We start from the raw sequence: 144179 nt of genomic DNA, 5'->3' as shown, positions 1-144179 counted from the left end.
AATATCATGTATTATTTCCTGGCCTCTGGCAATAGGTTCTTGCTCTCAACTCCGCACCTTCCCGGGTGTAGGTGAGCTGAGTAGACAGTGACAGCTTGCGTGTTCAGTTTGGACCTAACAAAGGCAAAACATAAAACAAAACTAAAGGTATCTTATTTTCAAAGGGACCCAAGTATTTCATGTGAAAACCCTGGTTTACCTGGAAAATTAGCTGCAGAAGAGAATGTTTTTTACCTTTAATAGTCCGCACAATTTGTGGCAGCTTTTTCAGTACACTTGAAAAGTGTTCCAAAATCCTACCTGGAATTATGCAGAAGGTGTAAAGAATGCAGCATGTTTATTTTTTGTTTTTGTTTAAAAACGAACATGTGGCTTCTTGTAGAAGATGCTATTTAGAACAACAATAATGATGGCCTTCAGAGTATAATGAGGGCTTTGAAATTACTGTGTTCTTCAGACCAAGACAAAGGCAGAATTTTGCTTCAAGGCTTTTGTTTCTTTGGTCATCTTGTTCTGCTACAGAGAGAGGTTTGCTGAGTGACAGTTTATGTTCCCAGCAGTAATGAAAAACAAGTTGATGAAGGGTTGTAGTAAAGGGGCTTTGCAGATGGTGATGTGGTGATATGAAGTCAACAATAAGAATCTAAGGAGAATCTTATTGCATTGGTAAAACCTTTCTTATACAGAATAAAGTATATTCATTTTGCTTTGCAGTCTTGATTTAGGCCTTGCCCTTGTCAGATGGTGATCCATGTAGTTCATCCCATCTCTCTACAATTAGCACAGAATGTTTTAACATATTTTAATCCTAAATTAATGTAGCTCTCACCTACTCAAAGGAACTAACTTTTCACATCCTAACGCCCTTTAATCCTTTCCCAAGTTCATTCAACCTTCTTTCTCACCCATCATTTTCATAGGCCACATTGAAATGCCACATGAAAAGCTTCTGTTGTAAAAGAACTAGTAGGACAAAATCTCTACTAGTTGTTTTACAACAGAAGCTTTCAAGATCGATTTGTTAAGAAACAAGAAAGCAAGCCCTTGATAAAGGCATTTTTGGCCCAAACATGCTGGGCATGTTGTATAAATAAAGTACCCATACTTCTTTCTGGCATCTTTGAAGTACATTTCTCTTTTTTGCACATCGTTTTTGGATGCTTCCTTTTTTGGTGTTACTGTTTTTTTCTTTAAAAAAACTATGGTTTAGCAAGACATGAACAAACCTAGGATCCTCTGGGGCTTATGTGCCCTGCTGTCTCCTTAACCACAGCTTGTTATGTGGTCTAGTCCTAGAACTTTGGTTAAGCTTAAGTGTGATTAGATCAAACAAACCAGCTTCAGAAACCATTGTTTGAAGTTGGCTTATTTGAAACTAATCATAGTTAATGTTAGCCACAGTACAGTATATTGGTCTGGACAACATGACAAACCATGGTTAACCATGAGAAGAAGCTTCTGAATGCTTCCTTCTAGCTGCATGGCAAGAGAAGAGAGGAAGAGGTTGAGTGTGAGTCCAGAAGGAGGCTAGGCTAGTTCATATCTCAGTAAACCATAGTTTAGAATAATATCTGAATGCAGTTATAGTGTGATTTTTCCTTAACATGGTATATACATCAGTATAGAGAACACCTATTGGTTATATCGGTATCCCACGCTTTCAGGGAAATTGAGCAAAAGCTTGACAATAATGCAGCAAAGCGAGTTCATGTTGAGAGATAACCGTTAGCTCAGGGATTTGAATCTAGGTTAGTCATATCCAATCCCAACACTAGCCTTTTAGCATGTTGGCCAGTACCATCTCCTCTTCCCTCTGATTTCCAGCTGGCAGAACTGGGGAGTTATCATTCCAGGTGAGATTAAGGATGCATCTGCTCAGGCCATTTTTGCAAGATCACATGTAATGGAGTGTTCCAGTGTGATGCCAGCAAAACACCCAGGCATCATAATACATGTGAGCAACCATGAGAACATAAGAGCCCTGCTAAACGTGAGACCAAACATCCATTAGCCCAGCATCCTGTTTTCCCACAGTCACCTGCCATATTCCTCCAAGAAGGCCACAAATGCTCCACTACTAGGAAAGTAGTACAAGAAATACCCTTCTTGTTATCTTCCCAGAGATATATGCCTACCTTGAAAGCCTCCCAGAGACATCTGGATGGCCACTGTTGGAAACAGGATCCCAGAACATGTTGACCTTTGCTCTGATCTAGCAAAGCTTTTCGTATGGTCCTTTTTCACTCATTAGAAACAGTGGTAGATGCATAACCAAAGAAATAGTAACTGGTAGTAAAAAACAATTGCTGAATCAGTCAGGTTCTCCATACTAGCCATGTATAGGTAAAGATTGCATGCCAGCATTAGAACCAGCTCCAGGTTTGAAAGTGATCTGGGCAAAGTTTCCTCTGGTGGCCTCCGCCTCTGTTGGTGGATTCACCTGGCAGCAGTGGCAGGCAAAAACAGTGCACCAAGCAGTGGCCAGGGGAAGCCATTTTAATTTCACACAATACCCCAGAGAGATTCTGTGTTCGGGGCATAGTGGGGAATTAAAACAGTAGGTAGGCCCAGTCACTTTGAGCACCAGGCCAAGGGAAAAAAATGCCCAGGGCATGTGTTATCTTTGGACCCTGCTCGGTGTCCTGCCTAGAGCTGAAGGATTCAGACTGAGGTGAGGTGATGTCTTTTTCTCTTTTTATTAAAGTTATGGTTACATCCAAAGCGGTGTGCTTCATATTCCTGTCTACTCTGACTCACTACTTTCCCTAACTATCTTAATTAAGCAGTCTCTGCAGCGTTTGGGAAGAGCTGACTCAGCACTTGTGCCTTGGAGACACCTGCTTAAGTAGGGAAGGTTTTCATGCGTAAGCAGCGGCTCCGCCTGTGTCTCACCCTTTGAAAGTCTCTCTTCTCGCGCCTCGTGTGGGGCGTGGGGGGGTGAGCCTCAGGAGGCACATCCGACAGCGGGGCTTCACTAGGTAACAGCGCGGCCTCTGGAAGCTGGATGCTGATTGGCTGGGAAGCTTTTGAAGTGTCCGGTGGGATTCCTGAACAGGCATGGATGGCACGATCGGAGAGTTGCTTCCCAACTGCTCTGGTGTTGGACTTGCAGGAGGGGCAGGAACTGCCTCTGTGGAAGTGCTGGGCATGGGAATTTGAGGTCTGCCAGAACCCTCCCTGCTCGTCTCCCTTCCTCCAGCTCTCCAAGGAACCTTGTCCTCATCTGACTCCCCTCCCTGATCTAACTCTCCCTCTGACTGGGGAATAACACTTGGGCATTGGAGCCCCAACAGATGCCCATGGATGCCAGGTGCTGATGTGGGCCCAAGCCAAGTTTATTTAAAAAACCCCACAACCCAAATCTGACATCACTCTGGTGAATCTCAAAATGCATGAGGATATATTTTCCAGGGTTTTACATCACACAGGAAACATACATCAGAATAGTCTTTCTGACTCAGGCCAAAGGTCTATCTAGACCAGCAATCTGTTCTCACAGTGGCCAACCAAGTGCTTATGGGAATCCTGCAAACAAAACCTGAGTGCAACAGTACTTTCCCCACTTGTGATTCCCAGCAAATGGTATTCAGAACAGAGATGGGCGAGAATTTTGATTCACTTTGCATTTCAAGACAAATTTATCAAATTCGCACTTTCTGAAACTATATGAGAACGGAAACACACAGCCATCCTTTGAAAATCACATTTATTCGAATATATTGCAATGCAGTTCCCTAACCAAACAACATTTCCCAATTGTATATACAGTGCCGTGAAAAAATATTTGCCCCCTGTCTGATTTTCTGCGTTGTTGCATATTTTTGGCACTGAATGTTGTCAGTTCTTAAACCAAAACCTAATATTAGTGAAAAGGGAAGCTGAGAGAACAAACAACACAACATTTTGATACTTATTTCATTTATTTATTAAAGAAAGTTAGGCAACGCCCAATGCCCTGTGTGAAAAAGTAATTCCCTCCCCTATTAACTCAACCCAATGAAAGGGATTATTAGAGTCAGAAGTTTGAATATCTTTGTAAACCATCAGGCCTGCTTTGGACCAGCCCTGCCCAATATAAATCTGATTAACTTTGGCCCTTGCCATCAGATTGAAGTTGCCAGTACACAGGTTCCAAAGCCACATCATGCCACCATCAAAAGAAATTCCTGAACACCTCCAGAAAACAGTTGTTGATGCATATCAGTCTGGAAAGGGTTACAAAGCCATTTCTAAGGCTCTGGGGCTCCACCGAACCACAGTCAGAGCCATATTGACCAAATGGAGAAGGTTTGGGACAGTAGTGAATCTTCCCAGGAGTAGCTGTCCTGCCAAAATCCCTCCAAGAGCAAGGCATAAAATCATCCAGGAAGTCACAAAGGACCCCAGAACAACATCCAGGGATCTGCAGGCCTCTCACACCTCAGCCAAGGTCAGTGTTCATGACCCCACCATCAGAAAGACCCTGTGCAAACATGGGATTCATGGCAGAGTAGCAAGGCGGAAACCACTGCTCACTAAGAAGACCATGAATGCTCGTCTAGAGTTTGCCAAAAAGCACCTGGATGATCCTCAAGAGTTCTGGAACAATGTTCTATGCACAGATGAGTCAAAGATGGAACTTTTGGGGTGACATGGGCCCCATTATGTCTGGTGAAAACCAGACACTGCAGTCCACATGAAGAACCTCATACCAACAGTCAAGCATGGTGATGGCAGAGTCATGGTTTGGGGATGCTTTGCTGCATCAGGACCTGGACGACTTGCCATCATTGAAGGAACCATGAATTCTGCTTTGTCTCAGAGAATTCTACAGGCAAATGTCAGGCCATGTGTCTGTCAGCTGAAGCTGAAGCGCAGCTGGGTCATGCAGCAAGACAATGATCCGAAACACACAAGCAAGTCTACATCAGAATGCTTGAGGAACAAGAAATTTAAAGCTTTGGAATGGCCTAGTCAAAGTCCAGACCTAAACCCCATTGATATGTTGTGGCAGGACCTGAAAAGAGCAGTTCATGCTTGAAAACCCATAAATGTCACTGAGTTAAAGCAGTTCTGCATGGAGGAGTGGGCCAAAAGTCCACCACAGCGCTGTGAGAGACTGATCAGGAACTACAGGAAGCATTCGGCTGCAGTCATTGCTGCTAAAGGTGGCATAACCAAGTTTTGAGTCTAAGGGGGCAATTATTTTTTCACATGGGGGCATTGGGTGTTCCTTAATTTTCTTTAATAAATGAATGAAATATCAAAATTTTGTGTTTGCTCACTCAGGTTCCCTTTCCTCTAATATTAGGTTTTGGTTCAAGATCTGACAACATTCAGTGCCAAAAATATGCAACAATTGAGAAAATCAGACAAGGGTCAAATACTTTTTCACGGCACTGTATTAGCAGAAAGCATGCATAAAATGAATTTATGAGTGGAAAAAAGCATGCAAAAATGCATTATATGGCTTGCAAAATGTGTACATTAGTCAACCTCCCCTACCAACAAAAAAGTATTTATTAGGAAAAATTCACACTTAAATGCTGGATAATTTTCACGAGGATTTTTTTAATGGCAAATTGCTGCAGAAATGTAGAGAACTGAATTTAAGGTTAGAAAAATGAGAAACAGAGAGAGCTGAAATTGACAGATCTTTCCTTACCTAATTCGGAGGCATCCTCTTTCCAGCTCCATTTCATGTACAATAGAGTCTGTGGTTGCAGTCATAACTCTGAACAATAAATTTCAGGTATTTTAATTTACATGTTTTTTTAAAATGGAAACATTAGCAAACGCATAAGCTTATGTTTTATATCTCAAGCATCCATTAATAATAGTGTTACTCCAAATACTGAGAAAAGTTTAAAAAAATAAAAATAAAATCCTATACATTCTGTCTTAACAGCTATAACAAACTAGTTATTTAAAAATTACATTTTTTAAAAAAACATAAAACTTTATCAGATATTGTCCACTAATCCTTAAAGAAGCCTCTTGGTTCTTCTATAAATGCTCCAAAGTTGACTATATGATTCAGCACCTCAGGACCCGTATATTACAATTTCATATGGATGCAGTAAGAAGCATAGTATTCCCATCTATTTGTTGCAGTCCATAAGACAAGCCAATACACATTTAAAGCACATTCAAAGCACATTTTCTCCCCCAAAGAATCCTGGAATTGTAGTTTGTTATGGGAGTTCTGGGAATTCCAGCTATATGAGGGGTAAACTATGGTTCCTAGCAGGGCCAGCACCAGAGGGCGGCCAGGTCGGGACCTGGCTGAGGGTCCTGGGTCCCAAGGGGCCCCCTTCCTTAGGGTTGATGGATAGTGGTAGCTTCCATGATCTGCGGTGCAGATCACGGGAGGGAGTTCCAAGGCACACACCCTGCCATGTAGGCCCTCGATGGCCCCCTGCAACGTGCTCCGCCTACCTCTTGAAGTAAATGCTGGTCACCAGGACAGTGCCAGGCATGCCGGGGCCCGTTCTGCTGCGGGTGCAAGTCTGCCATCATCCAAGATGGCAGCAGAGGCGACCTCAGCTTCAAAGTCATCTTATTTAAGTAGATCGTATTTGAAGTTATTAGTCTGTAATTCAAATAAAAGCATCATGCATGGAATACATGGAAAGTCACTCGCATTTTGTCACTATAGCTCTAAAATAGAAGTGCAAGATAGGAAGTTTACATGTGCAGTCATGGTGACAGTGCTTAATTTCGAGACAAAAAGGATGGCAGGACTCAAATCAGTCTGGAAGATCATCTGGTCTGGAATCCAGACCAGTAACTGGGTAGCAACAAAAATGCACTCTCCACTTGCTCAGAGGCCCTTTTAAATCCCTGCTAAAATCCTATTGAACTCAGCAGGGCTTACTTCTGAGCAGAGTAAACATATAGAATTGTACTGTTAGAACTGCATTTATTGATAGAGATGCAATTCCCTTGGATATCTTCTAGGATTCTAAATCTGGTATCTATAGACAAAACAGATTTCCCACACTTTAGAACAGAATATAGTTCTGTGACTTGGCTGAAACATGCAAGGAAGACCAGCTGACTATAATCAAAATACCACTGATGGAAATTTATATGAAAATTAAAATATTTGGCATACCTGTATTGAAGTTGACTTTGACATATTTTTAATCCTCAATGAATTTCTGAGATACAATAATACCTCTCTCTTTTTTTGTGTGGCCTTCACCCTATTTACATTTTGGTAAAATTACACTTCCTTCCACTCTGCCGCCTGTAGTGATGGGATTTCAGAGGCTTCACTTTTCAATCATAATTTGCAGAATTTTTTTTACCACTGTGAGCACAACACATTCTTTGTTCATAATGAAACACTGGGAGCTTTTTGAAATGCCAGCGCTGAGATAGGCTCTCCGATTCACAGAAGGCAGGACAAAGCAGTTCTCTAACACCATTTGGTTAAGAAAGGAAAAGGTCTTGTGGCTAGCTTAAGTGTTTAGAATTACAATAAACACTTAATGACGGAAAGCTGTACTGTTCAGGCAACAAATGTTAGCATGAGTGATGCATGGATTGGTCAGGAGCTGAGCCAAAGCAGCTGCTATACAGAACAAAATGCACCATATAGATAGCTGGATGGATGGATTATCTATAGATTGATAAAACGGTTTTCATTCAGAGTTGTAGTTCCAGATGAATCATTTGACCCCTGTAATTCAGCAGGTAATCTGAACAGCAGCTGTATATTAAATCTGGTGTGTTTGCTTGTTTTATTTATTTTTAATTAAATAACCACAAAACTAGGAAAAGCAGCACTGGCAGGAAAAAACAGGGGAAGAAACTCCAGGGATGCTTCCTGACTGTCACTATTTCTGGGTGGCGTTCAATTACATACTGGTAAATTCAGGTTGCGCAAGTAAAGTTGATTGGGTGGTCTTCGGCAGCAAAACTACTCCCCCCCCCTATTTTTATTTATTTATTTATTTTGCAGTAAGGAAAGTGACAGAAAAATGCACTGGAAAGTGCAGGACATTCGCTTTGACATGCCGTCTTAGCTCCCCACAAACAAATCAGAGTGAATGCCCATTAAATAGCCAATGTTGCCTAATCTCCCTGCAAACATATCAAGATGAATGCTCAATGAACAGGTCATCTGGAAGCACCCAGGTGCTTGAAGAAAGATTGGCTTTAGGTCTGAAACAAATATTTCTTTTTGAGTTAGCCACGTGAGAGGCTGAAGGGGAGATTTTGTTAGTGTGTACTGGATCAAGCGTTCTCTGTACTGAGTGAGATGGTATCAGTTGCCCAGTTGAAAAGTCACCCATATCGGGTTGGGGACTGCAAGATTCCTCAGAATCTACTAGAGCTTCCAAGGTCTTGTGTCTCTTTGAGGCTTGTCTCACAATTAAATCTGTTTTGACAGGGGCTGTGTACATACCATACATTTAAAGTACATGGCTTCCCCTGAAGAATCCTGCAAACTGTAATTTATCCCTCACAGAGATACAAATCCCACAACAGTTCCCAAGAATCTTTGGGGGAAGTAATATAGCTGATTTGCTGAATAGTCTCTATACAGCATCTGTAGAGCTGGCAAATCTTGCACAAGGGAGCAATTCAGTGACTCTGCTAATGGATCTACATCAATGTAAGCAGCTATTGAATCATACCTAAAGCTCTTAGAATCCCAAAGTGATGATTCTTCAATTTGTGCTTCTTTCCATTTCCTGGTATTGCCCATCTGACAGTGTCTGTGGAAAAGATACGAGAAATATCCTGTCTATTTAAACATCTGTTAGTTGACTGCTTGGACAAAAAAATGAAAAAGAAAGAGAATCCAACAAAAGATTAAAAGTGCATTAAAAATAAATAAAAGTAAGGAGCATAGTGAGGCAAGTGTCTCCATGGGTGGAAATCATGATTTCTTTTTATGCTTCTACAAGAATTGCACTGCTATTTAAATACTGGCCCTCCTTGGATATCCTGATCAAGAGATTAATAGTTTATCAATTGGCTCCAAGTATGTATCCATGTGTAGAAGGGCTGGTTTACACTTTATGTTAGATCAGGGTTGGGGCACCTGTGGTCTTCCAAATGTTGCTGGACAACAATACCCATCATCTCTCACCCTTGGCCATGTTGGCTACGTTTGATGGGAGTTAAGAGTCCCAACAACATCTGAAGAGCCACATGTTCCTCACTGCTGTGATAGAATGCTACATGAGAAACATGAAGCTAAATCCAACAGCGTTACTTTACTGGCACAAGAGCTTGTGCAGTCATACCTTGAGCAAGCAGACTCATGAAACTGCTATAAACCACATGTGTTGTAGCACTTACAGGACTGGACTCTTGCGCAAGTTTTTAGGGAACAGTGCAAGCAAGCTGTTTTCCTTCCACCCACTGTTCTTTGGATCCAGCCCTGTATTTCTGAAATTCCACCTCAGTGTCAAGCCAAATAAACAACGAAGGGAGAGGAAACCAATATCCAGGAACATGTTCCAAAATCCTATATATACACTGCTTTTTCGAACGTGTCCACTGAAATTAATCTGAGCCAAGGGCTAACCTGGGCTCAGCTCCAGAGGCTGATATCAAATGCCAGGGCTCTGCACTTAAATAGGATAAGAGAGAGTGCCTCTGGGGTCATGCAGAATGTTTTCTTGAGACACTATCCTACCTACAGAATTGCAGGAAAGGATTTAGGATCAGAGAGGATGACTGCTAGGTTGGCTAAAGCAAAAAGTGTTTTACATTCTTGATCCAATATTTGTAAGTTTGACAGCTCTCTTTGCCACAGGAAAATGAAAGTCTGACTGATGCTCCTCTAATGCGTTTAATGTCTCTTCAATGCATTTAAAGAGATGCAGACTTAAAATGGATTAATACAGCGGTTAGGCTAAAAAAATGGATTGCAAACAGTCTCTCTCTGCTCCTCCCTTTCAAAATCTTGGCCTCAAAAGGAAAACAAAAGGAAATACTTTATTCTGTAACGTTTGATTTATGTACTAACATATTTTACTTCCAACTGTAGCATCAGAGCCTACAGTTTTCAATATTCTTTTGTAAATGCTTTGCAGTTTGTGGTGATGCAATACATGGACACTTGTACCTTTATTATGTATGTTAATTAAAAATCTTCAGCACAAACCAGATCTTAAAAATAAGATGCCGAGATTCTTAAGGGTGAATCATTATAATAATGTACTTTAGTCAAGAGAATTAATCACCCCTTGATGATAAGTAATTTGAAAGGGATTGTTAGGGATTAGAGAATGATATAATATTACATTACTGAGAAGTCATTTCAAGATGTACAAAGATATTAACAACAATCAGTACTCTCTTTTTTGTAAAATATGAGGTGCCAGTATTCATATCTTGATAAAAGTGTTGTGGGTGCCAGCACAAAATGGCTGCCATGGGTAGCAAAACAAGAAGTGCTGGTACTCTGTATGTACAGTGAGTACCATCACAAAAAAGGTGATGATGATGATTATATCACACACTTCTGTTCAAGGGAGTCCAGGGTGGCAAACAAGAAGTTATAAAAAAATAAAAATACAAAACATCTTAAAAACAATTCAAATACAGATGTAGACAGGGATAAAGATCTCTACTTAAAAGACATTGAAAGAGAAGACTGTCAGTAGGCACTCCCCTCGCCCCTTACAGGAGTTGCCAGAGCTATCCCCGCCCTCCACAGGGGCTGCTAGAGCTCCACCATCCTCCCGCCGAGTTGCCAGAGCTCCCCCTCTCCCACAGGTGGCACATCTTCCCTTTTTGTAAGTGTGATGCTTACAAATATATATATATACACACATGTAATTGTGATTAACAAAGCAGAGGTTTTTATTGTTCTACCAAAATGTTTCAGCTTCTGCCTTCACCAGCTGCTAACATACAAGTGCTGTTACCAAGGTGGCAGTTATAGAGCTTTGAGGATGGAATGCTCAGAGGGGCTTCATTTGCAGACGCTAAGTAATGCTGGCACTGTCCTCCAGGATTAAGGCTATGTGGCTGCGATGTGTCCAGAGAGTATATCCAAAAGTTCTCCATCTTCCTCATTGCTGCTGGATCTGTTGGCATCTCTATAGCTGTTATAGAAAAATGTAACAGGCTGTGGCCCTCGGTACTGAAATGTTTTGCAACTGGTTGTTCCAATTTTTTTGGTCAAGATTGCTGATTTGTGGTTTCTGAAGCATGTGCGTAGGTCAGTTGTAGTTTTTCTTATGTATTGAATATGACATCCTGGTCTTTTGGATTCAGTGACATAAATTATATTGCAGGACTTGCAGGCAATGTTCTGCTTGATGTAATAAGTTCTGCCTGTCCTAGTGCTTTTGAAAGTAGCTGTCTCCTTAAGGTACACACAGGTGATACAGCGTTTGGAGTGACGATTACTGATGGGTGGCTTAAGCACAGCTTTCACTAATAGTCTGCATAAATTAGGAGACTGGCAAACTGCTACAAGAGGCTTGTTGATGGCTCTAGCAAGATGTTCAGAGTTTGCTAGCAATGGGTAGCTCTCCCTGATTGCTCGGTGATAGTTAAGAGATGCTGGATGGAAATCTACCACAAATGGAATCCGTTGTTCTTTGTTGTTTGACATCTCATTATGGCTTGGTGGATGTTGCAATCAATAAGATGTGGAGGATATCCTCTCAGAAGATGGTGTTCTTTAAGTTCACTGATCCTTCTCTGGTATTTATCTTTATTGTTGCAAATAAGTTTGATTCTCAGAGCTAAGCTATACACAATGTTTTTCTTTATATGCTTAGGATGGCAGGATTTCCAGTTTAGATAGGTGTGGGCATCAGTGGGTTTGCTGTAGAGATCAGTGGCTATTTTGTTCTTTTCAATGGTGAGAAGGACATCAAGAAAAGGGATGTGTGGATTATCATTTGTACTATTGAATATAAACTTAATAGATGGATGGAGTTGATGTAATTTTTAAATTGTTCTAAACTCTCTTTACCATTTGTCCAGAATATAATATAAATACCATTTGTCCCAATATATAAGAAAGCATTTACACTAACTTACCTCACTGTTTCACCATTATTTTGGAAGGAAGATGTAATTGCATTCTGTATGTGAATCACATATGTACTTCATATGTTATGTACTTCATGTGTTACTCTGGTGTAACTTTTATAATGATGAAAGTGTCAGAGTTACTGGTCCTTAGACTTCCCAGTAAGGTCTTTAGAGTGGTTTATGGCCTTCTTGGTCATGGATGCATAATATTATGTAACTGGATCATATCACACTACTCTTTCTACTATCAGTTTGTGACTGGGCCTGGAGCCTCTAACCTTAGTCCACATTTTCAAATTTCAAAAACATTGAAAACATTTTTTCCAGATTAGTGTAGCATCTATTTCAGTTATGGTGCTCTACAAAAACGTTTTGCAGGGAGAGGGGGGAGGAGAGACTGTTTCTAGAGCTCTTTAAGGGTGTGGTGCAGAGCTTGGAAAAGTAACTTTTCCAAGCTCTGGAGTGGTTAAAGTGTTGGACTATAACCTGGGAGACCAGGGTTCGAATCCCCACATAGCGATGAAGCTCACTGGGTGACCTTGCACCAGTCACTGCCTCACAGCCTCATGAAAACCCTATTCATACGGTCGCCATAAGTCAGAATCGACTTGAAGGCTGTACATTTACATAAGCCAGACAGTTTATGCTGGCGTTTTTCTCGTGTGCTTGCTTGTAATAAAGAAAAGAAATATTGGTGGGAAGTATGCTTATAAGCTGTAAAATGCCAAAATGCATTTTTAAAAAAGTCTTGTATCCAACAGTGGATTTTAGCCCACAAAAGCTCAGGCTATAATTGATGTATTAGTCTTTTAGGTGCCACAGGACTTTACATTTTGTTGCCACAGATTAACATGTCTGGTTTTTTCCAAGCGTGAATTGTGGAAAGATGGACGGAAGCAGTAAACTGACTCTTTGCCTGCCCACCTTTCCATTATGTGATTATAGGGGAAACTCCTTCTTTTGTTCCTCTTCTTAGTATTACAAACCACAGTGTCAGTCAGATTATCCAACCTTGACCTGCAGTCTTATGAGTTCAACCAACCTGAGACAGGTGTTTAGGGCAACACTTGAACAGGCCATTGAAAAACTGGAAGTGCTGTAGCTCAGAGGTAGATAATCTGCCTTGCATGCAGAAGGTCCCAAGTGCAATCCCCATTTCCAGGTGGGGCTGGGAGAGGACCCTGTCTGAAACCCGAGACAGCCACTGCCAGTCAGTGTGAATAATACTGAGCTGGATCGACCAATGATCTGACTCAGTATATTTATTTATTTATTAAATTTATATCCCACCCTTCCTCTCAGAAGGAGTCCAGGGCTGCAAACAAAACACTAAAAACACTCTAAAACATCTTCAAAGCAGACTTTAAAATATATTAAAACAAAACATCTTTAAAAACATATTTTTAAAAAGCTTTAAAAACATCTTATAAAGCCATTCCAAAACAGACACAGACTGATAAGGTCTCTACTTAAAAGGCTTGTTGAAAGAGGAAGGTCTTCAGTTGGTGCCGAAAAGATAACAGAGATGGCGCCTGTCTAATATTTGGAAAATGGAAATGGACTGCCTTCAAGTCGATCCCGACTTATGGCTACCCTATGAATAGAGTTTTCATGGTAAGCAGTCTTCAGAGAGAGTTTACCATTGCCTCCCTCTGAGGCCAGTCCTCCCCAGCTGGCTAGGCCCTGCTCAGCTTGCCACAGCTGCACGAGCCAGCCCCTTCCTTGTCTGCAACTGCCAGCTGGGGGGCAACTGGGCTTCTTGGAACTATGCAGCTTGCCCAACGGCTGCACAGGGGGCAGGGCAGGTAACCCCTGAGCCACTCACTGTGGGGGTGATCTTTAGCTGGCCCTTGACACCCAGGAGACACGAGCGGGCATTTGAACTCACAGACTCTGGACTCCCAGGCAGGCTGTCCTTCCCACTGTGCTATTAAGGGCAGGGAATTCCACAGGGTAGGTGCCGCCACACTAAAGGTCCGTTTCCTATGTTGTGTGGAACAAACCTCCTGATAAGATGGTATCTGCAGGAGGCCCTCACCTGCAGAGTGCAGTGATCGACTGGGTATATAAGGGGCAAGTATAAGGCAGCTTCCTATGAAACAACAAAATATGGTATTTCTAATTGGTAATATCTGAAATATTCTGGTGGTTGAACCGTTCACAACGATGTGGGCAATGGGTTTTTTTGTCATCATGGTTTGTATAGACTGGATCAAGAACAGAAAAATGAGACCATGATACCTCATGCTGTATATAACAATGTTGCATATTTTCCTGCTGTGTTCATTAACTTTAAACGTTTATGGTTCTGTATTGGCCAAGCATTAATCACAGGCTGGATCTGTTTATATTTCTCCATTGTCTTGTTTACTCCCTCTTGCTACATTTTCTTCTTAGCTAAGACCGCTAATTTTACACAGCCTCTCTTTTTGTTAGGTTACACTTAGACTTTCAATTGATGTCTCCTTTGTTTTTGCTTTTTAAAATCTCTTCCCTGTTTTCCCTTGCTGGATTGTGCCCAGTTGCTTCCTGTGTTTCCACCGTAAACTGAAATCCAGTTTTTCTTGGCAAAATTACTGGGAAAAAAGGAGCAATGTCACGAGAACAGTGATCCCATTTATCACGTTTATAATGTGTGCAATGTTCATTGATGCATCTCTCTGCAGGCATAGCAGGCAGATAGTTGGACTCTATCAGCTTCTGATATCCAGCCACAGAATTTCATAAAGATGCTGCTGAAGCAATGATATTTTTTCATCCTTCCTGATTTTTTATTTTATTTTATGGCATTTCTGGTTGATGTTTCTAACATAGCCCCATGCAAAATCTTATTGAGTTTATGATGCAGTATTGTGATATATTTACTCAAATATTAAAGCAGCCCAAAATTCAAAAAGTCTTTGAGATAATTTCTGTGAAAATGAACTTTGCAAGTCTTTGTGGAGAGTTTGGAAGGGGATTAAAGTCGCATGTTACTGGTCTCAGTATCCAAATTTCCCCCGATATGGTGCTCAGCACATATACCACTGGAGGCTTTAGTTTTTGTTTTTGATTTGAAAAGCACCGTTTCTGTCTTTCCTGTTATAGCTTAACACAGAGAAGCAAGCAATGGGAAATACTGGCTTAGACTAAGGACACTGAATGAACTGTACATATCTGCAGAGAAGGGTCCTCCCCAGGTGGAAGAACAGAGCAGCAGCCACGGCAAAAGCCTCCCCAGCAGGGCTGGACCACGGAGGAGAAGGAAGAACCGGAAAAGGAGGTGCCACACGTGCAGGCTGCAATAGGCAAATATCCACTTAATTCCGATTCCCCACCCCGCACTCAGAATTAAGCGGATTTTTCGTCCACTCTCTCCTGCAGCCTGTCGCTTGCCCCAGTGTGGCACCTCCTCTTCCTGTTCCTCCTCTGCAGTCTGTCCCTGCTCTGGGAGGCTTTTGCCGCGGCAGCCCCTCTATCTTTCCACTCAGGGAGGCCCCCTTCTCTCCAGCCTCCTCCTCTTCCATGATGCTGGGGGGTGAGCGGAGCAAGGCGAATTGGATCGTCAGGGGATAAATCCCATCCCAAGTTCAAACCCACTTTGCTCCTCCCTAGTCATTTTCGCACAGCGTGATACAGCTAAACCAAGGTTTGGTTTACTGTGTCATCCGAACCTGGGATCCTGCTTAAGTCACTCCTTAACCATGATCTGTAGCCAAAGTTTGCCCTATGACTACAGATAGCAGTTAAGCGGGAGAGACCTTATTCATGATCCTTGGTTTGGACAACACACTAAGCTTACCCTTGGCTCGGCTCAGCTGCTGCACTGTGCTGAAAGGGCTGAGGAGGAGCAAAGCAGTTGTGTGGTCCTGGTAAGCCTTAGTTTTATTCACTCTCTGTGGCCCTCCAGATATGGCTGCAGACTTCCCATAGCCATCTGGTTGGCCTCTGTGTTTCTCATTACATCTGAACTGGGAAGTGATTTTTAATCTATGTTTACAAATCAGGTTATGAAACCAGGAACCTGCTGTGTTAACATAGATTAACCCAGTTTCCCAGTTCAGATGTAATAAGAAACTGTGGTTTGATCAATTCTGGGAGTGTTCTGCTGAGGTATGCAAAAGAAAGGAGAAGGGAAAGAAGGAGCCTGCAGGCAGCACAATGCCTTTTCCCAGTCTAATAACCAATGAGATGTCTGAACTGGGCCCAGCTGCAATGCCATGGTATGACATGATAAAAATTTCAATTTCTGAAGGCTGCTTCACACTTAACTTAGCAATCATGTTTGCCACAGTTATTGCTGAGGTTTCCTGCAGTAAACATGTAACACGCGAAAAGGAGATGCGCATGTAACATGATTGCTTCAAACCCAATTGCCACATAAAATGTGAAGCAGCTCTGACTTTAGCAATGTACCACCTGGTTGTCATGTGAAATGTCTGGAACCTAGACAGACCCACAGATTTGTTGATTATATATCAGTCCTCCTACCCAACTCCAACCTGAAGACTTAGAGGAGACTAGTCTGCAGTTAATAAGCTGAGGATTGGAGTAATAACAGGGTTGGCCCTACCATTAGGCCGAGTGACAGTTGCCTCAGACAACAGGTGCTGGGGGATTCACAGCAGCCCCTCCCAACCCTCCTGAGCTCTCTAAGCTAGCTTACTTCCCTTGCAAACACCCACTAAATCCGCCTGCTGTTCTCAGACACAGTAGAGCAGCCTTTCCCAACCGGTGTGCCTCCAGATGTCGTTGGACCACAACTCCCATCAGCCTCAGCCAGCATTGCCAATGGCTGAGGCTGATGGGAGTTGTGGTCCAACAACATCTGGAGGCACACCTGTTGGGAAAGGCTGCAGTAGAGGATGATATCCCATCACCAGTGTTTAAGGAATATCAGTTGCCAGTCTGATTGGCTTCTGTATCTGGATGGGGTGAAGGTGCCATCTTGTGCTTTGCCTCAGGCAGCAAAATGTCTTGGACCTGCCCAGAGGAATAACCACCTGCAAAGTTTGTTCTACTGTCTAATTTTTTTTTCATGCAACTCTCCTTTGTGAGGTCCCTGTTGTCAGCCATGGATGTTCCATTGGATTGTTTGTCATGAACCAACCTTTATGAGATCACTGGCTTACTTCCTGTGGAACAAGTCCTACATCATCGAGTAGTGCCATGAGCTGAGTGTTGTGTCTGGATGACTCTCTGCATCTCATCCAATGGGAATTGTTACAGTGTCTTTCATTTCTGTATGCAGGGCCCATACTAAGGTAGAATTACTGTTTGTGTTCTAAAAGGTGCCCAAATCAGAGGCAAAAGGGGATTGGGGGTAGAAAGGTATGAACTTGAATTATCTTTCTTATTACCAAGCTTTCTTAATATTTTCTAAATTCAAACTAATAATCCAGATTAGTTTATGCCAAATAGTGAGGCGCTGCCAACCCCCACCCCTCAAACAGTTTGTCCACAACTCCAGTTGATAATTCAGCCCCACATGCATACAGCCCTGGCAGCAAGATTGAAGTTGTCTGTGTTGGAATGGCCAGCTTGGGACTTTATGGCCTCCATGACAATCATGGGGCTGTCTCAATACATCAGTGGCACAATATATGTAACTGGGCATACCTTCACACCTGGTCTTTGCCACAGAGTGGTTTGGCAATACTCCTTGATTGGGGGACTCGCTGTGAATACTTTGTCATTGACAGACTATTCCCTGATAAGGTTTGAGTTGAATGTAGCAACTCTAGTCTGCAAGAGTGGGGGACCCATTGAGATGGTCTACCCTTGGAGACTTCTGCTGGATTCCTGAATGCTCTGGGCGATTTTCCAGCTGACATAGCTGGTGCTTCTGTCAAGGCTCTTGTCTCACTGTGGAATGGTGATATGTGTAGAGCCATTGACACAATCACTCCTGAGTGCTGTCACCATCACTGTGGAGCATGTAGGTCACCTTAGTACACCAGTGACCTGCGTGCGATGAAACAGAAGGGTCAGCAGTTGGAGCACAGATAGCATAAATCTTGGTCTGAACCTGACCAAACACAGGTAAGATTGCACCATTGTGCCTACCATGTGGCAGTGGTGGCAGCGAAGAAAGCTCACTTTTCCACCACTGTTGCTTCTGCAAGTAGCCATCGGTTAGAGCAAGTCCAATGGAGGTGTCCAGAGCATTCTCAGTTCCATCCGTACTGGATTGGTTTCAATTATTGTGGCCTGAGGATGTGGACAAGCTGCTGGAAGAAGTGTGGCCGGTCACCTGCTTTCTTGACTCTAGCCCATCTTCGTTTGTTAGAGCTACCATAGGGTATTGACTGGATGGGTCCAAGGAGTGGTTAATACTTTACTGGAGGAGGGGGAGGTACCATTTGCCTTGAAGGAGGCAGTGGTGTGCTCCTTTCTTAAGAGTACCACCCTGGACCCAGAAGTGTTAAACAACTATCGCCCAGTGGCAAGTATCCCCTTTTTGGGCAAGGTGCTCAAGAAGGTGGTAGAAGTCAAGCTTCAAGCATTCTTGGAGGAAATTGATTACTTGGATCCATTCCATTCTGGTTTCAGGCCTGCCCTTGCAACTGAAACCACCTTGGTCACTCTGGCTGATGACATCTGCGAGGAGAGAGATAGGGGGAGTGCACCCCTGCCTGTTCTCCTTGATCTCTCGATGGCTCTTGATACTGTTAACCACAATATCCTTCTGGAGAGTCTCAGGGAGGTGGGGGTTGGTGGTACTGTACCTCTGTGGTTCCACTCATATCTCCAAGGCCACTTCCAAAAAGTAGTTATGGGAGGTTACTGTTCAGCACCATGGGAGCTGTCCCATGGTGTTCTGCAGGGTTCCATCTGGTCCCCCATGCTATTTAATATCTATATGCAGCTACTGGGAGCTGTTATCAGGAGATTTGTTGTCATCAATATGCAGATGATGATACCCACCCTATTTTAGGATTTTAGGTCATTTTTAAATGGTTTTTAATGTTGTATTTTAAAATTGCTGTAATGTGCCCTGGAACCTTTGGATGAAGGGCGTTTGATAGATGATGATGATGATGATGATGATAGTAATAATTTCTCTGGGGTCCTTGATTGACACCTATTCTGTTACCTTTTGAACACCAACTGAATTTTAATAAATTATGTTGTTTTTTACTGCTGCTTTGCTCTTTCACTGTTTTTAATGCTCTTTTTTAATGGAGTTCTTACTCCTGTTTGGTTTCAGCTTTTAATTGTCATTGTATTATTTAATGTTAATTGTCATTTTTACACTTTTATTTTGAGCACCCTTGGAAACAACTTACATTGCATGATAGGATTAAAAAACTAACGTTAAAATAGATACTAATCATTCTTGCATCTGGTATCTATTCCATTTATAAGACTGATAGATAAACTTTTGATAGTACCAATGCTGAGCCTCTGAATACATTGTGTGCTGCTTGATTTGCAAATCACATAAACATTTACATTTTTTTGCTATATATTGAAAGTCCTGTTATACAAAACTCAGTTATGTAAAGCTTGAAATTGTCACTGCCTATTTCTTTCTATCCTTTTTGTGTCTATTTCTTTTAACAGTATAAGGATTAGGGCTTAAATCATGCATTTTGACCTCTGGAAGTAAGTGTCACATAGCTCAGGCCTTGAAACTGTGAGATGGAGGGATTGTTTAGGCTACAACTAGTGATGTTGTTAAAGTTCCCATTCACCCAATTTGAAATACAAATGTACCCAGCTGCATTACAAACTGGGAGTCCTTTCCCCAACAAATAAGCAGAGTGAGTATCTGCAAGTCAGGCAGGATCCCTGGGGTACATAGTTTTCCAGTATCCCTGAGTACTCAGTGGGGAGGTCTGATGTCCTGGAAAGTTACATGTCCCAGGGCTCCTTGCACAAAAGACTCCTTTGTGAGCATGCTCAGTACTTCCTAATGAGTCATCCAGGGCTGGCACCATCCTGTAGTGGGCCCTTGGGCACCTGACTGTAGGGGCCCTCGGCAGTGGCAGCAGCACTACTGCTGCTGGGGGCTTAAATAGGCCTGGCCATGTCATGGATTAGCATGCTGCGTGCATATCCTTACCACACTCAAGATGGTGGGGGGCATGTTGATGCCCCCCATCTTGGGTGATGGCAAGAGTGTGCATGCTGACACAGCACCCCAGGAAATTGTGCAGCCAGCCAGCCGTCTCAGCACCAGGGGCCCTTGGCCAGTGTGCAACCTGGCTGCCTGGTGGCACCAGGCCTGGAGTCATCAGGCAGCCTGAAACACATTTACCAGGGTCTCTGTGGCACCTGACATACTGCTGTCTCAGCATTCAAGGCACTAGGAAGGAATGAAAGATTCTGAAGACGAAGGTACCACACACTTAAATGTCTGTGGAGATTTCCCCGTCCCCCCAAGCTCCTAGCCCTCTGTGCGTGTGTGTGTGTGAAAAGCTTTATCCTGATCTCCATTTTATTCCTGTAATCACAATGATGTTATGAAGTGGGTTTAAAATGTGAAACTGCACATGCTCAGTGTATTTCTTTTCTTTTCCTTTTTAAAAAAATCAGGATTGGCAAACTATTTATTTGGTTTGTTCTCACATATCAGGAATGTAGAGTGGAAGAAGACCAATGTTAATTGTGTGGTTCACAACTGCAGTACTTCACAACTACATCACCATCTAAAGGCAAGGGGCTTTTGAGATAATTAAGTCCAAAGTCTAAGATTTAGTATCTGTATTTCTGGTGAGAATCAGCTCAAGAAAAGCAAAATATGTTGCTGCCTGCTACCTATTTAAGTACATACTGCGTATACATTACGTATGTATCAAGTACATGTTAAGTTCCTAATGTATAGCTTTTGACACTGAATATAATAATGTAGCAGCTGTAAAATTAGCTAACATGGAAAGAGTGACCCAAACCTGGATGCAACATGAGAATCTAGGCTGCAGGTATTTGTAGCTAGAGATGACATGAACATCCTGTTTAATTATCTGTAACAAAATCTCCTAATCCTGTAGCCTCAGGAGATGAGCAGCCATCAAGTAACTGTTAAATATATGGCTGTTTAAAATTGGAGGAAGTCTGTGCAGTCAAGCATTTTCTGTATGGTGAAATCGAGTATAGATGATAGTATAAGTCTGTTGGAGAAAATATCAGGAAAAATAAGTGCTAGAATGATGAAGGCCTACAGGAAATGGGTTGAATTATTTACACAGTTAAGAAGATAATGCAGTAAATATATACGGAAAGTCATGGTTTGCCCTTTATCCACGGCAGGTTCCAATTAACTTACAGTCTGTGAACATCCAAACCCATTATATTCAGAGTTTAGGAAAGAGAACGTAATTGATTTAATGATAAATAATGGCATATAATTTTATATCATATTAACAACAATTAGAAATAGATTCCAGTCATGGTTTGGCAACTGTTGACTAGTAGTTGTATTGGTTTGTGTATTTTTAAAAAAATTCTGGCAGAACTCTGTTTTCTGCTGCTTTGTGGGGGGATTCAAGGATTTATACAACTTAACAGTTCTACAAACTGCACTTTTAAGAAAAAATACCTTTTTACACTGGGTTGGATTCTGATTTTGACTGAATGTCAGGAAAAACTTCCTAACTGTTAGAGCCATACAACAATGGAACCAATTACCTAGAGGGGTAATGGGATCTCTGACACTGGAGACATTCAAGAGGCAGCTGGACAGCCATCTGTCAGGAATGCTTTGGTTTGGATTCCTGCATTGAGCAGGGGGTTGGACTTGATGGCCTTATAGGCCCCTTCCAACTCTACTATTCTAGGATTCTGTATGATTCTGTGACTGCAAACCTGAACCCACTTATCTGGGAGTGGGACCCACTGAATTCAGTAGAACTTACTTCTGAGTAGGGATGGGGAAAAATTTGTTTCAGTTCTTATTTAAAGCAAAATTGATCAAAGTTACACTTTCCGAAACAATATGAGAGCTGAAACACAGCCAGCCTTCAAAATTTATACTTATATGAAAGTTGTGTTGCAGTTCTCCAATCAGAGTTTACAAAAATGAATACATTAGGGGGAAATGTGCATCAAAATGAACATATTAGGGAAAATAACATACAAAATACGTTATAGTAGGAGAAATTGCTTTCAAAAATGTGTACATTAGGCAAAACTGTATAACTAAATGCGTTTAGTAGGAGAAATTCATACTAAAATGCTGAAGAATTTCCATGAGGGTTTTTTTGGGTTTTTTTTAAATCACACTATTTATTTATTTGTTTATAAATTAAATTTTTATCCCATCCTTCCTCCCAGAAAGAGACCATGGCAGCAAACAAAACACTAAAACCTCTCAAAAACATCTTAAAAACAGACTTTAAAATATATTAAAACAAAACCTCTGTTAAAACATATTAAAAATACTTGCTGCAGAAATGAATTCAAGATTGGAAATATGAGAAACTAAGAGAAGCGACAGATCTTTCTATCCCTACTTCTGAATAATCATGTTTAGGATTGCACTTGGTTCCCATTGAAATTGATTGGACTTAAGTTATGTCATGCCTAATTTAGGTTCAGCTAAGAGCACTTCCAGGCTGTTGTCACAGAACTTCCTTCCTTTACTCCCCCTATGTAGTCCCTAAATCTGTTCTGGGCCTTTCCTCAATCTTCCGGAGCAGATTTGGGGGAATTCTGTTATGTAAGCATAAATCCTTGAACTAACAGGACATGTGCATTGGCTAATGCCCATACCAGCAAATTCAGGTTGCATAATTAAAGTAAACTGCTTAGAGGGGTTTTTTTTACAATCACATAGTATATACATTTTGTTAAATAAATGAATAAATAAATAAAGTAGATTTGAAGCTCTTATGCAACAAACCTGCATCACCCCTTACCCCACTGGACTTTTTGCGATAAAAGTGGCAGGAAAATGTACAGAACATGTGGGATAATGCTTGATGCAATGTCATCTAACCTCCCAAAAAACAAATCAGAATGAATGCTCAATAAACAGGCCATCCAGAAGCAACTTTTTTCTACATCCAACCAATTATGCACAAAGTTCTTCATTTCCAGTTGCCATATTTTATTTGGCATGTAAACTGTTGTTCATCTTCCAGTTGTCTCACTGTAGTAAGAATAACTCTTCCTCTGGTCTACACAGACCATTCACTACCTGTGTCATTCAGAGTGTAGATGTTGTATATCCTCATTTGTTGTTGCTGCTGCTCCTGTTCCTTGGGTGGACTTGCACCAACAAACCAATGCAGAAACCTACCAACACATACATACTTACTGTCCTTGAGGCAGCCCAGCAGTATAGAGAGGGCTTTCCGTCCTCCAGTTAATTTGGTGCAGATAATATACAAACGAAAAGTATACATCTTTAGGAGGGTTACGGACAATAATTCTTCTTTATAGAAGGGGTGTGACTATATCTTGGATGATAATGTCAGTATACAGCCTCACAAAACCTTTCTTCTAGCCAGGTCCGACGCTAGCACACAGCCAGGTTGGGCACTGGCCCAAGGGCTCAGGACCTCACGCAGGGCCCCAGTGGGCCTTCCCAGAATCAGCACAGACCAGCAGTGGGCAGCACCACAGCAACAAAGTCTGTCCTGCTCAGCTGCTCTGGGGTCTGAGGGAAAATGGTGGGAATGGCCAGACTTTCTCCAAACCCTGTTTCACCAAAGAGCTTAGAGGAGGGGGAATGAACAGAATCTCCATCAGTGACACTGTTTCTATCCCTGCCCTCCCCAAATGCAATTATGGGAGGCAGAGGATTAAAAAAGGATAAAAAGTGATTCCCGAATGTATTCAGCTTGTGGGGGAGGGCATAGTGAGCGGAGGACTAAAAGATGCAGTTGAGATAGAATGTATCTCAACCTTTTCTAACCGGGTGCCCTCCGGGTGTTTTGGACAACAACTCCCATCAGCCTCCTCCAGCACATGAACATGCTTATGGCAATATTAATCCAAAACATGTGGAGGGCACCAGTTTGGCAAAGGCTGCTGTATCTATTCACAGGTAACTCCAAAAAACAAGGAAGTTGAAATGCTATTGTAAATCTTTTTCCCCCCTCCATGGTCAGCATCAATCAGATTGTTTAAAAATGATTTGGTTTTATTTAAAACAGCATGCGGTATGTAATGTAAATTTGGACAAGAGCACTATCAGACCTTCAGGCTCATTTCAAGGGAGAAGTGGAATAGCAGATATTTTATCCAGGTTCAATTTATAGATGCGTGGCGTAAGGTGAATGCAGGGACTAAAGATTTTACAAATTTCTCACCCCGTTTTTTTTCTTTTTCCAGATTAGATTACGTACTCATGTCACCTACGTTAATATCTGCAATTACTCAAGCTAATATTCTCCCTAGGACGGTATCAGATCATGCTGCAGTTGAGGTCTTTATTAATATGTCAACAGATAATTCATTTAGCCCTTCCTGGAGACTTGATCCCTTTATACTGAAGGATCAACTTGCATCCCAAGCTTTGACAGGAGCTTTAAAAGATTATTTTTCCTTTAATAAAACCACATTTCTGCCTTTTACACATGTATCATTTATGTAATCTTATTTACTGTATTTTAGTCCTGCGTTTCAGACAATCACCGTCTCCTAAAGTGGCTCACGTCAGTAAAAAAAAAGGGGGGGGAGGGTCGGCTGCCACCAGACTTTGGGACCTTGGGACAGTCACTGTCGCTCAGCCTCAGAGGCAATGGTAAACCATCTCTGTATACCGCTTACTATGAAAACTCTATTTATAGGGTCGCCATAAGTTGGGATTGACTTGAAGGCAGTCCATTTCGTTTTTCAAATAATGCCTTGGATTAGAAAAATATCAATTTGTTTTGCAGAACTATACTCTCTGGCGTTTCTGATTTTTGTTATTATTATAGGAAGTAATACTCTGCCATCTAGTGGAGAGCAAAAATTCTCATTTTACATGTCTGATATATGAACTCCCTTCACTTTTTAATACACAGAAATCAACCCTTGTGATTTGAAGTTAATATAATGCACAAACATACTCACTTAGATCTGTGCCTGAGATCAATCATTATATACAAAATCTCAAGATAATGCTGACCTTCGGCTGCTACAAATTCTCAGCTTAAATCTATGCAGCAGATAATTTAAAATTACAATTTTTATACCTTTTAATATTCTGCACATTTCATTGAAGAAGAAAAACACAGAGAAAGAAGGAATGGGACTCTGAGGATAGGCTAATTATAATAAAGGCCAGTTATTACTAGTATCTCATTCTTTTGACTTCCAGGCTTGTTATGTGATCTCATTGAGACCATCCTGGTTGCAGCAATGACTTTTTAAATATGAGTTTTGTCTTTAGTGTCTCTCTGCTTGTGCCAAATTGATTGCCATATCTTTTATTTGCCATATGCACTCCTTGGAATCTCGCATGTCACTGCTAATTGATACAGGGCATTTGTGGTGATGTGCAGAGTTAGAGGTGTTGCTTGTTGCATATTCCCCATGGGCAGGGAGCTACCACCATGGACAAAATTTTAAAAACTAGCCGATATGTACAGGGCAATCATGTGCCCCTGCCTCTGCCATCCTGTTCTTTTGCTTCCCTTCTACAAGTTCTCCAAAATCCTGATAATCATTAGAAAAATTATCAGAATTGTTGCCAGTGGATCTTAGTGGACCCGAGCAATGAGTCAGCCAGCTTGCACAGCTGGGGGAATTGTCTGGGTTTGGGGAAAACATAGCACAGGCCAAGGGACTCCAGCATCTGAGGCAGGGAAAGGAAGGACCTTATGAATAATTTTCCACAATGCCTTCTTCTCAGTTTAAGAAAGGAGAAGAGGTCACCTTTGCTGTGAAATGCAAATCCCACAAACATCCCACTCAATCCAGATTTCTGTAGCTGAGGAAATATTGCAGAAGCCTTGAACATAACGCTCTGAACAGGCTTCCTAAAGTTAGCCCTGTTTGATTTCTGACTGGACAATCTGTGTCATTTTTGCATAGCTTTGGATAGTCTTCATTGCCTATAGAAATACAAAACAGCACAAAATGCCACTCTGTTTTTAGACTACACAATAGTGCTCTAACATGTTGGTATTTTGACAATCCCTTTGCATAAGTGTAAACAGTTGTACAAAAGGGCAAGGCAAAAAAGCATCCAACTTAACCTGCGGAAACGGTTTCAGTCTTTTTCTAGGTCCCTTTTGGAGACGGCAGGTACAAAAGGGTTATTAATTTAAGTCTAACTTACTATCTAAGGGCCCTTCACAACTGCTAGGCTGCTGGGGTTGCTTTTTCTCTTCGCCTATGGCAGCTCTTTCTCCTTGGGGCAAGTGGATCACCAGATTCATCTGCCACCTGTAGACGCTGCTGGCATTGCTTTCCACTGCTGTGGCTTGGCAGTGGTACACAAAACATGCAGAAATAGTGATATAGCCTGTTCTGAACTGCACCATGTGGGCCTGCAGGTCAGAAAATGGCATGATTGAATGCTCAGCTAAATGGGAAAAGGCTAGCTAGGACTTTGTTACCTTTGAGCAATATGTAGGTCAAACAGAACTGGGCTGAAGTATTTGCCATATGTAAGCCATTCTTAACAGCTGGTATAGCCCAGTAGGGAGGAGAGCCTGGCTGGGAGTCCAGAGTCTGTGAGTTCAAATGTCTCCTGGGTGTCAAGGGCCAGCTAAAGATCACCCCCACAGTGAGTGGCTCGGGGTTACATGCCCTGCCCCCTGTGCAGCTATGGGCAAGCTGCATAGTCCCAAGGAGCCCAGTTACCCCCCAGCTGGCAGTTGCAGACAAGGAAGGGCTGGTTTGTGCAGCTGTGGCAAGCTGAGCAGGCCCTAGCCAGCTGGGGAGGACTAGCCTCAGAGGGAGGCAATAGTAAACTCCCTCTGAAGACCGCTTACCATGAAAACCCTATTCATAGGGTCACCATAAGTCGGGATCAACTTGAAGGCAGTCCATTTTCAAGCCATTCTTGGAATGATAACATTGGGTTGTATCCAGCACTGTGCCAGCAGACTTCCGCTTGTGCAGTGAGACTTCTGTTTCCTCTTCTTACTCTGTGCATCTCCAAAATCTGCTCCGAAGGGTCCCTCAGCTCTCCAGAACTGTGTTTGAGCACATACGGGGGGCTGGAAGGCACAGGAGATGAAGAAAAAGTTCTGATGCACACATGGAAATCTGTTGCGCCATTGGAACGGCAGCATGAGATACAGCCTATTATTATTGTTATACCACCCTTCCACTAAAGATTGCCCAAGGCTGCATACAACAGTAAGTAAAACATCTAAATACTACAAAACTAAAATCAACAATATAGCACCACCACAACACAGTCCTAGAACAGCTAGATTCAGATCATGCATTGACCCTTGGTGTTTCTGGAGGCAAGAGTAATTTTCCATATTTTAAACCTGGGTACAGTGACCTTTCGTACTACTCAAGTGCAAAAACCTGTATGGGAGAGAGCTTATAATACAGGAATGGTGATAATAAGAATCAGAATATCTTTCCTTTGGATCTCTTTTGCTGGCCTATTTGATCTTGTGCCTTTCCCCTCAACTGTATTTTCCTTACTGAACGTTTCTATTTTCTAGCATTTGAAATAATATCCTTGAACTAGTGTTGCTGTTGCTGGGTTTCAAGCTAACTTAATACAGCCAACAGAAGCACTCTTTTCAGGGGTTTTTGAACTTTGAATAAAGTCCTGAGGCAAAATGGTCTTGTTTCTTAGCAACCCAGATGGGTTGAATGCATTTGTGCATTCAGACTTCTTCGTATAACAATAAAGCATAAACATCTTCCAGAACAAACATTGCTGTGAGATTCTTCTTTCTGCTTGCTTTGCTCTAACTAGCACTATGAAGTAAAGATTGTGATCCAGCATGAGACGCTTGAAGAAGGACTCGGCTTTAGAGAGGGTGAGTAGAATCTTTTTGTGTTTTCAGCTCCATCCCTTTTTAAAGATATGTAAAAAAAGAAAAGAAAAATATGTGATGATATTGGGGAGAAGTGTGTGTGCAGCGGCAGCCATAGCGTTCTTTAAAGTTTTCACCACAGTCACTAAAGAGGCCAGTTTGTACTTTAAACCTCACCGTTTTGTTGGATCACAGCCTATTTGGCTGGAATATATTTGCATATGAGCATTCAGACTAGCTATTTGTTCCATATTTCTTCTTTTTTGCAACTTTTTTCATTATTATTTTAGCTACTTAAGTTGGATGGGTTTTTGTTTTTACATGTGTGGTTACATTTTGCTGGGTGTCATCTATTGCCACAGCCCCTACTTCTGTTGGTTTGCTGCCTGAGCACAACCTAGCCGTTTGTTCCCATCAGCCCAAAGGAAATGATGCAGTGGGGATATTTCTACCAATTGTTGCTGAAGTTCACAGTAATGAGTTTGTGGTCATTTTCAATTAAAACAGCTGTTTTGTGCAAAACTGCTCTTGAGCAAAACAGTTGTATTAAAAATAAAAATGGGCCTTTGCAGGTACAGGAGGTGGGAAAGAAAAAGAGGAAAGAAAAAGGGAACACTGTCTCCAAATCCCTCTCCAAATCGCTTTCCCTGCCCTGCCTTCGTCATGTGTACCTTTGTGTCAGATGTGTACTGTTTATGTTCTTCGCACAACATGGACGTCTGTTTTAGCGAGGGAGGGTCTAGAGCAGTGTTTCCCAAAGTGTGGTACGCGTACCCCTGGTGGTACGCGAAAGGGTTTCAAGGGGTACGCGGCCGAATGTGTTGTTTTGTACTTTATCATTGGGTTTTAGCGGCAAAAAACGTGTGTGTGTGTTATTTTAAGAGAAAATACAGTTCTTGTGATTTCTTCAGTTTCTCACACAATCATGTGAGGGAAGATCAATATAATAACAGTGGTTTATCCCGATGTTATTCAACACGTAGTCTCTTTCGCTCTCAATGCATTCCTTGTCTTTTCGTGCACCCCTCCAGTTTCTCATAAGACTCGGACTCCCTCGCAATGATTTGGCCACCAAAAAACTCTTCTACAAACAGACGGATGGCGCCACAAAGATATTTATGCATATGCTCAACTACAAAAATGTTCACACCGGGAAGCGGGTTTTTTCCTCTATCTTCAGCCCTGCAGCAGCCATCTCACCAGCCACTTCCCTCTTGGGGAATCTCCCGCTGTTCGGCTGCAGAGCAGTTTTCCCCCCCATCCTGCCTGGCCTCCCCACTCATCAGCTGTGAATTTTAGGTGGGAGGTTTGAATCCCCTGCCTGCTCTTGGGCTGTGTGCCTGAGTGGCTTCCCAGGCAGGATGGGGAAAAACAAATGGACTCTGATGGAGGTACATCACTACATTTTTTGTTATAGTTTTCAGTAGGGCTCGCATTTTCTACATAATTTTCATTTTTATGTTTCAAACTTCCCTTTTGTAGCCAGCGATCCATTATAAAGAGGCTTAATAAAATAAAATAAAATAATTTTTATTAATTATTAGTATATGAATTATTTCTATATTTTTGAATATATATTTTTGTTATATAAATATTATTTCTATTATTAAAATGTTTATTACTTTGTATTTATTTTTTTACAAACATTTCATATAAAATTATAGGAATTACGAATGTGTTATAATACCTTACCCCTCTCCCAATTATTTTTGTGAAAGTTGGGTACGCCAGTAAAATCAGTGTCTCAAAAGGGGTACGCGCATGTTGAAAGTTTGGGAAACACTGGTCTAGAGATTAGAAGCCTCCACCTACCCAACTGCCCTGGTGAGGCACTCCTTGGTGGACTGCTGCTTCTCAATCTGGCAGGGCTGAATGGAACACAGTTATTTTTGACACTGATGTTTTGCGCAAATCTGTTAAATAAAAAAACATGAAATGGCTGTTTTGCCCTTAGTGAAATGATGGCTTTGGTGAAGGTTCATTATTATCCTAATCCACATGCAGAACATTTTTTTAAAGGTCTGTGTGCACAGGTAAAAAAAATACCTGTGTGCATGCTGTCAGCAGGCCTCAGCATCAATATACCCATCAAGCACCACCCAGTAGTGTGGACGGGAAATATCAAAATAAATTTAAATGGAAAGCATTCATGTGTGGATGAACACATGAAAAAGTACACATGGCAAAATCAGATCTATGTGATCCATGGGCACATTAACACCCTGGTGTGTGTACAGCCTTACTTGAAACTTCAGCAGAATGAGAAATGAATCCTGCATTTATTCAACAGGGGGCTATTTGATGCACCAAAGCTTTCCCCAAATTTTCTTTTGGGGGGGGGCTGCAGTATACTTTCCTTTCATAGGGCACAGTGTAGTTGTTCTTGTGGCCCCATCGCAAGCTGATCCTGTGCTTTCTGAACCTTCATGTTGCTGGTCCCCTATAAATTTTACTGAAGGCTGATTGTGATGCAAAATGAAATAATATGTTCTGTCCAGAAAATATTCTGACTGAAAAAGGGAGAGAGTCAGTGTAATATAATATCTAGACTGTTACACTTAGACCAAGGAGACCCAAATCTGTATTTAGCTCCTGAGTATACTGAGTGATCATGGGCCAGTCACCATCCCTAACCCTAACCTGCCTCACAAGGTTGTTGTGAGGAAAAAAGGTGGGAGCGGGTATGCAGCAGTGAGCTCCTTGGCAAAAATGCAGGATAATGATAACAACAAAGACATTTCTGTAAGAATAATTAGTAATAATAAAATGCTATTTTTCTTTTTCTTTTTACCTTGCATAGGCATAAAGGGGCAAGTGCAGAATGTTTCCCAGTATCTATGCCAGGAACCAATCCAAGTGTACTTTTGATTTAAAGGGAAAATTTGCTACAGATCTGGAGGTAGCCTTAGCACGAAATCAGGTCCATGCATCACAGCTGCCCACAGTCCCTTCTGAAAGAGATTACTGGTTAAAACAACCTCCTGATTTTAGCTATAAACTGTATATAACCCCAGGCCTTTTCAGTAAGCCACTGGGAAAGTCGAAAGAGCTGAAAAAGAAGATGTCGCCAAGCACGCTGTATGAAGAGTTGCACAGAATAAGATCCAGATTGTTTGCCCCAGTCGTGGAGCAGAAAGAGGAGTCCAAGATCGTTACAAGGTTTCCCCACGTGGACCCCTACGAAGCCCAGTTAATGTTTGTAAAGAAGGGAAAGTATAAGAGCAGCAAGTACCAAGATCCAAAACCATTCGACTATCGACAGGTAAAGGGAAGGGTGACCTGAGAAACAACTGAAAGAGAGGGGTCTTTGGGTGGATTCAGGCAATGCTCTGCAACGGGTGGATAGACATCAAGGCTTAAGGGATCTATGTTGGGCTTTCCAAATGTGCATTTTTCTTGTGCATTCATGATGATTTGTGCTCATGATGGTATTGGGGCAGTTACATGCCATCCCACTTCAATAGTGTTTGCACCTACAAGAGCTTTACAGACACATAATGTTTCATTTCCAATTAGTGCATGTTCCACAGCTTCCTGCTGAAATCTTCTAACTCTTCATACCATGAATGTTTCAGATTTGTTTTTTTGTCTTGCTCTTGTTTTGCTATAGTGGAAGAGTGCCCTGATAGACAGCAACAATGTGGTAACATTGGGGACGTTTCAGAGCCATTAATAAAGCAGAATGATGTGTGGACAGTCCTGTATAAATCCTTCACTAACCCACTATTATCCTGTCAATGACATGTTGCAGGAAACACACCCGCAAAAAAATACCAGTCAGGAGGGGTCCTTTATTTTTTTTGTTTTTTAAAAGACCTACCAACTGGAGCCAAGTGTTTGCATAGTGGCTCAGTGGGACATATGGACTTATAGAATTAAAAAAGGCTAAAGGATACCTCTGGCCGCATGTTCAGCCCAGGGACTTGTTTTCATCACCAGGGTAGCTTTCTCACACACATTCAATCCTAGTCTCCACCACCACCAGTTTTCTTCATTTCAGCAGGCAGAGAGACACATTTTTATTTGATGCTTTTACAGTCAAAAGTCAGAAACCCTTACTGTCTACTGTAACCCGCCCAGAGATCCGCCAGTAGATCCTAGTCTTCTTTTTGCCTACCTCTTCTAACACAGAGACAATGTGGTCCCTGTTTGGTGTGTGTCAAAACAAAAAAACAAACAGAAAGTACTACAATATGCAACAGAATTTTCTGTCTCCACTAGATGGCACACTTGCAACGAAGGTTTTGGTCTCTGGAATATACTTCTTCAATCACTGATACTCTGTTGGTGACTGTACAGCTTTGACTTTCTTCATGAGTCTTACAGACTTGTTCATGTCTAATTCAGTCATTCTTCATACATTTCATTGTCCTCCATTCAGTCACAGCATCAATTAACTGATTAGTCCTTCCCATGGTATTTTAAATTATTATTATTATTATTATTATTATTATTATTATTATTATTATTATTATTATTATTATTGGGGTGAACTTTTGTGGTTGCCCCAACCCTTCCCAGGCCACATCCCCCACTGACCCTGGTTTGCACCCTTCTCGCATGTTTTTGAGTTAGTTCAGTGAGTTCTTGAACTCTGGTAATGCCTCTTGCTTGCCTAGATGGAGGATAGAGAGGGGTGTGTGTAGAAATAGACTACTGCACAAAGGTACAATTTACATTGTTGCTCCATCCACTTTTGCCTCTGCCCCTGTCACCAATGGCATGTGGCCCTTGGAAGGTTGCCCAGTAGGGAATGTGGCCCTCAGGTTAATAAAGGTTTCCCATAGCTCGGGGTGGAAGGATCTGTCAATGCTGGTTCTCTCAGTTTCTCACTTTTTCCAGTTTTCAGTTCTCCACATTTCTGCAGCAGTTTGTGCTGTTGTTGTTGCCAAAAATGCTCATGAAAATTCTTCAGCATTTTAATACAAATTACTCCTAATAAACACATTTGTGTATACAGTTTTGACTAAAATACATATTTTTGCAAGCAATTCATCGTAATATAATGCATTTTTGTATGTTATTTAAACTAATATATTCATTTTTATGCACACTTTTGCCTAATACATGCTTCTTCGTAAACATTCTTTCTTGGGAGAACTGCCTTACAAAATTCAGATGCATGCGAATGTCGAAGGATGACTGTGTTTAAGTTCTCACATTGTTTCGGAAAGTGCATATATGGTAGATTTGGCTTTAAATGTGAACTGAATCAAATTTCTCCCCCATCCCTAACCAAACCTGACCTAAATTATCTTTCCATGAATGACAGCTGTACTTACGTGGTCATGTACAAGCCTTACTATGTGAACAAAGGGCAGCTGTTTTCATGAGTAAGATCCTTAAGCAGAGCCAATTAAGAAATGTTCCACACCTATAGTATATGGACATAATTGTCTGAGGTGCTTTAAAGACCAAGATTAGAAGTTCCCTATACAGATACTAGGCTGACTGGATAACTTATTTCTGCCTTCAACCCGGAAGTGATTGTATATTATTGACAGACAGCTATATATGCTCTGTTGACTTGTGATGGGCCCAGAAGCTTATGAAGGTGTTTTATGTTGTTAGTTGAGCAATTTAGCAACGGAGTACTGTATGTTGAAAGAAAGAAACTGTATCCGGTTCCAGGATCCCTTCTTGTTCATTTGTTTTAGAGCATTTTCACCTCCCGCCCCTCCCCCCCAAAACAGACCCTAATGTAACTTCTAGGCTGAAACACAAAAATGCAAACCCACTCAGTAAAAATAAGTAAATAAAACAAAATTCAAGACATAAATGAAATCAATTAAAACAGCAGCAAGAAAGAAATGTAGAACAAATGCCTTAGTTTTAAAAAGTTCAGTGCCACTGCAGGAATGTAAAACCTCAACAACAACAAATTAGGAGCATGGCAAACGGAAAAGAAAAACTCTGCTGAATTCACAAGTAGGCAACTGAATGAGCAGTAAGAGTAACTAGTGCCAAACTCCAAAATTGGACATCCAGGTGTTCCTTCTCCATGTTTTTTTCCCTTTGTAGTATGAATCAGGTATACCAAATTTTGTGACAAGCTATGCCAGAGACCCTCTGAATCTAAAGTTCAAAGCACAATGCTTAAGCAAAGGTAAGTCTTTGCTGACATACAAAGGTATGTATGAAGCCTGTTGGAACGTTATAGTTTGAGCTACATGTACTCATAGTAATCAATTGGGTGGGGAACCTCAAGTCCAAGGCCCAAATGTTACCCTCTAGTCTTCTCTGTCTGGCCCTCAGGACTGCCTCCAGGCTACACCTCAACCACATCTCTCACCAGTCCTGCTATGCACTCTCCTTGAGTGTTTTTGTCTGTCTGGAAAATGCCCTTGGAACTCTGTTAATGCCTTTTATTTATTTATTTATTTATTTATTTATTTATTTGTTTCATTTTTAAACCGCCCATAGCGAGTGGCTCTCTGGGCGGTGTACAAAAGATTAAAATACAGAATATCACAATAAAATCAACCTACCAACAGTAAACATAAACAGCAAACAAAAAAAGATTTAAAATTATAACAATAAACGCTTAAAATGCCTGGGAGCATAGCCAGGTCTTAACCTGGCGCCGAAAAGATAGAAGCGTCGGCGCCAGGCGTATTTCTTCGGGGAGGCTATTCCACAATTCGGGGGCCACTACAGAAAAGGCCCTAGATCGAGTAACTGTCCTCCGGGCTTCCCGATGGGTTGGTACCCGGAGGAGGGCCTTAGACGCTGAGCGAAGTGACCGGGTCGGTTCATAGCGGGAGAGGCGTTCCACAAGATACTGCGGTCCCACGCTGTGTAAGGCTTTATAGATCAAAACCAGCACCTTGAATCTGGCTCGGAAGCAAATAGGTAGCCAGTGCAAACTGGCCAGAACAGGTGTTATATGCGCTGACCGGCTGGTCCTCGTCAGCAGTCTGGCTGCTGCGTTTTGCACTAGCTGAAGCTTCCGAACTGTCTTCAAGGGCAGCCCTACGTAGAGCGCATTACAGTAATCCAACCTAGAAGTTACCAGAGCATGAACAACTGAGGCGAGGTCATCCCTGTCCAGATAGGGGCGTAGCTGGGCTACCAACTGAAGGTGGTAGAACACATTCCTTGCCACCGAGGCCACTTGCGCCTCAAGAGACAAGGAAGGATCGAAAAGAACCCCAAGACTACGAACCTGTTCCTTCAAGGGGAGTGTAACCCCATCTAAAACAGGGTAAACATCCACCATCTGGGCAGGGAAGGCATTCACCAACAGTGTCTCAGTCTTGTCTGGATTGAGTCTCAGTTTATTAGCTCTCATCCAGTCCATTATCGCGGTCAGGCAGTGATTCAGCACATCCACAGACTCACCTGTAAAAGATGAAAAGGAGAAATAGAGCTGCGTGTCATCAGCGTACTGGTGGCAACGCACTCCAAAACTCCTGATGACGGCACCCAGAGGCTGCATGTAGATGTTAAAAAGCATGGGGGACAAAACCGACCCCTGAGGGACTCCACAATGGAGAGTCCAAGGTGTTGAGCAATGTTCCCCAAGTACTACCTTCTGGCGACGATCCGCCAAGTAGGAGCGGAACCACTGCCAAGCAGTGCCTCCAACTCCCAACTCTGCGAGTCTCCCCAGAAGGATACCATGGTCGATGGTATCAAACGCCGCTGAGAGATCAAGGAGAATCAACAGAGTCACACTCCCTCTGTCCCTCTCCCGACAGAGGTCATCATACAGGGCGACCAAGGCTGTTTCAGTGCCAAAACCAGGCCTAAAACCGGCTTGAAACGGATCCAGATAATCGGTCTCATCCAAGAGCACCTGGAGTTGACCGGCGACCACCCGCTCCAGAACCTTGCCCAAAAAGGGGACATTCGCCACCGGTCTATAATTGTTCAAGTTATCTGGGTCTAAGGAAGGTTTCTTTAAAAGAGGTCTCACTACTGCCTCCTTGAGACTACTAGGGACTACTCCCTCACTCAAGGAGGCATTTATCACTTCCTTGGCCCAGCCAGTGGTACTAGTCCTGCTAGCCTTCACTAGCCAAGATGGACAAGGATCTAGAGCAGACGTGGTCGCCCGCACCAATCCAAGCACCTTGTCCACTTCCTCAAGCTGCACCAACTGAAACTCATCCAATAATGAAAGACAAGACCGTGTTCTGGACACTCCAATGGATTCATCTGTCATAACATCGGAGTCTAGGTCCCTACGGATGCATGTGATTTTATTTTGGAAGTGCCTTTTGCTTGCCTGCGTGGAGGTGACAGAGGAGTATGTGAGTCTGTATAGAAACTAGCCAACTATATGAAGACATAATTTACATTTCTTTCTCTGCACACTTTTGCCTCTGATTCTGTCCACCGTGTGGCCCTTGGAAGGTAGTCTAGGATGAAACGTGGCCCTCTGGCTGAAAAAGATTCCCCACCTCTGTAATAAATATTAGGATGAAAAGACTTCAAGAAGTTCAAGAGGGTTGTAGCTTGGACTGTGACATTGTTAATCTTCATGAAAAAGACATGTCGATTAGTTGATTCTCACAACAGCCATTCATTTCTTTAAGAAAAATTTTAAATAAAGGTTAGCTCTTGACATATTTATGACACAAACGTTTAATGTTAAGATTCCCACTTGACTATGTGCAGGGCTGATAATTAGTGTTGAAGTGAACTGGAGACACTCAAAATCCAACAGTCATTACAAATGGATGATTGCAAAACTTGAATATGGCAGCTCAAATCTTCATTTTTTTTTAGGACACCCCACTTGAATGTCAGTTGCAAAAGTTTACAGTGTCGCAGTTATTTAATTGTGTGCTAGGTCCTCCACAGCATGCTTAAGTGGCACTGATAAATGAGTTCAGAACTTAATGTCTACGCTAATGGGTTGTCATCTAGGGAACAACAAACTTCTCAGAAGGCTGAACATCTGTTGTAGCGTTCACAAAGCATCACGCGAAGTTGTGTTCACCTGTTAGGCAAATTGGATGCAGCAAGAGGGGCAGGTGTGTGATGTGCCTAATGCCACTTCTCTCTCCCTGTCTAACTGGTGGTGATGTCAGAAAGCTGACACTTCTAAACACATTTAGGGCGGTGAATTCTCTCTGTAAATGCAATGTGAAACATTTGCTTTGAGCAGCAGGTTCCAAGTGGGGTACTATTTTGCTTCCTCCAAACATTTATGTAAAGCAGTAACAGCACCACTCACCATCATCTTCCCTTCCTAACGTACTTTGAATTGCACTTTTATCTATGGCAGCAGTTCGAAACACACTTACTAGGGAGTAAGCCCCATTGAATCCAGTAGGACTTACTGTCAAGTAAATGTGTGCCGAATGCTTTTCAAATCCTTTTCCTATTGACCTTAATATAAAACATGGATACTGAACACAACTGTCTTTTGTTTGCTGTACCTCTTCAGTCCATGGACTTCATCCTTTAACAGAAGAAAAAAGGGGACCCAGATCAAAGGAAAAATTCATTACCTGCAAGCCTCAAGAACTCAAGTGGGATTCAAAGTTACTTCTGCCAAAGGAGCCTTGGCCTGCTAAACCTGTTTCCTTTACAGTTAGTACAGCACTCCATGATTCTCTTGCCTTCTTTTAATCTTCCTCCACTGGGCTTGTATTTTTAGCCAGATTTTAATCTAAAATGATGCAATTAGGAGAAAAGGTTTGTTTGTTTGTTTGTTTACTTTGTAAGCAGATTCTCACTGATAGAAGAGGAAGAGGACATTTGTAGGGATGCTACTACTCATGGTTTTGTTTGAAAAATAGAACTGTTTCTCTTGCATAATGCAACAAATGATTGTGTGTTGCTTTTACATCATCAGATCTGGGGATACCTTGTACAATAAAAAAACATAGAGGACAAAATCAACATAAACTGTAAGCTGAAAAGAACAAACTGGGATTCACCCAACTTTCCAGGGATCGGAAGCTACACAGGCTGTCTTGTGCAAATTATAGACTTTCCCTAATGAAACATGAATGGCCCTCCAAGCCAGAGCCATTTCAAAATGTGTGAGGTGTAATTTTCCTTAGCTAAATTTAGGAGATTCAAACACATGTTGGCTAATACATTAAGCAGAGTCTTGTCTACCAGGTAATATTACTGGGACTGCAAGTGTACTTAAGTTATAAATGCATATTAATATATGTGGAAGAAAATTCAGTGTAATCACAAAGGCTTCAATGCAATCCCCTGATGCAGTTGATCTATATCAGGGATAGGAAGCTTGTGACCCTTCAGATGTTGCTGAACTATAGTTCTCATAATTCTTGAACAATGGCCCTGCTGGCTGGGGCCGATAAGAGTCCAACAACATCTGGAGGGCCACAGGTCCCCATCTCTGCTCTATATGGATGGAATATCTCCCTGAAATTGAACATATGAACATGCAAAGTTTTGGATTGTAGCCATTGTGTTTGCTACAACAGTGTTGCTTTTCATTTGCTACAAAGATGCCAGTTTTTATTTTAAATGTTTCTAGCCCACATGACTGCAAAGAAAAATTCTGAAACGGTATATGCCCTTCTGCAGTGTTTCCCACACCAGCAGTATGTAGTCAATACAGAGTGCTAGTGGAGGCCAGAAATGATTGCCTTTATGTAACAGCGTAATGAGATCATGTTGTTTATGGTTAATGTTAGCAAAGTTGAAAGCATTTTTAAAAAAATCCCTATTTGTTGAGATATTATACAATATACAAGAGTAGATATCATCAGGACTGTATGAATCCATGTACCTGCATACTCCAGGCAGCACAGAATTCATTTTCTGATGCAGAAATTGTTTCAGCAGCTTGAAACCTCGTGGAAAATAGTGGGTTGTGGACAGATCTTTCTGGGAAAGGGCTAGGTGCAGTAGCAGACGGTGTGATGCTACACCTGAGCTCCCTCCAGCTGAGTTGCTGCTGCCTACCGGGACCAGGAAGGGCAAGGAGGTGATGGGGTGGGTGCAGTGCAGATGCAACAGCAATTCCGCTGCTGGTTAGGTGCCATGTGCATCGCCCAATCCCTCCTGAGGGTTCAGATGTTTACTGCTGTCTTCAGCCTAGGCTTTCCATTGTTTTCTTTCTCCCATTTTTTTGGCTCTTCTGTGTTTATCTTGAAAGCTGCTTTGAGCAAGGACTTGCTCATTTCTTACAAACACAGTATATTTTTAGGTATTGTGCAAATCATATCACAACACAGATCTTGCCAGTCTTCTGTACAGAGGGTCAGATAAGGTACTTCCTGTTGTTGAAGGCACGTCAACCACTTGAAACAAAGCTCATGTCATGGAAGCTTTCAGGAAAATAGGTTTTGCCAAGAAACTACAAACAGGAAAAATAGCCCCAAAACATAACATTGCCACCACTGAGCTAACGGCACAATCCTAGCCATGTCTGCTCAGAAGTATTCCTATTGAATTAGAATGGCAGCCTGAGTTCTGAGGCCAAATTCCTTATCTACTTTTAGTTCTTTCGGTTCATATACATGCACGTCTAATAATCCTGCAGCCGTAAATATCTTTCCACTTAGGTCTTCCAATCCTCTTGGATGATCCTCCCAACCAGTGCATGGCAGATAGGTCAGAGAGACTTGGTCTGACCCCACCCACTACTGAAATGCAGCCCGATACCTTTCCACTGGAGCAATGTTGTCCTCCGTCTGAAAAAGGTTCCTCACTCAGGCTGAAATGAACACATGAGGACCACCAGAGGGCCACTGTCTGGAAGTACAGTGGCTGGGGGGCCACTGTCTGATGGTGGAAACCTCCTGTACTCATAGAGGCTCTTCAAGCATTTTAGAACCCTGGAACAGGAGGATTTATCACTACAGTGGGCCTCCAACTTGTGAAGGCTGATGGGGGTAGGATAGTGCTCATGCGCTTGCACCTCTTCTCCCTCCATGCACATGTTCATTTAAGCCACTAATGAATGCCCTAATATGGCTTACTTCTGAATAGAAAGCTACTGAGGCCAGTGCTCCTCAAAGACAACCATAGCTGTGTGAGTAGATAGCCAGGCTGGGGAAAGTTTTTTGACCAGTGGTCATCGTGGCTGACTAGACACCATCTCAGAAATATCATGAATAACACTTTTACTCTTTGTAAAACAGGTTGAGCATATATGTTCACTTGTAAATAAATGGGTGTCTGTATGATATCTAATATGGGTAGTAGTCTTTCACTCTAAAATGTGGGGGGGGAATTGCAAGTAAATGTTATATATCTCCACTTTAGGCTATGCTTCTGTTATAAAGCCTAGCTGCAAAGCAAAGCGCTTGAGTTGTAAGATTTTTGATACCTCTAAATCCCCATTTAGTTAGACCATGTCTGTCTGTCGTGAGTAGTTTTCTTATCTTATTTTAATGATTTCTTCAGAGGCACAAAAGCCAACAAAGTGCACATAGCGCCTTCATAGAACGTGTAGAAGAAACGTTAAGTAAGCTGTGGCTGAAAGAGGTAAGTTGTCTTGAGTAAGGCCACATTCACACCATACATTTATTCCACTTTTAAAAGTCATGGCTTCCCCCAAAGAATTCTGGAAAGTGTAGTTTGTGAAGAGTGCTGAGAAGTGTTAGGAGATTCTCATTTTCCTCACAGAGCTACAATTCTCAGAGTGGTTTAATAATCAATCCTTCCTAGGGAACTCTGGAAATTGCAGGTCTGCGAGGTGAATAAGGGTCTCCTAATAACTCTGAGCAACCTTCTCAAACTATATTTCCCAGGATTGTTTGGGAGAAGTCATGGCTTTTTACAGTGGAATAATAGTGGAATAAATATGTGAATGTGGCTTCATTTAACAACCCAATTTTAAAACCTTCAAGGAACCCTTACTTAGGGTTGCCATATTCAAGTCCCACAAATCCAGGCAGTCTAATTTGCATAATATGCAAATTATTTGCTAATTATGTAAATCAAGCATATTAAAGGTTGCGTTTTCCAGTTTTGATTTTGTGCCCAGTAATTGCCCCCAAAAACTGGAGGAGGATTTTTTTTAAAAACATTTTCAGGCTTAAATGCCTAGACTCTAGTTTCCAACACTGGAGTATTTATTTATTAACAGGATTTATGTCCTGCCCTTCCACTGGTAAAACAGTGCTTAGGGCAACTTACAAACATAATAAAAACAATAAAAATACATGATCAATGTAAAAACATAATAAAAACACAAAATAGAAACAAACATAAAACAAGTCAATGCAGCAGTATAAAAATCCAGTACTAAACAAAAAGCCAGCAAAGTATCAATTAAAAGCAGTATTGTGACTGACATTGCCTGTAACAACAATTAGGAAATGTGAAATGAAAACACCACTACAAATTGTAATGCAGATAGAAATCAAGATTTCAATATGAGTTCAGTCAATCATCTAACAAGAGTAGTGTCTGAGCATGTGAGATGAGTCTTTCGTATACTGACTCTCACATACCAGATCAGGGAGAGGGGAAACGCAGCCTTCTATGATAAAGGCTGGAACCTGCTGGAGACTTGAGTGCTGGTACCTCTTTTTAAAAATGCAGTGAATTCTAGAGATCTCGCCAGCTGTGCTATCATTGGATGGGGCAGCTGTTCCATTCCTATTGGTCTTAAGGGGGGAAAGGCTATATCCCCCTGCATTGAATGTGTGTGTGTGTGTACATGTATATATGTGTGTATATACACACATATTCATCCATTCCTGGGGAGGAAATGAAGTAGGGTGATTTTTTGTGGGGAGATGCCTGCCAGTCATTTTGAAGAAGGAAATGTATTAAAAATATTTTTTAGCCTTTTCTGAATTGCTGAACAGAGACTCTGCTGGGCAACAGGGTGAGCATTCCAATGCAACTTTACTTGGGAGTAAGCACCAAGTAACAGGGTGAGGGCAGGACCAAAAATGCAGATGCTAGTACCTCAGCCTTTTCTACAGAGAGGTTTGCTTTTGTATCTTGCATTTGTTCAGGGAAGGAAGCATTTGGTGGATTCAAAACCCTTTATTCCATCCTCCATGATGGCAGGCAGACCCTCCCATTGCATTCACCACTTAAGACGCATACCCTGAGACACAGGCAATTGAGATGAAGGCTGCTTCTCCTTACTGACTCAACCAGAAAGTCTGTGGATAATGGGTGGAGCTGCATGTGTTGATCAAGTGAGCATGTGCAGTTTTCTAAACTGCTAGATTTTGCATATGCACAGACAGGTAGACTGAAATTCTTGATTTTCCTAGGACAACTGTGGTGTCCCTCATTAACTAAAAACAATGGAAGGCTGATCTCTCACAAAATGACTGGGCAGAAAATTGCCTCCACATTTTGCCTTGTATCTCTGGATCCACAAGGGCTAGAGACTTACTTTTTAAAATGAAAGCTGGGAGTTCAGGCCACCTAATGGGCTAAGTGGGCACCAGGTTGCATGGCTAGAATTTGGGTAAAACCTGGCTAACTGGGCAATATGGCAACCCTACCCTTACTGGATATCGCACATAGGTACAGATAATATTTAGGCAATCTTGTTTTTCCCACGCCTTGTGGGTCTATGGGAGGCACAGCAGTACATCCTTGCACTGAAAAGAGGAACCATATGTTGCCTCATCTTAGGGTTCCCAGGCCTGGTCATGAATCCTCTCCCATGAATGGAGAGGACATCTGGCAATTTGCTTCTTTCCAGTCAAAGTCAATTTGGGCATATTCTGAGTTCAGAATTTGACATTCCTTGGAATAGAACTGGATTGAGGTTCTGCCTGGAGCACGCAACTGCTAAAAACAAAAAATCATTTCCTGTTCACTATCACACTCAAGCCTGATTCGCGTAGCTGTAGACAGCTGACAATTTGCTATTTGAACAGAACTACACGTCTGAATTTGAGCACAAGTGTGATCTGGTTACTTTTGGTGTGTATTGGGTGGGAAGAGATGTGAAGGCCTGGAGAAAACCAGAAAAAAATTGAAACACACTTGTTCTCTTTTTGCTTCCAAGTATTTGAACAAAAAAGGCTTCAGGGGGAAAGGGGGGGGGAAACAGTTCTTTCCCATTTTTGCAGTGGTTTTTTCTGGGCCTTCACATCTCTAGAGGGGGGCACTGTTTCAACTGAGTGCAGAGGGCAGGAGCCAGATTTAAGGCAGGGATGGGGAAACTGTGACCCTCCAAGTGTTGTTGGCCTGCAACTCCCATCACCCCCCAGCCAGCATGGTCACTGGCCAGAGATGATGGGAACTGTACTCCATTAACACCTGGCTGGCCACAGGTTCTCCATCTCTGTTGCAGGAGATCATGGGAGGAACTGAAGGACAGAAAGTCGGGATAGAAGGAAGAAGCATGCCCAGAACCACCATGGATCATGTGACTGAGTCCTCCCACCAGGAGGGTTGGAAGGCTGAGATCTGTGCCATTTTTCCATCCTTCCAGGCAACCAAAAAGGAGGCACAAAGCAGAAGAAAAGCTGCCTATAGGTCAAAGCAAAAAATGCAAAGTGCAGCTGTTTCCATTGAGAGGGATTTTGAGATGGAGCAGCAGGCCAGCAGACCACAAGAAAAAAGCCGGCAGAAAGGACAGCTCTCTCCATCGCTCTCTATAGCAGTGCAGGGACAGGGGCTGCCAGTGCATATCAAACCAGAACCTTTGGGCTTCCTGCTGCCAAATGGCATTGCCCAGAGTGTTGAGGAACTGAGGTGCAAGTAATGAAGGAAAACACTCTGCAGATACTTGGATGGAATGATGCTTATCTCTCCTGTTCTTTAACATTCATCTCATGCCCGTGGTACGACAAGGAGGATAAATTTCTAACCCACCTCATCCTGCTAGCTCAGTGACTGTAACACATGAAATAAATAAATAAATAAAACATACAAGTACAATAAATGATGGTTTTACTTATAACACCTCATGGCACTGAGTGATTTTCTTAAAATTATATGATAAAACCCATCAAACCATGTTCAAAAAGGGAACTGTTTACAAAAAAAAACATACTTTGAATAGTGGGAGGGTGGCATTTCTTTGCAAAGACAGTACTTCCTTAAGAAAAGATATGGACCTGGTACAAAGCCTGGGTCAGGACTGCACCATTACAGTGTGAAAAAAATATCTGGAAAGATTCCTGAATGAGGTGCTTAACAACACCTGAACCACTGAAGTTGAGAAACAGGCTTTGAATAAAACAAAAGCATGTGAACCAAAGCATACCATGTGCTGAATCAAAGGAGCAGAAGGGAAACAGGTGAAACTTGATTTGCAATCTAATCTCAGAGCAATCTCACACAGGCTTCTGAACAATCTGATTGCAACTATAGTTAATGGCTTTTATAATAAAATGGGAATTATCTATCCAAGCCAGGTACATCGTTCGGTAAATGAACATGTGTGGCTCTTTAGGAGTTTTGAACATGTCATTAATATGGCATATAAACCTGTGCTTTGATCACATTAGTTTGGCATGCTATGCCATATATTGAGGTGGTGAACCTTTTTCAGCCTGGGGGCTTCATTCCTTCACAGGCAAGTGTCAGTGGTGGTGGACACATGTCAGCAGTGGGTGTGGCCAAAAGTAAGTGTGGTCAAAGTGGGAATGGCCCAAGCTGGTAGTAGGTGATGCCACCCCAACACTCTACACATGAACACATACACATATGCACTCAACACACACATACACGCATGCATATGTGTAAAAAAACTCACATAAATCCAATATAATGTGTGTTTCTAGAAAGAAGGAAAGAAAGGTCCTGTCACAATCACTGTATCTGTGCATATGGAATCACACTGTAGATGCAGCATTCACCAGAAAACTAACATTCTCGTAGCTCCATGAATGAAAGGCACTCATTGATTAGGCTGATTTCCCTGGAAAAGTAAATCGCATGCTCCTAAAGAATCATCTATATGAAAAGTTGTATCAGCCATCACTGTTTGTTTCAGCCCTGAAAAACCTTCCTCTTTCAACAAGTCTTTTAAGTAGAGACGTTATCCCAGCCTGTGTCTGTTCTGGAATTGGTTTTTAAGATGTTTTTAAAGTTGTGTTTTAAAGATGCTTTGTTTTAATATCCTTTAAAGATACTTTGTTTTAATTTGTTTTAAAGTCTTTTGTTTTTAAGATGTCTTAAAGTGTTTTGAGTGTTTTTGTTTGCCACCCTGGGTGCCTAATAGGTGGAAGGTTGGGATATAATTTTAATAAATAATAACAATAAGATAGATTTAACTCCAGCTTTGCATAGCAAACGGCTGCTGGTGATGCAGCTATGGAGCTCAGCAGAGTCCAGAGTGGCAGCTGACGAGAGCAGCAGCAACCAGGCCCATTGTCAACCTGAGTCCATTGAATTCACCACACAGTGCTTACTGTGGCTCAACCATGAAGATGTTCACCATGTAGTTTTTTTAAAATGAGCTTTGAGAAGCATTACAGGTGCTTCCTCGCCCTCATTTTTTTCCCTTCTCTGATACTTCCTAGCATGGTGTTTTTTACATTGACAATCCTGCTACTGGGTCACTTAATCCTTTTATTGCTTTAATGTTTGCTTTGGGCACGAACATTCTAAAAGTTATGCCATTAAAATATGTTGTTGAATCTGTCCATTTAAGCATCTAATGAGGTAGTTCAGAGAATACAGTAGGGATTGTCATCATTCCCTTGTGAAGATTTAACTCCAGCTTTGCACAGGAAATGGCCACTGGTGATGCAGCTAGGGATGGAGTTCAGCAAAGACCAAAGTCCAGAGTGACAGATGATGAGGGCAGCAGCAAACAGGCCTATTGTGAGCACCTGGGCTGACATGGGCTTGCTGGGGTTCACCAGGGCTGATGCTAGTTGCTGCAGCTACCTTTCTTCTTTAATATATATATATATATATATATATATATATAATTGGGGTGGCCACTCAGGCATGTACAAGGTTACAGATGCTCATTTTAGTATTTAAAAAGATATCCTCTTCTGCATGACAATTTTTATTTTTATTTTATTTAAATTGTTTCTATGCTGCTTTATTTTTTTAAAAAAATCTCAAAAGTGCTTTACAACCTAAATTAAAGCATGAAATAAAGTATTACAAAGTATCAAAATAAAGCATTACAGAAGAAGGTCAAATATAAACCATGGATTTACACCAGCATAATTAACAAGAAAACAAAATATTTCCTTAAATGCAAAAACATTATGGATAAAAATCAAGAGCAAAAATACAATAAATTGCACAACACAGCATTGGGGGATGCAGTTGCTGGTGGTGAGGAATGCTGGCACAGGAAGGAGGCTATTCCATCTGCTTGCAGGTCCTGTTCCTAGGTGTCAAGCCAGCCAGGGCGCTGTTGCTGATTCCACAGGAGAAGGGTGAGAACAGCTGTGGCTAACTGACTTGCCTCCATCCCACAGACTAGATAAAGAGAGCTGCTCCAGCCTCACCACTAAGATGCAGACCTGTGCTGCTTTTCCCCTGTTGCTGCAGGTGAGGGGTCCAGGGACAGAGTGGGCAAGCAGATGGAATGACCTCTTCTCTGTCCCAGGACCACTCATGAGCAGCAACAGGGCAAAACAGTAGTTATTCCAAAGTAAATGTGCACTTGCAGACAAGGAAGGGGCTGGCTTGTGCAGCTGTGGCAAGCTGAGCAGGCCCTAGCCAGCTGGGGAGGACTAGCCTCAGAGGGAGGCAATGGTAAACCCCTTCTGAATACCACTTACCATGAAAACCCTATTCAGAGGGTAGCCATAAGTTGGGATCGACTTGCAGGCAGTCCATTTCCATTTTTCAAATGTGCTTAGCATCATAGCAGCAGAAGCAAACTCCATTTTATTCCTGTAGTCACACTGGCACTATGATGTAAGTGAGCTTAAAAGCTGAAACTGCACATGCTCAGAGTATTTTTTTTTTAATCGGAGTTGGCAAACTTTTTTTGTTTTTGCTTTAGCATGAGGAGTGTAGAAGCAATTGTAAGGCACGGAATGGTGAGCAGGCCCTGTGCTAGTGGGTGGCCAGGCTGAGCTGACAGGGGCCCCTGGGACTGGGCAGGGAAATGCTCTGCGATCTGCACTAGCATGTGATCTGCTAGCATGCGATCCACGGAGCACGTGCTTCATGCCTAAATGCTGGTGAGGATCATGGAGCAGGAACCACCTTTCCAGACAAACCCCCGCCGCCGCTAGCATGGGCTGGCAGCGCCACATCGCCGCTTTGCCACGTCAGCATGCTGTGTGTGCATGTTTACTGTCACCCAAGATGGCAGCGGGGATGTCAACACCCCCGCCATCTTCGGTGGTGCTGGGCGCGCATGCACAGTGCGCTAACATGCTGATGCAGCCTGGCCTATTTAAGCCCCTGGTGGCAGCAGCGGTGATAGTGCTGCTGTGTCACCACCGCCACCTCCTTTGAGGGCCTGCTGCAGTCTGGTGCCAAAGGATCCACTGCAGTCTGATGCTGAACCTGATGGTGGGGGTGGGGGAAGGAACATCAGAGGCTGCCTTATACTGAGTCAGACCAATGGCTCATCTAGCTCAGTATTATCTACACTGCACTGACTGGTAACGACTCTCCAAGGTTTCAGACTCTCCCATCCTTTCCTGGAGATGCCAGGCAGCTGAACCTGGTACCTTCTGCATACAAAGTAGATGCTTTATCACTGAGCTATGATCCTTCCTCTGGAGAGAAATGTTAATAGTGTGATTCACCCCCTCTCCCTCCCTCCTCAGTCATACCATTAAGTCCAGGGTCTAAAATTACCTAGCTGCACCAACAGAAATGTCTTGACAGTTTGTTACATGGGCACAAAACAATTGTGATGATAACCTTGTACAATGAATAGTCTTTGTGCCCCATCCAGAGTACTTTTTCTTGGCATTGTGGCCCATACGATGAGGCCTGAAAATCCGTTTGCCCGTGTATTTTGAACAGCACATGCAAGACTTTTAAGATAAGTCAATCCACGTAGCTATTTGGGCCAAAAATTGACCTTTTTTGACCGTGCTCCTTGTTTGCTCTGTAGACTTGTTAAATAACTGTGAAAACAACAGCAGTTTTTCTAACATCAAGGCAACTTCCACTTGGTCCCTGGAGTCAACAGCAGTCAAAAACAGAGTTGGAATTTTATTGTATTTTCCAGAGATGTGCTTATTAATATCTGGAAACAGGAACCATCTAAAGCTTTGATACTGAATGGCTCTTCCTCAGCACTGGAAAGCTTTTAAGCAGTTTTGCTCTGGCTGCTTCCTACCATGCAACAGTAGCTTCTCTCAGCACCTTAAAATATTTGGGGTTAAGAAGGAAACACTGTATTCCTCTCTATTCCTAGGATGCCAGAGGCAAATCTGAAAATGTCACTTGGGACAGTTTGGAAACAGAAATATCCCTCTCACATCTGATTCAATTTGCTTGACTGTCATGGTGAGGCCCTGATGCCTTTGAAACCAGTGGAAAGACCTAGCATTGAGTCTAATGGAATTTGAATCTGTCCTTTCATTTGCAAAACCGTAGGTGCAGCAGTTCATTTCCTGTCTCGCTCAAATGGAAACACAATAATTGAATGTTTGTGTGGGGCTTTCATACCAAGAGAGTTCTGGTAGGGCTCTGAAGCAGTTCATAATTTTTGTGCATGTCTGTCTCAACTGGCTGTTAACATCCATTTCGCAAAATATCCTTTCGGGAAAGCCATTGTAAAACAAGAACTGGAAAAACTTAGGTGGAGTTTGCACATTTGCAATTTATTTGTTCTAGCCATTCCAGTTTCTGCTTGGTAGAATATGAAACACAAATTTATTTCTGGCCACTTAGCTCATAAAAATTATTACATCATATCATAAGATTTCATCACAGACAAATGCAAGTGTTGTGAAGCAAGCAGTTTGAGGGTTGCCTCAACTGCTGGTCATGTTCTGCCAGCAAACGTGTGCCTAGAAATCCTCAGACTTTCGAGACAGTCATGGAAAGCTGTACTGAAAAGAACTCTGTGATCTGTTTACACTGTATAGACTAGATGCTTCTCACGGTTATGGCTGTGGCTTTCTTCAGGCGGCAGGGAGAAGGATGGTAAAAGTTACAGGGAAATGTCTATTTATAGTTGGTAAAGATCACACCTTTCACACATATTTGTTCAGTGAGAGGCAAACTGTGGTGTAAACAAAATAATGAAGATAAAGGTGAGAATATGCTTTGTGGTGTGCTTCTAGAGTGTGAATCAGCTATGGACGTTATATGGAGGAACAGGTAATTGCCTAATCAAGCAGAACTCTCCAGATCCTGGATGTTATTCAACGTCCATGTATTCCAGTAGAGACTGTGCAGGAGAAGATCCTGCTGAATTATATCTCATGAAGACAGACTGCTCTGGATTTTTCTAGGATGAACTTCACTTGTAAGAATCCTAGTATTATGCTGCTACACATCCTGTGAATATACAAAATGGACCCTAGTGACCTCAGCATTGGGATCACTTGGGGGAATGGGGTAGCCAATGTGGTGACCTCCACATGTTGTGCACTATGGCTCCCATAACCCCTGAATATTGGCAATGCTGGCTTGGACTAATGGGAGTTATCGCCTAGAACATCTGGAGGGCACCATGTTGGCTACTCCTGACTTAGAGTCACTTGAAATGTTACAAAATCCCTCCATGACAGGCACTTCTGTTTAGGAATTCATGAGAAAATTACATGGAGATTGCATGCACATAACACATGAGGATTTGTTCATATGTAAATATGGTGGGTGCAGGCTAGGGAGCCATGGCCTAGCCATGGGAAGGTGATAGCTCAGTGGTAGAGCATCTGTTTTCCATGCAGGTCCCAGCTTCAACCCCCAGCATCTCCAGGTAGGACTGGGAATGTCCCCAGTGCTGGAGGGCTGCTGCCCATCAGTGCAGATGCAGACCAGGCATGGGGAACCGTTGGCATTTCCAGTTGTTGCTGAACTACATCTCCCATCACTCCTAGCCATTGGTCATGCTTGATGGGGTTGATGGGAGTTGTAGTTCAGCAACATCTGGAAAGCCAAAGGTATAGACAATGCTAAGCTAGATAGATTTGGTAAAAGACAGCTCCCTATGTTCCTGTGTTTAGCTATGTGCGTTGAGGGTGTCATTTGGCTGCAGTGCTACCCTGACCAACAGACCTTGTCATGCCCCAGCCTCCTAGTTCCTAGATGCTCAATCTGAGCAATTTGTTTCCTGTGTGATGAAGCTGGCTAAGTTCCTGCTGCTTAATGGCTGCTTTGGATCTCAACTCCTGTTTAGACTTGTCAACAAACTTGCCTCCAGCCCCTCTGATTCGTCACCACTGCCTTGGAACTTGTCCTTGCCTCCTGCCTGTTGTGGACAACACATTTTCACCTGTCCCACTTGGATTGATAGCCAGATCCCTCTGGCTCTAGGGACCCAGCATGCCTTGAGCCTGACTTGACAAGGCCTAACAGACTATAAACCTGTTGTCCTGGTTTTTGGAAGTGTGTTTCCTCGTTCTTTTGGTGATGCAGTTACAAGCAACTTCAGGAGAGAATGACCCTGTCGTTCTCCTTTCTCTTTTCTTTTTTTTACCACTGACCCAAAGATTGCAGTCCCATCAACGTCCCATTTGTCATCTTGTTTATTAGGGTCACATGACTTACAGGCCAACACACCTGCTACACCAGTAAATCCCCCTCCCTATTTCCCCCATTAAAAGCAGGAAGAATACACAAATGTTTCCTTGTGTGATCCTCTGGCAAGAGTATTTCTTAAAAACATTTTTAAACATAAATATCCATACTCTACTCTTAATGACGTCAAAATTTCCCTATGTATGCAAATAGTGGACATTAATGATCTATCTAAAGTGCCTAAGGAATGTCTGAAGCCTGTAATTGTGTTTCCAAAGAGTAAAGTGAGTAGAAGTTGTCCTATGTTTACATTATAAGGCACCGACAAAAATGCATATAGAAGATAAATGCAGGGGAGCTGTGATTTCTCCTCATTCCCAGGCATAAATACAACACCAAAAGGAAACTAAAATCGCAGTGAGAACATGTGTTAAGCCCAATGTTTAACAATGATTTTTAGCCTAGGGATCAATCTACAGTCAGAATGAAAAATACAATAGAAAGAAACTTGAGCATTTATCCTGATTTGCTTGCACAAAGCTTACCTGGAGATGAGGCTATGCCCGATCTTTATTGAGCATCCATTCTGATATGTTTGCAGGAAGGTTACACAACAATGAGCATTCATCCTGATTTGCTTGTTTAGCGGTTATGCGCCTTCCCATTAAGTGATCATGTATCCCACATGTTTCAGTGCATTTCCCATCACCTTGCCAACCATAAAAAGTCCAGTTTTTTTAAAAAAAGTCAATTTGTTGCCCTAGGAACAGAGAGTGCTTTAATCCACTTTAATAGTGCAAACCTAAATTTCCAGGACGCACTTAGATCCCTCTTGTAAAATACAGACAGTCTGGAGGCAACCATAATATGCTGTCAATGATGGAGCTACAAATCGAGCAGAAGCCAATTGATGTGACCCACATTGCTTTTGTGAGCATGTGGGTTAACAGGATCTATGCTGTGTTTGCCACATGGAAAAGGGAATCATATGATGGATTGTTTTATTATGCAACCAGTTTGCAATGCAATACACATTTCCTAAGTAAACACCAGTTCACTTGTCAGTATAAATGTGATGGATTTTTCAACATAAAAAATTAACAATCTACTCTTGTTGACTTCAGTATTTTCCTACATATGCAAATAGTGGGCATTAATTATTTGTCTAAAGTACCTCAGGAATGTCTAAAGCTTGTAATGGTGTTTCCAAAAAGTAAGCAAAGGAAAGCGGTGGGTTGATCTACAAGTTGAGCGCATGGTGAATCAATTATACAGCCACATCACCAAATGCCAACCACAGCCTAAACCCAACTCAACCAAGACACTCACCGTACTAATGGTGTGGCTGCACCAACTGGTGTGGAATTGAAGCATTTTTAAAAGTACAGTAGACACTCTTTTAGGATAGCCAGAAATCTTTGTGGGAAGGTTCTGACAAGGGCTGCCAGAGTTTAAGACGACACAGCCTTCTCCTTTTCTATTGTATGTGTAGCAACTATATTCTTATACAACTTGTTAGGATGCTGTGGGAAAAGGGGGAGTTTGCAAATGTAGCAATCAGTGATGAAGTGGCACTAAAAGCAGAGCTTCCTTTTTCTCAGGGCTTAATGACATCTCTTGAGCGCTGGTGACTTGAGCCACTGTTAGGTGAGAAACTTCAGCTAAGTGAAGAAATAAACATGTAAATGTTCAGCCTGTCTTCCCCCAAATCCATTCACAAAAAGAGAGGGATACAGCAAAGATCATTGAGGGGGCAGGAACAGTTGGTTTTATTTGAATGTTTTTAACATTGTTAGTTGCATTTTAAACGTAAGGTGGGAAGTTAAGGTGGGAAGTTAACTGCAATACGTTAAAAACAAATAAAACCAAAATCACAAAATTACTAAACACAGCAGAATACCAAAAGATACATGGCAGCCAGCCTAATCAGTTAGATATCTTCCAACAATTAAAGCAATTCAGTGCACTGTGAGCTGATTGTTGAGGGAGAACTGTATAAAAATGGTGATTCAATGACATTTATCATCTCTGAAATTTGAGAGTCTATAAATTGGAAGGAGGAATTGCTGATACTGTGCCAAAAACTGAGTAGACTTCCTCCACATGTAGCAGAGCAGAGCCCAAGCATTTTCAAAATGATTGTCCAAACAATATTGTCCTTTACTAATGTTCATATGCCTCTAGATCCTCTTGTCTTTTTAATGTTATACCAGAAACAGGAGGTAGTATTGAATGTTCTAGTGTTGCTAAACTGGTTTATGTTCATTATTGGAAAGATAAGCAGGCCCAGCATTAGCAGTCAGCCAACCGGGCCATTAGCTGAAGATACCAGTGGCTCAGAAGGACTCCTCACTGGCCTGACCTGGCTATGCCTCTACTTACCACTCTCTTCACTGGGCCCTGGGATGGCTGCTTTAGTGGTAGGTGGTGGCAAATCTGCCAATTTCAGTTTCTCTGAAGTTCTATTTTTCCAGTCTTAAGTTCAGGTCTCCACCACATTTCCATATCTTCTTGAGAATTTCATGAACATTCAACAGAATTTTAGGCTGTTTTCAACCCGCATTTTATTCCATTATTCCAGTGATTTCTTACCTGGTAATTTGCACATTTTATTTGATCTTTCACACAATGTAAAAGCTAGTTCAGGAGATCTAGTGGAATATAGTGGAAATTTAGCACTCATTTCTGTGATAAATGATTCCAGAAATAATCCAGTTGCACGCTTGGGAAACTGGAAAATCACAGGAGTTTTGCGCTAGCTTCAACCGCTCATGTGACAGGCATCCCAGCATGTGCATCATTTTTTGCCTGGTTTTTTTTTTTTTTTGCCTAATGAAAATTCTACTGGTGTTCTGCTGTAGGTGCAGGTAGGAGCTTCCCCTTCCTCCTTCCCCTCCACCCTTGTGTCCAGATACTAACTCAAGCAGTGAATTATGGGGAAACTACAATGCACATGTATGTAACAGGTGAGGGATGAAGACAAGAAGTTCGTTGCCGCAGTGTGAAGGACATTTGCATGAAATGCTGGTAAACCAGCTGAAAAAGTCACAGTTCCTTAATGTAACAGATTCTGCTGTATGACAGGAATGTTAGAAATCGGGACAGAAGCGCTACTATTTTATTCCCAAAAAACTGACACAATAAGCCCCATGTGTGAAAGCACTTTATAGTGTGAATTTCCCCTCATATGTTTGTGTGCAATTTTGCCTAATGTACATAATTTTGAAAAAAAGAATTCTCCCTAATGCATTTTTGTATGTTATTTTCACGAATATATGCATTTTTATGCACATTACGTGGCTGGAGAAATTCCATTTCAAAAAGTGCAGATTGTGAAGGATGTCTGTGTTTCTGTCCACATATTGTTTTGGAATGTGTGCATTAGGCAGGTTTGCCTTCAAATGCGAAATGAATGTATAAAACAAACAACAACAGTATCACCCCAGCAAAAGAAAACTGCAATAACAATTCAATGGATATAGATAAGAGGTTGCTCATATAAATGAACGAACAAACCAGAGGTGCTGGTTACACAGGGAAACTGCAAATGCTTGACAAGGCCTATGATTAATAGGGACAGAAGGCACCAGTTGTAACCTCCTTTCTCATTTATCTCTTCCTGAAATCAGAAGAAGGCTAGGACTAGGGAGGGCAGCTGTGAGAGAACTAGAAACACTAAAGTCAGGATAATGGTATTCCCGATCTCTATGTATGGATGTGAAAGTTGGACAGTTAAAAAAGGGGATAGGAGAAAAACCACTCATTTGAAATGTGGTGTTGGAGGAGAGCTTTGCGGATACCATGGACTGCGCAAAAGACAAATAATTGGGGGTTAGAACAAATTAAACCAGAACTATCACTAGAAACTAAAATGATGAAACTGAGGTTATCATACTTTGGACACATAATGAGAAGACATGATTGCTTAGAAAAGACAATCATGCTGGGAAAAACAGCAGGGAGTAGAAAAAGAGGAAGGGCAAACAAGAGTTGGATTGATTCCATAAAGAAAGCCACACACCTGAACTTACAGGATCTGAACAGAGTGGTTCATGACAGATGCTCTTGGAGGTCGCTGATTCATAGGGTCGCCATAAGTCGTAGTCGACTTGGAGGCACATAACAACAACGATCAAAATTAATTTTTAAAGTACATGGGGTTTGACAATCCTGCCATATTATGTCCCACTCCCGCCCCCACCAATCTTTTCCTTGTGGGAAATTTAGGGAAAGGAACTCCCAAATCACCCTTTTGAGTTAAAATCTTTCATCGTAAATATAAAAAGTCTGTTTGGTCTTCCCTATTTGTTACAAGCCCTTTGGTGAAGAACAAATGCAATTTTGTTGTACTGGAACTGTCTAACAGAATCATCTTAGTTCTGTAATATCTAGAAATGAATGAGATATTTAGTCCCGTCCCATAACCGAGGCACCTCTGCATTGTGCCAGAGGTGGTTTTATAGGACAAGGAGTCATTTTAAGAAACACTGAGAAGGCTCAACTAAATGAGCTTCAGCTCACATTAAATTAAATCACTTCCCAAGGTCACTTGCCCATCCAAAGTGTGTGGATGGTAAGAAAGGCTCCATTCTTCACTCTAAAGATAGAAAAGAGGAAACCATCTCATGAAGACAACATCTTCTCAGTTGCATAGCATGAACTTTCTCCAGAAGTTACAAGAAGCTCTGCTAGAGTGGGAAGTAAGCAGACCCACTTATCCAAATAGAAATTTCCCTTTCTTCTGTGAAGTGTTGGAGGAAGAAAAAACACCCTGGTGAAAGTACATACATAATAGTACTCACTGGATTCGCATTCACACCCATTTATGTGTTTTAGCGCTGAGATTAAACATGTCCTCCAGTTTAGTGAAAGGTTCTTTCTCGCTGCATTTTCTGCCTCTTTCAAGGCAATTTAACGTTTCTTTATCATTTTGGAGGCTGTGGGCTAAAGCTTACCTTACTGTTGAGAGGCAGCCGTGGGTGGTGTTTTCCTTCTTCTTTCCATTAAACATTTTTCCAGTGCTCTGCAACACCCCCCCCAGCTGCTACCTCATGATGTCTTCCCTTGAGCTTTAATTGAAGCACAGAAAGCCAGTGGGGCTGGCTACTGAATGCCTGAGATGTGTGCAGTTGCTGATTTTGTTTTTGAGAAGACTTTCCTTTGACCATAGCAAAAAAAAAAAAAAAAGAACTTTGCAATCTGATTTCTTAAAAAGTAAAAATTGAGCAGCTGTCAGAAACACAGTAGGCAGTCTCCCAACTGAGAACACTGTGGGGGTTTCAGGAAACAGGAACATCCACGTCTTTCTGTTAATCATTTGTTCATCCCACACTGCATTACCCTGCAAAAGGCCTTTTTCAAAAAGTGGATTTGTTGTGCTGGATGACAGAGGACTTTAATCCATTTTAATTGTGCAAATCTTAATTTCTGGTAAGCACTTGAACCTAGGGATGGGTGAGAATTTTGATTCAGTTCGTATTTCAAGCAGAATTTATCAAATTCGCAATTTCCGAAACAATATGAGAACTGAAACACAGCCATCCTTTGAAACACGCATTATTAGAATTTTGGGATGCAGTTCGCCAACTAAACAATGTTTACAAAAATGCATATATTAGGGGAAAGTGTGCATAACAATGAATACATGATGAAAATAACATGCAAAAAGGCATGAAATGATGAGAAATGGCTTGCAAAAATGTGTGCCTTTGTTGAAACTGCCTACAAATATGTGTTTATTTAGAGAAATTCACACTGAAATGGTGGTGAATTTTCATGAGGATTTTTTTTTAATTTGCAGATCGCTCTAGAAATATAGAGAACTGAATTTAACATTGGAAGAATGAGAAACTGAGAGAACAGAATTCACAGATCTTTCCATCCCTACTTGAACCTCTTCTGAAAAAAGACTGTCTGGAGGCGACCTGTATTATCAAATATAAAATTCAATATGTATATAAATAACAGGAGCTCCCTCTTCACTTCGTAAACAGCTTCAGCCTCAGATATATCACCCTCCACTTACACCCTTTCAGGGGATGTGGATGGGTCTTGTGCTCCCCCACTCCACTGTCACCTTTCATCTTAAAAAGAATAAAAGTCTCCCCTCCCCAAACTCCACTTCTCCAGAAGCACTGCTAGAGGAGGAAAACAGCTTGAACCCCACCCAGAAAATCTAAGAGGAAAGGAAGTTCCCACGTAGCCTCCTGTTACAGCTTGTGTTACTGTCACGTAAAAATGTGTGGCCCAGTGGCCCATCTTGTCCAGCATCCTGTTCTCACAGTGGCTCCCAGTGGCTAACCAGATGTCCATGGGAAGCCCGCGAGCAGGACCTGTGAGGTTCCCAGCAATGGGCATTCAGAGGCAGCAGAGGTAGAATATAACTGTTGTGGCCTAGTAAACACTCATAGCCTTATCCTCCATGAATCGGTCTAATCCTCTTTTAAAGCCATCCAAGTTGGTGGCCATCACTACCTCTTGTGGGAGCGAATTTCATAGTTTAACTATGTGCTGTGTGAAGTACTTTCTCTTGTCTGTCCTGAATCTTCCAACATTCAGCTTCATTGGATATTTCTTGGTTCCAGTATTAGGAGAGAGGGAGAAAAACTATCTGCTTTCTCCACACCATGCATAATTGTATAAACCTCTATCATGTAACCTGTTACTTGCCTTTTCTCTAAACCAAAAAGTCCCAGATGCTGTTACCTTTCCTCCTACGGCTTTCCTCTTATAGGCTGCTGCCTATGGAGCCAGTTGCTCCATCCCCTTGATCATTTTGGTTGCCCTTTTCTGATCCTTTTCCAGCTCTACAATATCCTTTTGGAGGGGAAGTGACCAAAACTGTACACAGTATTCCAAATGTGTTCGCGCCATAGATTTTTATTATGGCATGATGATATCGGTAGTTTTATTTTCAATTCCTTCCCTAATGATCCCTGGCATAGAAATGTACCCTTTTCACAGTGGCTGGGCAGTTTTGTTTACCCTGCAGATTGTTAGTTATCCTCCTAAACACATTCAGTTGCTGATTAAGCATTTTGTTTTGCACCAACACTGTTAGCTACCATCCAATATTGTTAACAAGCATTTTATTTCCTGCTCTTATATCCTGATATATATCTTCATATGACCTTTGTTCCTTCAGCTCCAGCACCCTCAGTAATCTGAAGGTCTACTTTTCTCTCGAGACTCTGTCCTTGCTGCCCCGTATGCTTGGAGCTGCTTCCCAGTTCACCTAGTGTGATGCATTTTCTCTTCCTTCAAATCCCAGCTCTAAACCCACCTTTTCTATGAACCCTTTGGTATGATCACATAGTTTCCATGTTCTGCTATTACTAAGGGCTTGTCCCAATGTGAGCAGTATCTTACTGCAAATACACTCACTTCTTTTACCTTCAGATTTGGTTAGAATAGTCCACACAGTGGGCTCAATATGAACTGCAAAGCTGGTGTTTTCTGGCAATACCAGTGGGTGTTACAGTGTGTTGGATCAAACCCTGATGTTTGTTTGTGTCCCCCCCCCCCAAATAGGGAAGAAAAGATCTGTTGGTTTTGGTTCTCTTGGTTTCTCATTTTTCCAGTGTTAAATTCAGATCTCTACATTTCTGCAGTGATCAGTTAATTTTTTTTTAAAAATCCTCATGAAAATTCTCCACCATTTTAGTGTCAATTTCTCCAAATAAACACATTTTTGTAGGCAGTTTTGACAAAGGTACGCATAATTGCAAGCCATTTCTCATCATTTCATGCCTTTTTGCATGTTATTTTCACTCATGTATTCATTTTTATGTACACTTTCCTCTTTTTTGCATTTTTGTAAATGTTGTTTAGTTGGCAAACTGCATCCCAAAATTCTAATAAATGTGAATTTCGAAGGATGGCTGTGTTTCAGTTCTCATATTGTTTCAGAAATTGCGAATTTGATAAATTCTGCTTGAAATGAGAACTGAATAGAAATTCTCACCCATCCCTACCTACAAATAAGAAGAATTTGATATTCCCACTCCCTCTGTGTTTGACCTGTGTGCAAGAGGCCTTTTAAAAAAATATATCTCCTCCCAGGAAGAAACTATGCAATTGTGTACTTCTGAGCAGTGGAAAAAAAGAGCAGAGTGCCCAGACTCTCCATTGTTTATTTTCTGGATATCTGGAAATCTGCACATCCTTAAAACTGATGTTGCAAATGTAGAATATTTTATGTGGCTTACTTAAGTGGTTTTGCTTTGTTGCACAAATGAGAGATTGAAAGAAAAAACAACAATATAAGGCTATGCACCTCCATTCCAAAGCATGCCGGAAATAATTGTGAACATAACTTATCATAAAAAGTCTGATCCTTTGGGGAAGTGGGTTTTGTTGCACAAGATCTCCCAATCAACTATAATTGCTGAACCTGAATTTGCCAGTATGTGACTGAATGCCACATGAAAATAGTCATAGTTTGGAAGTGCCCCAATTATGTTACATAAATCAGTCCCTCTATTTCCAAGTTGAGGCAGTGAGTGCTGTTGCTTATGGAGCCAAACGGCACCACCAATACACAAGAAAGAGGCTTCAACAGTCTTAGGGGAACCCCAAGTTTTGCAAAGTACAAAAAATCTGAACTAAGGATATCCTGTTTTACGTCCAATACTTAGCATAATCTAGCAATTCTGTTTATAGGTCGTTAGTTCTCATTCTTAACAGATAGAGAGCACAATTCTATGCGAGCCTTAAGTGAGTATATAGGATCGCAGCTGCTGACGTTAAGCATTTTGTTTTAAACCAATATTGTTAGCTGCCAATATTGTTAGCCAAGCTCTTATTTGACCCCTGTCCTTAGCAAGTAGAGCATCCCATTTGATTCCTAGCAAGTTACATATGCTAAGTTTCATAATGTTGAAAAAAGTGGGTCTTTAATTTAATTGCTGAGTACAGCATCCTTTCATTTTCTAATCAGATGTGCCAGTTTCAGTATGTCTTGGACATGGTAAATGGAAAATGTTTGCTGTGGTGTGCTAGATGTCTAGAATAACTCTAGTTCCCCTTTCTGATCATTCTAGAGGGGCAGCCATGTTCGTCTGTTACAAGAAACACAGACATAAAAATACTTCCATGACATTTGATTAAATGGGCTGGTTCTGTACTCCACGAGTTGAGGCCACAACAAACCTGCTAATCTTTAAGGTGCCACATGAATCTTTAGGTGTTATTTTCCTGTATGGCTCTGCTGTCCTTTGCTGCAGGGCGCAGGCCAAAGTTCAACAGGTACAAACATAGAAGAAAGTGGTGGTTTCTGACCGAGTCCGATTGTGCTTAGCACTGTGTATCTTTTAATTAGCCACATTGCTGAGATACGAAGGTGTCACACCAGGGTGTTGCTAAGTACTTAAAGGACTTCGGCATGGGCCATTATGCAAATTTGCATATGCTAATTTATATGTATAGATGCCTCTGGGAAATTCACATGATGGGTGGCGGGGGTCTCACCAGGACTGCGCTTTGTAGTATGCCCAGCCACTCTATAAGCAAAGATTTTAAAAGGAGGGGGGGTAGGAGCAGAAAATTCAGGGTCTACTGCAAAAGACCCAGCGATCTGGTCTCCTGGGCCACGCTTGAAGAATGTCCTGGTATTACAGCATCATTTGGGGCTACATTACTGAAGCAAAGAGAGGATATGCAACTTGTACTTTCCTTTCATGAAAAAGGGAAAGGGGAACAGATGAAGGCAGGACTCAGTGTCTGAATGACGCAGCAAGACTTTCAGTTGGGATGAGGTACCTGTGGTCCTCCAGATGTTGTTGGACTCCAATTCCCATCAGCCTCAGCCAGCATGGCCAACTTGCATGACTGAGTTCCCTATGTGCAACTTGACTGTACAGTTGATTGTTGCATAAAGCAGGCTTGAAGTCACCAACTATCAGCTGTTGGGCAGTGACTCCAAGCCCATTGGAACAGCCATGTGACCAGCTCAATTGCGCAGCTGATTACTGCAGAAAGCAGGCTTGAGGTCACTGCCCATCAGCTGACAGGTGGTAACTTCAAGCCTCAGCAGATGAGCAGTGCTTTGAAGCTGTCTGCAAGCCCTGTGTGGTGCTTTGAAGTGCCCCCCCATCTGTCAAATCTGGCCTACTAGGGGAAATAAGGATTTGGCCCGCTGGTGAGATCCAGTCCCTGCTCCTGCCCCAGTGGAACAGGGTGCCACGAGAAAATGTCTTGGGGCCAGCACAACAATCCACACTTGGTTAGGGCACCTATGGCAGTAAAATACAGAAAATGTATCTTGTCTCCAACCATTGGCAATCTCACTAACTTGAAACTTGAGATGCTTTAATACTGCAAATGGACCATTCAGATATTGCGAAGGGTCATACGCAGCTGGGTTTTTTTAACATCAGATCCCCCCCCAATGGTAAATCTTGATTTAATTTCTCCCATGGGGAGGGGGGAGATACGGGCTAGTGTTTTGATGCCGACAATATCATGTGGACTCTGGGGGAAAAAATGCATTCATGAGCAGCACCCATTTCACAATAAACACCTGTCAAGGGGTATCACGCTTGCTGGCACAAAGGGAACTGTACCCTGTTAGCCCTGCCCTGAATACTTGTGTATATCTGCATACTGCAGTACATCAAGAGTGCAACAGGTCTGCTGTCTCATGCAGAGATCCTCATTTCTTGTGCACATATAAGAGTTTTTGTGCATTTCCTCCGGCTGTTGCCACAATCCCCAAAAGGCCAGTAGTGGCAAGAACATCAGAGAACGGAGAAGCTTTGACATCAACTCCCTACTAAGAAATAATCCGCAGCGTCTCTCTTAGCTGGCCCACTGTTATATGATGCAGTGGAAGCTTCATTCCATTCTCAAACTGTTTCTTTTTTCAGTTTAATATTTCGCAAGCCACCTTAGATGGAAAGGCAGAGTATAAAGGGATCGAAAGGCACAATATAATTCTTTAAAACAAGGAAACAAATAACTAGATGGGGAAAGCCGGCAACAGGGCTGTTTCCACACACCAGTTTCTTGAGGCTGAATAGGGTACTGGGGACTCACTCTCAGCCCATGTGGAGGCCTGGCCATAAAGCAGCAGACCAGTCTGCTCTCTTGCACTGCTTTCAACATGACTAGCTCCTCACAAAAGCTTAGAATTCAGTCCATAATTCTCAGCAACATACATTGCAACAGGGTGAGAGTGGGGCCTCAGTGGGTGGGGTACCGCCATCGCTCAGTGGTGGAGCATCTGCCTCGTGTGTAGGTGTCAGGTTCAGTCCCCAGTATCTGCAGGTAGCGCTGTGAATGTCCCGTCTGAAACCCCAGCCAGCTGCTACCAGTCAGTGTAGACATTAGAGAGCTAGATTGACCAATGATGTACCTTGTTAAAAGGCAGCCTCCTATATTCCTATTCCTACAGCAGTGGCTCACGCAGGGATACTTTAGCCTTGTCCAAGCTAGCACAAATCTCGAAGCTGGCTGGGTTTCACCAATGCTTACTTTATTCAAGTGCGCGCGCTTTGCGTGCGTGTTTGTGTGTGAGAGAGGAGAGTTTTGTCCAGTTGCAAACCCACTTGGAATCTCTGCAAATCCCAAAAGATGAGGGAACACTGTATATGCTCAGACACGCACGCACGCGCGCACACACATTAAAAACTGCTATTTTACATATCCAAGGACTTAAAACGTAAAAAAAATATTGGAGCAACAGTTTTTGAAAAAATATATGTTTATAGAAAGGCGTTGGCTGGAACTTTTTGCTAATGAATCGGTTCCAAAGAGGGGGAAAAACAAGGCCGGGATTGAGAGGAGACTTTAGCAAACCCTTTTGAGGTTTCCTGCTGGCAGGCCACTCAACGCGTCCCCTGTTCTCTGACACACAAGCAGACTTTGAGCACATTCTTCCCTGCTCCTCCCAAGTTGACAAGTCAAGTCGGCTTTGCACGCCCCAGCTCTAGGTGTGCTTCTAGCTGGGCGTAGCAAGGCCTCCTGTGCCAGCCGATCCGGGAGCAAGCGATTAAAGCAAGACCCGCCCTCTGGCCTCGCCCCTTCGATGTCCTCTCTAAGCTAACGCCGCTCTCTCCATAAAACTGGGGAGTTGCACGGTTTGCTTCGCTCCTTGCAACTCCGGTTCAGCTATCGCTAAGTAGGGAGGAGTAGACTTGGAAGCTCGTGCGCCCGTCTTTTTGTTGTTGCTTTGGCCGCCTTGTGAAGGACTTTAATCCTTGACGTCGGGCAGAAGAAGGAGCAGCATCGATGGCCCCGCCGGAGCTGTACCACAAAGAGTTCGCCAGCGCGGGCCAGAAAGCTGGCTTGCAGATCTGGAGGATAGAGAAGCTGGAACTGGTGCCCGTGCCCGAACCTTTGCACGGCAATTTCTACGTCGGAGACGCCTACTTGGTGCTGCACACGTTCAAGAGGGGCAACACCACCTTCTACAATCTGCACTACTGGCTAGGTACGGGGCGCCGGGATGGATGGATGTAGGGCAGAGGTCGCAGGATTTGAGTTGCTCGAACCACTGAGGCAGCAAAAACTACCGTTACCACCGCAGAGCCGAGTGACACCTTAACGACTGCTAGTCTTTACAGTGCTACAAGACGCGCAGCCTCCCCACTGGAAGTTGTTGACGATGAGCAAATCCCTCCTGCTCCAAAGAGCTACATGCTCACGGAGGGAATTCATCACAAGTCCCGAGAACAGTTTTAGTTCTCTTCTCTCACACTTGGCTCAAGAGAGCTTGGGAAGGCAGCCCTTGTCAAAATAGCGGGCGGTGGGGGAACTTTCAGGGGAAGGCAGCCCAAAATATACTGGAAGGACCTGTCCACCCAAGTTTATTCATTCATGCAAAGTTCCCCTCCCGGAAGCCCTCTGGGTCACAAAGTGTTGCCCCCACACGCCCGGGGTGTAGTCGTCCAAGGTCTGGGGGGGTGTCTTAGACCCTTTACTTTTTTGGGAGCAGGGTCCCAGCAGGGTCCCTATGTCTTCAGCATCCTGTGAGCCAGCCAGCATGAAAGGGGAATGTCTTAGCCACTGAGAAGAATCTTCTAACATGCTTCTTTGCCCTTTCCTGCTGATTGGAGCCAATCAGAGTGAAAGGAGATGAGTCAGCTACTGAGAAGAGCCTTCTCAGTAGGTAATACTCTTCCCTTTCATGCTTATTGGCTCCTAGGGACATCTGTTGTTGTGGGAGAAGGCATTGAACAAGGATCTCATTCTCAAACCCGCAGCAGAAATGGGGGAGTGGTCGTGGCTGTGACTAACATGAAGGGACCCTGCACTTTTGAATTTGCCCCTGTATTACTGCCGACGCCCCCCTTCCCTTCTGCTGCTACAGGTTAAGAAGCTGTTTGATATCATTGGCCCATCTTGTTTACACAGACAGGCAGCAGCCCTCCAGAGTGTCAGGCAGGAATCTTTACAAACCTCACCTGGAGTGGAGATGCCAGGAACTGAACCTAGGGCCAGGGACCCTTTGCGTGCAGAGCAGATGCTCTGCCACTGAGCTACATTCAGAGTTTGCTGTCAAAAAGTTGGAGCAACTCTGTTTCTGCAGTACTTTTCTCCTTAGGGGCACCTATCATGGGCTTTAATGATACAGCAGTATTGGCAGGGAGATACGCCTATGTTTTCTTTTTTGTTTGGTGCCGACATAAGTTGCAAGGTTGGTCCCGGGGAATGAGAGTTACACAAGACTCATCACCTAATCTGTTTTGTAAGTACTAGGAATCTCTTGTAGGTACTACAAAGAGGAATTTTCTGGCACCTTACCGTCTAGATTATAAACTCTGCAGGGCAGGGACCTGCCCTACTATATTCTGTGAAGCGCTACACATGCTGAGGGCACTATATAAATAATGATGGTAATAACAACAGATTTATTGTGGATTCCCACAATGTGGATAAATCTGGTACCTTCTAAGCCAACACGTTCCAGAAAGGTGAAACCAGATTCTCCTCTTACAATAGAAGCAAAAAAAGAATCTGTGTCACAATAAATCTGTTAGCCTTCAAGGTGACACAAGATATTGTTTTTGTGTTCATAGCAGATGCTGCCCTTTTTGGAACTTGCAGGTATTGTTAATCTTGGATTTAGACTCCAGCCCACTTAGTGTCACCTTTTTCTTCTTTTGGTCCTGCTGTATTTTTAAAGAAAAAGTTATATTAATATTTTTTTCATAATCCAAATTATTTCTGAGCATGCACAGACAGCAACACTAAGCAAATGCACCCTGTCTCTACCTGCAATTAAGGTACAAGGCATCCTTCCAGAACAGAACCACTACATTGAACGTTGGGCTCATCATTCAGTTCAACTAAACTAATTTCCCTACATCCTCTGGCAGCTTTCTAAGTATACAGTCCATTATATTATATATGTGTGTGTGTATATATATACTGTATATAGCTTATGGGTTTAGCATTGGCTTTCAGCTGGTGGATCTTAGGTGGGTTATGTCCTGACCTGAGACTGTGGGTCACTCCAATAGCATCATTTCCTTTTGGTTGTTAGTTCAAGGGATGTGATTCGTGCAGGGGCACCCCACCACACACATCTTGTAGCCCTCACGATCACAGCTGTGCCAACTATGTAGCTGTACTCTGAGCAAGAGCATGTGCTTTGCCACCCCACTTTAAAAAAAAATGACGTTAGACACAAATGCCAGTGCATCTGTATAGTTCAGATTATACTTGGCCAACTATTTTAATTCCTGGGGCAGGGGAAGAGAGAATGAGAGTTTTCTCTCTCTCTTTTCTATATCAGCTCATTCCTCAATTTCAGGGCCAGGAGAATGCACAAATGCACATGAAGGATGGTAAACTCATGTTTGTGCAGAAAGCACTGGAGGCTATTGGCAAGTCTAGGTAGTTAGCATTTTTGCTAACCGTATTATGTAATATTTATGTATCTGCTTTGATCTCTAGTGGATGCATTGAAGCAGAGTGCTCAGAGTTGTGTATAGGCCAGGGGCAGTTGGAGTGGGATGGGGGGCAGGAGGGTACTTGACCAGGGCCTCAAGCTCAAAGGGACCTCAGATTTAGACGCTTGCTATTTGATAAGTTTTGCAACTTATTTTTATGAGCATCGGACCACAGTGTGACAGTGACACACTGTTTCAGCTCAAGCTGCACATTTAAGCAAATAAGAGATCTGATTTGTTAAAAAATACAATTTCTTTTGTTAACTTATATATGTCATCATTTACATTTTTTTATTATGGCTAGGAACTTCAAAACTGGAAGCGGCCCAGGCCTCTCTGGTCCTCTGAGAGGCCTAGCTGTGTAAGGCGCATCTGCACTATACATATAAAGCAGTAATTTACCACTTTAAACAGCCATGGCTTCTCCTAAAGAATCCTGGGAACTGCAGTTTAAGGGTGGTGAGAGTTGTTAGGAGGCCGCTAGTTTCCTCACAGAGCTACAATTTCCAGAATTCCCTGGGTAAAGGGATTGACTATTAGACCACTCTGAGAATTGTAGCTCTGAATTGTAGCTCTGTCTCCTAACAACTCTCAGCACCCTTTATACACTACAGTTCCCAGGATTCTTAGTGCTGATGGGGCCTGTATCTTTTTCTGCTTGGTTTTGTGCTCACCCATATACCCATAGTTGCAAACTGTACAGCTGGAGATCTGTCCTTGCTCATTAGCTGAGGTTGCACCAATTTCTTTGAAATAAAGCATTTCTGTCTTTATTTTCAGCCCTTGTTTTATCAGAAATTCTTGATGTAACTTCTCTTCAATGCAAAAAGTGCTTCCCTTGCACTTCATGTAATGGAAAGTGTTTAAAGATGACATGTATGATTAAAGATTATATTTTGAATCTGTGAATTACTAATACTTCTGAACGATAAGAATTAGATTAGGATGGATTATTCTGCATTCATATTGAAATACAAACCTCAAGAGTTATTTGGCACTCAGTTTCAGTACGATCCCAGCTTGGAAGAAATCAGCTTGAACGTCTTCGAAGACAAAACATGTGTGAGGGAATAGAAGTTGATTGTTACAGTTATAGGGATAGTTCAAACATACAACATCAGATCCAGACAGTTAGTTGCACTTTGGCCCCATTAAAATAAATGTGAAAAATTAGTGATACAGTGAAAGATTAGTCATCACTAATTTAGGTTCCACTGATTCCAGTGGGACCTAAATGTGTCTAACTTTGGGTTTTCTTCAGTTAAGTCATACTCAAAATCAATGGACTTGATTAACTTAAATCCACTGATTTCAGTGGGTCTGCTCTAAGTGTGACTTAGTGTGACAACCCTTAGTCTGGATCGACTTCAGTGTCAAACTTTAGTTTCTGATTATGGTTTGGAGGGCATGTGCAAACCACAGCGTACCATTTCTGACAAACTGGCAAACTATGGTTTGCATCAAAGTAGAATAGGAGGCAGGGAGACATCCACTGCAAGGAGAGAGGGAGTGTGCAAGCCTTGAGGTTCATCAGTGGTAGTAAAGAATATTCCCATCTGATTTTAGGAAAAGAGTGCACTCAGGATGAAAGTACTGCAGCAGCTATCTTCACGGTTCAGATGGATGATTATCTTGGAGGAAAGCCTGTACAGCATCGAGAAATCCAAGGATACGAGTCTACACAATTTGTTGGATATTTCAAAGGTGGACTGAAGTATAAGGTTTGTAATAGTGTGATCATGTGATATATCTACACGAATTGGTAATCTTAAAAAGATTACTAAAAAGCCGAAAGGGTGAGTTCAGATTTAACATTGAAGCAGAGATTGAAGCAGGTTTTTCAGCCCTCCTCCCAATGTGAACTGGAGCTTTGGAATACACATAACCGACATGCATACCACTGTACCGTTTCAGCCAAGGGATCACAGACCCAATAGGAGTGTTTGGCTGATCATATCTTAGACAATCATATAATAAGCTGAGATATGAAGAGTCTTGGCCATGCAAGCAACACCTTTCCTCCTCTCTTTGTGTGAGCCAGGAAGTCTTCCCTTAATTATAATTTCCTGTTTTGTCCCAACCAGGAAATTCTGTTTAATAGCTTTGGATGTTAAGCCATTTTAAAAACATTCCTTAATGTCCTGACTTGTTTTGCAGCTGTTAACCATACATAGTTTCCCAGTCTGGATGAAACAGGAAACTATAGCTAATTAAAAGAGTTCATGATTTCTTTTTTCACTTGCTTGAAGTGAGGAGCTGCATTCACGGCCAAAAGACTCATTCATATCTTGCCTTTTTAAGCCAAGATATCATTGCCCAAATGCAGATAGTGAGCTGTTAAGACCCTTCTGGTTCCCTATTGAACATGGCTGTAGGCAGGGCCGGCTCCAGGCATGCGGGGGCCCTTGGGCATCAGCTTGCCCTGGCCCCCTGGTGGGTGGGTGTGCATGCCCCCCCGTGGCCCCCCTACCTGTCTAGTCTTTACCATTGCCCTTAATGCAGATGGCGGCCGCGGTTTCCCTAAGGGGAATGAAGCCTCCGCTGCCATCTTTGTTGATGGCACATGTGCGTGCTACATGCGCACATCTCTGCCATCAACTAAGATGGCGGCAGTGGCTTCAGTACCTTAGGGAAGCTGTGGCCGCCATCTTCATTAAGGGCAATGCTAAGAAGCCGGCTGACAGGTAAGGGGGGCGTGGGGTCAGCGCGGATCACGGAAGGGGAGCGGAGGGCCCCTCGGGCCCTTTAGGGGCTTTTGTAGCTCTGGGGCCCTTGGGCCAGTGCCCAACCTGGCTGCCCTTTAGAACCGGCCCTGGCTGTAGGTAGGGCTGACATGTTCCTCATAAACCTGCCCCACATACTTGTGAGCCCTTATGCAAAATGACTCCAGTGGCTCTCAAACTGTGGACTGGGACTAAGGAGGAGGTTTAGTGACCAGTTCCAGCCAATCAACACTGATCATAACTGGCTTCGGTTGCCAGTTTCTTCAGAGTTCAGCACTAAAGGGGAAAGATGTCTGGAGTACATGTAGTGAAAGTGCCACCCAGCCATCCCTACTGCTCTATAAATGTTATTTTGGTCTTTGCCCAAACTCTCTAGAAAACATCTTGATATTTGCTGGTTATGCATGTTTTAGGAAACTTGACTATGATTTGACGTGGTATCTGAGTGAATAAACCATGGTTTGCAATTGGTATGGAAGCCAGAATCAGAAACCATGGCTTGAAGTAGATTTGGAAACCCTAGTTTATGCTAACTGGTTTGAAATGATGCCTTTAGAGGCCGTACCTTGTACCGTGAAGATGAGGGTGAACTTACAAGCTTATTATATTCTGCTTATTTATTTATTTATTTATTTAATTTCATTAAACTTATAGACCGCCCCATAGCCGAAGCTCTCTGGGCAGTTTACAAGAACAAGATCAAAAATACAATACACATATGACAATATAAAACATTATTTTTTAAAAAAAAAAAACAGTTATATGATATATCTGGCTTTTTGTGACTTTAAAGTTTTTGTTCACATTAAATATTTATACCCCATTTTTCAGCCTAATAAGGTAAGCGCTCTCCAACGGGACTAACAGCAAACATTGAAAAACAATATACCATCAAATAAAAATAAAACAAGTTAGAGTAAAATATGAACAGAGTTAGAATTCTCCTTAATTTCTACTATTATTTATTTTAAATGGAATGTGCAACAAAATGTTGCAGTGTATCCTAACCCTCTAACAGGAGTGCTCCTGTTCAGGGATCTAGCCGGCCCACCAGATATGCCTTTCTCCAGGATACTGCATTCTATTCCCCTCCCTCTGTTCGCTTTTCCATTTTTCTTCTCCCACTGACACTCAACATTCTGTAGGTTCTAATCCTCATAGGGCTGTTGTAGGGTTTTCTTTGTCTGCTTATATTTATGTGCTTTAAAAGACTTTGTATACTTCTGGAAAGCTCAGGGTTCCCCTGAACATGCTGGTCCTCTTGTTTCTCAGTGGCTCCATTTTGACTCCATTTCTGTAAGCACTCACCACATGAGCTTGCTATTTGATGGAGTGATTGTTCTAGTTCATGAAAAAAACTTAACAACCAGCTGATAAGGGGAAAAGCACCTTAGGAACTGATGGAATGCTGAGAGGATGAAGAACAAGGGCAGACATGTAGCTCTAACCCATAAAAAGCATAAGAAGAGCCTTACATGTTCAGACCAAAGGCCTAGTCCAGCAGCCTGGTTTGCCTGTTGTACATCTGGAGGCTGAAATTAGGGTCTGGGTTTTAAATGCTAGGGCAGGAATTCCTGCATGTTTTATGCCCAGGGGCACTTTTGGAAATCTAAGCAACTGTCATGGGCACCACACAATGCTTATTTCACAGAAGAAAAACTGGTCATGCTCAGAGCCCTCTCTGAAACAGGCAAAACACCTACACCTCCCAAAACAAACAACCAAAACAGAAAAAAGGCAGCAACATCCTAAAAACCTAGGCAACCTACCCAACAAAAATTGATATGGGCAGGGGGGCTTGGTGGGTTTCAAAGGGGGTGTCTTGAGGATATAGTGGCACCCAGGGGCATCACGCTGGGGGCCCTAGTTCTCTGTGTTAATGCAAATGTGGTTTGGTGTCTGATCAGCTGCTGTGTACATGTACTGGGTCTTTGTATATTTGACAAAGGAACCAACTAACCCAAGTTGTTTCACTTTACTTAGGCAGGTGGTGTTGCCTCAGGTTTTAAGCATGTTATCACAAATGACCTAAGCGCACAAAGACTTCTGCATATTAAAGGCCGGAGAGTGGTTAGAGCCACAGAAGTTCCTCTTAGCTGGGACAGCTTCAACAAAGGAGACTGCTTCATTGTTGATCTTGGAATGGTAAGTCGCCGCAGAATTAAGGTTTCTAAACCAAATAAAATATCCTGGAAATGCCACCATATTATCAAGTCTGAGCCCCAAACCAGGATCTTCTGTGCATTGTGAACCCTTCCTCTCTGTGCTGTTAAACTCGTAATACCATGCACCACAAGTATTGGTGGCTTGCTGCTAACCACATGCATTTAAGCAAATGATTGAGTATTAAAAAAAGAAATAAAAGATCAAGAGGAAAACCTATTTGCTAAAATTCCTTGTGCTCTAAAATGGTTCCAGCAACAGCCAGTGTGGTGTAGTGGTTAGAGTGTTGCACTAGGGCTTGCGAGACCAGGGTTCAAACCCCTGTTCAGTTATGAAGCTCACTGTCTCTCAGCCTAACCTACCTCACCGGGTTATTGTGAGGATAAAATTGGGAGGAGGAGAACCATGTTTGTGTGCCACCTTGAGCTGCTTGGAGAAAAAGTAGGATACAAATGTAATAAATAAAGAAAGAAAGAGGTAGATTAAAAAGAAACTGGTATATAAATATTTATTTATTTATTTGTTAGATTTTTATACCGCCTGACTAGCATAGCTCTCTGGGCGGTTTACAGCAAAATACAGATACATACAATAAGAACCCATAATAATACTACAAGAGCACATATAAGAAAATGAAAAATCGAAAAGCAATTATAGCAAATTTAAAACTAAATTAAAATTAAAATTAGATTAAAATGCCTTAGAAAAGAGGAAGGTTTTAACTTGGCGCCGAAAAGATAGCAAAGTTGCGCCAAGCGCACCTCATCGGGGAGACTATTCCACAGTTCAGGGGCCACCACCGAGAAGGCCCTAGTTCTTGTTACCACCCTCCGAGCCTCTCTCTGAGTCGGAGCTCGGAGGAGGGCCTTCGATGTAGAACGCAGTGTACGGGCAGGTTCATATCGGGAGAGGCGTTCCAGCAGATATTGTGGTCCCGCGCCGTGTAAGGCTTTATAAGTCAAAACCAACACTTTGAATCTGGCCCGGAAGCATATTGGCAGCCAGTGCAAGTGTGCCAGAACAGGTGTTATGTGTTCAGACCGCTTGGTCTTCATTTTCAGTCTGGCTGCAGCGTTTTGCACGAGCTGCAGCTTCCGAACTGTCTTCAAAGGTAGCCCTACGTAGAGCGCATTGCAGTAGTCCAATCGCGAAGTTACCAGAGCATGTACCACTGATGTTAGGTCCTCCTTGCTCAGATAGGGACGTAGCTGGGCTACCAACCGAAGTTGGTAGAACGCATTCCGTGCCACCGAGGCTACTTGAGCCTCAAGTGACAGGGAAGGATCTAAAACAACTCCCAGACTACGAACCTGTTCCTTTAGGGGGAGTGTAACCCCGTCCAGAACAGGGTGTATATCCACTATCTGGTCAGAGAAACCGCCCACCAGCAGCATCTCAGTCTTGTCCGGATTGAGCCTCAGTTTGTTAGCTCCCATCCAGTCCATTATCGCAGCCAGGCAACGGTTCAAAATAAAAATGCCTTTATCCTAATTTGTTTCTGATTACAAGACAGAAATGGCACCATTATGTGAGAAGGATTGTTCAAATTGTATTCTCACAAAATTAGGATCAGACTTGCTATGTTGTCCCATCTTGGTTACTTCCCCTGTGTGGTCAAGAAACAAAACCTTGATTAACACAGTGACATGAGTCTTGCCTACTATTCATTATCAGCTGGTTAACATGAGCCTCAGGGTGAATGCTCATGATTTAACATTATGAAGAACTGAGAGTAAGCAGTTTATTGTAAAAGAGCAGAGAGAATGCAGAAGCAAGATGCTGTGTCCTAAAAGCAGGATGGGAAACTTATGGCTCTCCAGCTGTTGTTAGACTCCGACACCATCATTGGTCATACTGGCTGGGATTCATGGGAGCTAGAGTCCAACAACATCTGGAGGGCCACATGTTTCTTATCCCGATCTATAGTGCTGAAGGAACGACTCGGGTTTTTTTTCCTGAATAAGAATTTTGTAGATTAGATAGCATGTCCACAATTGTGGGCCCCCACAAGCTACTTCTGTAAATATGCAGATTCAGATAAACGTCACCCTTCCAAGCTCATAAAGCCTTTTCAGAGCAGGCCTCTGTGCTTCACAAGCTTCCCCGCTGCGAGGCCTAAATAATCCATATCACTCATCATCTAGAGCTGAAAATTACGGAAGCAGACTCTTGAGTTAAATCACTGCATGCGTAGAGCTCCAAGAAAACAATATGTTGAAGGGAACAGCTGTGCTGTTACCCACACCTCCTCATGATTAACTAGTTTAATTATGCTCCTTCCATTTGTCTGTTAAAATGCCAATGAAAACATAGAATTCAAGAGAGTTTTCTAGAGATGTAAATCTGTTTATGGTTTAGGATTGGGTCTGATTTTGTTAGCTCCTGAAAATGACATGGGAAAAAATATTAATGCTACATATTAAAAACTTTTAAAAAATACTACATAGTCCATTTTTTTTCAGTTGGAAGATGGATGGGAGACTGCTGTTTTGGAGGACTTACTTTCCTGGAAATGGTTTTGTAGCTAGATGTTTAGGATACGTTTATGCAGTTAGTTGTTATAGAGCAAGGGTAGCTAAATGTTGTTGGATCCCCACGTACAGCGCATCACAGTAGTCCAGGTGGCAGGTCACCAGAGCATGGACAACTGAGGCCAGGTTATCCCCGTCTAGGAACAGCTGTAGATGGCAAACCAGCCTAAGTTGGGATAAGCACCCCTAGCAACAGAAGTGACATGAATCTCCAGTAACAGCTTGGAATCAAGGAGGACTCCCAGAATACTGCATTTCAATAGGTCACATCAGAATGTGCTGGTTTTGTGCGCTGAAGGATTATTCAGCTCCATCATGTCATTTTCAGTGGTGTCTTCTGAGGAATTTAGAGATTTCAGTAATACAATTTATTAGATAGTGTGGTAAATTACTTTAGAGGTGTGACGGGGAAAACACACAACAACTTTCACATCTTCTTGATTTACTTTTATAGCTGGATCAGGACTGTATTGCAAATATATCTTCCGTTAAATAATGCTGCTTATTCATACATTATATTTCCAGACATTCTTTGAACCTTAAAATTTTCTTGTTTTGAGGTATTTCTCTTTTACCTGAGGTGTTGAGATTTTATCACTTCATATCCTTACATGATTTTGCATGTGTTCCATCAGTATGGCATTTACTACACATGAAGGAAGCACTGAAAATTCAGATGCTTTTACGGTTGCCAGGTTCTTGGCCTGAGACTGATCCTGTATCTTTAGGAGAAGAGAAAGTCAGCCAAGTGCAGGTGTCCTTGCAACTCTGTAATGAGAAAAACCACAAGGTGGAATTCTCCCTCCACCCTGCACACCTTTTAAAGATACAGAAGACCTCTTGGTTGCCAGGCCTGGCCTCCAAGAGGTGTTCTATATCTTTAAAAGTTGTGGAGGGGGGAGGGAGAATTCCACCTTGTGGTTTTTCCCATTACAGGGTTGCAAGGACACCTGCACTTGGCTGACCTTCTCTTCTCCTAAAGATACAGGATCAGTCTCAGGCCATGGACCTGTCAACCCTAGATGTTTTACTAAACAATTAACATGATTATTTTGGCAAACTTTCCTTAGCAAACTCACACTAGCATTGCTAAATGAGAATATTCTGCTTCATTTGCAGAACTATATGTACTAGTCACCAATAAATACCATACAAATAAGATAATGAAAATGTAGAGTACTTTGTAAAATTAGCAAAGGGATGCTACTAGCTACAGCAGAAAGAACTTTTCTCTAGAATGCAATTTGGGCTTTAAAACAAGTGGGACCTGTAACAAAATATTGCAGCGTGGAGTGCTCTTGGTCAGGGGGTAAGCCTGCTAGCCCTCAGGCCCTCTTCCAAGATATTCCACTTCTCCCCCCCCATTTTCTACAACCCCTACAACAGTCAATAAGTAATCTGTGCCTACTGGATGTGATCAGCTTTCATGGGGCTTTGGTCTCCCCCCCCCTTAGGGTTTTTTAAAAAACTTTTTTGCATTTCTGTGACATTTTGGGTTACCCCAAGCCTGCTCACATTTCCCTTTTGTGTGTGGATAATGCCATTTTAGGTACATAAGGATCCACACTTAGAGAATATCTGAGTTCACTGGTAGTGTACAGAATGGTAGTGGTGAGAAGGAGGAGCAGGAGATTTCACGGATTGCTTGGTCATTGGGTCTCTGCCTGGCAACCAAGTAGTTGGTACCAGGTGCTGATGAAGGGTGTGAGGAGGTAGACTCACTAAGGGAGGGAGGGCGCATGGAAGGTGGCTTTCCCAAGGGGCCTTCAAAACTTGGAGCCAGCACTGATGTCAGGCAAGCGTCTCTGGAATGGGCATTCTGTATAATGGGTGTCAAAACAGGGGAAAAAGCCCTTTTTCCAGTCACTACCTAGATTGGGGGTTAGGAACCTCAGGCCTGGGGACCAAATATGGCCCTCCAGGCCTCTCTCTCCAGCCCTTGGGATTCCTCCTAGAGCACCCTCCTCACCAGCCATACTTGAGTGATTTTGCCTGGCTGGAATGTGTTGTTTGATCTCTGATAATGATTCTTGCTTGCCTACAGTGCACAAAGCTGTGTGTGAGTGTCCATAGAAACTAGCCTATTGTACATGTTACCCTTTTGCCTTTGGCCCTGCCAACCAGTAGCATGTGGCTACCAGAAGATTGTCCAGATGAGAAAGTGGCCCTTGGCCTGAAAAGGTTCCCTGCCCCTGACCTACACGGTGGTAGAACTGCAAGGTGCACCTCAGATGAGTGAAAGGTTCAGGCAGATTTAAACCTTTATTTATTTTGACAATGTATATACTGCTTAATCACAGTTGTCTCTAAGTGGTGTACAAGAAACTCAATACAATGAAAATATTTTTAGGGAGACAAGGCATTTAGGGTTGCCCAAGTTTTTTTTAAAAAATAGTAATTATTTTTTAATGTAACTGCCGATAGCAGGCAACATAACTCCATTCGCCCTTCCCTCACACATAGATGGCACCTGCTGTGAGATACGCAAATACCAGGGAAAGTATTTTTTTCTTCTTCGAAGCTAAATACACATTGATAGAGATATAACTGATTGAAAATTAAACTGGTTAAGTCAGGGGTGAGGAACCTCAGGCTTGGGGGGCAAATGCATCCCCCCAGGTCCATCTGTCCAGCTCTGCACAAGTCCTTTTACCTGCTTGGAATGTCTCATTGAACTGTGATAATGCCTCATGATTGCCTGGATGGAGAGATGTGTTTGTACGTGTAGAAACCTCCAACTTCTGCATGCCTTGGAATGCAGTCTACAGCAGCCTTTCCCAACCGTTGAGTCCCTAGATGTTGCTGGACTAGGAATTCCCATCATTCCTGACCATTGGCCATGCTGGCTGGGGCTGATGGGAATTGTAGTCCAACAAAATCTGGAGACCCAAAGGATGAGAAAAGCTGGTCTACTGTATAAAAGTAAGTCATATCTGTTGCTCCAGCCACTTTCGCCTCTACCTCTAAACACTCATATGCCAGGCCCAGCCTCCAAGAGGTCTTCGGTATCTGTAGAAGTTGTGCAGGGGGAAGGGAGAATTCCACCTTGTGGTTTTTCCCATTACAGTGTTGCAAGAACACCTGTACTTGGCTGCTTTCTCATCTCCTAAAGATACAGGATCAGTCTCAGGCCCTGAACCTGGCAACCTAGTTTAAAGTTAAATAAATATCTGGCGTGGGTGTGGCCACCTGTTTAGCCAAGCCAAACAGCTGTGAGTCTGGCTTTTAGAACTTCAATGTTAACTTTCTTAAATTAATTACAAATCAGCCAGACATTTTTTAAACTTTTAAACTGCAGAAGATGAAGGTCAGAGTATGGGGCAAGATCAGTAATAGGATTCCAGGTTCTCTGTGAACATGGCTGATTTTCAATTAGTTTCAACACAGTATGAGACCACTGATAAAAAGGTCCAACAGGGGTCTGAGTTTTTTCCCTCTTGTTTTAAACTTTGAGCTCTCAATTCTCTCAGAGTGTTTTGCGTATCACCATGAAAACTTAGACGGTTGTTAAGCAAGCATTTCTGAGTTCAGGACTAGAAGTTTTGTAAAGTTTTGTTTTGGCATGAGCTTATGGGAAGCAGCAGAATGACCTGGGGGGTATTTTCAATTTAATGCTGCGGAATGCAAAAAATCCATGCTGGCTATAGTATACAGCCACTCTTATAGCTGTATAATTTGGTAAAGCTTCTCCTTTTTAGAGATCACTTTGTCTTGCTCTGGATCTGGAAACAATAGAGACTGCTTATTTTTATTTACTTATTTGTATTTAATGAAACCATACATATAGCAACAACTATATAATGTGAAGTAACCATGCTGTTGTTCAAGAGAGACAATTATGAATCATACTACCATGTAGACACAACTGATCTGTAATTAATCTGATCTATATGTAATCTGTAGACATGGCTGCTTTTGGATGTCACAATAAATCATGGTTGTTCCAATAAACTGTAGTTATGATTAACCACAATTTAGTGCTTGGACATAATGCTAAATTGTGGTTATTTGGAATTGGAAACAAAAGCTTCCAGTCTCCTTGCTGCCACCATACCAGAGGGATGGTGATGGGAAGTGTGTAAATCCTAGGCTTGTTCCCGTCACAATAAACCAGAATAAACCAGAATTATCATGGCATCCAAGTGCAGCCAGTATTAACAAATTTCTGCAGCTGAGTCCCAACAGAGAATTTGGATTTTTTGTAATGCTCCTGGGATGTTGGACGCTACCCTTAAATCCTCCTCCTGATTAATTCTGATGACTGAAAACATCTCTGTTTGGTTCTAGGTGATCTACCAGTGGTGTGGCTCTACATGCAATAAATATGAGCGCCTCAAAGCTACTCAGGTTGCTATGGGCATTCGGGACAATGAGCGGAATGGAAGAGCCCAAATGATTGTTGTGGATGAAGGAAGTGAGCCAAAAGAACTCATAAAGGTATTATATATTTACTAGCTTGTGGAACAGCTGATAACTGCATTGTTTATCTGGCCAGTCCAACAGCCATTTTGCCTCAGGCAAAATAGCTCCAGATCTCATAAAGTAGACAGAATGGGGCTTGTTCATTGAATACAGGAAGGGCCAGAGCTCAGTGACAGAGCATATGTATTGCATGCAGTAGGTCTCATGCTCCCTGTTGCAGTGATCGACTGTGCTATGAAGTTCCCCATCGGGGCCTATAGCAAGCCAGCTGGGATCAGCTGCACTATGGGATTCCCTATCAGACTTCCTGATGCCTATCTAAAGTATGCTTTCTTTTAGTGCCGCACAACCATTTGGCACTTACAGGATGCCTACAGGGATCAGCAACAGCTACTGGGATCAGCGACGCTATGGAGTTCCTGATGTCAGCTGATCTGCTCTTAGGGCAAGGTGGCTGGGATCTGCACTTACAGAAAGCCCAAAGGCAGGGCTTGCTGGAAGCCCCAGTATCCCTTTGCAGCACTGGCTTAAATTGAAGCCAGCAAAGCCAAAGATCTTCCTCTGTAGGTGCAACTCAATTTGCGCCTGTGAAATATTTTTTATTTTTGTTATGGATCACCTGATGTCAGATGATTGATAGGTGGGAGCCCCACTTATCTGTCAAAATAACTCATGGGGAGGGGGGCAGGGAGGTCTTGTCTTGCTTGCTGGCCTGATCCTATTCCCTACCCCTGGTGTAGACTATTCTAGGCTAGATTGACTTCGATCTGATTCATATACATTGAGGCAGGAAGTGGTGTTGGACTGAACAGTGTATAAATTATTGGGGTATATCTACACTACAGACAGATTTGATTTCATGATTTTTTCCAGGGAAATGTAGCTGTGTGAATGGGGTCAAGGAATTCTGTACAATAATCCTTTGATGAGGGGGCTTAATTTGTTATTTAGGCAAAAGAGTTTATCGTAGCAGTGGCATAATTTGTTACTAATAAAGACCTGCAAGGTGGCATGGAGAGAAGGATGCTTTTAGGTCTGTCCCCAAGTCCTCTCTGGGTTGTGCTCCAGTTCCCTCCCATCTATTCAATTTTTTTATGTTGGGGGTTGGCAGTGCCAATTCCTTTTTTTTTTGCATTTATAGCTCACCTTTCCTCCAATGTATTGTACATGGTGTGCCTTTCCCCCCCCTTTATCCTCATAACAGTTTCAAAGTTGGATAGGTTGAGTTAATGACTGGCCCAGTATCACCCAGTGACCTTCATAGCTGAGTAGGGATTTGATCTGGGTCTTCCTGGTCCTCTGTCTGACTAGGACTGATCAGGGTCAGTGCATATTATGCCAAATTCTGGCCTGTTTGGATCCTGACTGATTGGTCAGTCAGCTGTAATATTGTTTGTGTCAGTTACAGTTTTGAGTTTGTGTTTTTTTTATTGGTGATACTTTGCTCCTTGTGCCATGGGGTTGCTGCTAAGCGAATTAAACCAGGATTGAAGAATCCAATGAAGGTTAATGCCTAGGCCAGAATTTGGCATAATATGGACTGACCCCGACTGCATCTTCTGATTAACAACTACTACACCCTATTGGCTCTCCCTAAGGCCACTAATGTAAGTCCACATATCTACTTGATGGTTAATGCTCACATTTTGGCACAGCCATCACTTTCTGGCTTAGCAACCATAGAGTACTTCTCTGAAGTGATAAGAGATAGTGATTTGTGATATTTTTATGCACAATTTCTGATGTGTGGGTGTTTTTTTTTTAAAAAAAAGGAACTTCAAACATTTTGTTAGCATTCATATAGCACTTTTTCCTCAGTAGTCAACACACTTCATATCAGAGCTTGGAAAAGTTACTTTTTTGAACTACAGCTCCCATCAGTCCCAGCCAGCATGGCCACTGGACTGGGTTGATGGGAGTTGTAGTTCAAAAAAGTAACTTTTCCAAGCTCTGCTTCATATACATCATCTCATTAAGTGTTTCAGCAGGAGCAGGTAACCTGAGGCCCTCCTGATGTTGTTGGACTCCAGCTCCAATCATTCTTGACCATTGACCATGCTGGCTGGGATTGATAGGAGCTGGAATCCAGCAACATCTGGAGATCCATAGGTTCCCCAGGCCTGTTACAATAACTCTGTTCGGTAGAAAGTTTGATTCTTCATTCCCTTATTCTTCTTTTAAATCTCTCTTTGAAGAAGTATTGGGCAGTGTGTGTGTGAGAGAGAGGGGGGGAGAAGGGGAGAGAGAGGGGGAGGGGGGAGAGGAGAGGGGGAGAGAGTGAATGTGAGAGAGTGAGTGTGTGAGAGAGTGTGTGAGAGAGTGAGAGAGAGTGTGTGTGCCTGGCCAGAACTAATTTTGGTAAAAAAAAATGACATTCCTGCAAAACTGAAAAAAAGTGATAGGAAATGGTAGATAATATTTTGAACCACTTCAATTATTCTAGGGGAAATTAATAGTTTTTCAGCCGCCTAGATAAAGGTGTATTGCACATTAAACATTAGTGTGTTTTTGACTGCTAGAAACTCAGCAGTTTACCACTTGTGGTCTGGATGCAAGTCATGTCACAAACTACTGACCTAAATTATAATAAGTTGTTAATTTACTGATATTTTAAAATGGCATTCTTCCTCTGTTTCTAACAGAAAATAAAAATGGACTGCCTTCAAGTCGATTCCGACTTATGGCTACCCTATGAATAGGGATTTCATGGTAAGTGGTATTCAGAGGGGGTTTACCATTCCCTCCCTCTGAGGCTAGTCCTCCCCAGCTGGCTAGGGCCTGCTCAACTTGCCACAGCTGCACAAGCCAGCCCCTTCCTGCTAGCTGGGGGGCAACTGGGCTTCTTGGGGCTATGCAGCTTGCCCACGGCTGCACAGGTGGCAGGGCACGTAACCCCTGTGGGGGTGATCTTTAGCTGGCCCTTGACACCCGGGAGACACAAGCTGGGATTTTAACTCACAGACTCTGGACTCCCAGCCAGGCTCTCCTCCCCACTGTGCTATACCAGATGTGTTAACGGAAAATAAGTAAGTCACTAAATATAGTAGTAGTAGTAATAGAACTCTTTTTAATAAACAATTGGAGTCAGTTTGTGTCAAACTGTATGGAATACTATTTTTGGCTTGGGTAGCATTTTCCTCATATCATCTGCATGGTGATGCTAACGGAGTGTGCATGAGCATGCTGCTGTTGATATTTGCCCTTCTGTTTAGTCATGCTGATTGTGGCTTAAGCAACAATGTATGACAGATGTTGTGCCTTCAGGCATGTTGTAATGCATGCTTCATTGATACCTTGGTTGTGAGGGTTGGAGGGGAGGAATAGTGCCATAGCTGAGCACTGTGTGTAGTTTTTGCTGAACAAAGAAAGACTCTTCACAAATTTAGAAGTCAATTTCTTTTAGCCCTCCTCCCTACATGTAACTGTTGCTGGTGTTAAAACAACACGGCAGAGGAACAGGAGATTAGAAAAGCCCTGCTGAATCACGCAGAAGACCCATCTAGTCCAGCATTTGGTTCTCACAGTGGGAAGCCCACAAGTAGGACTTGAGTGCAACAGCACTCTCTCCGCATGTGCTTTCCACCAGCTGTTATTCGGAGGCTTACAGCCTCTGACAGTAGAAGTAACACAAGTTCCTTCCAGGATGACTCATGCTTTCCATATGAACAGCTGGTGATGTGGAGGCCTGGTTCATGTGGAAGGCTTAGTTCACACTGGAAAGCATCTGCATGGTAATGGAGAGAGAGTTGCACTGTTCCTCCACCATGGTATGTCAGCTTTCCCACTGCCTGAATATATGATCCAAGACTTTGTTCAGGAGCGGGGAACCTCAGACGCAGGCGTCAAATGCAGCCCTCCAGGCTTCTCTATCTGGCTCTTGATTTTCTCCCCAGGCCACATCCCAGTTCTCAGCCACACCCTTTCTCCCCAGGTCACATCTCTCACTGGCCTTGCTTCAAACCATTCGTTAGTATTTCTACCTGGCCAGAATGTGACATTAAAGTCTGATAATGCCTGGATGTAGGATAGAGAGAGGTGTGTGTGGAAACTAGCCTACTGTACAAAGGTAAAGCCTGCATTCATTGCTCTGCCCACCTTTGCCTGTGGCTTTGCCCACCACTGGCGTGTGGCTCCTGGAAGATGGCCCAGAAGGGAGTGTGGCCCTCAGGGTGGAAAAGGTTTTTCACCCGTGGCTAAGATGTTTTAAAATTTCTTCAAGCTTTTCTTTTAGAAAAATCTAGTTGTAATTACTCATGGAGCTTCCTGCAAATATCAGCAGACCTTGGAGTGCCTGGGCTCCTTCTGATTTATTAGGGCTAAAGAAGATAAGATTATAATTGTGCTGATGCAGTTAATGCGCATGGGCACTTTTTAAAATGTAAACAGCAGGCAGAGGAAAGCTTGAACAGCCTTTGGAGGAGGAGCCGTAGAGAAAAAAGGATTGCCTTTGTTTCTATTGCTGTTACTACTTGTGCCGCCAAAGGAAAAAAAGGATTCATAGAGTCACTGAGAGAATCCTCCAAGCTCTTTACTAGCTTAAACTGGCAGAATTCCATCAAAGTTAGTACACTCCATTTTACGGCTGCAAAGACCTTGAAATTATGAATGTAACACAGCATGAGTGCAGTCAACTCAGTTATTGTCTAGGAGGTGGAATCTCCAAAGGGATGGAATAAACACCTGGGGTACTCCCTCTGTTCATTGATTCCATACAGTATTTTAATATGTACAAACCAGCGACATGTTTAAAATATGGGATATTTACCTCTTTGGAAACCGATCATTATTCTTTAAACAGTTTTTTCTGTAAACTTGAAAAAAGGCCTACTCGCTGGCATCCTTTTAAGAGTCAGAGGGAACTTCCTTGTAGACTCCATCCAGCCATAAAGGTCAAGCAGTACATTCCCTACTTAACTGGTTGATAAGATCCCAAATAATCCAGGGAGACTGGCATGACGTTTTAAAAAGGCAGATTGCCAAACAAAAATGTATTACAAAATACTGTAATTTTTCAGTTTTGCGCTGAAGTCCATGAATTTGAATGTCTCTCATGCAGTCTCAGTACCTTTTTACAATAAGCACAACAATAAGCCGTTCAGTTATTTTAGGAAGTGTATGAAATAGTGCTACTGTGTTGCATTTCTCAGCATTTTCAAAAGTATGGACCACTGCATCCAGTGGGTCTTAGTCCCTACTAAATGTATTTAGGATCTCTTCCTTAAAATCATTTTTTCTATGAATGTTTTATCGTGAGGAACTTTGGACAAATTTTTACCTCCTCGAAAGCTTGGCCAAATGGTCCATGTAATATGTGGTGGCTTTAAGGTGTGCAATGTGTGTGTATGTTACTACAAGAATAATTTGTGTCTTGCCACCCTGGGTCAAATCTATTGATTAAGCAAGATGCACCTGAAACTGAAACAACAAGTACTTTGGCCTCTTCTTATCATTGTATTTATGTGATGATAAAGCTACATGGATATATCCCTGCCTTTGCAAGTGAAGACTGGGTTCAGAAATATCAATCTCACCACTGCCTAGTCTGATTGGGAAATGTTTTATACATGAAATAATCCATATAGTTTCTGTCTCATGTACACATTTAGTTAATTCAGGTAATTATATCAGAGATTAGCAAATTGAGAAATGAACAAGCCTTTTGCCTGCTCATGCAGCTCCTTATCTCCTCTGTTTATGTGAGACACAATTAAATGAAGTTTCTGAATAACCATAGTTTCCCTTTTTATCTGAACTGAGAAACTGTTCCTGCCAGCTTCAGAACAAGCCAAGATCTTAAACTGTAGCTTAATGTTAGTTTAAGATCTTAGCTTATTTTGAAGCTGGTAACCAGAATTTCCTGGTTTGGACAAAATGCGAAACTATGGTTCATGAGTGATTTCCTTGTTTAATCACAGTTCATATAGAGGGAAGGAGCAAAGGGGATTTGTGTACAGTCAAAAGGCTTGTTGGCTAACAATCTGAGATGAAGTCATCTGATCCAGCTCTTTGCAATGCAAATATACATAATTATTAGTAAAATAGTCCAGTAAATTGCATTTGTATCTTATAAATACATAGCTGCTTCTATAGTAGCCCTGTTCACATGTAACTGTGTAACCCATGGAGAGAATCAAAGTATGGCTTATCTTGAACAAGCAGTATGATGGTGCGTGCTTCCCCCTTTGTTGAGCTAAGAGGAAACAAACTGTAGCCCTGGTTTAGTGTTATGAGCAAACGGGCACTTATAACTTGCTTTTCCCAAACTAAAAGCAATAGGCCAAGGATGGACTTTGGCTCTGGTCATGGTTGTTTCCTCCAGGCTTGGCAAAGGGATGAATGGGGTGGGTGCAATTTGAGCAGTGTGCACTAGGGATGGGCAAAAAAATGGATTCAGTTTGCATTTGAAGCTGAATCTATCAAATTCGCACTTTCTGAAACGATATGAGAATGGAAACATGACCAGCTTTCAAAATATGCACTTATTCAAATTTTGCAATGCAGTTTGCCAACCAAGCAATGTTTACAAAAATGCATACGTTAGGGGAAAGTGTGCATAAAAATGAACATATGAGTGAAAATAGCATACAAATATGCATTGTGTAATAAGAAGGCGCTTACAAAAATGTGTACATGAAACTGCCTACAAAAATTAGCTTATTAGGGGAAATTCACACTAAAATGCTGAAGAATTTTCATGAGGATTTTTTTTTTAAAAAAAAAGGCAAATTGCTGCAGAAATGTGTAGAACTGAATTTTAAGATTGGAAGAATGAGAAACTGAGAGAACCGAAACTGACAGAACTTGTCATACCTAGTGACTAGGCCAAAGCCAACGTTTGTATCAGATGATGACTTACCTGGCAAGTCTTACTATAACACGCAAACCAGGCAAGTGTTGAGGACTCGAGGCAGAGACCTTTCTGAGAAAGCAAACGGAGCTTATATGAGCCATCTTGTGGCACAGAAGTAAATAGAGATGTGTACCGGTGATTGGCTGACACAGTGAAGACTGAGGATTAGGCAGGTCTGGTATACATTCTAGGAACTTCGCCTTCTGCTATGTGTTTCCTCTGTTTGCTGCAATCCCCAATTTCCCCTAGGAATCTTATCGGCCTCTGCAAGAACAGAATTTTGGATTTCATGCACTCTTGGCCTGAGCCAGCAGGGTTCTTATGTCCCAATTTCTGTAAGCCTCCAAGCTTCACCAGCACTCCAGCAACTTATTTCAGAGATCCTGGGTACCTTCTTCGCCTGGAATGAGGTGTGGAAGCCCATGGGGCTGACACGCCTTAGCAACCAGAGAGGGCATACCTATTTTCCATGCTGTCTAGGAACAGTAAACTTGACATGTTCACTGTTTTCTACATTAACCAGTGACATGGGATAGACAATATTCTGGAGAATTTCCCACTGTAGTATTTCTCCACAGAAAAGTTTCCATTTATAGAAATACATAGTTTTATAAAATTAATAGTAATGCAGTGAATACAATATAAGCTAACTTGGACAACTGGAATGGGCATAATTTGTCATATCTAAAATGAAAATTTCCAGGCGAGTTTCCTTAGGAAGCACTTATATGTGTGCACACAGTTCTTTGGGCATTCAAACAGTTTTAAGCTCTTCTTCCTCGCTCCACCCAAATCTAAGTAAAGGAAATATATACTATTGATTTGTTATATTTGCAATATATATTTATAAATATCCCAATAAAAGTAATTTCTAAGAAAAGGACTGAATTTATTTGACTGTAAGTATTAAATGTGCTAAGTGTGCTTTACTAATTCCCTTCCCCCCAATCAAATATTTCATTTTATTTATTTATTTATTATTTAATTTGTATCCCGCCCTTCCTACCAGCAGGAGCCCAGGGCAGCAAACAAAGCGCTAAAAGCACTTTAAAACATCATAAGAACAGATCTTAAAATACATTAAAACAAATCAGTGTTAAAAACATTTGAAAAAATTTTTTAAAAAGGGTTAAAAATATTATTAAAAAACATATTAAACAATTCTAACACAGATGCAGACTGGGATAGGTCTCAACCTAAAAGGCTTGCTGAAAGAGGAAAGTCTTCAAAAGGTGCCAAAAAGATAGCAGAGCCTGCCTAATATTCAAAGGGAGGGAATTCCACAGGGTAGGTGCTGCCACACTAAAGGTCCATTTCCTATATTGTGCAGAACGAACCTCCTGATAAGATGGTATCTGCAGGAGGCCCTCACCTGCAGAGCACAGTGATCGACTGGGTATGTAAGGGATAAGACAGTCTTTCAGGTATCCTGGTCCCGAGCTGTATAAGGTTTTGTACACCAAAACTAGAACCTTGAACTTGGCCTGGTAGCAAATGGGCAGCCAGTGCAATTCTTTCAGCAGTGGGGTGCCATGTTGGCGATATCCTGCCCCAGTGAGCAGTCTCTCCACTGTATTTTGCACCAGCTGCAGCTTCTGGACCAATCTCAAGGGCAGCCCCACATAGAGCACATTACAGTAATCCAGCCTGGAGGTTACCAGTGCGTAGACAACAGCGGTCAGGCTATCCTGGTCCAGAAACGGCTGCAGCTGTCTTACCAGCCGAAGCTGGTAAAAGGCACTCGTAGCCACTGAGGTCACCTGGGCCTCTAGTGACAAAGATGGATCCAGGAGCACCCCCAGGCTACGGACCTGCTCTTTCAGAGGGAGTACGACCCCATCCAAAGCAGGCAACTGACCAATTATCTGAATTTTCATTAGACTATGAAAAAGACAAATAATTGGGTGTTAGAACAAATTAAACCAGAACTATCACTAGAAGCTAAAATGATGAAACTGAGGTTATCATACTTCGGTCACATAATGAGAAGACATGCTTCACTAGAAAAGACCATAATGCTGGGAAAAACAGAAGGGGGTAGAAAAAGAGGAAGGCCAAACAAGAGATGGATTGATTCCATAAAGGAAGCCACAGACTGACAAGATCTGGACAGGGTGGTTCATGACAGATGCTCTTGGAGGTTGCTGATTCATAGGGTCGCCATAAGTCGCAGTTGACTTGGAGGCACATAACAACAAAAATGAACACACTAGTCGCCACAGCAAAGCATTTCCATTGGCCACACCTGGAAGAGAAATGGGTTGATCTACCAGTCAGTTGTGAAATCTCTTTAGAGCTGATTTTGTTTAGAAAAGCACTCAAGCTACTTCCATCAGGTTTTACAGTAAAAAGGGATGGGGTTTGACTAACGTCGTGTGCCCCCGTTTTCAGAAGAGAGAGGTGGAAGCACACTGGAACCGGCAGAACAGTGAGTGTGTTTCTACCCTTAGTTTTGTACTGGGGGAAAACATCAAATGCAGAACACAGAATTAACATAGCAGACTTTTAATTTAATTTTTTTAAACTAAATGTCAGTCAAATAAACATGCCAAATCAGATCTTCATTGATTTAGGATAGAGTAAAACTATCTAGAAAGTATCCAAATTCAAAAATTTCCAGAAAAACACGTCACTGCAATTGAAACAGGAGAAGAACCTCCCTCAAACAAGTTTTTAAATTCTGAGATGGGCAGATAGACTATTTTCCCTAAACCAATTGTTACCTGGGAAGCACTTTTTTTAAAAAAAGTTTCCTTTAGTGACGATGTATTTCCAAGAATAATTTGAATTTTCTCCAAACCAGGGAAAAAAATCTGAAATCTCAAAAATCCCAAATATGAAAGAAATCCCCCCCCCCCGATGCATGAAAGCAATATCAGTTGTCAGGAGGAAGAAAATGATGGGCTTGAACTTCTAGTTTCAGTATTCCTATTAAGCCAAAGCTTGTGAAGGAGAACAACAATGCACCTCTTCTAACAGTGACAGATGTCCTCTGGACCTGCCTCTCACACTTTGTGATTACACAGTATCTGGGACAATGGGATATCGGTTTTTGTTTAATTAGCTTGAGGCTTTTCAGCATTATGACAATTGAGATAATCCACAGTAAACTTTTTCCTCTTTATTTCATTTTCACAGCTATTGTGGGCTTCTGTTTATTGTATTTTGATAAGTAAACTGATTTTTTTATTATTATTAAAAAAGCTTGATCGTTTGAGTAGGGAATATCCACTGGGCCAGGATCCAGTAATTTCCGCATTCATTGCTTGCGATAAGCGTATTGTACTCAAATGCTACTTTAAAAAGTTTCACATGACATTTAGTCAAATGAAGGGAGGCTAAGAAGGAAATCTTGTGTGTACAGTTGCCTTTAAGCACTCATGTGAGTGTGACTTGGGGCTTAAGTAGATATGTTGTGGGAGCTCTGTGGTTCGGATCTTCCGGCAGGTTCCTCCCCCAGTATATTATAGTTTTAGCAACGTTTTTTGTTTAAGACCCACAACCAGAATAAGGCAGCAGATCAGTACAAAAGACAAGAGAAAGGGTTACTCAAATCATTAATAACCCCACACCAATTTTAGCCCTAGTGCCTGCTCTGGATTTTGAAACAAAAAATGTGGGAGGTCCCCAACTGAACGTGGGAAGCCCTGATTGGGGAAAGACCATCGCTGAGTAGTAGAGGACATGCTTTGCATGTAGCAGGGCCAGATTCAGTCCCCAACATCTCCAGGAAGGGCTTGGAAAGATCCTGTCTGAGACCCTGAAGACCCATTGCCAGATAGCGAGCACGATACTGAGCTAGATGGGCCAATGGTCTGATGTTCCTGATCATGGAACTCCTGCCCCATGTCTATTGTGATGCTCAGCTCAATCGTTCTGGAGTGGGGCTTATTTATTTAACAGACATTTGTGACCCGGCCTTTTATCATAAGATCTCAGGGCAGAGAAGAATTAGTCATTACTTGGCTTCCAGGATTCTATCAGTGGTAAGACTGAGAACAGGTTTTGGGCTTCCATTATCCCTTGGGTCCTCCCTCAGGTAATGGGGATGGGTACATAGGAGATCTTTTGTTCAAATTGATGTGTTCTCCTCAATTCAGTTGGTAAATTCTGTTTACAGTGAGAGGTGTCTCAGGCCTAATCCCAATCTTGCCAGGATCCAATAAGGAATGAGTATGCCTTAAGTACCAAATTCATTTTGGGAACAATTGTGCAAAAGAAATAATTCAACAGAGTAAAATTGTGAAAGTGATTATCTACACTGATCTCTTTGGAGATGGTTTTATGCCTATAGGATGGTATTTTGATGTTTAAAAGTATGTCTTATTCTGAATGTAAAATATTCCAACCAGCAAGCATGAATATTTGTTGAGATATTAAAAGGAGCTAATTTTAAAATGATATAACTTTTGAACTTGCAACTACTTACAGCACTAGACAGGAATGGGCAGAGATGGTCTACGGTTTGCTATTTTCCAAGCTGGGTACCTGAAATACAAAGTGCAGCACTTATCCAGAGGCCTAAACATGACAATTATTGCAAGGTGTTAATTGCATTAATCTTATACTTCAGGAGAAACTCTAAAACGGATGGTTGCAAATGCCCTTTAATTCCTTAGGCAAGCTGAGACATCCTTTTATTAGGGGTTTAAACAGCTTTCTAAAGTGATTATGGCTTTTATTTTGGTAGTGCTTACAATTATAGTATACTAAATCTTTATGCTGAAACCTACTCATCTGTGCTGAGTGGTCTTCTCCTTCACATCCTAAGTACATACAAAGTTAGAGCCTTAGACAGTTATAAATTACTTTCAAGCTCTTACAATTATCAAAATAGTGGTGGTTTCTTTTACAATCTAGGCTGTTATCAAACAGCTATAATTCACTTGAGATGGAAATGGTTGTTGGTTCTATCCTCTGCCCATAAAATATGGGAAATGTGTTGGGGAGAGGAGTCTTTCACTGCCTTAATGTGGAAGGAGTAGTAGTTTATCCTGCCAGGAACCAACCCTATCCCTGCAATTGTTACAGAACCCACTTAAAAGCTTTATATTATCTGCACTGCTGGATGCCCAGATTCATTAGACTTAAAAGTAATAGATCTGCCTACTCTCTCATTGCTTTCTTTGTCAAGATGACTTCCACCTTAGGTGAGTCTCCAGATCATTTGTTACCAGATATCTTAAAACATTACTAGCCTGCCTTTCAATTAGATAGTTTTCAAGTCAGCATCCACATTAGTAAAACAATGAAAAGGTCCAATTGCAACTGTAGAAACTTGAACAACACTGATCAGAAACCATCAGCAGAAATAAAACAGTTCAGAAAAAGACATGAATTGAACAACTGGGCACCTATATCTCATAAGGACAGGCATGAGGTGAACACTTGTGGTGGGGGCATCTGAATGCCAGGATGATGCTACTGAGAAAGGTTGTAGTTCAGTGGTAGAACATCTGTATTGCATACAGAATCCCAGGTTCAATTCCTAGCATCTCCACCAGAGCTTGGAAAAGTTACTTTTTTGAACTACAACTCCCTTCAGCCCCAGCCAGCATGGCACTGGCTGGGGCTGATGGGAGTTGTAGTTCAAAAAAGTAACTTTTCCAAGCTCTGATCTCCACATAGGGCTGGGAGAGAACCATGTCTGAAATTCTGGAGAGCTGCTGCTAGTTGGTATAAACAAAACTGAGCTAGATGGACCAATGGTCTAACTCGGTATAAGGAAGCGTCCTTTGTTCCTAAGGACTATCTTTGATTTCCATCAGCTTCACCTGCTTAGACAGGGGCACCCAGAGGATCAACTACTTCCATAGGAAAGGGCACCAAAAACTGCCATGGCATGAATTTTTGTTCTAAACTGTATGAAAAATGTACCTTTGATAAAGAGTTTTTCAAAACATTCTGGGAACCATACCAACCCATCCAGCTGTCCTTTTGATTTTTTGCTCCAAAAACGGCACCCTTCAGATTATCTCAATAAACAAGCAGGCTTATGTGGGAGCAGGCGGTCTTTGAGTTACTACTCTCTCCCATATAAGCTATTCCCATTATAGCCTGTGTTCTTGTCCTTTTCATGTCCATTCATTGCAACCTCAGCATTCTCTCAGTAAGTAGCGTTGCAATGATTGTCAACAGCTGCCCTGATGAAGCATTTTTTAAATGAAGAACCTAATCCATTTGGCCACCAAAATTGGAACTTTCCTGCTACCTTTTCACAACGTAGAAGCAAGCGAGTCCATTGAGATCACCCATGCTGCCATTTGCCATTGCAGACAGCTAATATTTGGCAGACAGCTTCCTCCGTGCCCATAAATTCATGCACCTTAAATTCTCTTGTAAGCCAGACACTTGTCTGGTGTTTGTAGAGAGGCTGGTCCATTAAGGCAAATGGGGTACTGCCCTATCAACCTCTGTCTGCCCTCAGCCAGCCTCCACCTGCCTGCCTTCTTACTTGCATCCTGTCCAGGAGGCATCTCTGCCAGCTTCCTTCTCCTTAGTTTCAGAGTTGCCCTTCTAGAACTCAGCAGGGGGATGATGGGGGCAAAACTAGTATTAATTGGACCTGCCTTTTGTTGGCTCTGCCTCCACCTTCTATTGGCCTCTATGCCTTAACGTCCTAACAGTCCCAATGGGCCCACTTGCCACTGGGTGCCTGTCAGATAGTATATACCTCCAATTCGGTATCAACTTCTTTGACAGCCTATTTGTTTCCATGCTCAGTTTATCATATTAGTTTTGGCCTTTAAAGCCTAAATTGTCTGGGACTTGGTTACTTCCATCTCTAATATGCGTCTGCTCCAGGTGTCATCTCTCGAGACCTTGCTGTTTGTGCCATCATCTCAGGTCATTAGGTGAGTGAGCATAAGAGACAAGATTATTTCAGTGACAGCACTGAAACACCCTCTCTGTGGATATCTGTCAGGCCCTGTCTACGGTCCTTTTTCAGTATAAGCCATGGGTAGCTAAGGTTGTACATGTCAGATGTTGTTAGACTCCAGCTCCCATCAGCCCCAGCCAGCATGGCCAACAATTTCTGGAGGGGACCACTTTGTCTGTCCCTGTTCTAAGCTGAAAGCTTTTCTCTTTCTCCAGCCTTTTTATGATTGTCCAGTTTTAGCTTCTGCTAGGTTTTTGTATTATACTTTCAATTGCTGCTTGTAAGTGTGTAAACATTTTTAAATCAAACAATAAATGCAATAAAGCCATAGAATAAAACAGCACACACACACACACAGAGAGAGAGAGAGAGAGAGAGAGAGAAGGGGGAGGGAGAGAGAGGACTATCAAAAATAATTCCACCACAACAATTAATATTACTTTAAAAAAAGGAGCAACCATTCATGGCCCAAAAGCTTTCATAAAAAGGCCATTAGAGAAGGGGTGAGATTGGCTTCCCTCAAGAGGAAGTTGCAAATCCTGGGTCCACTCACTGAAAAGTCTCCAGTCCTAAGTAGGAGATGTTGGGACACAACAGGGCCTCCGACAAGAATTTCAATAGGTCCACAGGATCAAATAGGAGAAGGTGGTCCTTCGGATATTCTGGGACTATAACAGGTGTTTCAAGGTTAGGCATGGATGAATGTCAATTTAAGCTTCTCATTTTTTCAGTTTCAAATCCAGTTCTCCACATTTCTGCAGCTATTTGTGATTTTAAAAAAATCCTCATGAAAATTTGTCAGCATTTTAGTGTGAATTTCTCCTAATACATGCATTTTTGTATGCAGTTTTTGTAAGCTTTTCCCTAATATAATGCATTTTAATAGTATTGCTAATGTATGCATTTTTATGTACATTTCCCCCAATATACACATTTTTGTACACATTGTTTGGCTGGATGAACACATTGCAAAATTTAGGGAAATGTGAACTTTGAAGTATAATTGTGTTTTGGTTTCCGTATTGGTCTGAAAAGTGTGAATTAGGTTTGTTGTTGTTATGTGCCTTCGAGTCAATTTCAACTTATGGCAACCCTATGAATCAGCGACCTCCAAGAGCATCTGTTATAAACTACCCTGTTCAGATCTTGTAAGTTCAGGTCTGTGGCTTCCTTTATGGAATCAATCCATCTCTTGTTTGGCCTTCCTCTTTTTCTGCTCCCTTCTGTTTTTCCCAGCATTATTGTCTTTTCTAGTGAATCATGTCTTCTCATTATGTGTCCAAAGTATGATAACCTCAGTCTTATCCTTTTAGCTTCTAGTGATAGTTCTGGTTTAATATGTTCTAATACTCAATTATTTGTCTTTTTTGTGGTCCACAGTATCCGCAAAGTTCTCCTCCAACACCACATTTCAAATGAGTTAACACATCCATACATAGAGATTGGGAATACCATGGTCTGAATGATCCTGACATTAGTGTTCAGTGAAATATTTTTGTATCTGAGGACCTTTTGTAGTTCTCTCATAGCTGCCCTCGCCAGTCCCAGCCTTCTCCTAATATCTTGACTATTGTCTCCACTTGTATAATGACTATGCCAAGGTATTGATAATCCTTGACAAGTTCAATGTCCTCATTATCAGCTTTAAAGTTACATAAATCTTCTGTTGTTATTACTTTAGTCTTCTTAACGTTCAGCTGTAGTCTTGCTTTTGTGCTTTCCTCTTTAACTTTCATCAGCATTTGTTTCAAATCATTTCTGGTTTCGGCTAGTAGTATGGTATCATCTGCATATCTTAAATTATTGATATTTCTAATTTCTTATTAAAATACAAACAAAACTGAATTTCTCCTCCATCTCTATTCGGGGTCAACAGCAGCACTTTGAACTGCACCTGAAAACAAATTGGAAGCCAGTGTACCTCTTTCGATAATGTTGTTAACAACTTGACCACAGCATACTGGACTAATGTTAGTTTCTGTGCACTCTTTAAAGGTAGTCTATATAGAGTGCATTGCAGTCATCCAGATGTGATGTAACTGTGGCATGTGTTGCCCCTGCAAATTTTTTAGTCTCCATTAATGGGCATAGTTGGCACATCAGCCTAACGTGGGCAGAGTCATTCCTGTCCACAGTCGATACCTAAGCATCCAAAGTCAAAGCCCTTGATAATGCAAGATTATTAAAAATCCTTAGTATAGCTGGCTTACTGTAGAATGTACAGATCTCTTCCCCAATGTAAACAACTATCAATTGTATTTTATGCAAATAGTTCCAAGGAACTTTAAATTAATCTTCTTACAACCACTTTCCATTTTCTGATACTGCTGAGTCAATATTCCAGATCAAATATGAAGGCTATTGTCTTGTGGCAGCCAGTATGCATGACATGAATATTTGCTTTCATCAGATGGTTAACTAAGAAAGAACAACTTACAAAAACCTTTTTGTCAATATCTAACATTCTTGAGGGAGAATTGTTGAAAACAGCATAGACACAACTATGAGAATTAAACATTGTGCTGATTTGTGCATGAGATTTTTCTCATGCCTGTAACAGTTGCAGTTCTGAGGCAGTCTTCATTAAATTCTGATACGATTGTATGACTTGTGATAGCACTTTTGCAAGGTTACCTGTCCCCAAAGCTCATAGCAGCATGCAAAAAAGCCAAATGATATTGAATTGCACGTGCCCTATCATGTTATTGTGAATGCTACTTTTAATATTGTATTTGTGGCTTTAATATTGTATATTGGATTTCTGTTTCTTTTGTAAGTTGCTTTGAATCTTCATTTGAATTGAAGAGCAGGCTAGAAGTGTGAAAGAGTCATCAACAATAATAATCTCAACTCTCACAACTGTGGTTGCCACATGCAAAGAGGAAACAAAGAAAACTAAATACTTTGACTAATACAAGAATATTTCAGAGCTGTGGGTTTGTTCATTATCTGTTACTGTTATGGTTTTTAAAACTAAGTCTGGCACCATGCTGTGAAATCAAGGGAAAGAGATACACAAGTGTTTTGCAGCAAATCTATTATTATTGTTGCTGTTGGAATGATACCACAATGAAGCTAAAATTATGAAACTTAAAATTGAAAAAGCCTGAGAAATGATGACTGGTGATTTCAATTCCATCTTGCCATTTTACAGCATCGTAAATCGGAGCAGAATAGGTTGAACACTCTGGTGCAATAAAAGCCTATTTGGCTGCATTGCATACCTGCAAAAGAAGGTAAAATAATCAGTACCTGAGCATAAAAACTGTATTTTTTGTATCCTTTGTAGAAATTACTATAATTTCTATGGGAAGTCTTCTGTTAGAAGCAAATATGTTAGGTCTACACCTGTGGCTGTTCCACTCATAATCTTATATACTAATAGTGAACTCATTTTCTCAGGTGTCAATCCCTATGTAGCCCAAACAGTACAATCCATGCAAAAGAAAAAAGTATCAGCAAGCCTGGGGGAAGCCCAAGGTTTGCAGAAGTATTTTTAAAAAAACTTTAAAAAAAACTGCAAAGGAAGAGGTGGCCCCAAAAATAGCCCAGTGAGGAATGCAAATCTTCAGTGGCCACAGAACACTGTCTGTTGATGGAGGGAAAACCCCACAGAAACCTGTATTGTGTGGAATGAAGCAGCCTAGAGGGCATAGTGGGCCAGCTGGCATCCTGAACAGAAGCACCTCACACTGCAATATTTTGTTGCAGGTCCCACTTGCCTGATTCTAGTTTATCTCCTTTTTGTTTGGGTTGGCTTCCCCTACCCCCCCCCCAAGAGTATGACTGTATTATCTCCCATATCAGAAATGGGAGATCCATAAGTGTATACACTTTTACTGGAATCACTCCAATATACACCCATTTTGTAAAACATAAATTTGTATAAATGTTCTTTTAGTGCTGTCTTAAATGGTTGCTATAGACATAATAATGCCACGGTGCTAGGTGTGCTGGCCCAATCCCATTGCCCCACCACATGTTGATATTTAACTCAGTGTTGAATGTGTGTCTAATTTCAGGAAAACACCACCACCAATAAACACATGTAATATAAAAGATGAGACATTCTGCGTCTCCCATTCAGGTTCCTGATAATCAGGGAAAAGCAGGAATAGACCTGTTAGCTGAGTTCTGGGTGAGAACAGAGAAAGGTGCCTTATATGGAGGTGGACCATGGTCCATCTAGCTCTATATTGTTTACATCAGGGCTGTGGAGTCGGTATGCCAGACCTTCGACTCCGACTCCTCTACTTTTCTGCTGTCCAACTCCGACTCCTTCATAAATGGCAAATGTATATTAACTAGTAATAACAAATATACTGTAGTAAACTGGTAGCACAAGGCATTTCATCACCACCACGTGAATCCAGAGCTTGGAAAAGTTACTTTTTAAAACTACAACTCCCATCAGCCCCAGGGATTGGGCTCGTGGGAGTTGTAGTTCTACCGACTCCGACTCCACCCAAAATTGCTCCCGACTCCATGACTCCGACTCTGACTCCACAGCCCTGGTTTACATTGGCAGCAGTTGTCCAGGATTTCAGGCAGGAGTCCCTCCCAGCCCTACCTGGAGATGCCAGAGATTGAACCTGGGACCTTCTGCATGCAAAGCAGCTGCTCTGCCACTAAGCTATGCCTCTTCCCCACACAAGTGTGGAGTTTGTGATAGGGCAAGATGGGAATACCACAATCAGGGTGGATTTGTTTAACTAAAGGCAATTTTAATTAGTGATTTAAATCACCAAGAAAAAAGTTTGATTTAACTCACTGGTTTAAATCATGCTTCCTATTGGTACGTAATATACATCCTAAACAATGATGCATGTTAATTTAGCAACTAAAACATGTTAATTTACAACTGGATAGAGAATTCACACTATTTAGGAGTGTATACTGTGTTGAATGTTCGTATTTGTATTTTTTACTTATTTTAGAAAATGCTACATGGTATACTGCTTATTTAATGTATAACTTGCATTAATGGATAACTTGCAGGTTATTTTAAAATGCTTATTAAGCTGCAGTGCATTAGGAATGTTAATTAGAAGTAAATCACACATGCAAAACAGTACATGTATGAGTTTGTTAAAACTGACATTTGTAACTATGCAAACTATTCACATGTGCAGCAACCCCCCGAATTCCTTAGGCTTCCCTTAAAACGTTTAAAACAAGTAGATCTCATCCCCCCTTCTCTTTTATTCATAGACTGGAACAGATAAATATGTTTTCCTGCTTTTTCAAATCCAAGCTACTGTCTTTTTGCATGTTTGGTTGTTTAGACAACTAGGGATATATGTATCTGGTAAACATTGTTTGATTAGAGAACTATATCACAAAATTCAGATAAGTTTGAAGGATTGCTGTGTTTTGGTTCTCATATTGTTTCGGACAATGCAAATTTGATAGATTTGGCCTTAGATGCAAACTGAATTGAATTTCTCCCCCATCCCTCGACAGCATCATAGTTTGATTTTTAAAAGCCCATTTAGATGGCCTTTTCACACACTACAATGAACACAGGTACAAGCTGTTTCAAATTTTCTGTGAAAGAGTGTGCACTTCTTGATTTATGCAGTGCAGCTATTGTGTACACAGGCAAACAGATTGTACACCTTTGAATGTGATGTGTGGACACCCCTATAGTCTCTTGCCCGAGAGCTTGCAAAACTTGGAGCACATGTCTTAAGCAGATGCACATTTTAACTACATCCAACTTTTAGGCTGAGACAGAACTTACATCTTTAGAAAAGCTTAGTCTCCATCTCTAGACAGAAATTGCACAACTCTAACATCACTCATCTGACTCCTGTTTTAAAACCTATTCTCCAGTTTGACCAAAGGAAAAAATATGATTGCATGGCAGAGCCATTAACTAAAAATAGTCTGCACAGGGCTCCTTTGGGAGGAAAGGCAGGCTAGAAATTTAATTAAAAAATAGGCCTATGGAAAGTTACTGAAACTGAGCGACAAGATTAGAGCAAAACTGTAATAAACTATGGCTTGCGGCTATGTATGCCCTGGCCAATAAGTATGCCATATTTCACCGAATTCTCTTTCCATTCACCAGAGAAAGGCTAGTTGAATTTGGATTAATGTCTAACTAGCTTAATAAGATAAGTCCAATGTAGTATCACTCAAAGTTGATATTTAAAGAGCAGCTGGGGTCTATGTTGACAATGTAAATATTTGATAAAGGAGAAACTGCCGAGGCACACAGTGCAAAGATAACTGATGGAGAACACCTTAAATATGTCAAAGAGCCAGCTACCTGGATGGTTTTCTGTCTTGGCAAAATAAATATATTACGCAGCCTATAAAAAGGTTATATCAGGTTAGCTGCAAATACAATTTCATTTCTCAGCTGGTAAACAGTTGCAATATTTTTCTGCATATCAGTACTACATAGGTAGCTGAAGGATGGAAGAGAATTTTCTATGTCACTCCATGGTGGATAGATTAGACAAAGACACCACCAAAGTGTCCATCATTATGACAGGCAGGATCCAGTAAGAGGCTTTTTTGCCCTCTCAGGTACAAACCTTTTATATAAGGCACTAGCGGACAACATGGTTGGGCGATGGCATTCTGGTTTATCATGTCACCACTGCCTGCTGGGAGGTAGGGGGGAAGAATGAGACAGCAGTGAGATCAAGACAGTGCAAACTCTCTGGCGGAGCCAATTTGGAGCTCCTGCCAGTGCATTTACACTGCATGGCCCACTCTACTAACTGACCCTCTAACTCCCAATAAGCAGCAGTGATGCGACTGACCAGAGATGAGGTGAGTGTCACCGCCGCACCACACAGTCCGCTACTGATATAAGAAATGTATTCCAAACTTTGCAGTGATTTCCAAACACATTCCCCGTAATCCCAACCCACAAAATGAGCTACCGGCCTTTGTAAACACAACAAGAGTCTTACAGCACCTTAAGGACTAACAAATTGATTGAGGCATGAGCTGTTGGGGACAACAGTCCACTTCATCAGGAACATGAAGCATTATCCGGAGTTACAAGTGTGTGTATACACACATGGTTTGCAGGTGTGCTGTAAACAGGGAGGTCAGAGGGAAATTAAATGCAGGAAGTGAAAGGCAATGAAAATTACATAATTAACAGAGGTCCTTTCTAGGTAGAAAATAGATGTTGGTAACGCAGACATCTTAGCATTGGTAAGCCAATTAATTATTGTGATTTAAAAACACCTTTGACCAGATTCAGTCCAGAAGTAAAAGCACCAAATCTCTTGATGAACTGTAATTCAGTGGTTTCATGTTGCAATCACCCTTATGAACTTCCTTTGTTAAAGGATAGCAAGTTTAAGGCAGTTTTAGTGTGTCCTGGGAGGATGAAATGTTCCCTGATTGGTTTTTGAATCTTGACATTTCTGATGTCAGATTGTGTCCATTTATTCTTTAATAAAGGGCCAGAAGACACTTTGTTTTTTTTCTGCAGCAGATTAATATAGCTATCTCTCTGGAAGCTGCTTTTGTAAGGCATTCAAGGCCAGTTTTTATAGGCATTTAAACATGTAGAAGGAACAGGAAAAAAGTGGACTCAAGTTCACTTCCCACTTGTGGTGAAGTGATTATGCACATCCTGTTGCCCTACATAAGATTCAGCTCAGATTTGCATGCACACACAATGGGATGTACAATTCTACCTTGCTGTGGGGCTGACAGCTTGGGGTCGGCATGGGCAGACTTTCCCTTGGAGCTGTCATGCACTCCCATCATCACATGAAGAGACTTTCACTGATTTGCCAGGGTTAAAAAAAATGGGAATGGACTGCCTTCAAGTCGATCCAGACTTATGGCAACCTTATGAATAGGGTTTTCATGGTAAGCGGTATTGTCGGATGCAGGATTGGGGCCCCGATGTTTCAGAAGATGAGGAGAGGGAGGGGGTCATTTACCCAGAGTTGTGTGAAACAGAAGCAGAGGAGGGGGAGGAATTCCCAGAGATAGAACTGTCTGCCAGCCAAGACCTTGAGAGTCCAGCAGACACAGCTCCTTTCCATGAACTTCCCACACCTCCTTCCCCTCCTTTGAGCTTAGAGCAGCCAGAGAGAGAGGAGGGGCAAGGGGGAATCCAGCTCCCTCCTGTTTCAGAGAAAAGCCAGGAGAAGCAGCCCGACGGTTTAAGCTTTGGCCCCCCTCTTTCCCCCATACCTGAGTCAGAGGCCTCAGAAGGGGAGGGGACAGTGCTTCCCCCTTTGCCAAAAACAAGAAGACAGTTAAAGAGAAGGCAAAAGAGGGAGGAGAGGAGGGGTGGAGATGAGAGCACTTTGAGGCAGAGTGAGAGAATTCGCGCTCGAATGCCCCCTTCTTAAGAGACGGGGGGGGTAGTGGGTTCTTGTTCTGTCAACTCTCTTCTGTGTCGCAGGATATGCTTTGTAGGGCAACTTAATGAGAAGGCGCAGTTTTTGTCTGGATATTACTCTAATAAAAACTGATTTGCTTGCACCAACTGGTCTGGTTCCTGAGTCCCATCCTGGATACGACAGGTATTCAGAGAGGGTTTACCATTGCCTTCCTCTGAGGCTGAGAGGCAGTGACTAGCCCAAGGTCACCCAGTGAGCTTCATGGCTGTGTGGGGATTCAAACCCTGGTCTCCCAGGTCATAGTCCAACACCTTAACCACTACACCACACTGGCTCTCCTCAGTGTTAAAAAAACCCAAGCATAAAACACAGCTGAGGTGATGACATGAGATATTATAGATGCTAAAGCTTTGAAAACAAATTTATCTGGGGGTGGGGGATGCCCTCTTTGAGATGCAAGCCACATATCTTACATGACTTCATAAATTAACTCAGCATATAAAGCCAGGGATGGATAGCAGAAAGGCATACCTAGGGCCGCATTCCCATCTGAGCAACCTTTCAGGGGCCACATGCCAGTGGTTTGCACAGAGACAAAAGATGGCAGAGGAAGGGATGCAATTTTTCCCTTTGTGCAGTAGGTTTGTTTCTACAGACCCTCACACACTCTTTTCTATCCACTATTCAGGCAAGCAAAAGGCATTGAGTTAAAGGACACTTTCCAGCCAGGCAAAAACACTCGAGGGTATGTAGCAGTTCTGGTGAGGGGTGTGGTTGAGAATGGGGTGTGGCCTGGAGAGAACCTAGAGGGTCAGATAGAGAGACCCAGAGGGGTACAATTGCCCCCACCCCCGGCCTGAGGTTCCCCACTCCTGATAGCAAGCATGGGTAATGGAATGTTTTATTCTTGGCCAAAAACCCTAAAGCTGAGGGCAGATAAACAAGCAAAGAAAATGTGAATTATTAGCAAGGATGTCATGTTAAAGTTAATGCAAAACTTGTCCACAATAGCATTTCAGTTTTCACAAGCTTTAGCTCGGTGATACTAAGCTCTATAAAGGAAGTTTGTATTTACTTAAACTGTGGGTTATCATGACAGGTCTCTGGGAATGAACCAGAAACACCTGTTGTGTTGCTTCTAATAGAATTTTATGCCATCCCGTAATAGAAAGCTCAGTTTGAGATTTGAGCCAAAAGAAAACAATACAAAAAGTAACAAATTAATATAGTTCACCTAAAGAGTTATTTAAAAACTAAAAAAGCCATACAGCGAGTCTAGAAATCATGAGAGTCAAAACACACAAATACACAAACACACAAAATTCAGATTTTATTTTTTTCCTCTATTTGCTGTGTGCTTTCTTACTTGGAATATAGGGATATCAAATTTACAGGCCTCTCTCTAGAGCAGAATACCTGCTGGGGTGACCTCTAGATGTTGGACTAGCCTGACAACATCTGGAGGGCCACAGGTTCCTCATCGCTTCTCTAGAGCCATGAAGTTCAGAATGCACCTTCTTGTTAAGAGAAGTCTGAAATTCTGAAAAGCAAAGAAGCAGGTCTTTGGTCCTTCGGGAGGAAGGGCGGGACATAAATTGGATAAATAATAATTGTAGTACATTGCAGAGTGATATCCCTTAGTATCCATCCACAAGTGACAGAGATTGTCCCGCCCTACTACAGCCTCCTGTGTGCCCCCAAATCTGACTCAGAGGGTTGGGAGATCCTCCAGAGCAGATTGAATTGGAGAGGAGTTCCATAGGGAAGAAGATAGGGAAACTGACTTGAGGGTGGAACTCTGCCAGTGTGACACTGGATATCAAATAAGGCAGCCAGATACAAAAAAGGATAGGGTTCCTGCACTTTTAATAATTCTGTAGAAGAGGGAATATCAACAGTTGTGGCTTGCATAATGAGCAACTATTTTTATGCAACTATTAAAGATGCAGGAGCCCTGACTTCCCTAATTTACAGGCTGCAGCATACTTCATCAGAGGCAGGAAGTCCTGTTAGAAACAGTCAAACATTTTAAAGCAGCTATCGGCATATCGAAAGCAACCATCAGAATGGCTGGATTGAAGCTCCACATTAAAAGCCATAGGCCTTTCTAATGCATGCTATATGCAAGATAACATCTGTTGCGATAGCGAGCAAAATTCAGGTATACAAATGGTAAACCCTACAACTACATATGATCTCAGCTCCTAGAGGGTATTGCCCTAGAAACTCTAGCATGCTGTGGAGCACATCAGGACAGTAAAGAAGCAGGTAGAAAGAGAAAAACAATCCTCCTTCCTTCCAATTCTCTCCTTAGCCCTTCTGCCAGTGTACCATCTTTTATGAAGGGTTAGTTAAAAGGGGGGGAGTGCTTGGGGGATGGGACTGGGGTCCATCATCATATTATTCTGAGCAGAAAAGGGGTTTGGGGGTTCAGGTGGGCCTTAAAAGCCCACCTCTGCTTTTGAGATGGGCTTTTAAGAGCCCTGGGAGTTCACATCTGAGCCAGGCTTGGAAGAACTTATATAGTACACTGAGGGGGGGGGAATGTCAGGCCCCAAATATCTAAAGGAGTTCTTCCTTCTGTAGCTACTTGCCAGTGCACTGGAGGAGAACTTTAGCTGAATTAATCTTTAGGAGAAGTACATTATATGTGTACAAAAGAGAGGGCCTTCTCTGTGGTGGCTCCCTGTGGTGGGGAATGCTTTCTCAAGGGAGGTACGGCTGGCACCAACCGTATTCTTTTCATTCCAGATTAAAACTTTTTTAAATTTACCCACATATTTTAGATTATTATATTTTTAGCTGATTGAATGGTTTGTTCCTTTTGACATTGTTGTTTTCTTGGTTTGTGTTTCAATGTTTTTTGAAATTTTAAATTTCATTTGTATAGTGCCCTGAAATACGTTTTGGATGAAGGCCATCTTATACTTTTCTTTCTAATTTTTAGATCAAGCATTAAAAATATGGTGCAGTGGGTCTTGTATTAATTTGTTATTAGAGAGTTGATACTGGGGGCAAGGGACCTTCAAGCCATCGCAGTAACTGTGGTGGAGACCCTGACTCCAGCAGATGCCATCCTGAATCTAGGAAGATCACCCACTGCACTTCCCTGGATAATCTTGTGTATTCCTAGCAGTAACACCGGCCCAAACGGGCCCAGTGGTGGCCATGAATAAAGCACTTACCTCTGTAAGAATTTCAGGGATATCCCATAATAGAGGTGGGGAACCTCTGCCAAATACGAACCTCCATGCCTCTTTCTCTGGCCCATGGGACTCTCTCCAGGCCACACACCCTTCCCAGCCACACCTCCGTTCCCTCCATTAGTGTTTGTGCCTGCTTGGAATGTGTCCTTGAACTCTGATAATGCCTCTTGAGTGCCTGGATGGATGATATGGAGGGGTGCGTGAGTGTGTGTAGAAGCTAGTCTACTGTACAAAGTAAAAGTCACGTTTGTAGCTCCACCTGCCTTTCTTTTTGGCCCTATCCACCACCAGCAAGTGGCTCCTGGAAGGGACTTCCCAAAGGACTCATGAGATCATTCTGCAGCTTGGACCATTAAAAGGATTTGATACTCCATACGTAAGGAACTTATTTTCAGTTATGTTGTCCAAAAGCATGAGATGATGTTACTTGGTTGTCTCCCAAGATGGCCACATGGGAGAACATCTGAAGTGACTGCTTAGCCAACCCAAATTTATATTTGTTAAGTTATTAATCTGATTTTTACCCCCATAGGGCACTGGGTCTTACGGTTGTTTTAAGCCACTGAAATTAGAAAGGTCAGGCTTCTCCAACCTGGTGCCCTGTACATGACTTAGACTACAACTCCCATCCTCCATTATTATTGTCTGTGCTGGTTCGGATTGATGGGATCTGAAATCCAGAACATCTTTGGTCTCCTGGTTGGGAAAGCCTGAGTTCATTTACTAATAGAGCAGTCTTATACTCAGCATTATGCCAGAAATAGAGATACACTAATCTGGTGGAAATGCTGCCATATCCGGTGCATGCTCAGCTTGGGAAGGTAAAAACACACAACCAGAAAATACAAAAATAATGTAAAAATGAGAGACATACCCATAGCATCCACAGAAACACTGCTACAGGGACTGTGCTGGTGACAGCACCGACATGCTACCCACACACAGAGCCAGCCAGTGCACTCACGGCAATGCAGATATGACCCCAGGACACACCCCTGCATCATCACAGATACAGCATACATTAACATCTCCTGACATCTTTTTTCTTTATTACAAGCAACCACGATGTACAGCAGGGCTGCAGAATCTGTGGGCTAATCAAACCACACCCACCTGTCAATCACTTGTGACGTCAGCTGATCGGCGGGAGGATGTTCAGTTCTGCATTATTTGTGGGTGCCTTTTTCTCATGATGGAACAGGCACTTGCAGCCAATGCAGCAAGATTTAACCTCTGCTTGTCAGATGAGTAGGGCTTAAATTCTGCTCAAGGAACAGCCACACGAAGCTAAAGAAAGCCTGAAAAATTCAGGCTTCTTTCTTGCACTTTCCATAGCAGCAGTGGGGGTGGGGATGAAAGGGAAAAAGAAGCTTCTTCCTCCCCTTCAGTCTCCTGCTGCTGCTGCTGCAAGAAGCGTGAGAAAGAAGCCTGCAATTTAAAATGCAGGCATCTTTCTTGCACTTCCCATTTCTTTCTCCCCTTTATCTACCCCCCCGCCGCATGGGTGGGATAACCCACCTGTCAATCATATTTTTTACAGTCAACTTTCAAAACTGTCCCAAATTTCTCATGATGTTGCTAATCAATCCATAAATTAAAAATTGACAAAAACTGATAAAAAGTAACTTTAATTTCATTCTTTTTATTTTTCTTCACTTTATTTTTACTTATTTGATTTTTGTGTGTGTGGCTTTTGTATCTTTTTCTTGCAAATAATAACAGAAAGAAAAAAGAAACAATGTCAACTCAAATTAACAATAAGAATAGTCCATCAATCCTAATGGGAGCATATACATTAATTCAAGCAGTGCACATGCCCAAATAGGTTACCAAACAAGATTGATAATTATAAGATGTTACATATAAAATATACATATAGAAAGGGGCAGTAAGATCTTCAGACCTTTGAGTAATGAATGGTGAGTATTCATCCTTCCAACCTGGAAGTGTAAGTCTTTTTGCAATCCTAAGGGTTTGTAGGGTCCGCGTTCAAATGTAGCCCTAAATTGTGCAGAATTTTTTAAAAATTTCTCACAATGCCGCTAATCCATCCATCCATACAAACTGACATTAAAGCAATGTTATTCAACTTCATACTTTTTTTCTTTTCTTTTTTTCTTGGTATGAAGGTCCTAGGACAGAAACCAGAACTTCATGAGGGCAATGATAACGATGATGAAGCTGCTGATATTACCAACAGGAAAAGTGCCAAACTCTACATGGTAAGAGCAGAATGACCTGCTGTCTGCAGAGCTGTTTTTACCTGCAGCGAGACTTGTGCTTTTATTTGGTTATTGAATTGCTTATTGATGATGTTTATATCTATAACCTTCTATTCAGCCAAGATTAGCTCCCAAAATGGCTTCCATCACAAAAAGGGTATATACATGTTGCACTCGTACAGTTTTTGACATGAACCTTTCAACAAGTGTACAGTCTTGTACAGCTCAACTATTGTGCACACAGATACAGACTCTCACACAGAGAAATTTACTCTCTTTCACACAGACACTTGCACATGTGTTCAGTATAACAACAGAAGGAGATGCATGAGGTATATGACAATCTCCACTGCTTCTCTGGTTGGCTGCAGTCAATGCTTATGCTTTCATTTGCATGCTTATTGATTATGAGTCGTAGCCATCTAATTTCTACTCGGAATAGACCTATTGAAATTAATGAATCTAAGTTAGTCATGTCTATTAATTTCAATGGGTCTATTCTGAGTATGGCTAGAGTTGGATACAACCCTATGTCTACATTTATCCCCCATTATTCAACAAAGATTAGTTCCCAAAATGGCTTCCAGCAATGAAAATCCATCACAGTGTTTATATAGAAGAAGATACATGCGGTGTATGATGAGGTGTATGATGGCCTCCACTGGCTCTTAGACAGAAGTGGTTTGTTAGGTGGGGCCAAGTTGCTATGATGGCTACCCGTCAAGTGGGCTGCTGTTGCTTACCGGGAAAAGGGTGTGGCAGGGAGGTTGGTGCAGTGAAAAGATGGGTGTTCCAGCTGTTTGCATTAGAAGTCCAACCGCTAAAGCAGGGGCGTCTTACTTATAGTGCCCTCCAGATATTTGTTAGACTCCAGCTCCCATCAGCCCCAGCCATCATGGCAAATGGTCAGGGATGATGGAAGTTGTAGTCCAGCAACATCTAGAGCGCCACAGCCACTAGACCAACCTTTCCCAACCAGTGTGCCTCCAGATGTTGTTGGACCACAACTCCCATCTTCCTGACCATTGGCAATGCTGGCTGAGGCTGATGGGAGTTGTGGTCCAACAACATCTGGAGGCACACTGGTTGGGAAAGGCTGTACTAGACTAATGGCTTTTCCCATGACTGCATCTCCATTGTAGGAAGAGTCTCAGCTGTTTAATGTTTGCCTGGTATGCAGTTGTTAAAAGCACAGGATACTGCAGGGGTGTGGGGAGGCCATATGCAACACTTTGTTGATTTTAAAGTTGTCACCTCTTGGTTTTTTATTATTATAACATATTGCACACTGAGGATACTCATATATTACATAAGCAGTAAGTAAAGAAACCAGCAAAATCATAAAGAGCAGTGTTTTGAAAATAATGTGGATTAAGCATTAGCACAGCTCCCTCTATTGGATTGAAGCATTGTTTCAGCTATTTTCTTAGTAAGGAGCAGATTGAATAAAGTAACATTGGTATCAGATTTCTCAAAAGTCAAGACAGCTGTTTAGCACTAATGAGGCTTTGTTGCTTTTAGTGTTATATTGTCCTGCAGTAGGGATGGAAAGATCTGGTTCTCTCAGTTTCTCATTTTTCCAATGTTAAATTCAGTCCTCTACATTTCTGCAGCAATTCTGTGAATGTTTTTTTTTAAATCCTCATGAAAATTCTCCACCATTTTAGTGTGAATTTCTCCAAATAAACACATTTTTGTAGGCAGTTTTGACAAAGGTACACATTTTTGCAAGCCATTTCTCATCATTTCATGCCTTTTTGGTGGTTAATGCCTCCTTATGTCAAGGCAGAATTTCAGGTTGTCTAAAGGAGGCAGTTGTAAGGCCTTTGTTAAAAAATCCCTCCCTGGACCCCTCTATAATGGATAATTACCGGCTAGTGTCCAATATTCCATTTTTGGGGAAGGTAACAGAGTATGTGGTGGCCTCCCAGCTCCAGGTAATCTTCGATGAAACAGAGTATCTGGATCCATTTCAGTCTGGTTTCTGGCCTGGTTATGGCACGGAGACGGCTTTGGTCGCCTTGGTGGATGACCTACGCAGAGAACTGGACAGGGGGAGTGTGTCCCTGTTGGTTCTGCTGGACCTCTCAGTGGCTTTCAATACCATCGACCATGGTATTCTTCTGGGTCGCCTTCTGGGGATGGGACTTGGGGGCACTGTCTTGCAGTGGCTCCGTTCCTTCCTGGAGGGACGAATCCAGAAGGTGGTGCTGGGGGATTCCTGTTTGACCCCTTGGCCATTGGCCTGCGGGGTCCCTCCAGGTTAAGTTTTGTCCCCTATGCTATTTAACATCTACATGAAACCACTGGGAGAGGTTGTCCGGGGGTTTGGGGTTTGGTGCCATCAATATGCTGATGACACCCAACTCTATTTCTCCTTTCCACCTAATTCCGAGGAAGCTGTCTCGGTTTTAAACCAGTGCCTGGCGTCAGTGGTGGACTGGATGAGGGCGAACAAATTGAAGCTTAATCCAGACAAGACAGAGGTGCTCCTGGTCAGTCGTAGGGTGAATCAGGGAATAGGGATACAGCCGGTGCTGGATGGGGTTACACTCCCCCTGAAGACACAGGTTTGCAGTTTGGGTGTGCTGCTGGACTCAGCTTTAAACCTGGAATCCCAGGTTTCGGCAGTGGCTGTTGGCTATTAAACCGAGAAAGCAGAGGTTAAATTTCCACAAGTGAGCTACGTGACTTAGAAGCGAAAGTTGGCAGAGCTCGAGCCATCTTCAAGGACACGTTGCTAAGCAACCTAGGCTCGGGCAGCTGGCCTTATCTATATAGAGGGCCAGCAGACACTTGTGAGTGTGGGGGTCGAGGAGTTTGTACAGAGAGAGCTGTGATATATTGTCAGTAAAGTAACTCTTAAAACTTATTGCTTGTCCGGCTCATTGCTTCAACTGGCATCTAGCCTGTCACTATACTGTTCTGCATCCTGGGCATCTGCTTGCGCCAGATCCAACATCCAACAAGTGGTAGCAGAGGATGGTTACCTGGTGCTGATGGTTACCTGGTGCTGAGGATTGCAGAAAAGCGGCAGAGAAAAGCCAGAACTGGAGAACAGCGAGATAACAGCAGAGAGACGGCGAAACCGAAAGCTGAGCTGAAAGCTGTGAGAGAGCCGTGGGAAAAAAAAAACCTGACTGAAGGACAGAGGTGAGAAGCTCTAATTACAAAGGCGGTGAACTGTGTAAAGTGAAAGTATGTCTGTTACGTTATCTGCCGGGATTCCCTTGGAAAGGCTGACAGGGAAAAATTATGGCACTTGGAAACAGAGAATGCAGGCTTTTCTAGTGAAAGAAGACCTGTGGAAAGCTATCGCAGAAGACCCACCCGCCAGGGTGCCTATTCCAGCAGATTGGAGAAGGCTGGATGAGAGGGCAAAGGCGTTAATTGTTCTTGCTATTGATGATTCTCAATTACTGCACGTGCGTGATGCAACAACGGCAAAGGAAACCTGGGAAACTTTAAGAAATATTCATGTGAAAAAGACTGCCAGTTCTAAAATATATCTTGCCAGAAGATTGTATCAGATGCGCTTATCTGGAGATACAACCATGTCAGAGCATTTGTTGGAAATAAACAGACTGTTTACTGAGTTGTCAGAACGTGAAATTGAACATTCTCAAATGCAAAAAGTGTATATCACATTAGCTTCACTAGATTCAAGTTATGATAGTCTGGTGAGCTCTTTGGAAGCAATGGACGATGCAAATCTCAATATGGATTATATAGAAGGCAAACTTTTACAAGAATTTCAAAGGAGGCAGGAAATGGCAAAGCAGGAAAAGACTGAGTCCAAACACAACGTGGAAAAACAGAACAACAAAGCTGCACAAGAGAGACTGTATGGACAAAAGGCGTGTTATTTTTGTGGTTCCAGGCAACATCTCCAAAGGAATTGTGAAGCAAGAAGAAGAGAAAGAGGAAGAAAACCATGTGTACAGGTGATCTATGCTAGTAAGAATAAGCAATGTATTAACAATGAGCAGGGAAACAACTGCAAAGATTTATGGGCAATTGACAGTGGGGCAACAAATAGTATAATCAAAGATAAATCCATGTTTCATACATTTTGTGACGTAGAGGATCATGTGATAATGGCTGATGGATCTAAGAAACTTATCAAAAGTAGAGGAACAGTGAAATTAGCAGGTTTCAATACCATTATGACAGATGTGCTGTTTGTTCCTGATATTGAATGTAACATTATGGCTGTGTCGAAACTCAATGAAATGGGGTTCATTGTAATGTTCAAAAGGGGTTCAGTGCATATTATGAGAGGAGAAAAAATATTCATGAAAGGAATAGTGGGGAACTCATTGTTCTTCTTACACGTGAAACGAACAAATCATGTACTCATGTGTGCTAATAAGAAACCCCATAATAATTGTGTTCATTTATGGCACAGAAAACTAGGCCATATAGGATATGATAATGTGGTGAAAACAACAGAGAACAGTAATGATGTGACATTGAGAAACTGTGAAAAATATGTAGACTGCCACGTGTGTAAACAAACTAGGGCAGTTGTGGCTGCAAAGAACAAAGAAGCCATGCCCAGTACAAATGCACCTTATCAATTAATACATGTGGACTTAGTGGGGCCATTTCAACCTACTCAGGGGGGTGCAAGATATTTCCTGACAATAGTTGATGATTTTTCAAAATTCTGCACTGTTTATTTACTAAAAGCTAAAAGTGAAGCCGCAGAGAAACTGAAAAGATTTATTACAAAAATTGAAGTGCAGTTTGGTGTCAAAATACAGAGAATAAGATCAGATCAAGGAGGAGAGTTCTTAGGACACTCTTTTACTGAATACTTGGATAAAAGAGGAATAAAACAGGAGTAAACAGCCCCTTATAGTCCTCATCAGAATGGGTTAGCTGAACGCTGGAACAGGTTGCTTCAGGACTCAATAAGATCAATGCTATGTGACTCCTCTTTAACACAAGGTTTCTGGGGAGAGTGTGTTCTGTATTCAGCTTACATTCAAAACAGAATATTCCATAAGGCCACTGGAATGTCTCCTTATCAGAAATTGTATGACAGAAAACCCAGATTAAACCATTTGATTAGGTTTGGAGCAGAATGCTGGGTACATGTTCCCAAAAGTAAAAGGACAGGGAAGCTGCAAAGGAGAGCAGACAAAGGGTTCATGCTAGGATTTGAAAACACGTATTTCAGAATCTGGATGCCAAAACAAAGGTCTGTGGTGTTAAGCAGAAGTGTGCAAGCAATAGAGCAGGATTGGGAAGATAAAACATATGTGGAGTTGGGAAACACTGAAGTTAGTAATGAGCAAGAACAGGCAGACACAGTACCGATAAAACAAGAAGAAACAGGCAGCAGTAGTGAATCAAATTCTAGCTCTGAGAGAGAAACAGAGGAATCGCCTGACACAGACACAGACACTAAGGCAGAAATACAACCACGCAGATCAGAGAGAACAACCAAAGGTATTCCACCTGTTAGATTTAAAATAAATTCCATTTAACATATAGACTTCAGTAACTGGAAAAAGTGGGATGATGGAAATCATGAAGAGTAATGAAATATAATGAAAATGATGCTGAGATTGCAATGGAGTAACTGTATTACAAATGAAAGTGATGTGAACTGAAATAAAAGGAAATGTATCAGAAGAATAAAACCAAATGATGTAAATGTAATGACATGCAAAATGTAACACATGTAAATGGAAGAGAAATGTAACTGGCTGAATGTGGAAATTTAAGGTGGGGGATTGTTGGCTATTAAACCGAGAAAGCAGAGGTTAAATTTCCACAAGTGAGCTACGTGACTTAAAGCGAAAGTTGGCAGAGCTCGAGCCATCTTCAAGGACACGTTGCTAAGCAACCTAGGCTCAGGCAGCTGGCCTTATCTATATAGAGGGCCAGCAGACACTTGTGAGTGTGGGGGTCGAGGAGTTTGTACAGAGAGAGCTGTGATATATTGTCAGTAAAGTAACTCTTAAAACTTATTGCTTGTCCAGCTCATTCCTTCAACTGGCATCTAGCCTGTCACTATACTGTTCTGCATCCTGGGCATCTGCTTGCGCCAGATCCAACATCCAACAGTGGCTAGGAGTGCTTTTGCACAGTTAAGATTAGTGCGCCAACTGCGCCCGTTCCTTGAGCCGTCTGATTTGGCCACGGTGACACATGCCTTAGTTACATCCCGCTTAGATTACTGTAACGTGCTGTATGTGGGGCTGCCCCTGAAGACTGTTCGGAAACTTCAGTTGGTTCAACGTGCTGCAGCCAGAATGTTAACTGGGGCAGGTTACAGGGACCGTACTACCCCCCTGTTAAAAAAGCTCCACTGGTTGCCAGTCTGTTTCCGAACACAATTCAAAGTGCTGGTGATGACCTATAAAGCCCTATACGGCTTAGGTCCAGGCTATCTATCAGACCGTATCTCCCTGTGTGAACCTGCCCGGGCCCTGAGATCTTCAGGAGAGGCCCATCTCTCAATACCCACACCCTGTCAAGTACGACTGGTGGGGACGCGTGATAGGTCCTTCTGGGTGGCTGCCCCTAGGCTTTGGAATTCCCTTCCTAGGGATGTAAGAATGACCCCCTCCTTGCAGTCCTTTCGGCGTCAAGCAAAGACCTTTCTATTCCAACAAGCCTTTGGTATTGACAGCTGCTAAAGACGGGAACTGCATTGCTAATGCCTAATTCCTCCATTTTTAAACTGGTTTTTTGATTCTCTTTTAGCTATAAGTATGAATGGTTTTAATATTGGAATTAGTTTAATTTTATTTTAATCTAGACTTTGTATGTTTTAATTATATGTGTTTTTTATCTGGAAGCCGCCACGAGTTCCAGTTTTGGAAGGATGGCGGGGTATAAATAAAGACAATAATAACAACAATAACAACAACAATAATAACAATAATAATAATAATAATTTTTGCATGTTATTTTCACTCATGTATTCATTTTTATGCACACTTTCCCCTAATATATGCATTTTTGTAAATGTTGTTTAGTTGGCGAACTGCATCCCAAAATTCTAATAAATGCGCATTTCGAAGGATGGCTGTGTTTCAGTTCTCATATTGTTTCAAAAATGGCAAATTTGATAAATTCTGCTTGAAATGTGAAATGAATCGAAATTCTCACCCATCCCTATCCTGCAGTGCTCTTCAACATGGCCAAAGTCTTTCTAAAATGTTTACTCCAAGTAAGACCTATTCAGCTAAGGGTCTTTACCATATTTGTAGGTCCTGCCCCTTTTATTGCTACCTGTTGAGCATGACTGAGAGTTGGTGATGAATACTTTCTTAATGGCCTCTTGAATAGCCGCTCTTAACCATCTTCTTCCCAAGTGGGATAAAATCAACCCTGAGTGCCCTTTTCATTGCAAAATTTGCACAGAAGTATACTGCAATGTAGTTCTTCTAGGACGCATGTTACCTGTGCCATAGTAAATAGATTTCAGCTACAGGCGGGTCCCACTTATATGGCAGGTTCCATTCCGGACTGCTGCCGAAAAGTGGAAACCGCCGAAAAGCGGAACCCATAGACAATAATGGCGCGTGTCACGCAAATATGATGCGAAAATGGAGCACGCTGAGAAACTCCCCCGTAAAAGCTGAACAAGCACCTTAAAGTGGGGACTTTCTGCATTTGCACAACACCGCATTAGCGGAATTCCAAAAAGCGAAGCGCCGTAAAGCGGGGCCTGCCTGTACTTACAATTTACATTTTCTTTAAAAATCTCAAGAACACATGCTGAAACATCCAAAGAGGGCTTTATAGGAAACTGTATCCATATCCAGCACTCTGTACACTGCTTCTTTTTGCTATTTTGTAAACCACATAGAGACTGTCTTGGTATTAAGCAGTATATAAATATATAACATAAATACATATTCCTCTCTAAGCAGAAATTCACTCCTTTAAAATGCACTTTTAAAAAGGAATGAAGGTTGCATTTTTCAAGTGGTATTTGTAATAATAATAATAGCAATTATTGTTATTATTATTTCATTTTAACATTGTTAACGGGCTCTCCAAAAAAACTTAATGAAACTAGAAACCCAGATTCTGCCTTTCAGTCATCTCAGCTTAGGAACATGAAATGTTCGAACTTCAACATAAGCACTTGCATTCACCGTTCAGTAGCTGCTGATTAAGATTTGTGTTAAGCACCTCTGTTATTTTAAACACATAAATTAACTTTAGAAGTGATGGCAGCATGAAGTGTTTTAAGAAAATGACTTAAATGTGGATTTGTAGTTGTCTAAATGTGAATGTCTTGTATTATCAGGTATCGGATGCGAGTGGGTCCATGAAGGTTTCAGTTGTTGCAGAGGAAAATCCTTTCTTGAGGGCAATGCTTTTGTCTGAAGAGTGTTTTATACTGGATCACGGAGTAGCTAGGAAGATATTTGTGTGGAAAGGTATGTGACAAATCTCTTTGCTTTTGCTTTTTAGTAAAGTTAGTAATGAATAATTTCATAGCACATTAAATGTGCAGATGCACACTGATCCAGAGTTCAGGGCTTTGCATATGTGCAAGGTCCCTGTACATTTCACTAGTGAGAGGATCAAAACCTGGAAACTCAAAGGCCTTTGCACTGTGATTGGATCACAATAAGTGGAGAAGTTGTTCTTCCCATGGTGTGTGTATATGTGGGGAGTGGGTGGGTGCTATTTGGGCATCAGAGCACGTGTGCCCAGTACAGATCATTGGGACAGGACTCAAAAACCAAAGCAAATACCTCTTATCTCACTGATTGTCACAGAAACTCCAGTCCCCATTCATTTCTTACTTAAAGGTGGGAGCTAAGATTGACAGAAGGCCACCCAGCATGCTTATGGATTTGAACCTAGGTCTCCCAGACTGAAGTCCAGCTTTGGGAGGCAACATGAGTCAGTGTAAAAAATGAATCTTGAATAAATTAAAAGTGTGATTTTGTACATGTCTACCCAGATGTAAACCCCACTGAATTGTTCCCAATTAAGTGAGTAAAAAGATTGGAACCTTCAAAGTGAGTGAGTAATGGATTGCAACCTAAGTGAAAGTGTCAGGAACAAATATTGGAGATTACACATATGCAGGTCTTCAGTAGTCTTCTATACAGATTCCTCATCAGGGCCACGTCTGCTTAGCATGAGCAACACTAGAGTGTCTGGTCTTTCTTTACAGCCTCAGGCTGGCTGATTGGCTGCCATTGCTAAGTGCTGAGCTATGTAGATGTGTTACCCAAATGAAATTTTGTTGTGGACAATCCCACAGTTATGCTCATGCCCAGGATCTATCTGACCACCATATAATCAGGCCCAGCATGAAAGCATTTTGTTGCTTCAAGAGTCTGGCACACACAACTATGCCACAGCATTGTCTGTTACATTGCAGGGGATCCTGGCATGCACCTTTTGGGTTGCATGCTCCTCTACTGGTGCCTCTAAAATAGTTGTAGCCCCCACAAACCACTGTGCAGGGTTGAAAAGAGTCTTTTTCTAGATTAGTCTGGCTAGTAACCCTTTGGGAAAGATTTGGGTTTCTCCTCTTTCTCTGTGGCATTGCTTTTGGTGCTCTTACTCTTCCTTTACATTCTGAAGTGATAAGGGGGAGTAGGGGTGAAGAGTGTGTGTGTGTGTGTGTGTGTGTGTGTGTGTGTGTGTGTGTCAGAAAGAGAAAAAGAGGGTGAGTGGTCATTTTAAGAGGGAAAGTGTGTGGGGTGGGTCTGGCCCCATCCACTGATGGCATGCACTAACAAATGGTATAATGGGGCAGCGATGTTCATCTACCCTTCAGTTGGTCACGTTAGTGCTGTTTACCAGAAGGAAGAGGGGGAGGAGTGAGGTGGTGGCAAGGTCTGCGTGGTGCAACTGTAACTGCAGAAGTATCAGATTAGCCCTCTCAGTGCATTTTAGCAAGGGGCTTGTTTCTGCAATAATCAGGTTCGCCATCGGATTAATTATTATTTCTGATATTCTTTATTTTTTGCAGAGAGAATTTTGATGTAGCAACTCTCTGCACCTGGTTTCCAATTCATTCTTCTTCTTTTTCAACTATTTTTTTAAAAAAATTGCTTTGAAATAATCCATAGTGTGAATGATACTTTAATCTATCTAGTTTCTATGTGACCTCTTCAAATGTATATTCCCTTTCACTGATGCCTTTGAAATGTTGAATGTAACTGACAATCAGAAAGCATCAGGAGGGAATGAGGTGTTGGTTGTAAGCAGCAGCGGGGAAGACACTGACTTTATCTGCCTTAATCTGTCTGCTCTGCAGTGCACTTGAAATGAAAAAGGCAATCGTTACAGAGTTCAGAATGAAAATCGATACTAGTGAAGACTCATGAATAAATAGTGATTATAATATCGATAATTCTCTGCAAAGCAAAAAAATGTCTGCAGAACAAAAAAAAATCAGAGGAGATCAGAAAAATGAAAAGATATTGGAGGAAAAAGGAATCGGATCATTAATGACCACCAGGGGCCACACTTAATGAAACGTAAAAAAGGAGAGGATTTCATCCTTAGTGCATTTGTACCTCACCGCCATTTCCCCCTCTGTCTCCCAGTAAGCAGCAGCGATATGACCGACTGGAGGTCAGGTGACCGCTGCTAACCCACCACATCATCGACTGCTAATCGCATACGGCCCTTTAAATTTTATCCCTGAGCAAGTGCAAACCTTAGCAGAGGAAAAAGGTTCTGTGTGCTCAGCACACAACTTATGCAGGTGGGACTCCTGCCTGCTTGTTCTGCACTGTGATGCAGTGACGGAATTGGCAATAATGAATTGTCATAAAGCACAGCAAACCTGAGTGGACTGGAGTGTTGTAATGTGTGAGGTCATTACACATTCATTTGTCAAAAGCAAACACCATCAGTTGTCAAAAGAAGTGAAAACCCCAATTTTCACAGTTAGAATAGATGTGATTTTTAAACAGTTGCAAAAAGCCTTTACATTATGCTATTTGAAACTCTTCTGAGCTGTGTTCAAAGATGCCAAACAGAGCCCTGAGTTTGCAAAAAATGAATAAATGACAGTTTCTGGAGATTTTCTCCCCTTTCACTATTGTAACCTTTACCACTACTTTGTTTTAACAAGGTAAGAATGCTAATCCAGATGAGAGAAAAGCAGCAATGAAATCAGCTGAGGAATTTATTCAGCAAATGAATTATCCTGCCAACACTCAGGTATGCCTAGGAAAGAAATAGCCATATTTTACTTTTAGTTCAAGCCATTCCTAAAGACATGGCAACTACGGTCACTTCCCAGATAGCCTGTTTATCTAGAATTCATCCTGATTTGTTGCACAATGTTTGCAGGGAGGTTAGACAATACCAGCTATATAGTGAGCATTCATTGTTTGAGGGGAGGTTAGAAAATGTTCTGTCAAGCATTCATTATCCCACACTTTCCAGTGCATTTCCCCATCACTTTCCTTACTGCAAAAAGTGTGATGTGGTGGGGTTGTTGGGCAAGAGTGCCAAATCAACTTTAATTGCACTATCCGAATTTGCCAGTATGTGATTGAATCTCACCCCAAAATAGTGACAGCCTGGAAGCACCCTAAGTATAGTTGATATAAGGTCAGTCACCATTGCTATAGGGGTTGTTGGCTATTGAGTGGTGAGTCCAATCTAGAAATCCTCTCATTTAATTAAACTCAATTCAGGTTTGACCTCTGGTGGGGAAAAAAAGATTATCCACTTTGATAAAAAGAGTGAAAAGGTAGGCTGGAAGTGACATAGTACTATTGATACCTGGATGTGACCTCTCCCTTGGAGAAAGGTAGAGGAGAGTGGCTTGCATGGAAGGAAGCCAAACAGAGGCTCCATGTAAAGCACTCTCATGCCACTTTTAAACAGTCATAGCTTCCCCCAAAGAAACTTGGGAACTGTAGTTTGTCAAGGACCCTGAGAGTTGTTAGGAGACTCTTATTCCACGCACAGAGCTACAATTCCCAGAGTTCCCTGCAGGGGTGTAGTCATTTGGGGTCTCAAGGTCTTAGACCCCTTACTTTTTTGAGAGCAGGTCCCATCACAGTCCCTATGTCTCCAGCATCTTACAAGCAAATCAGCATGAAACAGGAGTGTATTAGCCACTGAAAAGAGTCTTCTAACATGCTTCCTTATCCTTTCCAGCTTACTGGAGCTAATCAGAGTGAAAAGAGGTGAGTTAGCCACTGAGAAGACTCTTTTCAGTAGCCAGCACTCTCCCCTTTCATGCTTATTGGCTCCTAGGGATGTCTGTTGTTGTGAGAGAAGACATTAACAAGGATCTTATTCTCAATCCAGCAGCAAAAAAAAGGGTGGGAGAGTGTGGCTGTGACTATCATGAAGGGACTTTGCACTTCTGAATTTGCCACTATGCTACGGGTTCCCTGGGAAGAGGGATTGATTGTTAAGCCACTCTGGGAATTGTAGTTCTGTGAGGGGATTAAGGGTTTCCTAACAACTCTCAGCACCTTTAACAATCCACCATCTCCAGGATTCTTTGGGGGAAGCCATAACTGTTTAAAGTGGTATAATACTGCTTTAAATGTATAGTGCAGATGGGACCAGAGCTGCCCTGAACTTAGGGCATGGAGGGCACTTTCCACACTGATTTGCATGAGAGCCTGGGTTGCCACCCACCCACTTCTACTGATGGCATACTAACCATGGGAAGGGGAATGACGCAGACCACTTCTCTTGTGCCGTCTGAGATAAGGAAAGTAGGAGCTTAGGTGTCCAGCCCTTGTGGCTAAGCTAGAGCAGTGTCTTCTGAGGTAACCTCTCACACATAGATAATGTGTCTGAGGTTCATAGAACAGTCATTGAGAATTCAGGAAAGAAATTGGGAAATCAGGACAGAAATTGTAGCAAGTAAGTTTTTAGCCCCACCCCATCCCGCCGTCCCTTCACTGATAAAAGCAATATTGGTTATTATGGGCCCTGTTGACAACACTTTTTCCCTCACAGATAAAGATTATATTCTGGCAAACCTCTCACACTTTCTATCAACAAGTGAGTGGGGCAGTGCCTACACTGGAGAAAAGGAAGAGCTAAAAGTTTTGGAAGTTAAAAGGGGGGAATGTATTAAAACAACAACAGTATTAAAAAGTGTTCACATACATTCCCCCTCCCCCGCACCTCAGTATGCAACATGTCAAGGAAACACAGTGAGGGAGGGAAATGCAAAAAACGAATGCAGAATATTTCTACAAGAAAGAGCAGCACTGTATAAATATATCATTAAAACAGGTGGGGAAACTCTATAGACCAGGGGTGGGCCCTCCAGCTGTTGCTGGATTTCATCTCCCATCATCCCTTACCATTGGCCATGCTGGCTGGGGCTGATGGGAGCTGGAGTTCCCTGCTACATCCCTGTTGCATAAACAATGTTGTTCTCATAACAAAAAGGGGAAGAAGTGAGTGATGGAGGAAAAAACTTCCAGTTCAATTCAAGCTAAGGCAATGCACATTGATAGCATTCCAAGCGTAACATGCACATACAGGGAAAAAGTAAAATGGTGTGTGTGTGGTGTATTTTGAAGGGGGGAAATTGAAACTGTGTTGTCGTATAGGCAGTAGAAAAATAGAGAACTATATAGAAACATTGTACAATAGACTGAAAGTAGCTAAGAGAATTAAAGTGGCTTCCAACCACAAAGCAGAACTATGAAAGGGTGGGGATGTCCAAGGCATGTCTATGCGTATACATTAATAGCAGAGTGGAACAGGAGGAGGGAAAGAAATTGGATTTATTATGGGAAAGACAATAAGATTTATTTAAAAAAAAGAAAAGCTGAACAGATGCATGTTTATGAAGCAGAAATAAATGTAGCTGAAGTACACAATAGGCCTTTACATGTTAAAAAAAACCCAAACCATCGCTCTTCAGAATGCTGAATGTATAGGCAGTTTTGATATAGGCAATTTGATAGTATGTGTCAATATTATCTATTTTATTTATACCATTTTTAAGCGTCAGCAATGGTGGTGTTGGAAGGGAGTCCGCAGCACAGCCCCACCATTCTTCTGTATGTGTTGGACAAAAACCAAGGTTGTTTCATTCATTTTTGCAAGAGAGTTTACAAAGGAAACAGAAGGAGCGAAGAGCAGCTAAGATAAAATATTCCCATTATACATATTAGCACCACTATCTATTTATTTATTAAATTTATATCCCCCCCTTCTTCTCAGAAGTCGCCCAGGGAGTCAGGTGCTGGTGCCACTTGTGCTGGTGCCACTTGTGTTGACCACTCTGCCACTTTCCTAAAGTGGTACTGTCCTGATTTGTGATAAGTGGAAGGAGCAGAAGTGAGCAGTAGCTCCAGTCTTGTTCCAGGTTCAATATATCTCCAGAGACTGGATGAACTGGCAGCTGCTTGCCCTCTCTCATAGAGTAGCACACTGTGGTACTCTAGGAAAGAAGGAGAGTTGTCCGTTACAGGCTTTCCAACCCTTCACCTCTTGGTCTTGTTTGATTTCAGATTCAGGTTCTTCCAGAAGGAGGTGAAACGCCAATCTTCAAACAGTTCTTTAGAGACTGGCGGGATAAAGATCAAAGTGACGGCTTTGGAAAAGTGTATGTCACAGAGAGAGTGGCAAGAATTGAGCAGATTGAGTTTGATGCTACCAAGTTACATAAGTCTCCACAAATGGCAGCCCAACACAACATGGTCGATGATGGCTCTGGGAAAGTGGAGGTATCTATGCATGACATCACTTTTATCGATATCTAGCTTTTTGGCTTCTCTTTTTATCTGCCATTCTGCTTTACGATTGTAGTTTTGCAATACTTTGAACGTGTTTTTCCCCCATCCCCTACACACGCACGCACGCACACACACACACACACACACACACACAGAGAGAGAGAGAGAGCGCACATGATTTTGTGAAAGTGCCCCAGATTGTGTGCGACTGAATTTGAGAGATACCTGGCATCAGGCCCCAGTAAATTGAAGAAAGGCTCCTCTGAGTGAAGAATTGGCCACAGGTCTGGAAAGGCTGTGTTACTGTTCTCCCTTTAATACTGTTCTGGTGCCCAGCATGCATATAGATAAGGTAATCAGAGGACCAGGTTATCTAGCAAGATCTGAATATGCCACTGGGTGTGTTTGTACATCATGGTACACCATGGTTAATGGCTTGCTGTAAATATGCAGATTGCTCCCACTTTATTGCTCCCCGCAGTCAAGTGGAAGCAACAGACCATAATCCTTGGTTTATTGTTACATTTTAACTGGAGATTGTGGATTACTTCACTCTAAATAAACCATGTTCCAAAGCCAAGGTTTGATGCTCCTGCTTAAAAGCTGGGAGGAGCAAAGTGGGAGTTTGCTGCATGCCGGTTTACTCTGTCATGCAAATTCAGCCAGTGTCTGCTCCAACAACATGAACTGCTGTTCGCAGAGAGGATCTGCTATTTATCTAATAAAATGGCCTTTATCCTCAGAGCTCAAGCCACAAAAAAGTGGTCTTTTTGTCATGTTGCGTTTTGTCTCATTAGTCTTCTGAGACATCAAAAGTAGACGGAGTGTATGAATGCAAATGAACACATTTTCCTTGTTTTGACATCTAAATGTGCTTTTCATTTGTCTAGAGCAGCCTTTCCCAACTAGTGGGCCACCAGGTGTTGTTGGACCATGTGACGTCCTTCCCCTGGCACCACCTGTCAGGCTCCCACCCGTGGCTACCAGCAGTCAGGATCGTCGTGTTTATTTTTACCTCTCTCCGCTCTAGCACAGATCTCAAAAGATCCCCCTGCTAGGCCACACTACCCAACACTCTGTGTATCCAGTATAGCCTCTAGACTGTGCCTTAGTCTCTTCCTTGTGTCTGTGTGTTTAGGTAATTCCCAACCCCCCTGAAGCCTCTTGCCTATGAAGCTCACAGCTCTGGGTTGCTCTGTGGTACTGAATGCTGATACAATATCTCCTCCTTTACCGCTGCCACCATTAGATACAATTTCTTCTTCATCCTTGGTTACCCTGCCTTCCCCCCCTGGTCTGTATACTCCAGCCAAGGAATCAGGCTTTAAGTAAACCAAGAAAATATTTATTGCTAACACTAGGAATAACAAGATTACTTATAGATTTTGTTGACAAGCGTATGGTTTCATATATGATTCTCTTATGTTCTTAATTCTTAATATATGCCTGAGAACTCCTAATCCAATCTCTCCACAGCCACCTTCTCTCTACAACAACCTTCAACACCCACCACCTTCAACCAACCCACCTCTCCAACAACTCTCTCCCGACTCAATTGTCATCCTCTCATTTATACCTTCAGCCATTCAAACACACAGCCAATCATCATCCAGCATTCTACAGCCCATGTACTCCCCCTTCTCACTCACTCCACTTACCATATTTCCTATAATAAACCTGCACTTACCATATTTGCATTACATTCACATACAGGAACATCACAGACCACAACTCCCATCAGCCTCAGCCAGCATTGCCAATGGTCAGGAAGGATGGGAATTGTGGTCCAACAACATCTGGTGGCCCACTAGTTGGGAAAGGCTGGTCTAGAGTATATAAAAAGTTGCCGCTCAGAGGTTCTGAGAAGTTGCTACTGAATAGGTCACATCCACACCATACATTTCAAATACATTTCTACCACTTTAACAGTCATGGCTTCCCCCAAAGAGTCATGGGAACTGTAATTTACTCCTAACAGTGTTACAGTTCCCAGCACCCTTAACAAACTATAGTTCCCCTTACTCTTTGGGAGAAATCATGTATTTAAATGTTCTTTAAATGTATGGCATGGATTTGACCATAAACTACTCCAAGGCCAGTGGTACATTAGGAGATATAAAACAGCTTTTCCAAAAGAAAAGCATTTTACCCTCCTACATCACATTTGGTATGGAGCTTGTAGGTTGCATTTATACCAAACATAGGAGAGACAGTGTAGTTATAGGGCCAGCTTTTATAATGAGAATGTATAAGCATCCAAATCTACTTGTTATTGAAGAAGAGCTCTTGGGGACTCAAAACCTTGGATGCAATCAGAACAGGTCTAAAAGATTATCACATTATCTAAAAAAGAACAAACAATTTTATGGTGCTTTTAAGACTTAACAGATTTAGTGTGGTGCTTAACAGTGACAGAATGGATTTCACGGCCTTTTGGGCCCACTATTTACAATGGTCTTGTCTGTAACCATGTGGATATATATCTACCAGCAGGGGATAATCCTTCAGGCATCTAGTCCATGAAAGCTTATGCCACAATAAATCAGTGTAGTCTTTGGGTGCCACAAGACTTTTCATTGTTTTTGCTGCAAGAAACTTAACACACCTACCTCTCTGGAATGGGCCACCTTATCAAAAGCTCTGCTTTGAGAATCCACCAGGGGTGTAGTCCTGCAGGGTCTCAGGGGGTCTTAGACCCTTTAAGTTTTGGGAGCAGGGTCCCAGCAGGGTCCCTATGTCTCCAGCATCCTGCAAGCCAATCAGCATGAATGGGAGTGTGTTAGCCACAAAGAAGAGTCTTCTAACATGCTTCCTTGTCCTTTCCTGCTGATTGCAGCCAATCCAAGTGAAAGGAGGCCAGCCACTGAGAAGAGTCTTCTCAGTGCTAACACTCTCCCTTTTCATACTTACTGGTTCCTAGGCATTAACAAGGATCTCATTCTCAACCCCACATCAAAAAAACCAGGGAGGGAGCATGGTTGTGATCAACATGAAGGGACTCTGCACTTCTGAATTTGCCACTGCACTACTGGAATCCACAAATGCTTTTTTCCAATGACATCCTCCTTTTTTAGATCTGGCGTGTTGAAAGCAATGGCAGAATCCCTATAGAACCTGAGAGCTATGGGCAGTTTTATGGAGGCGATTGCTACATCATACTGTATACCTACTGCAGGGGACAGATAATCTACACCTGGTATGTTTAGTTGAAGCTGTGCTGCCCTATATCTCACTGTTGTTCTACCCTTGATGGTGATACCCTTCTGAAAATGAGCAGCCCCTCTGATGGGCCCAAGACATTTTGCTGTACAGACTGGCAGTTGAATCTTGCCACCATCACCCAGCATCTGTTGCCTGAGGCAGCCTCCTCGCTCTGCCTAATGGTAATACTGTGCTTGTGGTAGGCCTTCAGAATCAGACTCTGAGTTTCCTTAAATAGCTCAGTCCTACTATAGGGATGCCCAAACTTTGTTTCATGGGAAGCTCCACCCCCCCCCCGGCCTCAGATTGTGGGGTACAACCTTCTGCATCCTACAGTGAAACCTGACGAGAGGTAACCTGAGGAGATATTGAATAGGTTACCTAATCCAATATCTCTTCAGGTCCCACATGCTCCATATTTATAACTGCCAGCTTTATCTCTATAGTTATGACCTGTTGAAGGCCTCCAAGAGTCTGGAATGTGACTGGATAATTTTTTTAAAAAAATGTGAGCGTTGCAATTTTGAAGAAAGGCAAAGCAACCTCAGTTTCACCCTGTTTGTCATGTTTACCCCTTTCATGGGCTTTGACGCATATAATCAGGAGCTTCATGAAACCCTGATTGAGTTATGTTTCAAATGAGACTTTAGTTTTATATGTATCTTCTCTGTTGACAGGCAAGGGGCTCATGCAACTCAAGATGAGTTGACTACTTCCGCATTCCTGACAGTTCAGCTTGACCGGTTCCTAAATGGACATGCTGTCCAGGTTGGTATTTTCCTGATGAGCATGAAAACATTGATGGTGCAAGCTGGAGATCACATTAGTGATTTGAAAACTACACTTTTTTGCTTGATCTATAAGTCCATACCCACAACTGTTTGTTGTTGGGTTTCCTGCTTAATTTGTTGTAATATAAAATAAGGTGACTTGTCATATGAGCGTCAACAATCCATGCTACTTCTTCCACTAATGTTGGAAGTGGAATGTTATAAGTGGGACCTGCAAATGTTGCAGAGTAGAGTGCTCCTGTTCATGACTGGCTAGCTGGAACCCTGCTCTCTTCCAGGATACTCCATTCTATTACCCTTAGTTTTTCATAGCCTCTTCCACAAGTCATTTAACATTTCATGCCTACTAAACATGCCCAGGGCATGGAGGAATTTATATATATAATTTTTATATAAAATGTTACATATACACACATTTTTGCAAACCTCCAAGCCTATTGTTACCCTTCTGTTGTGCATGGATGATGCTGTTTTGGCTACATAAGGACCAACATTCAGAGAATTGAGATCACGGTTGCCAGTTACTGGGAATCACAAGTGGGGAGAGTGCTGTTGTGCTCATGTTCTACTTGCAGACTTCCCATGGGCATCTGGCTGGCCGCTTTGAGAAAAACATGCTGGACTAGATGGGTATTACAAAGAGGCAGAGAGAGAACTGAAACAGAAACTCTTCCTTAAATGTTAGGAAGAACTGTTCAGAAAGTGTACAGTGGCAAAGGCCTTGGGGAAGAGAGTACAGGAAAGATTGGATACTTGTGAGTTATAATCAAAGTATAGTGGTCATAGCTAGTATTGGGTTGATTAATTCCACTCACCAGGGCTATAAAATGCTGAGTAGTAGAAGGAAGTTGTTGACCAAGGAAGATGGCCTAAGAAAAGTTTGAAGGAGGAAGAAAGTGACATTTTTTGTCAAATGATCAGTCCACGTACCATGAATTTTGTTTCTCTCAATGATCAATTTACCACCTCCATGATTTAGCTGCTTTGCTTTTCCAATGGATTTCCCCAAGAACATTAATCATTCATGTTTTGGCCTTTGTAGGGGTACTCATTGGCCATGTTTGCACATAACACTAAACCATGGTTTAGCGCTATGTGCATGAACAGAAAGGAGCCTGTACAAAGGACCCTGGAAAATCAGGGCTCCAAATCACAGTGAAGTCTCCTTGAATATATGAGGCTTCCCCACTGCAGCCAGCCACCAGGAAATACATAGAGGGTGATGGGGAGGGCAGTAATGAGGGCAGAGCTAGCATGCTGTGCATTCTCTTCCTTGCTTGCATGTTTTGTTGAGCCCTAAACATCTGAATAGGGCTGAACAAGCCCTGAACATCCAGATAGGGCTGCTATAGTATCGAAGTACACTTAATATGCAACCATCATTTTTGTCACTAGATGGCTCTGCAGGCTACATTACCATAAAAGTGAGACTCTTGAAATTTTATCTTACCGTATTGAGATCTTTGCAAATAGTCTTGCACCATGTTTCCCTGGGAATCTTTGAAAGAACTGGTTGCACCTGCAAATGATTTTTGTCTCTCTTGCACATGTGATTTATGGTGTGTGAAGTTGGTTTCCTTTGGCCATCTCCTTACCTGATCATACCTGCATGTTCAGCTGTCAGACACGGAGAGGAGCCTCCATTACAATCATCTGCAGTAGCAGAGAAGGAGAAAATTGGCTTCCAAGTCCGGCGGGGGTAGGGGTGGGAGGAGGAAATCTGCATTATCTACAAATATCTGAATGTTTCTCTTGATTTTAAAAGTTACAACAATGCATTAAATGGCAATGCTGCACTGCAAATATGAACTAAACTGTTGAGAACACAAATGAGATGCCTAAGAGGTTGGCTGACAAGGGCTACTTTCTACCTCCATGCAGGGTGAAATGCCTGTTGTGATGGGCTTTTTTTCCTGCTCACCTGTGAGGAATGTGGATTCCTTATCACCTGCCCCTACTTTCCCATTCAGCTCTTAGGGAAGGTCTGCTCCTCTTGTGACCAGTCAGAACAAATGCAGCCAACTCCCTTCCTCGTATTTGTTGTGATCTGCTGAGTATGTGACCCCTGTCCCATTTTTTAGTCCTAGGCAAGCAGAAAAAGCAGGAAGATGGTCAAGAAGACCACAGGAGGCCATGGTTCATGGACTGTGGGTTGAGTTGGAGGTTCTCCAATGTAGATGTGCATTAGGGGTACATTAATCCCATGCAAAATCCTGAATTATACTGCATCATACTCTTTGATGCTTGTGCAAGACACATGGATTGATGTCCACAAGTTCCCTATGGAAAAAGTTCCTCCACCTCCCAGACCAAGTACATTTATCTGTATAGGGCAGTTTCCCTTGGTTGCTCCTGTCCCTTCCTTTCTGTCCTCTCACTAATAGCAGGGGTGGAGAATCTTTTTCAACCAGAGGGCTGCGTTCCCTTCCATGGGCCACATGCCAGTGGTGGGCAGGGCCAGAGGCAAAAAGCAGGCAGAGCAACCATAGTGACTGTTACCTTTGTACTCTAGGCTACATTCCAGTCATGTAAAAATAAGTAGTTACTGTGTGCTTGCACACACACACATGTATACACATGCATACACAGGCATGCATGCACACACACACACATGAATCTTTCCATCCTTGCAAACAAAAGGCATGATCACAGTTCAAGGGCACGTTCCAGCCAAGCAAAAGCATTTGGGGAGAATGTGAAGCAGGGTTGGCAAGGGGAGAGTCCTCTGGGTAGGTTTTGCCCCCAGGTTTGAGGCTACCCACCCCGAGCTGCAGCCAGTGGGGCATTACGGGTGCTGCAGCATTGATCACCTGGGTTCCCAGTGCCACAGTGGTTACGAAGAGATGGGGAGGAGCAAGGCAGTGGGGATTTCAGTGTGGCATGAGCATTGGATTCACTCTGCCAGGGCACGTACACCTCTGGGCTCCCCACTGCCTTGCCCCTCTCCCTCTCGGTACCAACAGCAATGTGTGGCGTTGGGAAGCCAGGTGAGCAATAATGCCACACCAGCTGCTACTGCCCACCCCTACTCAATAGGGTACCATTTTTTAAAACAAATCAGCCAATATGCCATTCTCTCTTGTTGCTCTGTTTCTCATTTCTTTGGCTGTCCATTTCTGTCCTGGGTTCTGCAGGAGGGAAAGTAAAGTTCTCCAGGTCTGAATGCAGCCTGTTACCCTGTCTGCTTGACCATGCACCAAACTCAGCGCTAGAAAAGCCATGCGGCAGTGGTCTTAAGGCTCCTCATCCCTACTTTCAAACCTCTCCATGGTGTTACCCTCCTTTATCTCTCACCTTGCATGTCCCTATATATTCCTGCCTTTGTCCCTCTGTCTCTTCCATCCTTGGACATCTAAAGGTCTGCTTTCCTGTCTTAAGGGCTCCTGCACTTTCTCCCTTGTCTCTCAGAAAACCTGTATGATGCTGCCTCTCTTAACATGCTTAAAAATCCCTCCTCCAAACCCACCTTTTGGGACAATCCCCCTAGGTCTCATGGCCTACTGTAACAGAGCTTGCAGCCTCAAGCATAAATACATGTAACTTCCCCTGTTTACCCCTGTCTCCCTTTCCTTTCCTCTGCTGTTTCTCCTGTGTCAAATTTTAGATTGTAGGCTCCCTGAGAAGGGAGCTGTCTTCTTGCATTCACTGTGCACACTGATGGCACTATATAAATAATAGTTAAGTATCAAGTCTTTGACACATGGCAATTTGGATGCCTCAGAACAGGCAGTAAGAAATCCTTGTAATTAACTTACAACAGGGCCAGGGAACTTGTGGCCCTCCAAACATTGTTGGACTACAGCTCCCATAATCCCTGACCATTAGCCACGCTAGCTGGGGCTGATGAGAGTTGGAGTCCTTTTGGAAGACTACAGGTCTCCCCCTTACTTGCAGCACTGGGGTATCTGAAGTTTCAAGCACCTTGAATGGGAGGGTTCATGTTCCAGCTATGTTAGCTGATGGACATTTTTATTCCCATCCTCCATGCATTGGACATAAAAACAAACAGCAGGAGGGCTGTGACCCATTCTTGTGATAATGCGTTCCACAGATCAGTTGCACCACCTGCTGTAAGAGTTGCTTTTTAAGAGCTCTGCTCACTTCAGTCCTAAATGGCAGCCTTTCAGCTAGTCAGCATAGTTTATACATTTCCATTCCCGGATGACTTTCTGCTCCTTACTTTCTCCCAGCTTCAGGCAGATTCAGAAACAGGGTGAAAACAGATATATGTTGCTTTCTGCTGTATTTAAATGCAAATCTCCCTGAACCGAACATGCACATTGGGATGTTACATGGAGAATATTAAGATTGCAATGGTCATGATACATTTCTGCTAGCGTGAGAGGCAGGGCAGATTTAGAATGCCACGACTGCACGCACACTGCAGTAACGTAAGCTTAATTCTTGCCAGCCTCCAGTAAAGCATCTGTTGCACAGGGCAGGCCAGGGCAGCTGGCAGCCTCTCCCAAGACTTGGAAAAATTTGTTCTTGTGCTGTTATCTTGAAACGTTTTTGCAGATCAGAGTCAGCCAAGGCAAGGAGCCTCCACACTTGTTGAGTTTGTTCAAAGACAAACCACTCATTGTTTACAAGGATGGGACGTCCAAGAAAGGTGGGCAAGTTCCTGCTCCTCCAACGCGCTTGTTCCAAATCCGCAGGAACCTAGCATCCATCACCAGGATTGTAGAGGTAACATAATTTTGCATTCAGAAACCTGTTTTCCATGCAGCAAAGTGAAATTACTTCATATTCCAGACTTGGGGACAAACTAGATGTGGTTGTAGCAGATGTGTGGATCTAAATACAGACATGTGGTAAATGGGGATAGGGTGGGATAGGAAGCTGCTTTATACTGGGTTAGTTTATTGGTCCATCTACCTCATTATGGGCTACACAGACTGGCAACAGCTCTCCAGACAAAAGACGTTCCCAGCCCTCCCCTTCCCGCAGCCCCTCTCTGACCTTCTGACCTCACTTTGGGAATCACACCTCATCTTAGGAGAAAAGTAGTGGGAGTGTGGGGAGGATGTGCTAGGACCAACCGTGTAAGCTGTGTTTGGGAGGAGGCTTCTCCACTCCTCACTCCTACATCTCTTTTGCTGTTAAAGCTTGCCCCACTTCCTCATTCTTTATTACTAGGGCAAATCCATTCACCCGTACATCTAGTTTGGCCCTGACAAAGATGAGCAAAGATTGCATATTTTAGTATTCCCATCCTCAACTGAGCAACATGCCATTCTGAATAAGGTTCTGGAACATAGGAAGCTTCCTTATACTGAGTCAGACCATTGGTCCATCTAGCTCAGTACTGACTACACTGAGTGGTAGATACTCTCCAGGATTTCAGAGAAAAATAATCTCCCAGCTTTACTTGGAGATGCCAAGGATTGAACCTGGGACCTTCTGCATGCAAAACAGATGTCCTATCACTAAGCTACAGCCCTTCCCCTTAGTTTCAATACCAAGAGGAGACAGATGAGTCCAACAGTGCTATACGTAGTATGCAGAGTGTTTGCTTACCAGAGAGCAGAATTCAGGTCAACTGTTGCCAATCATGACAGGCAATCTAGCTGCAACCTTAATTTTTTTTAATGTTGTTTTGTTTTAATGTATTTTAAAGTCTTTTACGATGTTTTAAAGTGTTTTCAGTGTTTCTGTTTGCCGCCCTGGGCTCCTGCTGGAAGGAAGGGCGGGGTATAAATAAAATAATAAATAAATAAATTTCATCTGCGATCCTCCCCCCTACAACTGACCTCCACCACACTTCCATTTGCTCAAAAATGAGATGCATAAATACCAACAGTTCACATGTTTTTATGTGTACATATATATTTGCTTTACTCTGGGGATCTATGAGCCAGTTAAGTGCATTGGCAGAAAACCAATCAGACCACATGGACTTGCACACTTGGCCATGCATGCTGACTCAGTAGCATACATTTATACATGCTTTCCCTGCCCCACTCAGGGCATAAAGAAGGTTAGCCTGGCATAACTTGACTCAACCTGCCTGCCTGCCAGCTTTTCTTTGGCTGATGAATGAATAATGATTTTATCAAGAAAGCCCTGTGCACATAGCCGTGAATGAAAAAATGTCTACTGCTGCTGAGACTCGATGAAGATCTGCAGTGACTTGCATATCAGTCATCAAAAAGATTAACAAAAATTATATATTGATTTCAGGTTCACACATGGATACTTGCTGGATAGGTGATATCTTTGTCACACTGAAACTGTAGTATATTGATGATCATATACCTGCATACTACCTATCTCAAAATTTTGGGTAAATTGGAGATCCTGCCAAAAGAACTTTCCTAAGAATTTTTTGTGGTGGGTGGGTATGCGTGTACAGTGAAATCTTTCTTTCATGACTAGTTTATTTTTAACTATAATTAGGACTCTGCTTCTCTCTCTGTGTTGGCCTTTAATTTTCAAGAGCATGCTTCTAGAGCTGCACCTGCAAAATCATTGGCATTGTTCTGGGTTTAAATTTAGTTTGCATAGTGTGCAAAAATCAGAAATAGGAAAGAAAGAAAAATAAGACTGAAGCAATTTCACTCTTTTCTCAGGTTGATGCTGATGCAGCTTCATTGAATTCCAATGATGTTTTTGTTTTGAAACTGCCAAGTAACTCTGGATATACCTGGATCGGTAAAGGAGCAAGCAGAGAAGAAGAGAAGGGAGCTCAGTATGTAGCTAGTGTCCTGAGATGTCAAACCTCAAGGATTGACGAAGGCCAAGAACCAGGTGAGCATGCAGGAAATATTCAGAGTTCTTGGCAATTGGAAAAGTGGTTTCCTAATGTTACTGACCCACACCATACATTTAAAGCACATCCAGTGCATATTTAAATCACATGACTTCCCACAAAGGATCCTGGGAACTGGGGTTTCTCCCTCACAGAGCTACACATTTTCCGCAGTCGTAACAAACTATTATTATTATTATTATTACTATTATTTATTAGATTTATATCCCACCCTTTCTCCCAGAAGGAGCCCAGGGCGGCAAACAAAAGCACTAAAAACACTAAAAAACATTTTTAAAAGACTTTAAAATATATTACAACAAAAGATCCTAAAAACATATTAAAACAAAACATTTTTAACAACATCTTTTTTAAAAGCTTTAAAAACATTAAAAAGCAATTCCGACACAGACGCAGACTGGAATAAGGTCTCTACTTAAAATTTTTGTTGAAAGAGGAAGGTCTTCAGTAAGCACTGAAAGATAACAGATATGCTTTAAATGTGCATTGGAAGTGCATTAAATGTCTGGTGTGGATCTCCTCATGAGGCCTGTGCATGCTTCTTCTTCTACTAGGACTCAGAAAGTCCTCTGAATCAAAAATGTGGGTGGGAGAGGAGGAAGGTGGGAAAGACTGATGGATAATGGGAGTCTGAAGAGGGTGTTTCCTCAGTGCTTGTTTGCAGGGTGTTTCACCAAGGAAATGTTTTGGTATATATTCCAGAGCCATTTTGGCGTGCCCTTGGTGGAAAGAGAGAATACCAGACATCTACACAGTTACTGACTGAGTCAGAAGACCATCCTCCACGTCTTTATGGCTGCTCTAATAAGACTGGCAGGTTTATAGTAAGTGTATGGCAGATGCTTTCTGCTCTGTCCATTGATTACTATGGTATTTCCATCTCTGGGTCTTGAAATGAAATTATGCATATCCTTGCATGGCATAAAGATACCAGAGAGCAAGTTTATTGTGGCATGGAGGGCTCAGATGTATGGTGCCTCACGGTTGATCATATTTTGGAGGAATGCTCCAGTGCCATTGGACAGTAAGGACAGAATGCCATTCTGTCTTACTTTTTCCTTCTGAAGGAATTATTTTTAGGTGTAATTTATCTGAAGGTGTGATCTTGATTTAACTGTAAAATCTGACTGCAGATAGTCCTTCAGCTATCACAGTCTAGGTTCATGAGGGTGGGCTAGCCATTTCAACAGAACTATTGGACACCAGAAATAGATTAAATAATTCATTATAAAAATAATTGTCCCTAATGCAGAATTAATAGGTTTAAAGGTTACCAGCACTAGATCAATATAGATACTCAGACAATCCAGAGCATCTTAGAATGATGGAACCCCATGTGAAGACAGTTTGCACCCCTGGAGGTGTGACCTCTCATATTCCGAAGAGAAGACCCCAGTTATTTCCCCTGCACTTCATTAAATATCCTTTCCAATTGCCTTTGCGAAACCTACTGTAACATGACCAGTGAAGTGAACTTCTAGCTATCTTATTGGTACAGTACAAATACACGTGTCACCAGGACCTCTCCCTGAGATCATCCCTACATGTGTGGGTGTTCCCTGTTCTTGTAGTCATCATGAAACCCTACTTCTCTGTTCTTGTGGTTCTTGCCAGCTGTCTAGTTTATTTTGGGTGCTTGGTCTTTTCTCACTTCTCCTTTAAAGCCTAGAAGCAGCACTTCAGCAAAATTCAGCTTTTTTTCTTACAAGCAAACACTTAGCCATTTTTACGCAGAATCCCTTGATCAAATCTAACCAGACATTAGTTTGATTAAGAATACTGGGGTTCAATTCTCTTATACTTCTCCTTTTCCTTTCCTTCTGGCCAGTGTTTTCCTCCCCATCCACTGAGCTACCTGAAGGATGGATGGATGGATTTATTTATTTATAAATAATATATTGTGATTCAATGCCTTTGTCAAAAGAGAGTCAAAAATCTTTGGGGCTTTTAGATGTGCCATGTGCTGACGCATACCAGAGTTCTGAATACAAGCCTGATACTGTTCCTTTTACCTTGAGTATATTTCATAGTCAGATAGAAAACTCCTGCAGAAATGCAACAGAACTGAAAACAGCAGAGTTCTTTAAAAATTCGGAGTCTTCAAGCCCAGAATAAACAAATATAATATCTATTAACTGAACCAACACAAGAGGACTTTAATAAATGTCTAGGCCACACAGAGGATCTGGATGATCAGAACAAAACTTAAAATAAGTAGGATCAGGGCCAGTGCTATGATGAGGCAAGCTGAGACAGTTGCCTCAGGCAGTGGGCGCAAGGGAGTGGTGAATCAATGGATCACCTGCTTGCTTGCCTCACTGCCTGCCCTGCTACTGCCATAGCATGGGAATCTTGTGAAGGGGCTTCACCTCCTCTTCCACCCTACTTTGCTCTGCAGAAGGGCCTAGGGGGCTGTCCTTTCTCAGAGTGAGACATTCTGGGAGAGCGCTACCACCACATTGCTGTGGAGCAACAAGTTCTGCTTAAACCTAGTTAAAAATTTGAAGTTTCTTTAAAGTAACTGCAAATTTTTAACTTAGTTTAAACAGAACTTCTAGCTGCGGTGGCAGACTAGCAGTGGTACAGATACTCTCTTGGCCATCTCACCCAGAATGCCTTGCTCCAAGGAAGGAGTCCCTTGACCCTTTCTCAGAGTGAGGCAAGGAAGAGATGGGGGAGGCAGAGAGGCTGCTGTTGCTGCTATATTGGTGGTTAAACAAAAGTAAGTGGGTGCAGGGAGAGAGAGCACAAGGTGTGAGAAGTGGAGGGGGTGGCAAGGGAGGAAAGAAAAATGGCAGCAATGGGAGAGAAGTGAAGGAGGAACATAGGAAGCTACCTTATATTGAGTCAGACCGTTGCTCCATCTAGCTCAGTATTGTCAACACTAACTGGCAGCATCTGTCCAGGGTTTCAGACAGGGAATCCCTCCGAGCCCTAAGTGGAGATGCTGGGGATTGAGCTTAGGACCTTCAACATGCAAGGCAGATGCTCTATCACTGAGCTATGGCCCTTCCCCAAAGGGCAGGTGAGCTAGTCCTGAGTGGAATTTTGTTGTTCTTAACAGTGGAGACTAGTGGCTCCAATATCATTGGGGTAGTGAATCTGCTCTGGGTTTTAGTCCATACTTTCAAGCAGCTCCCCACTGACATCAGAGCCACCCACCTCCACTGGTTCGTAACATATCTGAACTTAGTAACTTGACACCTTTCTGTAAAAACAAAGGAAGCTTTGGGACAGAACATGTAGTTGAATAAAGCTCAGCTTGATGACGGCAACACCTAATTTTCACAGTGGGTTTGGAATTATGTAGGAGGGCTTACATTTTCTTTTAAAGTTGAATGGGAAGGACTGAAATATCTTGTTTAATTGTATCTTTTGCAGCAGTCTGGTTGCTCCAGATCTAAAGGGAGAGGGAAATGAACAGTGACTATCCTATTTTCTCTATTTGGTAGCTTTATATCTAGACAAATAGTGGCAGCTTACTCATTAGCAAGTAACAGGTGCAATGCAAATTCCCACACACATCTGCCCTAATTTTCTAAAACGCAATGTTCTGTACCAAAAATCGTTTCTCTTGGGGGGGGGAGGGGAATCTGCTAATTGGTTTTTAAAAAACAAATAAATAATGTGACCGGGTGTTTAGTTAATCTAACAGATTTACTGCATTTTATTCTTTATTTAAATCCCTTCTGAACCTAGTTCTGCAGTGGATGTACAATATGTCCATTGCTTATAAAAAATAAATCAATGGCAGTCTTGAATTCATTGTCTGGTTTCTTGGCAGCTAAATTGCAAGCACTGCTACGGATCCATAGGTGTCATGCCACCCGTCTTGTGGCTAGTCTTAGATTCTGACTGGCCAAGATGGATGTGCTCCACATTTCTTGATTTGTGGAAATATAGGTGCCTCCAGACGCTCACTATTTTGTGAAGGGGAATCAAGCGGACACCTTAAATTTGGATTTGTACAATTAAAGTGAATTAAAGCACTCTGTTGCCTCTTGTGCAATCAATCCGCTTTAAAAAAGAACTTACACTTTTTGAGGTTTGAAAAGTGATAGGGAAATGCATTGAAAAGTCTGGGTGAACAAATGACTAATGGGAAAACACATAAACGACCCATCAGAACATCAGGATGAATGCTCATTGTAATGTAACTGCTCCGCAAACAAATCAGAACAAATGCTCAGTATAGACTAGATATAATCTAACCTCTCTCCTGGCTCCCAACTAGAGAAGCAGACTCAGGACTCAAAGACTGGGTTTCAACAAGAAGCTTTATTCCAGAAGTCAGTACAGGAACACAGCATCACATACTCAAGGCAAGATTCAGGATACAGAACAGGAACAGACTAGGCATGTGGTAGCAACAGCAGACATTGTTGGAACAAGCTTATCACATCCAGCCACTAAATATAAGAGAGGTGGGCGGGCACCTACTTGCACTAGTTACTGCTACAAGATGGGAGCTCCTTCTATAAGCAGAAAGAAATCTGACTAATTGTAAATGTCTTTTCTCTAGCCAGCATGACCTTGGAGAGGTTGTTCGCTCTCCCTCTGAACTAATCACTCTGGCCTGGCTCTATTTGCTCATTGGCTAGGTCTGGGATTCCTCCACAGTTGTCAGAGGTGGGGGGAGGGGACAACTGGCAGCATTAACCTCACTAGACATGGAGCTGCCAGAGGGTTCTGGAAGTGTCTCACCCGGGATGTCCCCAACACGATCCCCAACATCTGCATCCCATTCTTCATTCTCCTAGTCTTGCCAAAGATTCTCCTTTGGGCCCATGACAACCTCCATGTAAGCTTTATGCAAACAAACCAGGATGAATGTTCAATAAACAGGTCGTCTGGAGAGGCCCTGTGCATCACAGAAATTATTGGCACTGTCCTATTTGGCCAGGGTTCCACTTGTGCCTTCCATGTCTCCTGGTTACACTGTCAGGTCTTCAAATTACTCTTTTATTTACTATCTAGCCCATGACTCTTTGGCCTTCTCTCTTGTTCTGCCTTGTCCTGAACTCCTGACTGTTGTATGTTGACTGTGACTCAGTCTCCAACTGCTCTCCGGGCTATGATTTCACTCTTTCAGCCTCCTGCAATCTTTGCCTTTGATTTTGACTCCTGTCTTCTCCAACTTTATATGGCTGCTGTCACTCATAACATAACCTGATGCTCAACCTTAGTACCTTGGGGTTAAGGTAGTTAACTCATACATAGAAGAACATTTGAGACTACTCCATGCTATTTTGTATAGGGGAAAGTATGCAGTAAAACTTTTTTTAAAAAAAAATCTATTATAGATTGAGGAGGTTCCTGGAGAATTCACTCAGGATGATTTGGCTGAAGATGATGTCATGCTGTTAGATACTTTGGATCAGGTAAGACACATTTTACTCATGGAGTTATGTGGGACAAAAGATATGTATGATCTGGTTTACATGTGTAATAGCATTAAGTGGTAGAATGTGAAAGAGGTAGAATGAACTGCATCACTTTAGACTGCAGGTGGAGGAATCATATTTTCAAATCCCGATCTCATTAAAGATCCCTGAAATTAGAAAATCAGCACAGCAGGCAAAAGACTGGACTATAACTTCTCTTTCTGTAATACTAGTTTTCCAGTAGCTGTGTTTTTGTTTTTACCTAGTGAAAGATTCAAAAGTGGCATCTCCCCACTTCTAGTCTGAACTAGTATAGCCCATTTTAGGCTCATATTGTAGCCACAGCCTAACTGAATTGTGGTAGAGTAAACAGTTTAAAGGATGAAGTAAGAAAATATTGGAATGTACAGCGAAGGAAATGAATGGGGAGCATAATTCCATAAAAATGAGGGCAAGGAGGAAATATGGGGACAGGAACTTTTAAAAAGCATACAGTTGCAACAAATGTTGAAATTAAGTTTATTTGTTTAATATATGACTCAGTAGTACTATATTTTTGTCAGAGGAACATCGTAGATGCTTGGTTTTCTTGTGGCCCATTTCAACATAATATTTGGCATCTCTACATAATATTTGGCTTGGCTGTTGGGCAATTCCCATGAAAACATTTTGTCTGAATGAGTCATTCACACCACTTTCTCAAAAGTGACCCTGAGAACTTTGAAGATGCCCCTCCAAAAATAAAACACACAACATTCCCAGGGTCCCCCACCAGGGCCCATGTCTGGATTCTCCCTATAATCAATCTCAGCTACTCCACTGAATCCAGACTTCCCTCAGAATGCCTGCTGCCATCATCTACTGACTTAAAAAAGCAGTAGGACTCTCCCTTTATATACTGACTTAAGTACATCCACATCAAATATGTGGAGTGAGATATTTTTATCTGAGAATCCACCAAGACCAGAACACAGACAGTGGAACATAAACATATATTTAATTAAGGAATATAATATTCAGAACAAGTAGACTTTATATACATAATTTGTATACATCTAATGTAACTGATTATCTTCAGTTTCTTAACAGCTATCCCCACTCTTTTAAAGGTATGTTTTAATATCTCCCTCTTCTCATTTCCTCCTCTCTGTCCCTCACAACCACACTCTCCACAACTCTCCTTTCTCAGCTGGCACACTCTATCAGTCACTCACTCCAAGTGCATTCCCAATCCTTCATTCCACTCCCCTGCTGTCAGTCATTCTTCTATAGCTCTTTTGTCATTTATTTATTCAGTGTATACATCCACCCATCCCTGCCCTGCTTGCAAGCAAAACAGTGCAAAAAAATACTGAACTGCAGCACACTTTAATCCCTCAGTGAGACACAATTTTCTCTGTGTTTTGGGTTGGGGTTTGTTTTTACACTTATGAAATTTGTGTATGCATGTGACTGGTTTTAATTTTTTCTTTTCTTTGGTGTAGTGGAGCAATCTTTTTTTTTACCCATTTTCAAACATTTTCCCTCCCTCATCTGTGATGAGAAACCAAGTGTGACTTTTTTTTCTGCATAGAGGCATGGAGTAGGGGAACACATACATCTTATTTAATTAATTAATTTATGATTACATTTATATCCCACCTTTCCTCCAAGGAGCTCAAGGTAGCATACATGGTTCTCCTCACTCTCCGTTTTTATCCCCACCATAACCCGTGAGGTAGGTGAGGCTGAGAGATTACGACTGGCCCAAGGTCATCAAGCAATCTTCATGGCTGAGCCAGGATTTGAACCCTGGTCTTCCAGGTCCTAGTCCAACATTCTAACCACTGCACCACACTGGCTGTTTGTATCTTCACATATGAAGTGCAGCATGAGAGTTTATTTCACTGTGAAAACATGTGCACAGTTCAGGTGCACCTCCGCAAATGGAACAACCAGTTCATAATTTTGTGGCTTAGTCAAGATAGGATCTCACCAATTTCTGCCCTCCCCACTCCAGGTTCATGACAGATTATTTATTTATTTAAAAATATTTCTGCATTCCCTTCTGTGTCAAATTTCAAGGCAGTGCATGAAAATATTACAATCAAAGCATCAAAATAGAGAAGAAAAATGCAGCTGAAAAACTAGGGCAGAGCTACGAAACCAAGCACCAGCAAAGGCTGGGGAACACAAATGCGTTTTTAAAAGATGCCTGAGGGATGGTCCACACCATACATTTAAAGCACATTTAACATACTTTGAATGCACATGGGACTGAATTTTAAATATTAATTAGAAATCATTAATATCTTTGCCAGTCACTAGTAGAGTTCAATCTGCATAGTTGCCTCAAATGTACACCACTCCATTGCAATGGTCTCTGTCTTTTCATCATGTCTAGATATTTGTCTGGATTGGTAAAGATGCAAATGAAATTGAACGCTCTGAATCAGTTAAATCAGGTAAGGAACCAACAGTTCATCCAAGCTTTGATTAAAATTGATGCTAAAAATGTGTAGATGATTGAAAGAGAAGACCCGCCCCCAAACTAACTATACTTGTCGTGCTCATCGTTAACCCTGAGGAAGATGGTAGATTTGAGTTAATTGGGCACTCAGTCTGTCCTCAGCCAGACCCCGTCTACCTGCTCTCTTACTTAAAACCACTCCAGAGGATGGTGCTGGCTGTCAGTCTCCTCCATAGTCTCAGTGTTGTCCTTGTAGAATTGAGCAAGGAAGATAATTGGTTCTGTCTCCATCTACTGCTGGGCTCCCAATCTTCTGCCCTACCAGTCCCACTGGGTGCCAGCCACCACTGGTTGACTCTGAATACTCTGAGCCTGTTCCAACATTACCTTTTTGACATAGTGATCACCTTTGCCCATGTAGGATGTTTTCATGTATGTATGTGTTGCCATGCCACTGCTTTTCCTGTTGACATGCCTGTCAAAACCCTGAAGAAATGTAGGTTTAGTTGGTGTGCTTGTGACTGCCATGCATTTGTGAACATGCTTTTAAGTTTTACTCTGTTGTATCATTTGATGAACATCTTCATATGCCATGTATGTGACAGCCACTTAGAACTGTACTATTGTACAAAGAAAAGGGTAACATTTCACATCAAAACAATTCATCACCAGAATCTCTGTCTGTAAAAGCCAGTTTCCAAGATTTTGTCAGAGTGTAGTGCAAGCAAGAAACTTCAGGACAGGGCTCGTAATGAAGATACAGGTCTATGCAGTTAGAAGCAGAGTTGATACTCAAGTGACTGAGATAACCTGGGGCAGAGGAAAGATCTAGCTTCCACCATAGCAGTGTCCCCCAATTCACCCTTTCCCTCTGTCCCAAATATTGAGTGAGCGTCATGCACTTTTATAAGGAACATTTGGGGGCACTGTTGTAATGAAAACCGAACTTGTTTACCACCCCAGACATTGGGCACATTCAGATAACCATATCTCAGCTTAGTAAGACAAGATATGAATGAGCCTTGTGTCCTCTGCATGAATCCTCTTTGCACAAGTGAGTGAACAAATGAGGAAGTCTTCCATTAACTATAATTTTTCATCTTATCTGAACCACGAAACTGTAGTTAACGGCTTCAGAACAAGCCAAGATGTGAACTGATGGTTCAAAGTTGGCTTTATATAACGGTTTGTTCCAAAGTTATTCATCACTGGGTTGTATTCAACTAAATCCTACTCAGAGTAGACCTGTTGAAATTAATTAATCTGCATGAGTCATGTCTATTCAGTGGGTCAACCCTCAATTGGACTAATGTGGAATACCACCCTAAGTTTGGACAAAATTAGGAAACTATAGTTTATTGAAGAGTTTATGGTTTGAGTGCTTCCTCCACAAAAGGAAAAGCAAGAAGGTGTATGGAGATCTATAAGGCTTAATTTGTATCTTGGCTTTTTAAGATGAGATATGATTGTCCAAGCCAGCCCAATGGGTGGCCTGGCCTACCCTAATAGGGGATTGTGAAGAGTATGCTGTGTGTATCTGTGCAAGAGCACACAAAGACAGACTGTATCCTCCAATGGTGTTGACAATATATGAGCCCTCCCTCCAGGCATCCCCCATGTAATGATGGGCATTTTGCTAATTATTAAAATTCACACAGGGCGGAGATCTTTATTAGTTGTGTAAACAGGATCTGTTTTGCATATTTATTTGCTAGGTTACATGGTTCTGTAACAAAGCTCTCAGTGGTTCACAAACAAGATTAAAATAAGACACAGTGAAATAAAAGCTAACAACACAAAACTAAATAGAAATGGCAACCATTATCCAGCTCAAAACTGAAACTTATAAACTTTAATTTTAAAAGTTGTGAAAGTTCATATGAAAAATAAAAAATGCTGATTTGGGTGTTCAAGGCAAGGTGGCCTTTGTGTGTACTTCTGCATTTTGAAAAATGTCTAAATGAGCCCTTGGGCTCAAGGGCTGGAGTGATCCTTCAGCACCTAATTAGTGGAGCTTACAATTACAGTGTTTAGAATAGTACTGTAAGACACTTACAGTGCAAACTTATGCATATTACTTGGAAGTAAGTCCCACTGAGTTCAATAGGGCTTATTCCCAAGTAAGTATGCATAAGATTGCAGTCTCAGAAATAGAAAAATGGCCAAGACTTCTGGAGGGATTTCGTGCATGTATCCATTATGAGAAGATTCTGTGCTCCCAGTCTGGTGTAGAACTAAAAGTGAAGGAGGTGGTGTCAGGAAAATGAAACATTGGGCTACCCTTGGCCTGGACTTAACCACTTGCATTGACTTTTAGATTTCTCTGGTCTACCATGTAGACTGCCAAAGGATCAGGACTGGGCCAGGATAGGTGTGGTTTCCAGGGATCTAGTAAACTGAACTGACATACTGGAGCCAGGGGAGTGAGGAGAGAACAGGGAAAACAAGCATACTCCCCACACTTGCATATGAAAAGAGGTGCACACAGGGCAGCCTTTTCATTGAAGTCAGTGGAGAAGAGAGTTTAGGATTGGGGATGGTGATTTGTGCTTGAGCTACAACATCCAAGGTACTTTCCCCCTGCCCCCACCATAATAAGAGGTTACTATCTTGCATATTTATGTGTTTCAGCCAAACGCTACATTGAAACTGATCCTTCTGGGAGAGATAAAGGGACTCCAGTTGTTATTGTGAAACAAGGTTACGAACCCCCAACGTTCACAGGCTGGTTCTTGGGCTGGGATTACAACAAATGGAAAAACTGAACAGCCACAGAAGCCTCAACTGCAGGATAGATATCAGAGGACAGCCATTCTCTGGCAGCTTTCTGCATATGTTTGCAAATCAGTGTATATGCTGCTGCTGTTGTTGTGGTCCATATATGTTAGTGTGTGTCTGAGTGTGTATAGCACAGGGGTTCCCATCCTTTTTGCAAACCAGAGAAACTGCCATAGGCACCACATATATGCAGAGCAACCTATTCTTTTGGCTGCAGTAGTATGCTTCTTTCAAGCCTAATTTCAGTGAGAAGAGCGGCAAGGGGAATGAGACGCTGTAGGTACCAGGGAAGATCTCTGCAGGTACATGTGCACCAGCAGGTGCGACATTGGCAACCTCTGGCATAATGATATGCACACATTCTATAAACATAGCCAGCATATTCCCAGATGCAACTGGACATGCCCCTTCTCCAGTTCAAGTGTGTGAAGGGAAGTCCTATACCTCTGTGCAATGTTTCTGGCTGCCATTGCAAATCATACTTCCCCCAAATCCAAAGCTTAATTCTGGTTTGAAAAGGATCAACAGAACTCCCTCTGCACAGCATTCTATTCTGCGTATGTCTTGGCTCATTATGTACTTGAGGTTTCTATTAGGGGTAGCAATGCACAAATTCTACTCTGCTTGGCTGAGACCTAGCTCAGTAATTATGCCTTCTCAGTGAGCATTTGGAAAAAGCTGGTCTGGTTTCTGACAGTTCTCACTTGGTTCATAATGTCGGTGCAGTCTTCTTAGCGTTGCTTTCACTTTAGTTATTGTTATAACACACCTGCTTTTTTCAATGAGTGTTCAACTTCCCTTCAAAATGTCACCTATTTTTAATTCAAGTACTGTAATGCTGTCTCATCTTCCAAAAGCTTAAGGGTCTGGAAAACTGTACAGTCCCTGAGCTGCTGCAATAGGGCACAGCTCAGGGAAACTCCCAAACCTTGGGAGTAAGGGAGCTACACAATCCCTGAACTTGTCTAATGAAGCTCTGGGAATTCACTGACCCAAATGAGCCAAAGCTTAAGCAGAACCTGTTTATCTGTTCTCTATATTTAAGCTCTTCCCCTAGCCCATGTAACTGGTAAGAGCCCCAGCCTAGAGGAAAATACTTCTCACCACAGTTCAGAATGAAGAGCTGTGTTCCTGTTGCTGAAAACTACTTTTTGTTTTCTTTCTATGCCAAGACTGTGGTCTTTAAACGCATTTCAACAAAGCCTGGTTATCTGTGTTGAGTGTATTACTCTCTTCACATGATTGCAGGACTATGTGAAGATTTGCAGCCTGCCAAAGATACCATCCACATTTTAGGACCACCTTCCCCCCATCTCCTCTCCAGATCAATCTGCATAATGTAGCCCACAGTGTGACATGTAAACAGAGACAAAAAGTGAATAAGATGGCTGCATGATATAGGAATACTTTTTGTCAAATAGTTCCCATTAAGTAGCTTAGGGAAATGGATGGGCAAATGAATTCCACACCCTGCAGCGTGAATGAGGATCACAATGGATTTGTACTGTTGTTTGGAGGCACATCTGGATGTATATCCAAATCACAATATATGTGTGCCTCTTTATCCAGCAAGCAAATCAAATGTAGAAACCTGCTTCCTCATACAGCTCTTCTTTCCTGGACCTGGGCATCAGTGTGCTAAGTTATACTTTGATACATTGATTTATTTTGGAAGTATATATATTAAATAAGCATATACATTACAAAAAAGTGATAAGTAATGACAATGACCATGAAGTTTTTAAATGGTGTATTTTTTACAATAAATTAAACATGAGATAGATTTGTAGATGTATGAATCTTAAACTGCCAATAATTAAATGCTTTTAAATTCTGAACAGTCTAATTACATTGTTGTCTTCCTTCTCTTATCATAATGTAATTTGTTTTGGCATAATGGCATATTCATGGAGTTTATTTTCCCGGAGATTGTGAACTCCTAGGCATCCTCCCATACAGGCATGTTAGTGCGTCAGTGTGCACACCCTGCGTGCTGTGCACAAATGCCTACCATCACCCAAGATGGTGGCAGGGCATCCCTAAGGGGTTGATGCCCCCAGCACCATCTTGGGTGATGGTAGGCATACACATTGATGTGGGAGGTAGGTAGGATGAGTGGGCCTATTTAAGCTCTGCACCGCCTATATCAGAAGGGGGTGTTGGGGCGTACAGTGTTGCGGGCCTGGGGCAGGCTGGTGTTCAAGGGCCCGGTCATACTGGTGCTGGCCATGCCACAGAATTCTAATGTTGTGCATTACAATTGATACGACAAGCAGAAAAATCATTAGGTGGTCCACCAAGACCATCAGAAATTTTCAAGTGGTTCATGGGAAGAAAAGTTTGGGAAGCACCAATGTAGATCAACCGCTTACACCAAGCTATTCTTCCTGGTGTGGTTAAGACACAGTTTGTATGGACTAAGCACGGTACTCATGGGAGTGATTGGCCACTTCTTGCCCAATTACCTTTGACTCTACTCCCCCCATCCCATGACAGCTATATTGACTGAAACACCAAAAGAGATTTGAACACTGAAGAATGCATTTCATAGTATGGTTTATTTATATCCTTTTTATCCCAAATGTCTCCAAAGTGGTAAACAACATTAATATTAATAGAAAAGAAATACACAATAAAAGTAAAATAGATACAATAATCAATCAAAACAATATAAAATAGCATTAGAATTCAACCAAAGATACAGGTTATGTAACAGGATCTGATTATCATTAGGTGCAGCACATTAGAGATTGCAAAAATTGTCCATTCTACTTTGTTCATTTCCAGGAGGTAAGAAACCATCAGACCCACCTTGCTGACATTTCGTCTTACATACCATGTTAGATGTTAGTCGAAACCCCTCAACATACTGGCCATCATAGCTCATATGCATAGAGATTTCAACTGTCCCAGAGTGGTTAGATTACTTTTTGAAACTTGTCTGCAGTTAGGCAGAACAAAAAGATCTGTGCATCTGCATCGTATTTTCTTATAACAGATGTGCACAGCTTGTAAGAGGTCACCTTATGGAAAACAATAAAGCTTATTACTGTTTGCTCTAACACCAGAATGAAAGCACCTGATTAGCAATTTCCTTTTATAATACAATCAGTAAGAGGCAAATCAAATACATTGCTATATTTCCCCCCATCAGTATGCAATTTAAAGGCTGGTATAGCACAGCGGGGAGGACAGCCTGGCTGGGAGTCCAGAGTTTATGAGTTCAAATGCCCGCTCGTGTCTCCTGGGTGTCAAAGGCCAGCTAAAGATCACCCTCACATTGAGTGGCTGAGGAGTTACGTGCCCTGCTACCTGTGCAGCCGTTGGCAAGCTGCATAGTCCCAAGGAGCCCAGTTGCCCCCCAGCTGGCAGTTCCAGGAAAGGAAGCTGGCTTGTGCAGCTGTGGCAAGCTGAGCAGGCCCTAGCCAGCTGGGGAGGACTAGCCTCAGAGGGAGGCAATGGTAAACCCCTTCTGAATACCGCTTACCATGAAAACCCTATTCAGAGGGTAGCCATAAGTTGGGATCAACTTGAAGGCA

The 144179-nt window shown here is 42.2% G+C and overlaps 2 protein-coding genes across 2 annotated transcripts; both read left to right on the top strand.

The window, feature by feature from the left end:
* Nucleotides 1-11427: 11427 nt before the first annotated feature.
* LOC133365106 (uncharacterized) lies at nucleotides 11428-43632 on the top strand. The gene is made up of 7 exons (XM_061586503.1): nucleotides 11428-11661; nucleotides 27806-27869; nucleotides 30667-31128; nucleotides 33888-33972; nucleotides 37264-37409; nucleotides 40212-40292; nucleotides 43222-43632. The coding sequence occupies exons 3-7, from the start codon at nucleotides 30688-30690 to the stop codon at nucleotides 43492-43494; spliced, it is 1026 nt and encodes a 341-aa protein (XP_061442487.1). The 5' UTR covers nucleotides 11428-11661; nucleotides 27806-27869; nucleotides 30667-30687; the 3' UTR covers nucleotides 43495-43632.
* An 18753-nt stretch (nucleotides 43633-62385) lies between these two features.
* SCIN (scinderin) lies at nucleotides 62386-140718 on the top strand. The gene is made up of 16 exons (XM_061586050.1): nucleotides 62386-62796; nucleotides 66827-66981; nucleotides 69967-70128; nucleotides 76965-77114; nucleotides 104495-104587; nucleotides 112866-112998; nucleotides 115668-115756; nucleotides 119041-119256; nucleotides 122340-122461; nucleotides 123144-123234; nucleotides 127776-127946; nucleotides 129830-130007; nucleotides 130732-130853; nucleotides 135333-135410; nucleotides 137797-137857; nucleotides 140494-140718. The coding sequence occupies exons 1-16, from the start codon at nucleotides 62595-62597 to the stop codon at nucleotides 140625-140627; spliced, it is 2157 nt and encodes a 718-aa protein (XP_061442034.1). The 5' UTR covers nucleotides 62386-62594; the 3' UTR covers nucleotides 140628-140718.
* The last annotated feature ends 3461 nt before the right edge of the window (nucleotides 140719-144179 follow it).

This window comes from Rhineura floridana, chromosome 10 (genome assembly GCF_030035675.1).
Source record: "Rhineura floridana isolate rRhiFlo1 chromosome 10, rRhiFlo1.hap2, whole genome shotgun sequence".
NCBI lineage: Eukaryota > Metazoa > Chordata > Lepidosauria > Squamata > Rhineuridae > Rhineura > Rhineura floridana.
The sequence above is the reverse complement of the archived record's forward strand: the minus strand, read 5'-3'. Positions and strand labels throughout refer to the sequence as shown.

Coding starts and splice junctions, on each gene's coding strand:
- SCIN (XM_061586050.1), top strand. CDS start 62,595: ATGGCCCCGCCGGAGCTGTACCACAAAGAGTTCGCCAGCGCGGGCCAG. Junction 66,982..69,966: donor AAGGTGGACTGAAGTATAAG/GTTTGTAATAGT, acceptor CACTTTACTTAG/GCAGGTGGTGTTGCCTCAGG. Junction 123,235..127,775: donor TAAATGGACATGCTGTCCAG/GTTGGTATTTTC, acceptor ACGTTTTTGCAG/ATCAGAGTCAGCCAAGGCAA.
- LOC133365106 (XM_061586503.1), top strand. CDS start 30,688: ATGTTTCCCAGTATCTATGCCAGGAACCAATCCAAGTGTACTTTTGAT. Junction 37,410..40,211: donor CTAAACCTGTTTCCTTTACA/GTTAGTACAGCA, acceptor TGATTTCTTCAG/AGGCACAAAAGCCAACAAAG. Junction 40,293..43,221: donor GTAAGCTGTGGCTGAAAGAG/GTAAGTTGTCTT, acceptor CCATCCTTCCAG/GCAACCAAAAAGGAGGCACA.